General features: G+C 31.5%; 18 protein-coding genes across 32 annotated transcripts in view; 11 read left to right on the top strand and 7 right to left on the bottom strand.

The window, feature by feature from the left end:
• The window catches only part of LOC113846300, a 4,173-nt gene extending 2,836 nt beyond the window's left edge, over window positions 1-1,337 (top strand). The window contains exon 2 of the mRNA XM_027474392.1: window positions 1-1,337. This exon is cut by the window's left edge and continues 872 nt beyond it. The gene's annotated coding sequence lies outside the window, so the exon portion shown is untranslated.
• The window catches only part of LOC113846299 (protein NUCLEAR FUSION DEFECTIVE 4-like), a 2,846-nt gene extending 1,212 nt beyond the window's left edge, over window positions 1-1,634 (bottom strand). Inside the window, exons 1-2 of the mRNA XM_027474390.1 lie at window positions 1,276-1,634; window positions 12-862 (exon numbers count right to left, since the gene is read on the bottom strand). Coding sequence (XP_027330191.1) covers window positions 12-862; window positions 1,276-1,596 — 1,172 coding nt within the window. The 5' untranslated portion in view covers window positions 1,597-1,634. The remainder of the gene's footprint in view (window positions 1-11; window positions 863-1,275) is intronic.
• A 10,231-nt stretch (window positions 1,635-11,865) lies between these two features.
• LOC113846302 lies at window positions 11,866-14,554 on the bottom strand. Its single transcript, XM_027474393.1, has 2 exons — window positions 13,762-14,554; window positions 11,866-13,142 (listed from the first exon to the last, which is right to left on the bottom strand). Exon 1 carries the CDS (start codon window positions 14,461-14,463, stop codon window positions 13,855-13,857), a length of 609 nt encoding a protein of 202 aa, XP_027330194.1. The 5' UTR covers window positions 14,464-14,554; the 3' UTR covers window positions 11,866-13,142; window positions 13,762-13,854.
• An 11,753-nt stretch (window positions 14,555-26,307) lies between these two features.
• LOC113874771 lies at window positions 26,308-29,489 on the bottom strand. Its single transcript, XM_027512984.1, has 8 exons — window positions 29,370-29,489; window positions 28,460-28,641; window positions 28,071-28,352; window positions 27,887-27,969; window positions 27,786-27,822; window positions 27,630-27,701; window positions 26,880-27,186; window positions 26,308-26,661 (listed from the first exon to the last, which is right to left on the bottom strand). The coding sequence occupies exons 1-8, from the start codon at window positions 29,487-29,489 to the stop codon at window positions 26,308-26,310; spliced, it is 1,437 nt and encodes a 478-aa protein (XP_027368785.1).
• A 4,663-nt stretch (window positions 29,490-34,152) lies between these two features.
• Window positions 34,153-38,505, bottom strand: LOC113874770. Its single transcript, XM_027512983.1, is given in 6 exon segments — window positions 34,153-34,488; window positions 34,752-34,892; window positions 35,027-35,272; window positions 35,696-35,749; window positions 35,751-35,789; window positions 38,305-38,505. Coding segments are annotated over 6 exon segments (1,017 nt in total).
• A 2,733-nt stretch (window positions 38,506-41,238) lies between these two features.
• On the top strand, window positions 41,239-43,550 carry LOC113847450 (protein CHLORORESPIRATORY REDUCTION 6, chloroplastic). 2 transcript variants are annotated; one of them, XM_027476571.1, is made up of 4 exons: window positions 41,239-41,543; window positions 42,388-42,519; window positions 42,626-42,834; window positions 42,947-43,550. In XM_027476571.1, exons 1-4 carry the CDS (start codon window positions 41,336-41,338, stop codon window positions 43,154-43,156), a joined length of 759 nt encoding a protein of 252 aa, XP_027332372.1. In that variant the 5' UTR covers window positions 41,239-41,335; the 3' UTR covers window positions 43,157-43,550. The 2 variants fall into 2 exon arrangements, with proteins under 2 accessions (XP_027332372.1, XP_027332371.1); XM_027476570.1 differs by having other exon boundaries at window positions 41,258-41,543; window positions 42,587-42,834; window positions 42,947-43,400.
• An 8,554-nt stretch (window positions 43,551-52,104) lies between these two features.
• On the top strand, window positions 52,105-53,469 carry LOC113848353. Of its 2 annotated transcripts, none has more exons than XM_027477826.1 (5): window positions 52,105-52,290; window positions 52,380-52,429; window positions 52,543-52,624; window positions 53,052-53,113; window positions 53,240-53,469. In XM_027477826.1, the coding sequence occupies exons 1-5, from the start codon at window positions 52,230-52,232 to the stop codon at window positions 53,447-53,449; spliced, it is 465 nt and encodes a 154-aa protein (XP_027333627.1). In that variant the 5' UTR covers window positions 52,105-52,229; the 3' UTR covers window positions 53,450-53,469. The 2 variants fall into 2 exon arrangements, with proteins under 2 accessions (XP_027333627.1, XP_027333628.1); XM_027477827.1 differs by having other exon boundaries at window positions 52,380-52,433.
• Window positions 53,470-57,902: 4,433 nt separating this feature from the next.
• On the top strand, window positions 57,903-67,737 carry LOC113848209 (ubiquitin-like domain-containing protein CIP73). Of its 6 annotated transcripts, XM_027477618.1 has the most exons (18): window positions 57,954-58,088; window positions 59,424-59,561; window positions 60,037-60,154; window positions 60,760-60,840; window positions 61,624-61,742; window positions 61,829-61,900; window positions 62,509-62,670; window positions 62,795-62,864; window positions 62,960-63,135; window positions 63,328-63,492; window positions 63,569-63,640; window positions 63,714-63,843; window positions 63,925-64,314; window positions 65,390-65,778; window positions 66,143-66,217; window positions 66,851-67,086; window positions 67,208-67,245; window positions 67,425-67,693. In XM_027477618.1, exons 2-18 carry the CDS (start codon window positions 59,439-59,441, stop codon window positions 67,436-67,438), a joined length of 2,430 nt encoding a protein of 809 aa, XP_027333419.1. In that variant the 5' UTR covers window positions 57,954-58,088; window positions 59,424-59,438; the 3' UTR covers window positions 67,439-67,693. The 6 variants fall into 6 exon arrangements, with proteins under 6 accessions (XP_027333420.1, XP_027333418.1, XP_027333416.1 ...); XM_027477617.1 differs by lacking the exon at window positions 67,208-67,245 and having other exon boundaries at window positions 57,928-58,088; window positions 67,425-67,730; XM_027477615.1 differs by having other exon boundaries at window positions 57,936-58,088; window positions 66,851-67,245; window positions 67,425-67,730.
• Window positions 67,738-70,856: 3,119 nt separating this feature from the next.
• On the top strand, window positions 70,857-73,120 carry LOC113846908 (40S ribosomal protein S11-like). The gene is made up of 6 exons (XM_027475646.1): window positions 70,857-70,912; window positions 71,028-71,068; window positions 71,165-71,265; window positions 72,437-72,581; window positions 72,687-72,776; window positions 72,874-73,120. The coding sequence occupies exons 1-6, from the start codon at window positions 70,901-70,903 to the stop codon at window positions 72,962-72,964; spliced, it is 480 nt and encodes a 159-aa protein (XP_027331447.1). The 5' UTR covers window positions 70,857-70,900; the 3' UTR covers window positions 72,965-73,120.
• A 5,564-nt stretch (window positions 73,121-78,684) lies between these two features.
• Window positions 78,685-82,425, top strand: LOC113847672 (probable protein phosphatase 2C 27). Of its 2 annotated transcripts, none has more exons than XM_027476909.1 (4): window positions 78,685-79,042; window positions 80,022-80,219; window positions 81,051-81,262; window positions 81,486-82,425. In XM_027476909.1, the coding sequence occupies exons 1-4, from the start codon at window positions 78,869-78,871 to the stop codon at window positions 82,045-82,047; spliced, it is 1,146 nt and encodes a 381-aa protein (XP_027332710.1). In that variant the 5' UTR covers window positions 78,685-78,868; the 3' UTR covers window positions 82,048-82,425. The 2 variants fall into 2 exon arrangements, with proteins under 2 accessions (XP_027332710.1, XP_027332712.1); XM_027476911.1 differs by lacking the exon at window positions 78,685-79,042 and adding an exon at window positions 79,220-79,239.
• A 252-nt stretch (window positions 82,426-82,677) lies between these two features.
• Window positions 82,678-87,763, bottom strand: LOC113847671 (110 kDa U5 small nuclear ribonucleoprotein component CLO). Of its 2 annotated transcripts, XM_027476908.1 has the most exons (10): window positions 86,844-87,763; window positions 86,680-86,748; window positions 85,412-86,605; window positions 85,188-85,286; window positions 84,941-85,099; window positions 84,783-84,868; window positions 84,499-84,697; window positions 84,087-84,197; window positions 83,740-83,946; window positions 82,678-83,412 (listed from the first exon to the last, which is right to left on the bottom strand). In XM_027476908.1, the coding sequence occupies exons 1-10, from the start codon at window positions 87,582-87,584 to the stop codon at window positions 83,314-83,316; spliced, it is 2,964 nt and encodes a 987-aa protein (XP_027332709.1). In that variant the 5' UTR covers window positions 87,585-87,763; the 3' UTR covers window positions 82,678-83,313. The 2 variants fall into 2 exon arrangements, with proteins under 2 accessions (XP_027332709.1, XP_027332708.1); XM_027476907.1 differs by having other exon boundaries at window positions 82,980-83,412; window positions 84,783-85,099; window positions 86,844-87,652.
• Window positions 87,764-91,709: 3,946 nt separating this feature from the next.
• LOC113847140 (uncharacterized RING finger protein C4G3.12c-like) lies at window positions 91,710-96,717 on the top strand. Of its 3 annotated transcripts, none has more exons than XM_027476035.1 (6): window positions 91,710-92,008; window positions 92,965-93,960; window positions 94,080-94,253; window positions 95,298-95,440; window positions 96,048-96,158; window positions 96,262-96,717. In XM_027476035.1, the coding sequence occupies exons 1-6, from the start codon at window positions 91,898-91,900 to the stop codon at window positions 96,338-96,340; spliced, it is 1,614 nt and encodes a 537-aa protein (XP_027331836.1). In that variant the 5' UTR covers window positions 91,710-91,897; the 3' UTR covers window positions 96,341-96,717. The 3 variants fall into 3 exon arrangements, with proteins under 3 accessions (XP_027331836.1, XP_027331837.1, XP_027331838.1); XM_027476036.1 differs by having other exon boundaries at window positions 91,734-92,008; window positions 92,992-93,960; XM_027476037.1 differs by lacking the exon at window positions 94,080-94,253 and having other exon boundaries at window positions 91,734-92,008; window positions 96,262-96,599.
• A 4,175-nt stretch (window positions 96,718-100,892) lies between these two features.
• LOC113848153 lies at window positions 100,893-101,800 on the bottom strand. The gene has a single exon (XM_027477548.1). It carries the CDS (start codon window positions 101,615-101,617, stop codon window positions 101,276-101,278), a length of 342 nt encoding a protein of 113 aa, XP_027333349.1. The 5' UTR covers window positions 101,618-101,800; the 3' UTR covers window positions 100,893-101,275.
• Window positions 101,801-106,471: 4,671 nt separating this feature from the next.
• On the top strand, window positions 106,472-107,128 carry LOC113848320. Its single transcript, XM_027477782.1, has one exon. The coding sequence runs from the start codon at window positions 106,495-106,497 to the stop codon at window positions 106,897-106,899; it is 405 nt and encodes a 134-aa protein (XP_027333583.1). The 5' UTR covers window positions 106,472-106,494; the 3' UTR covers window positions 106,900-107,128.
• Window positions 107,129-113,778: 6,650 nt separating this feature from the next.
• On the top strand, window positions 113,779-120,785 carry LOC113846078. Its single transcript, XM_027473940.1, has 9 exons — window positions 113,779-117,041; window positions 117,126-117,274; window positions 117,425-117,493; window positions 117,581-117,733; window positions 117,835-117,998; window positions 118,125-118,272; window positions 119,881-120,003; window positions 120,106-120,193; window positions 120,290-120,785. The coding sequence occupies exons 1-9, from the start codon at window positions 114,041-114,043 to the stop codon at window positions 120,505-120,507; spliced, it is 4,113 nt and encodes a 1,370-aa protein (XP_027329741.1). The 5' UTR covers window positions 113,779-114,040; the 3' UTR covers window positions 120,508-120,785.
• A 405-nt stretch (window positions 120,786-121,190) lies between these two features.
• Window positions 121,191-121,696, top strand: LOC113874768. The gene has a single exon (XM_027512982.1). The coding sequence runs from the start codon at window positions 121,283-121,285 to the stop codon at window positions 121,694-121,696; it is 414 nt and encodes a 137-aa protein (XP_027368783.1). The 5' UTR covers window positions 121,191-121,282.
• Window positions 121,697-123,921: 2,225 nt separating this feature from the next.
• Window positions 123,922-131,310, bottom strand: LOC113846154 (homeobox protein knotted-1-like 4). Of its 2 annotated transcripts, none has more exons than XM_027474105.1 (6): window positions 130,637-131,310; window positions 129,141-129,261; window positions 125,685-125,878; window positions 125,123-125,254; window positions 124,903-125,039; window positions 123,922-124,290 (listed from the first exon to the last, which is right to left on the bottom strand). In XM_027474105.1, exons 1-6 carry the CDS (start codon window positions 131,051-131,053, stop codon window positions 124,254-124,256), a joined length of 1,038 nt encoding a protein of 345 aa, XP_027329906.1. In that variant the 5' UTR covers window positions 131,054-131,310; the 3' UTR covers window positions 123,922-124,253. The 2 variants fall into 2 exon arrangements, with proteins under 2 accessions (XP_027329906.1, XP_027329907.1); XM_027474106.1 differs by having other exon boundaries at window positions 123,977-124,287.
• A 9,269-nt stretch (window positions 131,311-140,579) lies between these two features.
• The window catches only part of LOC113845900, a 5,667-nt gene continuing 4,076 nt past the window's right edge, over window positions 140,580-142,170 (top strand). The window contains exons 1-3 of one of the 3 annotated variants that reach the window (XM_027473586.1): window positions 140,580-140,853; window positions 141,121-141,233; window positions 141,811-142,170. The exon at window positions 141,811-142,170 is cut by the window's right edge and continues 580 nt beyond it. In XM_027473586.1, the coding sequence (XP_027329387.1) occupies window positions 140,682-140,853; window positions 141,121-141,233; window positions 141,811-142,170 (645 nt within the window). In that variant the 5' untranslated portion in view covers window positions 140,580-140,681. The remainder of the gene's footprint in view (window positions 140,854-141,120; window positions 141,234-141,810) is intronic. The other 2 variants (XM_027473587.1, XM_027473588.1) reach the window with 2 other exon arrangements.

Raw genomic sequence — 142,170 nt, 5'->3', positions numbered from 1 at the left:
ATGTCACTTACCTGACAAAATGCTCTGAAACAACTCCTCCACCAAGCCGACCCACAAAATTAAAAAAGCTGAAAAGTGAAAGCAAGATAGTAGTATCTTCCGCACCACGAGCAATACCAATTTGAGCCAGATTATTAAGAACAGTAACCCCAGTTCCAACACCAACAAAGTAAACAAAAAACAGCAGCCAGTAATCAGCCTTTACAACAGCCTCAGTAAACTTAAAATTTTCCCCTCGTTTAGGCCTTCTCTCCTTCCTCACTGCTCCTTCACCCTCAGCCAGAAGCATAGCCACCTCAGAAGAACCATCCGCATCATTAAAATTTCCAAGGGCATTAGCTAATGGAGATGATAACAGGGGCTGTATGTTGTCATTGCCACCTTCGGATTCAGAGGCTTTTAGTGTCATCTTTATTGGGACAGCAAGTGGAGTCATAAGAAGGAGAGCCATCACAGCCAACAAAATATATGACACACTATCACTCACAGAGAGAAAGTCACCTAGTAATGTTGTTACGAGGATATATATACCCAAGGCCACACTAGAACCTTGGATAAAAAGAAATTGCTCTTTATGTGAAGAATCTTCACCCAAAGCTGGAGTACAAGGCCGAACAAGAAACATTGTACTGAAGCATAAAACAGGAATACCAATGGCAAGGAACAAGAGGAACTTGGGAGAAGAATTATGAAGAACAACACTGTAAATCTCGGTAAAAACCGCAGCACTAAGGCCCGCATAACCCTTCAGGATTCCTGCAACTGTGCCTCTACTGACAGGGAAATTTCTCATGTTGGTTACAAGAACAGCAGTGGATAACCATGCACAACTGTTGGTGGCAATAGCAAGGGCAAGCCATAGCTGCAACACCATAGAATTTGAAAGAGATGATAATTAATTAGACCTTTTCAATACGAAGCACAAATGCCATGAAAATTTTGATCTTTTCATGCACAAATTACTATATATGGCAATCATTACAATGAATCTAATAATAATGCAATAAAATTACAAATTTTATTGATAAATGAAAAAAGAAAAAAGAAAGAAAGGAGATATTCTCCATTTCAGACAAGTTGATGCCACGATTATTACTGACTAATAATATGACATGATTCCCAAAACTTGACATAAAGATTCTGTTTGAGAAATAAAGAATAACCAACAACCATCATAAACAGACTTAAGTGAAGTTAGTTAGTTAGTTAGTTGGTTAGTTAGCCATCATCGGAGAAAAAGAGACAGTGAGTGATGTGAAAGACAAAGAAACAAACCAAGAAGTAAGGAGGCGAGGAAATAGTTTGAGAGATTGCAAGCCAAAGAAAACCGAAACCAATGAGAGAGAAGAAAGCACCGATGAAGAGGATGAGCCAAGGAGGCAACTTGTTGCAGGCAAGACCAGGAAGAATGCCAACATTTTCACCAATATCGTTGGCCACACCAAGAAGGGTAACTTGGCGCTGGTTGAAGCCCAGAACGGATTTCAAGGAGTGAGAATAGAGAGGGAAAGTGTAGCCATTTCCCGAAGCAATTTGAACCCACACAGCAGCTCCAAGACCTACCCATGGTGGTCTTGTTCCTTCCTTCAGTCTCATAGTGATTCACCTTAGCTACAGAGCAGAGGGTCTGAAATGAGAATTTAATGAGTCAGAGACTGGGTTTCAGATGATATAAATGAGTTTGTGCTGCGTGGCGTGGCTGCGGGGAAACTACTTGCTCTTAGGCCGCATGCTTGGAAAAGCGTTCCTCCAGAGAATATATGAAAATAAAAAACAAAATGAAGTGGATCTAGTTTTTAAAAGAACCTTCTCATTTAATAATTCATCAAAACTATATAGTAAATGATGTTTCAAAATATAAATTTTTATTTTAATTAAATTGATTCAATAAAATTATAGTATAATTTATTGATGAAAAACTATTCGAGGCCTGTTAACTAAGATGAAGAATTTTAATATCTATAATATTTTTATTCAACTCGAATATAAAATAATAATAATAAAATATAATTATTTTTAAGGATTCATCATCATTTTAAGTTTTTATTTTTGTGGATTTTAGAAATTTAATTTGGTTTAACATGTATTGCTTGGTATGCGAACAAAAGTCTCAAAGCTTCTTTGTGGTGCTCATGCCATGAGACTTACTTTCCTTGTCTTCAACTAATTAATAAAATATTTTATACCAAAATAAATATTAGTTTTTTCGTTAATGACTTTAAAGTGAATTGACTCCAGATTATTCAAGTAAAAGCTTGTGTTTTTGCATAGTTATCTTGGACTTTGAAGAAAAAACCTATCTTAACCTTGATTTTTATTGCAGTAATGTTCTTTAAATATGCTGAAATATCTTTTTAGTATGAAGTGTTAAAAAATGCATGATATTCAAATTAAAACTATAAAAATGATTATTTTAATTTAAAATCATAAGGATTTTTTAAATGAAGATATTTTGTTTGGATAAAAATTATTTATAATTAATACGATTATTTTTAATAGTTTCTTCCCTAGATAATTAAACTAAAAAATATATTATGCTTAAAATAGTCGCTCGTTTCAAATTATCCGGCCGTTGTAAAGAGAAAAATAAAATATTATTGGCACGTATCTGATATCTTTTCTACATTAAAGCTAACAAAATACATTTTTATATTTTTTTGACACTTTGATAATTTTTTGTTTTATTATTAATTTATAAAACTAATGAATAATTAATTTCTTCATAGTTTTATTTTAAAAAAATGTATTAAGGTTTTAAGAAACTAAGTAATATGTTTTTATAAAATTTGAAATATTCATTATTTGCTTGATTTTTGGGTAAAAAGTCAGATGTCAAATGTGAGAAGAAAGAAAGTGATGGAAGTAGACAAACGAGCAGAGTAAAAATGGTGGTTGAAAATGCAAACTTCTTTTGCTCCCAAATTGCCGAACGCACTAATATCTGCGAACATTCGTAGACTTCAACGTCGTTTCATGACTCTTTCAAACCTTCAATTTTAACACATTTTATTATTCGATTCTCTTAGTGCAACATTGCAAATAATAATGATTTTTGTATAATAATTTTTTATTAAAAAAAATACACATTTAAATATAATTTATTGTATTGATATTATTAAATATTGTAATTTTTAATAAAATTATATTATATTAAATTTATACATATTAAAATATTGTTTATTATATCTAACAAAATAACATTATTATGTATCATCTCAATTTAATATATGAGTTAGATATTAATACATTATTGATATAAAAAATTATATTGTCAACTAATTAAAATACATGATAAGTATAATTTGTAAATTAATTATTATAAAAAAAATATTTTTATTAATTTAATAAAACTTAAATATGTTTTAACTATCTCTAAGGCTTATTTTAAATTATTAACTATTAAAAAAATTATTTTAATGTTTAACTAATTTTTTTTTATTTTGTATCTAACGTTCATCTCCATTAGTTAAATAGTAATGTGACTCACAATTTGTCACATCACTTCTAATCTTTTTCCTTCATCTTTTTCTTAAATTTTTACGTTAAGAATTTATATAAAAAAATGTTTAAATATGTTTTAATTACCTCTAAATAAAGTTTATTTTAAATGACTACTTATTATTTTTTTTCATTTTAATGCCTAACTATTTTTTTTCAATTTTATACCTTACATTAACCTTCGTTAATTAAAAGATAAATAACGTGAACATTTGTTTTCAAAATGAAAAACAATGAAGAATGAAGATGAAGATAAAAAACAAAATTGATTTTTAGATAAAGGGTTCGACAATTTTTTCTTTGTATTTTAAAAATTTTCACTATAAAATAAAGATTGAGCAACTGTCCATTTACGACTTCAATATTTTCAAAGTTGAAATACTGTAGGTTTAAATCTTTATTTTTTTATTTTTTAAATTTAAAAAAATACTGGTGTAAATTCATGACGTGAAAATTTAAAGGTGGGGTGGAAAAAAAATTGAGAGAGATGTGAAAAATTGTGAGTCACGTCACCATTAACTGACTAAAGTTAACGTGAGGTACAAAATTGAAAAAAAATAGTTATACATTAAAATAAAAAAATAAGTAATAATTTGAAATAAACTCTATTTAGAGGTAATTAAAACATATTTAAGCTTTCATTTTTTATGTGAATTAGTGACATAAAAATTTAAAGATAAACTGGAGAGAAATTGGGGTGACGTGACATGTAACACCTCAATTTTAATTTTAATTAAATAATGATTTCGCAAATCGGATAACCAAATTTTCATAAAAGATTTTGAAATAAGTGAAGAGTTACAAGTTAATATCAAATAACTGCTACAGGACTAGTTCAATTACAACGTTTTTAAAATAAAATCAAAGTCCTATAGCAGTCCATCCGTCCCTTCACTGAGCCTAGTGCTGATCGTTTTGGTTACCTGAAAAATGAATGTAAGGGTGAGTACTCTACACTACCCAAAAACACACAATATACGTAGAGTCTCACCTCCAGAATATTTCCAATACACTAAACAAACACAATAATAAGCAACATTTCACATCCATAAGTATAATTCATAAACTCATGCATATACATGCCAACCACATTCACTGCAGCACTATAATAACAGATTTACACCATGAATGGTCACCGGTTACCCCCGCCTCACAAATACCACGTGGGCAGTCACGAGTCGCTCAACAAAAGTAATGGTCAGAGGTATAGTCAGGAAGAGAGTGTGTGGCCCGTGGTACACCCGTTCCACAGTCGGTGTCACCACCACTCCCTCTTCCCCAAGGTATTTCTACCGTCCTCATCTCCCACACCCCCAGTGTATCGCTGAATCATTCACAACACATTACAACGGCGCTAATACGCCCACATTCCATGCAATAGTCATGCTTACACATGGCACACAACCCACATTGCATTCAAATACACGGCACTAGACTCACATTCATTTCACATTACACGGCACAAAGTCAATATTCATCTATATTACACAACATTTACATACAATCCACACCCATCAAGTTCGAATCAACACACATAATATTTTCATATCACGACACATGGCCCACATTACATTTCTCAACAATCTCCTACCCACTAACTTAGCCACAACACAATATTAAGCAAAATAACAACAATTCATGCACAAAAAAGTAAGATAGAGTCTCCCTTATCTCGGATTGAAGTCTCACACGCTAAATCCACCAAGAAGTGTTCTTCCTCACGGATTTCGTCCTAAATACATGGAAAAACTCCATGAGAACCTAGGGAAACCACAAAAATAGAGAAAAGGGGTTGTAAAACTGAAACTCTAACCATTAAAACTCACCTCCAAGCGTTCCCCATACGGATTCAACCTTCAATCAAGCTTCCGAACAACTTTGGAGGAAATTAATTGGTGGAATAGGGCTTTGGGAATGAGAGAATCGAAGAGAGAGGGAGAAATAACTCTCCCTGAATCTTAACTCCCTTTAAATCTTTTTCTGGTCACGACACTCTCGCTACAGCGAGATATTCTCGCTGCAGCACCCACACTGCAGTGAAAATCTCAAAAGAAACTGCACTATAGTTTCTGCAGAATTTCGCTACAGCGAGACCCTCTTGCTATAGCGAGACTGCACCCAGAAATGCATCCCAAACTGTCGCTACAGTGAGACATCTCTCTCTACAGTGAGAAGACGACAGTTTTGGTCCTTCCTCCTAGGGCAGCAAGAACAGCTCAGTAACACGCCCTGCACTTAGGCACTTAGCCCATTTCAGCCTAACCAGTCATGCACACACACACACACACACACACACACACATATATATATATATATATATATATATATATACACACATATTCACAATATATATCTAAAAAAAAATACACACATGAAAATATATTGTCTAACAATTTGTTTACTTTTTTTTTTCTAAGTGAAGTAAAATGAAGTTTTTGTAAGTAATTTTTTATCTCTTCAAGTAGATGATTGTCTGAAAATTAATTATAAAATTTCTTATTTTTTATGCTTTTAAGTTATCTTAATTAATAAATAATTTTATAAATAATTTAAAAATATATATTTAATACATACTTTACAAAATATTGAAAAAGTATAAAGAAATATAGCAAAAATGTTGTTAAAATTCTCAAGTTAGGTGTGGTTGAGACCTTCATTTTTTATTGTGATCATATTTTTTTATTGCTTTTTGTACTTTTTTAAACCTTATTATATTTTATACATTTTTTAAAATAACAAAAATTTTAATTATATTTTACTTTCATAAATTCATTTTTGAAATTAAGTTTTTAAGCTTCTGTAAATTCATTTTAGAATTATTAACCATTTTTAAAATTAGAATTTACACTTCAAAAAATTAATTTGCAGAACACTTTCAAATTATAAATTTCGAAATTATTAACTATTTTAAAAAATAAATTTATGAAATCAAGATTTTACATTTTTGAAAATAAGTTTCTGATTTAAAAATATATTTTTTTATCATCATAAATGATATTTTGTAAAAAAATATTAATTTTTTTCATACATAAGAGTATGAAAAAAAAAAGAGTGTAAGAAGCAACTCCCCTTTTTGGTCAACCAAGTTATAAAGTCGAGCCCAAAGGCCCAAACAAAAAAGCCCGAATTGCAATTGCAGCACACAAAACAATAGAGCATCGGAGAAAGATCTAAGACCCAAGTTTGTGTGTAAGAAGAAAAAAAAAAAGGTCCAAATGAAGCTTGTCTCTTGGACCAAAAAGAATAAAAGAAATTCACAACGTCTTTAGGAAATACAAACTTAGTTAAGCCTACTGCTTATAAAAATGAGAGAGTATATCCAGCCCCTGTAAACTTTATTTTCTTTGTATATAGACATATATATATATATATATTGCCCTTCAATTTTATCCTTCTGTTTAAACTTCTATTTGTCTCTATACTTGATTAATTTTATAAGAAAATTCTAAACTTTAATTTTATTCTAATTACTTATTAATCTTTTTACACTTTGTAAATAGCTTGTTATAAAAATTAAATTAGAGTTACAATGTTGAATTTTTTAAACTATTTATTTATTTTAAATCTTTCTTATTCATTTATTCTTGTCGTTGTAATTTGTTATTCTAAATATCAAAACATAATAGATAATTTAAATTCAAGAAAAATAATAAAAATATAAAATTTACGTGTAATATTAATAGTTTTGAGAAAGATACAGTGTAAAAATATAAATAAGAATAATGTTAATTGTTGCATTCAGTCTTATGCATAAAAAATAATTACTTGTATATTTTTAGTTTAAAATATAAAAAATAAATATCTATTTTTAAATATATTAGTTACTATTTTTTGTATGCTTTTGTTTATTGTGAAATTTATATTAATAATATACTTATTTATTGTTTATATAAATAAATATATTTGTTCATTTATTATATAAAATATTGATTAATCTTAAAGATATTTTTAAAATAAAATAGAAAATTATGATGTATAATTTATTTTTTATTAATATAAATTAAGAATTTATTTTATGATTATGGTTTGAAGATATTTTTTAAAAAATTTAGATATTAGTTAATTTTAAAAATCAATTTAATTTATTGAAAAAGATTGAATAAAATATTTGAAGTTAAAAATTTTAAGTAAACAAAAAAAATACAAATGCACGTAATTTTTAAAGTTAAAGTATTTTTAATTTTAAAAAAATTAAAACCACATATATTCTAAACTAGATAGACCAGAAATTAAGTTAAAAATAAATTATTATTCAGTTCTTTTTCACAACTTTCTCTTTATTTAAAAAAAAAAGAAGAAGAAGCCTAACAAAACGTAAAGTATCTTATTACTTTTATGTCACTTAACTTATCCATAAGAAAAATTCCATTATTGTATGTTGTGTATGCACTCTTGAACACACACATGTATATATATATTTGTCTCTGAGTATTTGTTCACTCACATTTAATACTCTGAATTTTTTGTATATAAAAAAACATAGCTTTAAGCCTTTAACTAAATCTTACACATTCAATAAAGAAAAATAGACAAGTCGATGTTCTAAAGCTTTCGAAATTCTAAATTTCAAATAATAAGCGTGTTTGTTTACTTATCCACATCACGAAAAATGTAGTTTTTTTAACGTTGATCAAATCATCTGTTAAACTTTATTCTAATGACAAATTGAACACACATTAAAATCTATAACGCCGATTAATTAATCGCAAAATAACATCATCGCCTCTGAATTAGATGAATATTAATTTCAAGTATTTCTAGTCACAAAGTCTACAATTAGGTATGGAAAATATTAGAAAACTGTGATAGAAAATTGTTCCAAGTAAAACTTTCCCAAATCAGTATAATGCTCAGTGATGATACATTTCATTATAATACTTGGCTTCATAGTCAAATCCACAGTAACAAATTTTTGGAGCCGAAAACTAGTTCATACGCAAATGGACAAAAGAAGGGGTTCCTTTACTTACCCGCCAACTCATACTAATAATATATATCCCATCTCTTACTACTTTGATCAAAATAAATCATTTCTCTTATCCATATCTCTTGTTCTGTCAAACATAGGCCGAATAATAAGACGACAGAAACACCGTATTCGTATCCAAACATGAAGAACCCCACGCTCTTACTGCTACCTGCACATGGTCTTGTCACATAATCAACCAAACCTCCAAAAAATATAATTAAATCATTTATTCTCACTTTTATTTTAAATATTTTTTAATAATAACAGTATTTTATATAAGTTTTTTAAAGAGTTACAGTAAGTACTACAAAAAAAAGAAAAAAACAATGCATGAGGATCCGCGAGGACCCACTGCACCAATGTTTTGCAAGTTATCTGTCATGGGTTGAATTTCAAATCTAATCCTAACATATATACTAAAAATTCATGAAACATGGGTGTATCGTTCAGGTGGAATGGAATTTGAGTTTAAAGCCTTCCACTCAAAGCATCAACAGGACAGATAGAGTTTATTAGTTTCTTGTCAAAGCAATTCATCAGCAGGCATGATCAAGCCGTGAAGCATGAACCTACATTTATTGTTCAAGAGCATCTTCCTCATGTCAATTATTTTATTTTATGTATATTTTTTATCTTTTGTTTACTGTGAAAATTGTAAATTGTAAACAAATAAATTCAAGAGTAATATGAAGATTGAATTTTAAATTTTTTTAAGTTATTTTAAGCGTGTTATTTACGTAACAATAAAATTAGAGTTGTAAATATTTACAGTGTATCAAACAAAAAGAAAATTGTATGAACAAAGATATAAAATAAAATACAGAAACATAAATATGCAAGAAAATAACGTATGACTCATAACAATAACAAACACCAATGACTGTGAGTTTTTTAGTAGTTAGTGTCTGGTGCAGTGCAGGTTTTCACAGTGTAAAGAGTCGTCTTCAGTGATGTAAAGTTTTGTAGTATTTATAAGCAAATGAACCATTCTTGATCTCCTTTTTTCGCGGCTACTTTTCAGCAACTCTTCCATACGTGCTTGCCTTCAACCGCTATTGCTTATCAGTTAGGGCTTCTTCGATAATTGTTATCGCGTACGATCTTTCTTTGTATTTTGAACCTTTCATTGATAATGATCGTTAATAAATGCTTTGAACCTTGTAACTCTGTCGATATCACTTTTTGAGTTCTATCATGTCTCTTGTGAACTTAAAATATTTTCTCTTTTAAGTTCCTATTTTTTAAGTAATTTCTGAAAAAAATTTGTGAGCTCATTTACTCTTGTGGACTTAAAATAATTTCTCCCTCAATTTCTACTTTTAATCACGTGAACTTAGAAGAATTTTTCTCTCAATTTTACTTTTTGACCAATTCTGGGAGAAATTTAAGAGTTTATTCAGTCTCGTGGACTTGAAATAATTTCTCTCTCAATTTCTATTTTTGACCAATTCTGAAAAAAATCTGAAAGCTCTTTAGTCTTGTAGACTTAGAATAATTTCCCTCAGTTTCTACTTTTCGACTAATTCTCGAAGAAATTTGAGAGCTCATTGATTCTTGTGGACTTGAATAATTTCTCCCTCAATCTCTACTTTTAGACCAATTCTGGAGAAATCTGAGAGTTCATTTAGTCTCTACTTTTTAACCAATTCTAGAAGAAATCTAAGAGTTTATTCAGTCTCGTTAACTTAGAATAGTTTCCTTATCAATTCTTGTTTTTTTAGTAATTCTGAGGAAAGTTCGGGATCTTACTTAATTTTGTGAACTTAGAATATTTTTCTTGTCAATTCTTGTTTTTTGACTAACTTCTGGGTGTTAAGGACTTGAAAATCCTCAAAAAATTTCTTGAAAGACCTTCAGTTTTGTGGATTTAGAATATTTTTTTTATCAATTTTATTTTTCAAACAGTTTTAGATGTCAGAGACTTGAAAATCTTCAAAAACTCATCAAAAGACCTTCAGTCTTATGGATTTAAAATATTTTTTTTGTCAGTCCTATTTTTTTAGTAATTTTGGGTGTTAGAAACTTAAAAATCTTCAAAAAACCTTCAATCTTGTAGACTTGAAATATTTTTTTGTCAATTTTATTTTGTGAGTAGTTTTGTGCGTCTTCATATTCTATGAGAACTGCTCGAAATGTGACACTCTTGAAAAAGCTCTACGTTTCTCCAAATCTCCTTAAAAGGTAGATTGTTCAATAAAATTTTAGGACTTATATTTATGCTATTGAACTTCGAGATGTATTTTTTTTTTAAAGAACATAATTTATTTTTTACCACGAAAATCTGGTCGGAAATTTTATAAGTTAGAAACATTTGCACCAAAAATTGAAATAGATATTTATTAAGAAAATAAAAAGTATTTATATTTGTTCATAATTAGTTACTAAGCACCATGCTGTTAATAAACATGTCTGGGTATAACATTAAGTTGAATTAATTCAGAAACATTGCAAGTGTAAGCAGTAAAGAAAAAATTGACGACATGGTGACTGCATATACGACCGAATTTCAACTGGAACGACAAATGAAACGAAAAAACGGTGTTGAGAAGGACACGTCGTATTCAGAGCTCAAACCTTATCCACTTATCCAGTTTTGGTTGTTCGCTATCTATGAACACCTGCCAGGCTGCCACTGGAGTTCTAAAGGGGAACTTTGCAGTACGCGCCCAAGCCCAAACATGAAGTGCCATGACCCAAGAATGGGCCCCTCCACTTTTGTTAACCTATGGGCTGAGAAATCAGTAGTATAACCATTCACGAGCAAGAGTGAAAATAGGTAAGATTATTTGCTAAGGGTTTATGACTTGGTTTATGTCGAATTTAAGTTAAATTAAATTTATTAAATAAGTTTTTTCATAACACTTAATTGAATTGGGTCTATTGGGGATGCTTTTCTTATTTTCGAAGCATTATACTTATACACACCTTATAGTACATATACCGTTTAAGTTCCTAATTGAGAGCGTTTGGAGCAATGACATCTAGAATAATTGCACGCGTCTTTGGGTGGAGAAGACTTTGTTTCCATTAAAGTTGCTGGCTTGAATTGCAATATAATGTCACAATACACAAACTAGGAAAGTGGCGTCACAAAATAACTTTTATAATAGTCTCACAGAACAATTCATTAAAGAGGACATTTCTCTTATCCATTTATAACCGATTGACTTATATGCTCAAGAGGCTCTTGCTTATCTCAAGGGCCATTTTGTTCTGCCCCTATCACTACTATCAATACTATCCTACTCTGGATTTCAGAGTTTGATTTGCAATATTCCCAAGGTAGACTTAGACCGCTGAGTTTTATTTATTTACGTTAAATTTTGACATACTAAGTACTGCTAACATCATACAAATATTCTTAATAAATAACAACTTATACATTTTTTTTTTCCATTAAATCTATCTATTATTACACAGACAGTTTGAGAAATTAATCGCAACACGCGACATAACTTGCTGTTTATATTCGGAATCTACAAGGAAAGATTTCGTGCATCCTTCTAATATTTCTTTTATCTCGTTCCTTGATTTTTTTTTAAACTAACAGGAGAGATTTTTTTTAAGTAAGAAAAATAATTCTTGCAATGAAGGATCTTTTCGCTTTATGTTTTGCATTCGTAATTCTTAATTTGTTTATCTAATGCTAACCTCCTTTTCAAATGGGATTAGGATATTTGTTTACTTTTCATTTCGTTAGTACCTTTTGTCTGAGGATTTAGACAAAACGAATGCTATTCAAGAACTGCATTCATATTTACAAATTCGAGCAATTTCTTATAAATATATACATGCCATTAAACATTATTTGTCAATCAGCAGTTTCTTTGAATGTGGTTTTTAGTTTTTGAAATTTTCATCTCGATATGTTTTTTACATAAACTTGGTACATATAATTGACCTTCATTTCGAATGTTATAATATTTTTTATTATACTTTTTTGGACAGAAAAGTTTATACCTTTTCATAAACTTAAATATTTTGTAATTTTTATTTAGAGTAAATTTTTTTTAAAAAAAGTTAAATTTCAACTTTAATTAATTGTTAAACTTTTATAGTATAATTTCATTTTCATCTGAACTAAATCATTTTATTTTAGAATCAATCTTTTCAGATTTTAAAATTTTTTATGTTTAAATAAAAAACAAATCATATCTTTATTTAAATTGGCAAAGTATTTGTTAATTTACATACAATAATAAATAAAATTTAATACAGAATCAAAAGATTTTATTTTTCATTTTTAAGTATCAGAGTAATTTTTTAATCTCAAGATGCAGAATGAATTATGTTTCTCAAAATTTAACTTTTGTTGACCACGCTATGATTTTCTTCTGATGAGGAGGTTAAGTCATTTTCTATCTCCATTCACATGCCAGATGTCTTATTCCACAATTCTATTTATTAACTGCACCACGGTAATCATCACTTCATCCATCCAGTTTCTGGCGTAGGAATGGGATACAGCTTTGAGGTATCTATCATCATAATTCATAGCTACTGATTCGATAAGCAATTATGGTGAGTCATTGCATGATGATAAATATTGTGTTCCACTCCAAACAAAGCCTTATCCTGTTATTTGACCCAAAACCGTTCTGCTCAATGCTCATGGTCCCACCTCTGATGTAGTCATGTCCCATATCCGCTCCCCACTTGCCACCAAAAATATTCCCTGCAAAACAAACACCAAAAATAATAATTTAATACAAGAGTGCAAAGATAAAATACAACAGCGAATAAATCATAACAATTTAAAAAAAAAAAAAATGCAATACGTACAGAATACGTATTTCACTAAGTGAAGAAATACAGAAAAATACGACAGTAAAAATAAATACAGAAAGAGTAACAAGCTACGGAAGAATAGACACGAAATTCACAGCTCAAACGACAAATGGGCTCCACATAAAAGTTTATGACTAACGTTACGCCACGATGTTGTGAAAAAAATAAATAAAAATATGCGATAAAAAAGAGGGAAAAAGAAGAAGAAGGGGTAAAGCACATAGAAAAGTGCCACTGAACTGAGAAATTGAACGATGAAGATATGACGTGAACCAAAATTTTTAATTTTAAGTGAGGATTAGTTAATTATTTATAATTTTTAATCAAAATCGGTTTTCATAAAATTAGGTCCAGAAGAAGCTCCAAGAATGGCCATCAATGGCTGCCACTGATTAATATATGTTCTATATTATATACACAGACACACAGAGACGAAGCACATCATCAGTCATCAAATTTCGCTTGGATTTCGGAATATCCAGCGCAGCCGTTAGATCTTAACCTACTTCGCCGGGATCTGGCGCCGCCGCTTTCGCCACCTCCACGGTGGTCGGAAACTGATCGGAAGAGTGAAACGATGAAGGTAACCAAAGCGCAGTTCACGAGTCCTCTGCCTTAGACATGACGGAGAGCCTGCTAGGCCTCGGGTGAAAGTCCCCTCTCCTTTTCTGCTGATGCGACGAAGGGCGAATCAAAGCGGCGAGAGCTCTCTTCACGAGATCTCCTTCCACGCCGCGAATTCTCACGAGCGAGTTCGTCATCGCCGATCTGCGAGCGTTGAGGCGGTTCGGCGAGTACGGCGCCGCAACGGCATGGGAACCGAAGGCCTTCTTGTGGAGGCTGCAGCGGAAGGAGCCAGGGTGCGTGGTAGGCGAGCACATGCACGTGCGCTTCTGCTGGTGGTGGTGGGGGTGGTTACTCTGTCTGGACCCGCCGGTTCGAGGAGTCACCGAAATGGACCGGTTCGGAGAAACGGAACGGTCCAGCGAGAACCGCACGGAGGATGTGGAGGAACCGCATAGGTTGACACGCGTGGGAGAGGTTGAGCGGTTAAAGAAGGTAGTGGAGCGAGAGGAGAAGCTGGAAGTGGAAGAGGCGAAAGCTGAGGAAGAAGACGAGGGGGAGTGAAAGTGAGAATTGCAGAATCTAGGGGAAGGCGAAAGGGATCGCAGTATTGGGGTTCTTGATTTTCTAGAAGCTGCCGCCATTTTTGTCTGAAGAGAAAGTTCTTCAAAAAATAAATTAAAAAAAAAGAAATTTTTTTCTCCCTTAAAGCCGGGTTCGGCTCTCTAGTTCGGCAAACCTAGCTTTACTCAAGCTATGTATATATAGGAATTTGGAGAACACTCGGGATATTTTCTGTTTAGGGTATTTACTTGGTGGAATTATACTAGTGGCCCCTCGATTCTTCTTTTTTTATTTGCGCGTCTCTTTTTAAACGCCTTCTTGTACAAGTTTTTCTTTTCTTTCTTTTTCACACACAATAATAATTATTGTTTCTGATGCTGAAAAGTTGAGAAACAAGTAAATTAAGTAATATGCATGTAATTGTTAGGAATGAGAAGGGTAGAGTGTGAATGGAGCTAAAAAAAAGGGTAGGAATGCAAAAAGAAAATTGAGATGGAGCGTGGAGAGCTTAACCAAAAGGGGAGATGGGGTTGGGTTAGTTAACCAGAAGAGAGGACGTTGAGCCCTCAGAATTGTTGATCCAACGGCTTTCACTTTCACAAAGCTGTGGGCTGCCCATTATAATAAAAACGACAAAATAGTATAGAACCGTTTTAATTCCACTGACACCTTTTTACGTTTCCATTCCTCAAACCCTCTCTCTTTCTGCCACGTACTGTTATCACTTAATCCACTCCCACTTTAACATCACCGAACTACCCTTCCTTCTTCAGCAATTTTTCTTTTATCCGGGAATGGCATTTATCATGCATCAACTCACAGCTTCTTAAAATCCTTCTACCAACATTTTTTCATCATAAATTAAAAATTATTAATAAACTTATAATTATGTGAATTTTATTTAATGAATAAATTTAATTCATGATTTTATATTTTTAATACAATATTAAAAAAATAAATGTTATTAACTTTTTCTCAATTATATTGTTCCTTCGTTAAACGTTCTTAAATGTTTTCGTTTTTCAGAAAATACTTTTCGAATAAAATAATGCTAAAGGACAAAAACAAATGAGAATTGTTACTTTTGTTTATTTTACTTTTTCTTTTTAAGATCTAGCCAATAAATATTTTAAGAAAAATAATTAAAATATTAAATATTTTTATTTATTGTTTCTAGTTATTTAAACGTTTTTGTAATGAGTGTTAAGAGTATATGTTAAAAAATAAAAAAAATATTATTAATATATTAATTTTAATAAGATTTTATTATTTTTATAAACATTTATTATACACATATTTTTATTGCATCTTTTTAAACTCAAATAAAAAATTACTATTTATAGGAATTCTTAATTAAGAGTATTGAAAACCAACGAGCGAGGAAATCATTCCACGTTCGAATAAAAGTTTATTTTGTTAATTATATAATTTTTTTATTTTTGTTAATTTATTATTTAATTTTCAAAAGTTTAAAGAATATTTTAGAGTATATTTGTTTTCATTTTTAAAAATAATTTTTTAAAAAGCAAAAAAGTAATTTAAGAGTATGTTTTATTAAAAAAACAGTTATCTTTTTCTTAAAATAAAATTTAGTATAATTTTGTGCTATAATTAATTTTTAAAAATAGAAAACTATTTTTAAAAAGGAAATTAAAGATACTCTTAATTTTTTTCATTTTATAATTTTTTCTTTCACTCTTTATACACTATTTTTATGAATTTTTAAAAAATTAAGTTGATATTTCCCCTTGTTTTACTTTTTATTAATTTTTCTTTAGCACCTTTGCATTGTGTTTTGCATGTCATTGCAATCATCGTTTCTTAATTTTTCAGTTTCTTTAAATGTTTCTGCTCATCTTCTTGTTATTTTAAATTTTTCTTAACCTCTGTTGATGTAGATTTAGCCATTATCTAGTTAAGGTATTATTTTGAGATATTATTCTAAATTAGACAAGTAATTAACTAGATTTTATCTCGAGATTATTTTGGTTTGATTTTATTAGATTCTTTTCGTCTTTGATTAGGAAAAGTTAGTCTAATATGTTATTTTTTAGATTTAGTTAAATTTGGTTAGTTTTAGATTATGATTGAAATATATTTCATTATATTTAGTCACCCATTATTTATTAATTTTTAAATATTAACTGTTAGGAATATGAAATTCAAAACTTTTAAAATAATTTGATGTAAAAAAATTGTAAGCTTGTTAACAAATTTTATGCAAATGACTTTTTTGAGTCTGAAAAATAATAAACATTTCAGCTAAGATATTATCATTCTGATATTTTTCTTTGGGATTTTGATTTAGAGAAAGCATCCAGCTTGCGAGCTTTATCAAGGACTAATTGAAAGTCATGAAAAATAGTGATATTTTCAATTATTTAATAAATATTGATATATCATGTATCAAATAGCATACATTTACAAATCATGCTTTTTAAAAAATATTGCACATATCTCATTTTTTAGTTAATTTTTTTTATTAAACACACTCATATGAATTATTTACAAGTTTTTAATTAAAAAAATCCATTTATATAAATAAGTTGAAAAATATATTTTTTGTGTTTCACAAGTTAAATTCAATCAAACATTTAATATTTAAAATTTAAATAATTAAAATATAACCCTGTTAATTTACACAAGACTATGCAAAACTGGGGAGTATCATTTGAAGAGAAAACTGAATTTTATTTATTTTTTTAAATTTAGGCCACACCATAAAACAGATTTCAGGAATGGATATATTCCCATAAATTTCACAAAATTATATCTCTTGCCTATTTGTCACAGATCACCTTAATCCAATCCTAATGCTATAATAATTAGCCAAATATACAAGTACCCTTTTTAGTTTGTATGTGTACTTGATTGTTATAATATTCAATTTTCAAAATATTACATTCTATCTTCAATTAATTAATCTTTATACAATAATATAATGTTACTTGTAGGGAACACAACTTTTTCGTTAAAGGATGAAAACGGATAAAGGAGAAGCAAATACTACTATAGATGGTACGTATATAGACATGCTAAATTACCATAAATCTATAACACTGTCTTGATGTTCTTTATGGAAAAAGTTTTATCATTTTTCACCTCTTCTATTAAATAAAAAAAGTTAATTATTTTCTATTTAGCTCTTATCTTGCAAGTTCTCCATTTTGAAATGAAATTATAAATTTTAATTCATTCGAATTTATTGTATTTGAACATTTTTATGGTAACAAAGGCTAGTAATATATTTTTATTTATTAACTAAAATCTGATATGTCAAATTTACTTTTTTTCATTTTGGCAAAGGCAAAGCCCCTCCAGTAAAGCAATGTTTGGATAAAGTAGTCTATAGACACATGGGTCATGGCCGGGGGAGTCTTATTTAATGAATGGGTTGAACACTTTGCAAATTGGGAAACGGAAAGTTGGAGTTAGCTTAGAGCGAAGAAAGGATCACATCAAGCCTAGCCAGTTGCATAATATGACACCGAAAGCTTCCTTCTATCCATATGGTACTTGTGCCCTCTCTTTCGGTCATTTTCCAAGATTCTCAATTCAAAATAAAAAATACTACAAAACAAGAACGACACGTAGTTCCCACGGGAGTGTGACTGTGTTGTGAATTATTACTCATTAAGGATTGCGGCCAAGTACTCATTTGGGTGCCTAGCTAGGCCTTGCCCTTCAGCAGTCGCATTATGCCATTATGAGCCATCCATAATCCATAATATAAAATTAGATAGATTTTTAGTTTTGAGTTTGACACAGTCCTCAAGCAAAACCTTATAAAATTGTGGTCTCCTTGCCCATAAACGTGTTTTACGTGGATATTTTCTGCTAGTATTGGAAATTATATGTATCCATTTTTCAATTTTTATTTGAAATGTGGAGTACAATGGCTGCTCCGTGATATATTTGATGTCTCCATTCACGAATGTACCATATGTCCAAATAAAAAAAGGAATCTCCAAGTCACGGTGCCGTGTGAATTACATGCTATATATGCATATGCATCTGAATTATCTTCCGTATTTTAATGTGCAAATCCAATAATACCAAGCTTCAATGTGCTCATTATGAAAAAGAATAAAAACTGGAGAAGCAAGAGATCGTGTGAATTATTTCTCTACCAATGGGCTCTTAACCAATGAAGAAATGGAAATCTATTTTGTAGTTATGAAGCAGCCTCCATTAGTTTGTAAGATAGCACGTCTTTAATTTGATTTTAGATAGATGTAAGAAAACAGTCAGAACCACTGGGAATTGGATAGGATCTAAAAGAAAACAAGTGTTAGTGTTTATCTTAAAATTAGTTAGCAATTCTACCAAGTCAATGCTTATTTTAATACGTTCAGCGTTACTATTATACGGCACGTATGTGTGTGCGTCTCTGGAAAATCTCCTTGTTCTAATCTTTAAATCATTATACACATTGGTGGAATCCACTTCAAATTGACCCCACCAAGCTTTAGCAAGTCAGTGTTGGTAGTGGGTCAATGTGACCGAGCATTTGTTTGACTGCAGTATTACAGTTCAACGAAAGGGTTTAACTTCTTATGTTTAAAATCTATTTCAGCTTAATTCAAGTGTTCACTACCTTTCTAATTCTATGGATGTAAGAATCAACTTCTCATCAATTTTTTGAACAAGCAAATTCCCTCTTAAGTTAGAAAGAAAATCCACATTATGCATATTGCTTGCCTAAGTAGGCGATGAGTGGTGAATGGTCGCTATTCCTAGGTTCTCTGCATCTTGTAAACACATGACTGTCCATTTTCAATATCAAACTAAAAGCCCAACCTTTACTGGCGTATTCGAACCAAATTAATCAAAACCATATCACCGAAACCCACCATATATAAATAAAGCATATTGTTGATTCCCAAAACAATTATATTTATGCGTCCTTTCTTGCTACGATCTATATATGTACGAGTCTTGTGGCTAAACAAAATATAATTTAACCCAACAGACACGGAGAATTTCACACAGTTCTCACCACCATATCAGGGAACATCACAGATGCACTATTCATCATTTGGATTGTTTAACTAACATTGTCGCATACGTTAAATTTAAATCTCAAGATAGATTACCATGGTTCATTAATTAACGAATCCAAAAAACGGGGAAGCGTTTCGATTTGTTTAAAAGCATATTTAAGTTGTTACATTAATTGAAACTTAATGTCTATTTTTTTTAATTCTTCTTTTTAAGGAAGCAATAAAAATTGATGTATTTGGGCTAGAAAATAGAAAGTTCAATGCAGACATTTCAACAATAAACGTTCATCACGGTCAGCACAACTCTTTAAAGCTTCAGGTCCTTTTTTAAAAAAGAGAAGAAAATAAGTACCCTATTCAATTCATTTCGTACCCAGAAAAGTATGTCTAATTTTATGTGGCGACCATGTCAATTGTTTTTGTGTGAGGAGATTTTCAGCGCGAATTATTGGGCACTTCTCAGCTAATTATCAACTGTTAGATTGATGGAAGGCAAAGACTTTTAAGCAATTCCAATTTTCGAATCTTCTTTCAATTGCATTTACTTGACGGTCTTGAGTTGCACTGCATGAGCTGGCTTCAACCCACTTTGCGTATCATTCTAATGCTTTGTTTTTTAGACATAAAAACTGGAGGCTACAGGTTATAAATTGAAATAAATGCAAATTACAAAGAAAAAAAGATGGGGATCAAACAAAACTACTTCATTTTCTCCATCACCTTTATATTTTGCCATAATCTTTTCATTACACAGGGCGTTTAATTTGAACGAAGAAAAAATAAAGAAACATATTTTATAAAATATGTGCCGTGTATATTAAATAACGTGTGAAAAATATATATATATATATTTTAAAATTCAAAATAATATAAAATATCATTTATAATTATATATTTATATTGTCGAATTCTTTAATACTATATATTTATCGCAAATTATTTTTTTTAAAATGCGTGTAAAATTAGACTGTATTAATTAATTATAACATAATTTACAAACTTCTAATTAATTAAGATATGTTACTTAATTATATATGAGAAGCTTCTATTAATATTATATGAAACAAGTGTTTAGTTTTGGAATAGAATAAAATACATCTTTTATGAAGAATCTCATACATATTTTACACGAATCTTAAAAAACTGTTGTTTTACACGATTTTTTTTTTGTCATTACACGAATAATATTATTTTCATTATTTGATTCGGCAATCACCGTTTTGGGCCGGTTTAAATCTAAATTTGAATAGTTAAAAATGACTACTTGACAATGTTTGATTACCTTTATTTGTCTTGACTCAAAAAAAATATTGTGGACATATTAGGAGTGGGAAGATATATGAGAGAGCATAAGCCACCTTATATGTCTTGAGGAAGCACTTATGAAAGGTACGTTATTGACCAAAAAAATGAATGTTATGTTGCTCTTCCTCAAAAGAAAATTTCAAGAAAATAATGAGTTGCCAAGAGGATTTAAAGTGATCTGTCATAATCTACCACCAATAGTATTTTAATGATTTCACCGTAGTGAATAATGACTTTTATTTGGAGAGATTTAACAAAATTAATCTACCTTTAAAATAAGTAAATAAATATTTATTTAATTAGTTTAAATTGTACCGTAATTTTAACCTATTAAAATATAGAGGTGAATACACTGTTACTAATTATTTCTAAGATAATTTCACTTTAATTAATGTTTTTCGTTGCCTCGATTCTATATAGTCATAACTCATAAGAAGTAATTGGACAGAATAATATCTCCATTTGTGCGTGGTGCTTGAATGGCAGCAATAAGATTCAAATATTGAAAATGAAGCTTGAAAGGTTTAGTGAGATGTGAAATGGTCACAATACAAACGTCTCTTTGTCAACAAGGGTGGCACATGCAAGAATTTTGGAGCTTTAGATTCCCATTGTTGGTGGAGTTACACTGCGGCTAGTAATCTAGGGATGCATTTTTTCAAGCTGAAGCATCATCTTATTCTGTTAATATCTCATTGATTCCCTTTAATTTGATTATTTTAATTATCTAACTGCGGAACTTTTTCCAGAAACGTATGAAAGCCTCTCTTTTCAAATCGAAAAGATAAGGTTAATAATAAAAAAAAAATCTCAGGCTTTCCATTTTAAATGAAGGATATTGTTGAAAACAACGAGAGCTCTCCTTTTTTTTTTTCAAATAGAGAAATTATAATCACAATCTCAACATAATAATTAATGTAAAAATTTTAAAATTAAAAAAAAATTTACAACCGATGTTTAAGGACCACACAAAAGAATTATTATGTAAAATTTTTAATAATAAATAGACCTTCTCTCTTGACAATCTTACACTTTTCAAATGAAATTAATATTTGAACACTTTACAACACTATAAAACAAAAGTATAAAAATTGTCTAATTAAAATTAGAATATTTTTTATTCATGCCATATGAAATAAAGACTCAGCGTTAATGTGTGAACTTTGTATTTCTCTTCTTTACAAGACGGTGTAAAATTTGTTTTAAAATATTTTATTTTAACAAATATTTTGTGACACTTAGAGTAAATTTTAATTTCTAAACTATGTTTATAATTAAAGTCAGATGTACCATTATTGTTGAATTGGGGTGAATGATGGGGTCAGCTTTAGTGAAACTCTGATGGGGTCAGCTTTAGTGAAACTCTAATGATAAGTAATGATGCAGGAGCTTTAGTTAGTGATTCAGAATTATAAATGCACATTCTTAGTTTTTTGGTCAAAATATAACCAATGTATAACACTTGAGAGAGAATCTGTATAAATTAACTAGTACTCTAGGCAAGTTGGCATGTATAATAATATAATAATTGTATTGTTATACCTTGATCTTATCTTATTTTTACATATAATATTGGCGTCCATCTAATTCTATTTGATGTAAATATTTTTACATTTTCGATATCAACCAAAGGAATAAGCGGGAAGGCGCTTCTACATAGATAATTTGATATAACATTGCTAATTAGTCAGTCATTAGAAGTGACATCTATTTTGTCTCGAGGAAAGTAAATTAGGTAGCAAATTTCACCAATAATGTTGGTTGATCAGTCCAATTTAATAATAATTATGATCTTATCCACCATGACATTACCTATATGAACCGACTTATATATAGTTGCAGATATATCTGCCAACTGTAATCACTGTTTTTTTCTGCTTTGTTTTTGTTTTCTTAACTAAAGTTATTCGTTTGTTGATTCAGTAGGTACGTGGTGGTAGTGTGAAATTTCCAATCTAAGTAACAATTTGCCAATAGAATTGGAAATATTTTGTTGAAAAGACAAAATGAAAACCCACTTAGCTTAATCACAAATGGTTGCAGAAAGTGAAAATCAAACCAAAAAATAGCTTAAATTTTGCAACTATGAATTTACAGACACAAACGATGCAGTGGACTATACATGTAGGGAAATAAATTTTTGATAAAATATAAATAAATTAATGGAAGTCAACTGTTTATAATTTCTTCCCTCTCTCAATATATAATTTACAAACATTTAAATAATATAATATTACACTTACATTTAACGATTTCTTTTCTTTTCTTTATCACCTTACATCATCTTCATATATATTATTTTTCTTGTTTTTTTTTTCTTTTATTTATTTCTATCTCTCAAGATATATACACCCCAAAAAATATTACCAAACATTTTTATTTTTTTATTATAGTATGTTCTTAATTTCTTAAGTGGGTTTTTTTTTTTTTTTTACATAGATGTTTAATTAATCTATTCTAATATATAATTTGATTTTTTTGTACTCTAGTATTTTGATATATTTTAATTTTAAAATTTTCTATTTATTTTCTCTTCTTGTATTTTGCAAAGAATATACACTCAAAAGATGTGAAAGAAAATGTATTTTTCTTTTATATAAGACTAGATGGCACCTGTTAGTTGAAATTGCATCGAAGTGTACAAAAAAGAAGCAAAAACTAGAAGTGGTCCACCTCATCCAAACATCCTAAGTAACATGCTTGCAAGCTTAATCACGGCATAATATTTCTGAGAATTAATACAGCTACAGGGCATAAATGTTGTACAACCCATCCATCTCTTTTACAAAATATTGTAATGATAACTGCAACCCAAGAAATTCCCCTTCAAAAATTACGTTAAATTGAAAAAATAAAAAACTAAAGCATAATGCAATTACCTATCTGAAAAGAAAATAAAATAAAAAGAACGTCGTCAGAACTTAGTATAATTATTATATATGTGCAGTTTATACAAATTCCACTTCAATGTTATTTCCATTACAATCTTCCAATGGAAAACTCCGATTTCTTGTCATTCTATACCACATCACACACATGCAAAACCTAATATACACACATATATCTTCAGATTATACATACACTCTTTATTATTACCCCACAAAAAAAAGGTAAGAAAAGGGGGGGAACAAGAGAGCCCATCTTATATTCACAAATATTACATCAGAAAAAAGATGATAGTATACTAATTTGTGATCAAGAAACTGCAACAGCGTCTCCGTTACCGTTCATCAAACAAAAGCGAGAAGGTTTTGGTTGGAAAGTCTTTTTTCTATGAAGATCATGGTTAGAGGGTTTGATTATTTGCAGGAGAATTGCCTTCAATGAATTAGCTTTGGAAGCAATGGATGACGATGATTCCCAGTGACGAGTGTTGGAGGAAGGAGCTCGAGGCAGCACTCGGGGTGGCTTCTTGTGCACGCTACACCGGAAGGAGCCAGGGTGTGTGGTGGGTGAGCACAAGCACGTGCGTGATGGTGGGTTTGTGTGGGATTGTTGGGACCTTGTTGTGAACGAAGGGTTTCTTGAGGCCATAGTTAAGAAAGTATATATGTGAAGAGTCTGGTTTTCCTTTTTATGGTTTTTGAGGGAAAGTTAAAGCGAATGGGAGGTTCTTGAAGGTGGGTTCTTCTGTTATATTAGGTAAGCACTTTGATGGCCTCCTGTTTGAGTAGGAATTCTTAGTAAGTTAGCGGGTTGCTTCAGCAATTTTATAGGAAATTCTTGGGCCCTGTGTTCATTTCCAAATATATCTTTTTCATTTGCGGTGAACTCTTTCTACAAGGCTAAATTAGTCTTTCTACTTCACCAAAATTTTATATATATATATATATATATATTCCTCATTTTTACTCTATTTTTTTAATTAAAAAGTGTAAAAAAATGTGAAAATATCGATGATCTCTTTTTTTCTTCCTTGAACAAGTCCATCATTGGATATAATTAATTACATCAAGACTTGTATGCGATGGTAGATTGTCGAATCATAAAGTATTAGTCATGGCAGTGTAAAGGACTTTTCGGTCAAATAGAGTGGACTACTTGCGTTGTTGATTTTTCTTTCTTGGGCGAGAAGATTAGGTCCAAATGTTTCCCATTAAGCTTTTAAAAATACTTATTTGCCCTATTTTTGGTACCTTTTCAAGTAATGAAGCATCAAACACCATTAAGAATGAAGGTGCATGAGGGTATCTATTTAGATCATTTGCTGTATTAAACACTCTTACACTCCGACACAACAATAATAAATGTGATCCTAACCTTGGACCGATACGTTGCCAAAGTCCAATGTACCAAAAAGAGAGTTTCTTTATCAGAAAACAGATAATGTAAGGAATGAATGCATGTTAATGGATGGATCATTCCCATTTCCCATCCTAACACAGAAAGATGACAATACGCGTCCCTCAAATCACGGCATGCGGTCCCAGAGTTAGCTAGCTAGCAGTGGGGTGGATTCAAATTTGTTCCAAATATCAATCTGTAATGATTTAATTTATTCTTTAACGAATATGGGTCACAACACGTTGCATTAGGAGCTTTGTTTTAGTCCCTACCAATTTCCTGTCCAAGTTAAACTTATCTTTTACTCTTAATTTCATTATTTACTATTTATTTTTTCAACTAATATTAAACAATACAATATTTATAAGCTATTAAAATAATTTTCTATCTATTAAATTAAGTTGGGTTTTTCAGAACTAAAAAAAATCACAGGCATTCATTTTTTATGTTTTAATTTATATTTTTTTTAATTAAAAATACTATTTAATTCAGAATATTATTTTCTTATTTTGTTTCTATTTTCTTATATTTAACGTATGTTTATAAGTACTGTGTCACATAACATCAATCCATCTGTATCAATAGTTAATCTTGTTTTTTTTATATATATCAAAATAATATATTATTTTATTTTATTTCATTTCTATGCTATTTCTTTCTTTCTTTTTTATTTTTATCTTTTTCCCTCGTCCAAACATATCATATAACTCTCAACAAAGAATAGCACAGCCCTGCATTTCAGTTTTAATGTTGGATATTTCTCCCCCTATAATTCCTAATGTCCTATACTAGGAAATTGACTTGATGGGGGTAAACAGTGGCATACGGTTTTAAAAAATTCTTTTCGAGTTCGTAGTTGAACAGGGTCAAGCAAACAGGATCATTGGTTGTTTTACGGTCTGCATCAAGTCACACAAGCAAGGCCCACCTAAAGATGAATGTGTTTTTTTTTCCTTAGCGTCAAACTTGTGTCCATGATCAAATAATTTTTGGCCTATACATAGCCCATAGACATTGCCAGATAGGTCAAAAAGGGTCTTATTGAACCCCTTTAAAAAATAAATCGGGTCTTATATAGATAATATGTTGCTTGACAAAATAGATAAATAATAGCATGGTGATTTCAGATAAATTGCACCAATAATAACCATTGATTATAAAAATATAAATTGAAATTATAACTAACTTAAAAATTATTATACATATATTTATAACTAAAATATAAATTGAATGCCTTATAATATATAAGAATAATATATCAAGTATTGCATGCCGCTAACTTTTCAAATGGATTCTGACTTGTCCCCTGGTTCACTATCATATCAAAGCTCTTTACATTAACATGGGCAAGGACAACATGGCATGAAGACGATGCCGCCACTCTCTTACATAGACAATACAAAATATCAAAGAGAGCATTACAGCTACAGAAACCACAAGTGATCCAAAATAAATCCATTTAGTATATTTCCGCAGACCAGGGCAATAATTGCTGCTAATGTCTGCGAATGTTTTCCGGACAAAAGTGCAGTCTACTAAATCAATGAAAAATGGGCCATAATGATGAAATAAACCATAGGTTACATTCACTGCATCTGCTAGTTCAGTGTATATGGTGGGGGTCAAACGGCCACGACTCGTACATCGGCCAGATGAAGAAACTTGACAAATATAATTCTTCCACACCTGCATGACACAAAATCTCAATATTAAAGATTAAAAACTAATTGAAGGTTTTAAAAAATTTGAATTCAAAAATTTTGGTATCTATCTTAAGAGTTTAAATTATTGAATACTTATTTTTTAGAGTAATTAAAAAAATTTAAATGTAGATTGAATGCCCCGTAACTTATGGGTGAAATTTGCATATTGATTTATGATTTATAATCTTAAATAATCCTAACCTCAGTAGCGTTTTCCAATGTAACTTCCCCAGCTGCACACTGTCGAACTGTGAAGTCACTACTAAATGGATCGCAGAGAAGAGGCACAAGGGGACCTGATTGATTGTAATGGACGGTGTTTCCATTTGTGACAGCGGAAATGATTCCGTCAAATGATTCAACAATCTTATGTGTCACAGCCTTGCTTTGTGAAAAGGTTTCTGTTGCAGTTGCATTCTCCACGCATGGAAGAATTTCATCCAAGGCTGTATGAGCAGTAGGGTTCAGAACCCACTCATCCATGGCAACGCATGCATCGCCCATAGCGCTAGTGAAAAATATGCAATAAAGTTAGATTTCTATTAATATTTTACACATGCAACGGCAACATTGCTAAATGAAATGGAAGTAGCCATGACGGAATTGATATAATAATGACGGCTATTTACAAAAAAAAATAAAAATAAAAAAAATTCTTTTTTTAATCAAGGTGCAATTACTTACACTTTAAACTTACATTTGTTTAATTTTTTTTTACGGTTTCAAAGTTTTTTGTTATCTAATATTCCTTCAAGAATGGAAAACATAAGCATGGGTGTGAAAAAAAAAACTGTCAAAGCTTCGATCATTTAATTGAGAACAGTCAACCAGGCTCCCGATTGGCGCCAAATTCTCAGACTAATGAACGTTATCTGGAAGAACATCCATGCATAATGACATTATAAATTAAAATAAATTGGCAACAAATTTGACAAGCAAACAGGAACTTACTTATGAACAAAAAGAAATACACCACAAAGTATAAAGGTGCTGGCAACAAGAATCCATCCAATAACTACCAAACTGCAGCCATAGGACACAAACCCATGATTAATTTAAAAATCCAGAAGATAAAGAAAAGAAATTAGCTCAATGAATTCAACTTACAAGTATACAAGATACTCCAACCCAAGTACGGAAAGCACTGCAAGAAGTTTGGTCAAAATTAACACAGGCAAAAATGAGATCATTCTTTGGCAAACAATCACATAAGAGCAAGAAAACAAACATACAGAATCCGAGAAATGCAACGAAGAGCATAACAGCAGCGACAACAATAAGAGCCAGTCTCCTGCAGATATTCATAACTCATAACAAGTAATAATTAATTCGAAAAAAAAATAAAAAAAATAAATCAAAACCCACAACCTGTATGTACTGAGTGATACTTACATTCCATCTATGCCTTGGTGTATCACCGTTGAATTATCTTCAGTCTTCTTGGAGAGATCATCAGCAGCAGTGGTGATTTTCGATTTGACATGATCAATGTCCTTTCCAAGATCCAGTGGCAGAGTAACTCCATTTATAAGCTTCTTAGCTGAATCAAAATAACTTGACGCGTTCTTAAGGTTTTCAGCTACGAATTGAGCCTGACTCACAATGTAATCAAGTGTTTTCGAGGTGCTTTCACCGAGTTCCCCTTGACCACTGTACAGGACAATGCATCCACCTCTATCATAATCAAATACACACACATATATATATATATTAGACACAACATATATATTTTATTCTAAAGATAGATAGATATACGCAGAGAGAGTGATCGAGAGAGATACATTGCTGCAATGGTGCAAAGGATAAGGAAGATCAAGGAAAAAACAAGGACTGGTTTAGAATAGTCACTTGGCTCTCCGCTACAACAGCAGTAACACGAACACATGATAAGTAAAAATAGTCCAAAAATCACAAACCAAGCTACAGCCACTGCAAAGAAAGGAACTGCTGTAGAAAGAACTGACTGCACCATGGTAAGAACGATTTCATGTTAGCATATTTTGCATTAATATTATGACAATCAAGAAGAGAGGAAAAAGTGTAGTAGTAAACACTGGTTATAAAATCCGAAAAAAGGTATTATTTTGTAATTAAAAATAGCATTATACTTGATAATACAATTAATAAAGATTAGCATCAAGTGTAGATGTAAATTGTTGAACTGAAATTTAAATTTAATCGGAAATAATAATAAAAAATTAGAGTACTGTAAATTTAAAAAAAGAAGCTGAAATTCAAAGATAAAAGTTTATAATTTATTTAGTTTGAGAAAGAAAATAGAAAGAAAGACGAAGAAATGAAAAATATGAGTAAAAAGATAATAATAATAATAATAATAATAATAATAAAAAATTTTAATAGTTATTTAATGTTAAAGAAAGAAAAACAAAAAAAGGAAGTCACTTTTTAGTAAATGAGTATTTGATAAAGATGTTAATTATTATTGTTTTTTTATTTTATATTCTTGTTTATATCCCGCCATGAAAATTTTCACAAAAACCATTGTTTTTCAGGGCGCTACCAAACAATGTTGTTTCTTTTTCACAAAAATAACGCATTTGCATATAATGAGCAGGAAGAAGCGCTCTTAACGCTAGAATGGTGAATTAAAAAGAAGGATAGAGAAGAGAAGCATGCAAACACGCGTGAAAAGCGCGTGATTCAAATATGAGTTCTTAGAATGAGACTAACCGAAATATAACCGTCATTGCTGATATTCCAACCACCATTGTAAACTTGAAAGTGGTGAAAAATATCTTTGCGGCGAGTTCTTTCCTTAGCAAGCACCAGAGTCTCATTCGCCTCCGCCATTGATCTCCTCGTCGTCTTCCATGCCACCACCTCTTCAATTTCAGTGCCATCTAAAAACAGAACGCTGATTTAGAAAAAGGAAAAGGGATTAATTAATCTTGGAGAATCATGAAAGAAAGAAGAAAGGAAAGAACCTGGCGCAGCCACACGTAACGTGTTGATGAAAAAGATAAAGAGGGAGAAGAGAAGAAGAAAGAAGAAGGGGTTTGACTTTGACAAGAAGCATCGCATGGTGGTTAATAGTTTAGAGTAATGGTTATGGCGTCTTTAATTTGCAGAACAAGAATGCTACTCGTTACTCAGATTTTGCGCTATACGCTTTGGAGTTCAGAGACTACTTTAAAACACTCGTCCTGGGCACCTCCTTCATGCGTTATTACCCGCGCTATTATTCTCTCCCACGTCATATATTTTATTTTTCACTTTTTCTTTTCTTTTTTTACTACCTTTGACTGTTATAAAAATATAAATTACAATGTCATTAATTATTTTTATTTATAATATTAAATTTTATATTATAGATGAGAATTTATTATTTAAAAAATAAAATTAATTTATTTTATAACTATTCATGTATATTTTTACTATTAAAACTAATTAAAAATTATGTGTAAATTATAATATTTTTTGTTTTAATAATTTTTTAATTTTATACTAAATTTTAAAAATAAAAATTATTTATATATTTTTTAATTATCTTATATAAATTTATTTTTTTATAAATGCTTATGTTTATATGTATACAAAATTATTATCTTATAAATTTTCAAATTTTATATAAATATAAATATTTATATTTATAAAATTTAAAAAATGAATTTATTATTGGTACTACTTATAGTTTAAGCTTTCAGCTATGTTTAGTTTTATAAAAAAAACTATTACAAATTATACAATTTATCATTTTTATTTTTTCTCAAAATTGACATTATTTTCAAATATATATTCTTTCTTGCATCCGTTTTTAGTTAATTATAATAATTTTATAAAAATAAAATGCACGTGTGTGTTGTATGAACTATTAACTAGTTCTAATAAAATTTAATATTCCTTTCTTGTTAGTTTAGGAATATTTCTCTAACTATTTTTAAAAGAAAGTTCCTATGTATATAGAAAAGATAATGTAATAATTTTATTAGTTATTTTTTGAAATGGTGTTAAATGACTTTCAATTTTTTTCCTTTTTATTTAACACATCTAAAATAATCATGTAATTTCAAGTTAAATATCCATAGAAAATCGAAGAACTAGTCATGTGAAGTCAATTAATTGTTTTAGATCATAAAAATTGACTCTTTTATTTTAAAAGTTAAAATGTGAATTTGTTTAATTGTGAAACATTATTTTAACTAAAAAGTATCAAATGTGGACGGATTTAATGTGCTCATTTAATTATGTACGCGTAAAAATAATTAATTAAACAAATTTCTAAATTTAATAATTTCAAACAAGTATATAAAAATTAAAGCGTGACACTTACAATTCTCTTGAAAAATAGTAAATGGAAAAATCGCATAAAATGCAGGAGTTTAAGAGTTTATTTATTTTCTATTTTTAAAAATATTCTTTTTTAAGTAAAAAAATGAAAAATTTGTTTATTAATAAAATTTTATTTTTTTAAAATATATTTTTTAAAAATAAAAAACTAAAACAGAAAAAAAAGCTTGAAGTGTTTTAATATTTTATTACATAAAATTTAGAATTAACAGTAACTTAAATATTTTTAATTGCAATCAATATTTTTTTAAATGACATTTATACCGACTAATCAAGATACTTATTTTATATGAAATTTAAAATGCTATAAATTCTTTCGAGTACACATATCATTATCTTTTAGAAAAATGAAAATTTAGTCTGTAAAATCTAGCGCGGGATTAAAAGAAGAAAAAAAGTAGATTTAAAGATATAAATTGTATGGATGTCTTAGCAATAATAATAAAATCATATTTTCATTATTGTCAAATAATTAGTTCTACATAGTTTCCTTCAATGTATATTTTAATTAAAGGAACAACAATCTACTTTTTATGATTAAACTGAGTAAAAGAGTGACACTTCCATGCCACATAAGAATTAAAACTTTAAAGATAAAATTTAGTTGCTATATCTTAAGCATTTTTTTTATCTAAAATTTACTTACGATATCATAATTACGTGCATAATAAAAATTAACATTAAAATTAATACTGATTATCAAACTAAAACTTGATTTTTTATTAAAAGATATCTAAAATACTGTCACACACTTACAATTAAGTTTTGTTCAAAATTAATTAATTTTTAATCGTAAATTAATAAACCTAACAATACTTACAACTGAATGTTAAATGCTAAATTAACAGAGCATTACAGCAGTAATGTATATTCCATCGCAATAAATATACTTTTCAATATAAATACTTGATATATAATTCCTTGACTTAATTATACTTTTTTTTAAAACAACTTAGATCGTGTGGAATTTCAGTCTTAATTTTTTGAAGCCAGTTTTTTTTTTTAATGAAACAAATTTAAACCTTTTATCAATTTCATTCTATTTAAATTTCTTAAATTATTATTTCCATTTATATATTAGGGGACTTATGACAAATTTGAGATTTTGAATTATTTAAAACATCAAGAAGTCAAATTTAGTGAAAAATTTAGTTAAATTATTATTTCATTTTGAGTGTTGATGTTTTAGTTAATTAAATTTGAGAAGAAGAAGGTTTAAAACAATTTAATTGATTCAATTTGTAAAAAAATTAAGTCAAAGAATAAAAGAATAAAAGTTTTAAGTAAAAACACATTTATGACAGGATTAAGTTACTTAATTTGAAACATATAAAGACTTAATTGAATTTAACAAATTGAGAAACAAAACTGTTCACAATTTTAATTAAAGGATTAAAAACGTACATTTTTTTTTGTAAAAAAGAAAAGTTGGGCCTCCTGGGAAGAAGTCCAAAACACAGCCACTATTGTACATCACACACATTACTTTGGTTTTTAGTTCGATCGAACTAATAACTATCGGGGATAACTAATAACCTTATTTAATATAAAAGTGACTAATTTAATATATAATATTATGAATATTTAAATATTTCTTAAATACAATATAAAATTATGAAACATTAATTAAAAATTATTTATTTATTTAAAAAAAAACAGAACTAGGGTATAATTTTGGTAACCAAGATTGAACTGCGATGCAAGACGTGTTAATTTTACATGATTGATATTCATTATTATTATTTTTTCATATATATTTTTTAAATTTAGTTAATAATTTATTAATTAACTAAATTCAACAAAAAGACTTAGTCAACCTCATGATAATGCTGTTTTAACTTGGTTTTCCCTCGCAATTGGTATGAAATTATGACGTGAGAAATTAAATAAAATATTTTTAATGTTAAAATTTCACACAATTTTTGTTATTATATTAACATTTCAATTTATTTACAAAACTTACAATAGTAAATTTTATATAAATTTATGTTTTTATAAAAAATGAAATAAATGTTATTCTTTTACATCATAATGCCATATAAAAAATTAACATGGAAGAAAGTGATATTACCTTCCTCACTTAACACATACGCACCTCCGTATATGATAATTGCAAATGAAGCACGCAGCTTTTAACTTATCACTTCACTCACAGTTTTAGAATAAAGAGTGATCTTGAGAGTGAAAATTTTCATTATTTTGGCATTTGAACTGTGAAAATATTAGACCTTAAGATACATAAACACATCCTATATGTATTATTGTATTTACCATTTGAATCAAAGGCCGTATTGCCTGTGGCACATTCAATACGGTCACAGTGCCACTGACTTGCAGCATTCGGCAGAATTTATGTGCTTCTTTTTAGGAATGGAAATTGTTTATTCTGCCTAAAAGTAAAGGGAGAATCCATAGGTTGCTTGATTCACAAACTTGAGAAAATTAGAGTATGAACATAATTATTAGTTAAAAATATCTTTAAAGAATCAATATTGACTTGTTTCTTGCCTATAAATAGTAAGTGAGGCTGCTTTTTTTTTTTTCTCTCTCTAAATGCAATCAAGTATTATATTTTGGTATAGTTGCCTAAGTTACTTCTTAAGTTCGTTTTACTACATCAATATAATTTTTTTGTCAGCGTGTTTAAAATTAAGTTTAAATTGTATTAATAGTTTTTCAATGAAAAAAAAATATATTCACTTTTGAAATTATTTAGAATTTCTCAATCCCCAGTTATTTGATGATATTTAACTGTAAGGCGACCGTTGGTTTAAAAATAAATCTACTATGTACCCAAATGAATATCTTTGCAAAATTTGTTACATATAACTTTCTAGATTTTTTCGGCTAGTCAAAAGCATGATTCTTGACTAGGATTTAACCACAATTATTATCATCATAATATCATATAAAAATGTACAGACCATAACTTGGAATTGGGAATCACGTGATGCCATTAAGAAAAAAGCCCCGACCAAGTGATTAATTAAACATAAACTTCAATTTCGAGAGAGAGAGAGAGAGGGAGCTTTGAACAATTCAGTTCAGTCAAAATATCATATCATAGTAATTTAAAAAAAAATTAAAAATTGAAGTACTAAACTGGTAAGTGGTAATCCATTGTTTTCCTTTTTGCCTTTGTTGGAGTGCTTATTCATTAGTGTATCTAACACAGAGGAGATCTATGAGGAATGCCTTTTCTTCTACTCATGCTTGTGGCCATGTCTTCGTCCGAAACCTTATTGCTATTGGCCATGAATTTTGCACACACACTAGTCCATCCACTCCTTCTCTTCCTAACAACCTCTGTGCAAGCCATGCTCATGTTATTCTCTGACCCTGAAGATGAACTCATTGGCTCATCACTGTCCACAACAGTTGAACGAGTCATCTCCTCATCCACCATGTCTTGTGGGATCATAAAATCAGGACTTAGCTGTAGGGACTTGCATGTCCTCAAATAGGGAGAGAGGTCCTTGTAGTGTTTCAGCACAAAATCCACCTACATATGCATATATACTACACACATGAACCATTGAAATTCAAATTATCTACTACTTAATCATCAGGCATCCATATTAATCTAATACAAAAATAATCAATCTTTTATTGGGCTTGTATATTATAGCTACCCCTTTTTTGCTATATAATTCAAGTATTATGTACTCAAATTTATTTTGATGAAGTTCAATTTCAGTTCACTTGTAACAACCTATCCCAGCACACAGGAGTGAATTTTGTTTGTTTAGTGTGATATGTATGTACCTTGCATCCTAGAGAGCAATGGATAAAAGGCTCTTGGAGACTTCTATCACATGAAGTACAGTAGTTTCCTGACCCTTTGAATTGCCGGTTTTGAGGTCTTTTCTTGATGAACACCACTTTGGCACTATTGATGGTATAGGCCTAATAAAGAATTCAAACCTTTAGGAATCAGAAAAGTTGAATTGCAATCCAATTTTTCATTTAGGTAATTATTAATCAGAACTCCATCACACTAAGGGCATATTACTATTACTTTATTTAGTATATATTGATACCTGAACATTGGAGCAGTCTATGAGTTTCTGAAGATCTTCCAACCTAACAACATCATGATAAACGTAACGGCGAACCTGAAGAAGCCTGTGGAAGCGATGAGATGGCAAGCAGTGAGGACAAATACTGATGCAACAATCTAAGCAGCACACATTCTTCTCATTCTTTTTTGCATTCTCATGGTAAGAGCACCCCACAAAGAACTTTTGTGTGTAAAGAGCTTCCAACCATGCAGGCTTTTGGTATCCCTATATATTAACAATTACCAAAACAAACCTTATAAATCATATCAACCGAAAGGGTCATAAGAATTTGAATAAAAAGAGAAGAAGAAAAGAAGGGTAATTCAAATTAACCATGATCATGGAAACACTTGCAATAGAGGCTCTACACAATCTCCTTGAGCTATGATCAAGGTATGGTGTATATAATTAACAAGAGAGATAGAAAGAGAGAGAGAGAGAGAGAGAGAGAAGAGGAGGGAGATAAGAGTACTTATGGAGGTTCACAAGAGGAGTGAGGGTATATATTTATTTATTCCTTGAATAGGTAGACAACATTTTGTCTATAGGGGAAGGCTTATATCATATGAGATTATGAGAGAGACAGAGAAATAAAAGAGAGAGAGAAACCGAAAGCCATAAAGAAACAAGTTAAGATGTGAGGGGAACGTGGGCGCTGTTTCCGTGTCTCCCATTCTCTTTGGCCCCTCTAAACTATTCTCTGCTCATCTTCTTGGCTTAAGAGCTCTATTGCTAAACTAAACTACTCTCTCCTTGAACCAGCTGCAATTCTAATTATTTTTTCATATTATATAAATCTTCACCTCTTCGCTGATTCAATTTATCTTGGAAACAACCAGTTGCTAGTGGCAACTTGATTTTGGACTTTGAAATCCAGTGTAAAATTTCATTTTTTTTGTGCAACTTATGTATGGTCTTAGAGTGCTGTCATTGCTAGTTCAACTCCTACGGTCTAATTTAATTTTATAAGAGTTTTGGCTACTTTCGTGCAACCGTTTGTTAAAGGGACATTTTAATTTCTTAAATATGCGAGTTTTATATGCATATGTCTATGTATGCTGAAATTAAGTTACAAGTACGTTTTCAAATGTTTGAAAAAGTGAATGCCCATCAAATCTTTGATTAAGATAGGGGTAAGTTTGATTCACATAATATATCTCTACAAAAATAAATAAAATTAATTTTATTAATAATGTAAATGGAATCGGTTCTGCCTTATTTTTATTATTTTTAAGAAGTCGGCCAGTTGCCCAGCAGAACATTAAAATAGAATGAAAAGGGAAAGAAAAAGTTCAGACAGTTTAGTTGAGAAAGCACAACAGAACTTGGAGTCACCTTTTCTCCAAACACTATTTTTATGTTTTCTTTAATTTCCTTTGTGCTATGTTGGACTTCTGCACATCTCTGTTCATCTCAGTTTGCATAATTAATATATGCCTATTACTGTATGACTTCAAAGTTAAGCAATGAGAGCATAGAGGCACCAATCAACTCCCTACTTAGCAAGACATAGCATGAAACATAGCACCAGAAATTAAGAGCATACTTGCTTGAGAGGTGGAGGTATAGAATAAAGATTAACCTCACATTTATCTGGAGCATAAAAAAACTCTGGCCCATTTATATTGTCTATGCATACTGTATAAAATAAAGTTTATGCAAATATGTTTAATGTGACATTTTATTTATACACTTTTTTCCCATTAGATTCATATATGTTAATACAATTGTATTGTCAATTTTATTTTTCATTTTTAATTATAAATTTCAAATTTGATTCAATTCTAATTATAAATAATTTGAAGTTATTTAAGTAATAAAATAAGTTTCATCTTTTCGAATAATTATAAATTAACTACTTTCACATTTAAAGTTTTATAAGGATACAAACTTTTAGATTTTAAATAAAACTTTTTAATTCATATTGATGGACATTTATACAGTCTTAACTGGAAAAAAGTTTTATAACATTGGATGAGCGTTAAATAAATTGTATTTTATAAATTATGGTCAATATTGTGTGACATAAAGGTGAATTCAAAGTCGTTTCAGACTTTACTAAACAACAATGAATAAGAATTAGTAGAATATTTCTGTCTCATTTGATTTTGTTTTATTCCAAAATTCTAGAAACAATTAGCGCACCCTATCAAATGCTTAAATTTCTTCGTAGAGGAATGTAGAAACACATGCACAAATAGTGCGGCATTTCAAAGAGACTATAGAATACTGGGCACTTAGGTTCAATTCTAACTTTTAAATTGAAGAAAAATTAGTTCATTTGGCCATAATTCTGAGTAAGATTCTAGCTAGGTAACTAGTCATGATTATGACATGTACTTGAAAAGGCATGTTTTATGAAGATACGATCGCAGCTAGGAATTTACTGCTAGTAACAACAATTGAAAGGTTTTGTTCTTGCAACAAATCTATGAGACTAATTTGATTGTTTCATTTTTTGACACCATGGAATCGTGGCAAGTGGATAGTAGGAATTAGTGTTCATTTGTTTTAAAGTCTAATATAATTAATTTCGATTTTAAATCATTAAAATACATGTTTAAATTAATTTAAATAATAATTTTACATTAAAACATATATTACACTGTATAAAATTAATTTTAGATAATAACTTAGAAAGTGTGGTAACTACATAAATCGTGGCTAGTTTTCTCTGTTTAAATAAGACAAAACCAAATCCTAAAGAATATGAATATAGTCTTTGTCCAAACTTTCTCATCCTTCATTTTCTGACTAACTAAAACAATGACAACTGAAGAAATATACTTTCCAAACCAAATTATTCAGCCACTCACAGCAAAAAAAAAAACATGTTCTTAGTGCTATTTATGCTGTGCATATGGCACTAAAGGGATGGAAGCATCGCATAAACAGAGCCAGCTAAAATCTGAAACAAGACATGTACGATGAAATCCCATGTTTTTTGGGGAATCAAACATGGGTAACATTAACCAATCAACCACTCCACTAAACCAATCACTGTGTACTTTAATAATTATGGGTATTTCTAACCAACGTTTGACAGACAGGCACAACTCATTAAGCACTAACCAGTAAAATTAATGACAAATTATTTAAGGGCTTAATTTAGTGCTAATTTTTAGGACCTTGCTTATTGTGCCTTTAGGCTCTAACCAAGTGTTATTCTTGGGGTTTGAACGAATAGGAAATAAATCTTGCTTTCTTTCCCCTTTTACCCTTTACCTTTGCTATATGTTTTCCTAAACCCTGTTTACGTGATCCTTAGCCTTGGCATGATATCTGACAGTGCGGGGTGTCACTTTTGGAAAAACAATTTCACCAAGAAGATGAGTAAAAGAAGTTGATTCTTGATTTAACTTATCTTGAAAGTTTAGCTCGATATAGGTCCTAAGGTAGCTTTTAGCGATTATTCTAAGCCAATTTGGCACCGCATAGCAATGTATAATAAGACTCATAATGACCAGCATATATTGAGAAAGAATGTTATAACAATACATTATTTTAATGCATTTTTATTATTAAATAAAATTTATGTTGATTTTTTAATTAATATAAATTTTAGTTCCATATTAATAAGCAGATATAAATTTTATCTAATAATAAAGAGAATAAAACTTTCGTAGCAGGTTACTATTTGCTCTTTGTGATTTTGAAATTTGTGAGAACATAAAACCAACAGATTTTTTTTTGGAATAAGAAAAACAGAATTCTCTTCGTCAAGAATAAGTGCAATTTGCCTTCTGAATTTGAAGTTACTAAAATTTATATTCTTAAACTGTAAACTTTTTCAATCATATATACTAATTAACATTTACAAATTACTAACATTTCTTTTAGCACACGGATCTAAAGGTTTCAAAGTTATCACCCACCCCAAAAGAGAAATCTAAACCCCCATCATGGTGTAGCAACAAAAGTCATGATTAAAAATCTGGACTATCAGAGTTATATTGTTGTGCTATGAGATTATTCTTGTGACAAAGAGACATATATAGTGTTAAAGTGTGATGATAACATATATGAGAAAAATTATGTGCATTTACGATATTACTCAACCAAATTTAGAATCACAAATAGGAGTGTCTGTTTTACAGTAATGAGAGTAGCCAAAATGCCCTTTAATTAACATATTTCCAACTCCGATTCCTTACCACTGGATCTGCACAATGTGGTATTTTTCTTCATAATGGCTCCGAAAATAAAGTATAGAAAACTTAAAAGTTTATTAAATATTACATATTAGTGCACAAAAAACATCACAATGAACATAACCCTCGTAACTACAAATCCTTCCATAATAGCTTCAAGAAATCAGCACCGACCAACAGAAGGATGAAACTGCACCTGTACGTGCTTAATATGATATCAAATTACAAAGCAAAATATAGACAAATACGTTAGCAGAAGAAGAGAGAAGCTACCAAAATAAAAATTGATGGAATTAAGAAAAGAATTGTCACCCCCACGTGCCATGAAAAGCAGGATGGTATCATATCAGTAAAGGACCTCACGTGCAAGGGATCCAAGGACCTAACCTACAAATTTAACGGTGCACAACACCCTTTTCCTCATAATACAGTACAAGTTCTAAAGTTTGTGTATTTGGTGTGGCAGTCAAAGATCAAAAGATCCAGAAGTGACCAGAGATGATGAAAAAAGATTTTTGTACCACTAAAGAGAGACATCTTTTGATGTCTCCTTTAACTGTGGTGAGTATTTTTGAGATGTATATATACTATAAATATAATAAAAAGTAAGAAAAATATGAAAATAATTATATACAATATTACATTGAGTGTCAAATTTTAAATGTTGAAATAACAAAATATAAAGATGATGAGGTTAGATTAGAATGAAAAAGTGAGTCAGCGTGTGAGCCGCACGAGGGGATCTATCCGCAGAGGGCAGTGCAATTCTACCTCAGCCTCACTTTGCCCTTCTATTTTAATCCCATTGCCACTTCCACATGTCCTATTTTATTTCTTTCTCTTTATTTTTTAGGCCTATCTCACGTGCAGAGCCGTTTTCAAAGACCAAACCATGTATCATAATGAGCTTAGTCTCATACAAAGCTCACCCCTTAACAGCTCTTGATTATTAGTGAAATCAACACAAACCCTCCCCTCTAGAGTTAAATGATTGTGACCAAAAATCATACAGGTAAGTTATTTGTAAAGGAATAGTGTCATTTTATATTGTCATCATTAGCACTACTACTTCGCTTACCAAAAAGTTAAAACATAAAAAAGAACATATTTTAATGACATGAGGTTGGTTAATTACTTGATCAAACCATATCATGTGGGACAGCACCAAGAAAAGAAACAAGGTTAAAATTATAAGTTGGTTGAGTTGCACGATCACCTTTCTGATTCACGAAGCTACTAAAGGCTCATAATAAGTGATCCTTTTATTTCCACGGAGTTCTGAACATGGTCCACGCTGTCCAAACGTCTAATTTGCATATAATATATCTCTACAATAATAGATAAATAAAGTTGAATTTTTTAATGATGTAAATGGAATGGTTCTGCACTACCTAAGACCAAATGTGTGCACACCTCGCCCATGAATAATTCATCTTTATTAAACATGTACTTAGCATGCCATTAACATATAGTGTTTAGTTTGAGTGAAATAGAAGAGAAGAATTTTTATATTATTTTTCTTATTTAGTTTAATATTTCAGAGGGAAAAGAAGAGAGTTAACATTCTTCCTCACACAATTTTAATTCCCCTCTAAAATTAGGAGGATTTGAAGGGAAGATAAGCTTTTGGATTAATTAAACAAAATATTTCTTAATTTTAATTTCATCTGATCATCTTAAATATATAATAGATAATTTATTTTTTTCCCTTCTCCTCAGCTTTGCTCCTTTAAATCAAATGATGTTAAAAAAAACCATCTTTTATCATATTTTTTATTTGAAATTAAAAATTTATTGAAATAAAAGTATATCTTTTTAAAATTTCAATATTACATAATTATATTATTTTAATAATCAATTTTTCTCTTTTTATTGTTCTTGTATTTTAACTTTAATTGAAGAAAAAAAGGGAGAGTAAAAGAATAAAACTTGATGTCGTACATGGGCTACATAAGTATAAAGATGGCAGTTGGGTTATGCTTATGAGATTTGGTATTGTAACAACCTTAAAGGCCCAAAAACCACTTTAAGGAAGCGGATAGAATTACTGGGAAAACGTAAGGCCTGAGGATTCTGTGGATAGAAACTGTATTAACTGCTTCTGCTCTTCTTGCAACTGAAACTAAAGTGCAAACTAATGGCTACTACCATCATCAAATGCAAACCGTTGTTTCCACTTTCTCCTTTGCCTAAACAAACCACTTCATGGTTTTCCTGCAAACCCATTTTTCACCCTTTCCCTTCCTTTCCAATTTCTCCAACTGTGTATCAGCGAGGACATGTTGCAGTCTCAGTATCCTTCAACCCCCAAGGCAACTTCGATCTCTCTTTATTTGATGATGATGGTAACACCTACAGTATCATTAATCTTTTGTTTTCTTTTCCATTTTGTTATACCTTTATCATTAATTTAAATAAATAAAATGCATAAACAATAACAGGGGCAGGGCATCTTAGAAGTAGGATGGAGCTATGCCTCCTCCATCATAAGTAAAGATTTCGTTAAATATATATACATTTTATGGTATCATGCTCTTAAAATAAATTAAATTATTAAACTTTTTAGTCTAAATAGTTTCTTTTCTTATAGTTTATTGGTTTAAACTCAAGTAGTTAAAATTGAAACATCAACAGCAAAAACTAAAATTGTAAAAAAAATCAAATAGATAATTTTTTTAGACAAATAGTTGTTTATATTAAAAAATATTTGAAAATGTTGATTCTAATATAATTGTTGATGACATCAAGCATTAAAAAAAAGAACAAATGGTTTAAGTAAATATAATTTTTGTATTTAATTGTGTCATAATATTAAGATAATAAATTTTATTATTTTATATGCATATGTAAAAACTATCTTAGGATGAATTAAGAATATGTAGTGTTAAATGTCCTGCTCTAAATGTGTTCTGAGTCTTGGATTTCTCATCTAAAGCGAAAAAAAGTAAGCAAAATGAGAGAGTAAAAATGTACCGTACTTTGCAAGTCCATTTCAAATTAAGGGTCGATACTACACTTTACTTTTTCACTCTACCTAATTCCTCACTCACTTAAGAGGAACCAAATACGTGAATCTTACTAGTATGTCCTTGTAACTAGCTAGCAGAAATTATGCAACTAATATATTGTAGTGCTCCATGCATTTAATGGAATCTATTATACTATACTTGAACAGACTTTGGTTCACAGATGCTCCTAAAGTTGCACCTCCTAAGCCTCCAACAGAAGGCCGATTTGAGGTTGTCATTGACAATGATGTCATTAGTCGTCTTGACTTGTCACCTTTTCAAGCTGCAACAGGCATGAAATCCCCTTTATCTGGTAGGCAAGCTAATATGAACATTGAAATTTTGTTTAACCACTTGTGGGATATAATTAACTTTCATAGTTATATCTTGGGTGTTGCATGGTGAAATTAATGCTACAGTTAAACCAAGGGAGTATCTTGAGCGTACAATTGGCTTTACCATCAACTATACCAAAGAAGATCCTCATGATCCTCGAGAATTTTCAGAGTATCCTGATATTAGGCTATGGTTTGTGAGACTTGATGCTACTTATCCATGGTTGCCAGTTTTGTTGGACTGGAGAGCAGGTGAGCTGGCTAGGTATGCTGCAATGTTGGTTCCACATCAGGTGATGTTAAAAAGTGCATGCTTGTGTGTGAGTTCAATATGTTCATGTGTATGAAAAAGGAGGAGAACAAGTTTGATGCTAACTCGGTAAATATTTTTATGTTATGTTGCAGATGAATATGAAAATGGGAGTTGTTTTCAATCCTGAGGCATTGGAACTGTTTGTTGTGAAGAAAGTTTTTATAGTGTATTCCTGGTTGAAGCATCACAACATTCCCAAGCCTAAATTAAAGGCCAGTGATATGGCTAGAATGCTTGGATTTGGAATTGGTGATGACCTATATGACTTAGTTGAGAACCATCCCCTTGATCTATCAATTTGAGAATTAGTACCCTAAGCATAAGAATATTTATGTTGTTCTGTTGATCCAATATCTGGTGAAGTGTATCACCATTTTAAGAGTAACTAGACTTGCATAGGAGCAGTGAAATTTGTATAGCATGAGAGAGACATCAAGATTAAAAAAAAATGGTGCTAATGATCTAGTTTTTGAAAATTTAAGCAACATCAGATTAAGGGTTTGTCTAATGCTAATGCTTTCCAAGAGTTTCATAATTGGAATTCACAGAACAACTACCTGTTAGTGCAAATTTAGAGTACTCTGCGCGATGTATTTTTTTGGGTAGTCGAATGTTTCTACACTACAATTCTATTTACTCAATTCACGTATGAATATAAATTTGTGAGTGGAAATAAAGAGAAGGAAATTTGCAAATATTTGATCATGTATGTGTACACATTTCCACACATGCAATGAATTGAAATGATTCTAATATTATGGAGCCTTTGGTGCAGAGACCAACGAATTTTCCTACTTTAAATTTCTCCGACAAAACCCTGATTAATAAGCTTATTTTTAAGTGAAATGAAATAGATTTTACAGACATTTTCCTAGAAAAACAGTGCAAATTTTTTGCAATGGAAATCAACGAGGAAAATGGCTATTACGCTTGTTACAAAGGTCACACAAATTGGAGGTCAACAAATATGAAACTTGATAGATGGAAAGGTTAACTCTGTTAATTGAGTAAATGGGTATCCAAAATAACTTTAATTAACGTATAGCTAAATAGGAAAATGTAGTAACAAATGAGAAATGAGGGCCCAGACATGTGTCCAAGTTTCCGGGAATATGATTAGAGATAAGTCCATTCCATGTACCAAAAAATCCATAGTTAATTGAAATTGCTCCCCTTAGTTTACTTGCTTTCTGCACCAACATTCATCTTCCAAAAAGTTCGTTTGACCAAAACAATGAGAAAGTGAACCAAGAACTGCATCAAGTCTGCGTCAATATAAATTTATTAATCACAATAGACATTTTAAAATTGAAGTTAAAAATTTAAAAATCATATTGTGACATTAAAAAAATCTTATTTTGTATTTTTCCTTTTACCCATTTTTCATTAGAATTGATTCTTCAATGTAAATTGGAAAAGTTATATAATAAAAAATAACAAGAGAAATAAAATAAATTTAAACTAATTTATGATTGATAAATTTACAAAAAAAAAATTAGAAAAGTAAGTACAATTTCGATAGTGAAACTGTGAAGAAAATAAATTGAGATAATAATTTTATAAATATATAATTAGTATGGGTTATATTCTAATTTAATAATAAAAAAAGATGTATATGTGTATAAATTTGGACTACATCTGAGCGGATTGGTTTATAATCTTATAAAAAAAGTTAATTAGAGCCTATTAATTCCATTTAAAATTTATTTTCAATTTAATTAAACCCGGCTTGGAATAATGAGGTAATTGTTGATTTTAAGTTTTAAAATTTTTAAATAATAATATTAATTTTGAAATTTAGAACCATTTATATTATTACGTTTTTATGTTTTTAATCTCCATATTCTATCAAATATCACATTTTAATCGGTACTGAACAAATCACTCGGCACTTACTCATTTGAATTTATTTGGCAACACTACTATTACTAATAATAAGAACAAGGTCAATTAATTTATTATTTGTTATATTTTTTTAAGTAGGTCCTAATAATTTAATTTTTTAATCAAATTTTTATAGTTTTTTTTAAATAGGTCCTTAATAATTAAAATTATTACATTCTATTAAGTATCAATGACATGATTTTTTTTTTCATTTTATTTTCATAAATGTATTTCTTCAGTATTTTTTTTAAAATTGTTAAATTACATTATCGCTGAGTGATATTTTTATGTTAAATTGTTGTTAATATATTTGGATTTTGTATTCCAATAGAGACAAGTTTAAAGTAATTTTCTTTATTTTTTTTTACCGATACGTCATAATAAAATATTCATCTAAAGTTTGTCTAAAAACTTGAATTTAGTGTGGAAGAAGTTAAAGTATGTTTAATTTCTGTTTTTAAAATAGTTTTTTATTTTTAAAAAATAATTTTAACATAAATTTATATTAAAATTAATTTTTAAAAACAGAAAATAAACATGCTCTTAGCCTCTACACTTAAATTTTTAAGAGTTTTCAAAATTTTAAAGGTGAATTATTATTTTTTTCTTTTATCATACTTTAATTATTGTATATTGAATATATATATATATATGCATAAATTAAAACATAAGTCTCTAATTTAGTATATTATTATTATTGTTATAATAATAATAATAATAATAATAATAATAAAATAGTAATTGTTAAATCATAACAATAATAACAAATGATTATTTTAAAAAAAATAATAATTATCTATATTTTTTATTTTATTTGTAATTGTTAATTATAAGTGGGAATTTATTTTATTTTTTATGATTAGTCATTCATTTGAAATAAATTTTATACCATCTTTCTTACAAATTTGAATTTTTTTATATTCACACAAATGTTTTTCATTATTATATTTAACATCAAAATTTCCTATCCTGTATAGCTATGTGTGTGAAGATTTAAACACCTCTGTTAAAGGAGGAATACTTAATCAATCATGGTGACATACAAAAATCAAGAGTGACATTTCACATCTGAATCATATGCTTTGTTCTCCTTTCACCCTCCAAAGGAAATCCAAAAATATACTCGCCTAGTAATTGATTTCCTTTTACTAGAAAGATCTTACAATTAAAAACTTTTTAAACTAAATTGTCTATTATGCCCTCCATTGTTTTGCATTGGATCGCTTTTTATTATTTCAAAACATTTTTCACATTTTCTTATTTAAAAATAAAGATAAACCAGAAAATAGGTTAATTAAAATGTATATTTTTATTGTTTTACTGTGTAAAAAAATAAAATAAAAAATTGGTGGATAAATAACTTTATTATTTTCAAACTTCAATTATGACAATCGCTTTTCTCTCTCTTTGAAAACCCAATTCTCTTTTGCTTTGTCTTCCTCTTCAAATCTCAATTTTTGTGACGAACTTTCAGCAAAATAATGAAATTCAAATCACAGTATTTTTAGCCTTTTGACGACAGGAAAAATCATTAAAAAAGGGATTTTGTCCCACCTCCTCATGCCATGCAATTGTCATATATAACTCGTGCTATGTGTAGAAAGCGAAGACTTGCGAAAAGAACTAAACCTAAAGCAAAGTCTTGTCATTCACATGAGCAATAGGCTTTTTGAAGTGTTAGAATTTAGTCTAATCACAGAAATCGCATTCATACTCGTCGGTGATCCCACTACATGTCAACTTGTTGGCTGCACGTATAAATTTGTATCTCTTGGAATAGTTCATGAATTTCTAAAGTAAACAAATACAAATCAAATCCTAACACATAGTATATTGCCGTGTGAGATCTTATTGTCTTTTGTATTTGTTGGGTAATTGAGATCTTTTTTGTCGTGTCACCGTCTAAGCCCTGAGAATCACCAATTATGCCATGGCGATGCACTTTTTTGCTTTTTCTTTTTCTTAAAAGTATTTACATGCACTAGTTATACAAAAAAAGTCTGGTATTTGATTTAGCATTAGTAACTATTTTTTTTATGCAGAAGTTCTGATAAAATTACATATCAGATAGAATGTAATAATCTATTTTAATTTTTTATTAAATTGATAAAAAAAATGTTGAAGAGCTTAAGTGATTCCTTAAGTTAAGTCGTGTACTAACAGTTTATTGATTAATTTCTATTAAAATAACAGCTAAAAAAATTAAATTGCCAGTATAAATATTGCAGATCTATAATAATGATGTAATACGTTACACTACCATATAATTCTCTTTGCATATTTAATTTTATAATTAATATATATACACTCACATAATATAAATATTATATTTACTATATAACCAAAAAAAAATTGTTTAAGTGTTAAAATAAACTTGTTAATATAGTTTTTGTTATACAAAAATTAAACTATTAATATCGATTTTGAACGTCTATACTAATGAATAATGGATTATATTAACATCTGATATATCGGTAATATGTTTCATATTTATATAAATAGAATTATATATAGTATAAAATTATAATATTTATGCTATTAATTTTATTTTTGTTAGAAAAAAATTTATAAACGGAAACTGATTATTGTTGAATAATTAGTAAATGATAATTCTTTCATAATAACACTAAATGTCAGTATCATTCTAGTAGTATAAACATACATTGATAATAACAATATAGTTTCTGTTTTTTTTTTTCAAAAAATATTATATCAACATACGTACAAGACATTCCTAGCGCTTAAAGTTGTCTTTTGAAAAAATAATGATAACATTTTTTAAAGTAGGGTGGTACAAAATGTGTCTTAAAAGCAATGTTTGGCTCATGTTTAATTTTAAGCACAAACATTGGCTCATATATATAGTGTTTTGTTTCTGCCACGTACCAATATCTTGGGAGAGTGGGTCTGGTGGCAGATGGGGGGTTGAGACAGTGTTCACGCCCATGTGCTAATGCGATGTGAACAAGTCATGTGACTCTCTATATGAGGGGTCACAACATATAGGTATGGGACTGAGGGAGGCTGAAATATGACAATAATAGATCTATAAGGATATGGAGGCCAACATATAGTTTATGTATCTCACTTCTATTGACGTGTGTAAGAGAAACATAGCACCTTTTGGCTTCTGCTACAATTGAAACAACCATGAAGGGACAAGCTCACAAAAAGTTCAATAACCCCCTCTCCCTTTGCATTACTTTCTATGAAGATGCTATTTTTGTGTTCCTGTGTACTTGTCATGTTAGTTGACCAGCATTGCAACTTTATGATGTATATAGGACCTATCTAGCTCCCTCTCTTTGATCTCCTCTTTCCTTATCTTATTATTATTCATATTGAGTAACATTTTAGCCTTAATTATAGCTTCCTTGTTTGTTCAAGTTTCAAACAATATGCGGGACTTTACCCCACCATTTGTGATTACTACGTAGATGAAGCGGTAATGTGGAATGAATTTTTCATGTGTATGTGAAAAAATGATGACTATCTCTGCCCCCAGATGAAGAAATTAATTAAGACATAAAAAATGATGTCTCTCTTGATCGAAGAAGCAGTTGCACGAATTTGCTGATCTCAAATTATTTTTCCTCGCTTACTTTGTAGATGTAATTAAAATATTACAATCGTATTAAAAAGTAGAGTAGGCTTAACTAGTTGGATATAAGCTTATTAAATTTAAATACATCATGAAGTTGCTAGATGTTAGAGATATATACACTTCTAGGAGTGAAAATAACACATCTCTTGCATTCATCAACTGCATTTATATCTCAACTAAAATATTACCAACCAAGCCAGGTCCTTGCCATTCTAGGCTCTAGCGACTAGCTAGCGAGTGAATGTGCCTTTCATTCAGTACAGTATACTGTATTGCATGCAATTAATTCTTGTGTTAGTGTTCATTAGAATTCTTTTGTTTTTCCTCTAATGATTTTTTACTACAAATTTTCATTATACACCTTTAATATTCACGGAATTTAATTAACTTTATAGAAACAAAAGGCATAAACTTTTGATTTAAAGCATTCAGAGAAATTATGAAAGTAATTTGGTGCTTTTTTGAACTTTAAATTGATAATTTTAATTTATATATTTATTTAATCAAGGGCCATCAGTTGATGTATATGTCCAAGAGAAAAGAAACACAGTTCAAACTTCAAAGACAAACTACTCTTCTGCTTTATCCAAGCGACGTAGAAGGAAAAACTTAATCAACGTCCACAAAATCTGGAAAATTATAATATAAATATCGAGCTGTAACTCTTATATACTCAATCAAAAACTGAACTAGCATTACCCCCCTTAAATAACATAAACACCAAATGTATAATACTTATATAATATACAAAATGGAAATCCTATACTAAATTAATGAAGAAAAATGTTATAAGATTTATTTGGTTTTGTCGTTGGAAAACCGAGTATAAACAAAGGATAACATCACTGAAGCTGGATTGTTTGGTTATGAACAGGCACGTAATCAGAAATCACGTATCAAGATTTGGTCTTTATCAAACAGAAAAGAAAGAAAGACAAAGAAAGGTGCGTACACCTTTCAATTGTTAGGCAGTCCAAATTTCTTAGTCTCAAAAATGACGTCCCTATGTCGGACTTTGTTTTCCAAAAGCAATTATATCTTGCTAAAAGAAAATTAATATATGCTTTGAATCCCTTTATTTAATTTGAATCTAGCTTGTTCCCTCGTGTTAATTTCAATATACTCTAGTGGACTACACGAAAAGTTACAAAAGGAAGAAGAAATCTATCTATTAAAGGGTTAATTAGTAGTCACAACGTCCCTTCCACATGCACTAAAAATAGCTAGGGTAGTAATCTTGCTATGCGTGCCACAAAATCCCTAATCAATTGTATCTTCTTTGCCATCTTCAATTCTAAATATTGAGAGAGAAACAACAGCCCCTGAATGAGTATACACAATTTAGAATGACGTCCGTTTTGGTGCGGTACAGAGGCAAAACGCACGTTTCCGTGATCATGGCGACATATATTCTGGAATTCCACAATAACTAAAGCATGAACCTGCAGTTTCTCGTAAATCTATTATTTTAACGAAAAAAAAGTGTCTTAAAAGTGCTAATTAAGAAATTAATAAGTAAGAGATCGAGCTTGATTTTGATATATTATTAATATAAACAAACATTAAATAATTTGTACATTGTTTATAAAAAATAGATTTTATTAAAAGTTTTATTGTTTTAATTTTTATCATGCCCTCCCTAAATGTATGATAAAAAAAATTTCTTAAATGAAATCTACGAAGCATTACATCTTAAATGGTTGTTTTTTAAAATCCATATTCGAATTTATGTATTAATCTTTAAATAAGTGTGTGTGTGTGTGTGTGTATCTATCTGCACAGGTGTTGAAGAATATTTTATTAAGTTGACATCAAACGGTTCCAAATAATAAAAACTAAACACTTACACCTATAATAATAAGCATACTTATTATGTATAAAATATTATGAATCATATAAAAAACATGTGGGGCAAATGAAGGGTTTACACTGTTATAACTATGACAAACTAAACATATTAATACGGACTCAAAAGAGATCATAACGCACATCACTTCACACTGATAGGTAAGTTCATTCTTTCAATGTAGAAAAGTAAATGCCAAGGGAATATAAATTAAGAACAGTTATATGAAAATGTGGTGGTAAATAGAATTATAATGAAAAGAAAAAAGATTACTGGAACATTGAATTTGAATAAGGAATTAGAGGGAATTTAATAAAATGAAGGTGACTCCCGATAGTCCCACATGACAAATTCTGACAATGTCGCCACCGATGTGTTTGTGTGCAGCCCAGAGTGGCAACAACACGCGTGAAGTTGCGGTGCCCACGTGGTGATTGGCCTGCCACTTCACCCCGAGATGTCGACCTCCACGTGGATTGGTCCTTTCTTTCCGTTCATATAAGGCAACTAAGCGACAAAGTCCTACGTAGGCATTACCATGATGTATCAATTATATTATCACCCCACAAACCATGACTTCCAAACGTTGTCTTTCACCTTCACTTGCTCTCATAATAATTCCAGTTTATAGTTGCGTAATCCATGCTCTTGCATGGCCTAGTGGGTTGCTACTGCGGAAACACATTGCACCAGTTGCTATAATTGTTAGTTATGTTGATGGAAACTAACCCTTCATCACTCTCTCAGTGTCAATTTTAATTAGACTGTTAATTAAGAGAACTCTTCCTATCATATTTAAGTTTCCATTAAGATGGTAGGATCAAACTGGACATCATTTCTAGTTTTTATTAGCTAATTGATTCAATTCGAAGCACATCTTAATTTTGATTGATAGGGAATTGCTGGATGCATGTGAACCAATATATATCCTACCTTGACATTTATATATGTTTTGGTCTAATAATACGTACTGTCTAGCTAGTGGTAAGTTTTCATTCAACACAAATAAAAGACTTATCAAGTTGTTACTAATTTCTTCTTCTAGTGGTGATGGGTATTGATACCTAACAATATGTTTTTTCTCTCAGAAGACTAGTAATCACGAAAATAAGATTATTTCATGACTATGGTGATAGCAGGATGAGATATTCTAACGTGAAATTGGACTCCCTAGACCTAGCTAGCTAGAGGAAGTAAAAAACTTTTGGTGATGAGAGAGAGGCTATGCTATGAAGAAGCTTGGAAAATGAGCAAATCAATAGGGTTGTTTTCTAGAAGGGAGATTTTCTAAACGAAATGAACATAGGGAAAACATGGTCTTGTACTCTTGTTGCATAAAGTGAATGAGACAGAACAAAAGGCTGGCATCGTGGAAATTTGCAAACACTGAAGCGTACATCAACGTAGAGAAGAGAAAAACAACAGTACATTCAGCCAAACTTAAATATATATATATACACACACATTATTATATGGTTCATCAATTCTTATAGTACTGTACCATTCCCCAAAGTAAATGCGCCTTTTTATGTTTCACATTTAATCCATCTTCCTGTTCTCTTTGGACTATCCATTTTCCATCTTAATTAGGTCCGTACTTTTTATTGTTTAATGCAATGAATATTGTAGTGCCTGACATTTAATAGCTCCTTTGTTGCTTAATATTTTCTATCATTTAATTTCAAAACCTTTTTAACCCCTAAACCTTGGCCTAAATGATTGTCAGATCAAATGATTAGCAACTTCCCTAATTACATGAGGTGGCATTTTGAGGGTATCACAAGACAACCAAAAAAAAGCAAGGGAAAAAAAACTACTACTTTAAGTTGAACTTCGATGAGGACCCCTATACACCACTATATATATAACAATATGTCATTCATCTATCCTTCATCCCATCAACCACTCACAATTTCCAATTCATTGCTCAATTAAGAACTTCTTCACAAGAAGAAAAACCTGAAGAAAATTCTAACTCCCCTCTTTGTTTAAGCTAGGATTCTAACCGCTCACTTCTTCCCAATACTAATTTTTCTTCAAAATGAGACCTTCTTTTGTAGTCTCTCTTCTGATTTTGTCACTCCTCCTTGCAAAAGCTCAAGGTAGCTAAAGCAATGTTTTCAAAAGCAGTTCAGTTTCACAATTAGGCCTTCTTTTTGGGTTTCTAATTATATCTCCTTCTTCTATGCAGGGATTCGTTTGGGGAAAGTGTCTTTAGCAGTTGAGCAACAGAAACAACATGTCGGTGATTCTTACTTTGTAGTTTTATGTATTCATTTCTTCATGAAGTTCAGCCTTCATTTATGCTTTCACATTTCTTTGGATGTTAATGTAAAAGTCACTTCTGACTACAGGATGAGGGAAATACTTTGTTGAAAAGAAGTAATACTGATGCTGAGGAAGTTGTTCTCTGCAGCAAAGATGAACAATGCATAGGTAGCCAGAAGAAAAGAGCCCCTAGAAAATCAAGAAAAACATACAACCAGTTACCACACATTCATGAAGATTACTATGGACCTAGATTGCATAGACCTAGACACCATTAGCTTTTAAGCCCAGAAAGTTCCTTTTTTTTTTCCTTGTTTCTAATTATAATACAAGAATTATTCAGAACCTTCAAAACTAGATTCAGTATTCCTTAATGCTTACTGAGAGTTTTGTCCCATAAACTCTTGATGGCTTCTAATTTTACAGTTATACACAAAAATTCAAGGCTTTATTCTCCTTCTCTTGGTGTGTGTGACTCAAACATGGCAAAATATATTTACTAAGCATCATCAAAGAAATTTAAGCAGTACTAACTCTCTTTTACAAATAAAAAATCCTAGTATTAAGCATCTTGAATGTTCTTATGTTCTTGCAGGAAAGATAAAGAATAGGAAACTTGTTACCACTTCAGTTTCTACAACCCAATCCATGTCAAAGGTTGGTTGAGAGATAGAATAAATTAATTAAATTATATTCTGTCATAGGTCTCAACTCAAGTGTAAACCTTGGAATTTCTTCTTTGTTTTTTCTGTTTATGACACTATATATATGCTCCATGGACAGAATGTGAAAAGTGAAGAGCACAAGGGTCATCCCTTGGTAAATGGCAATACTAGAAATGTGAATGCCAATGAAGAAGTGAAGGAAGTAAAAGTTAATACATTGACTATTTCCAAGCACAAAGATGTCCCTCAGGAGCACTATGCTGACCTTGTAGACATAGCTGAGATGGACTATTCTCCAGCAAGGAGAAAGCCTCCAATACACAACTGAGAATATGATCAACTAGAAAAACTGACAAAGTTCCGCATATTAGGATAAATAAAATATAGAAAGAGAAGTTGGACAGCATTGCAGAAATGCTGCAGTTTTTTTGGGCTTAGGAATGATTTGTACATTATATATTATTCTATCACCTTTATTGGTTATAATATATTTTAAGACATATCTTTTTTATTTGATGATTAAGTCATGAGTACATATATTAGGTATGCTTAATTTTTATGATATAAAGATTGAAGTTAAAGGAAAGTGACATCAGTGTTGTTTATATACCGAGGTGTGTCTTTTTTCAAGTAATGGGAGAGAAAACAAATCCGGGACCAATGATTGCAATCGTACCATTTATTTGTTTAGCTATTTTGTAGCTGAAAGGGCATAATATATTCATGTGTTGCTCACTTAATCTTCCCATAAAGTTCAACCTACACGACCCATGTTGAATATGGAATGAATAATCAAACTCATTCATTTAATTAACCAACGCAAGCAAGCCGAGTCCTTTAAATCAAAAAGAGAAAAATTTAAAAGAAACGCGTCTTAAAATAACCATCTTTTGTGAGCAATATATTAAGCATTTTTTGCACTAGTCTTCAATCAAATTTAAAGTTTCATTTTGACAAATTATAATAAAAGTCAACATTAAAAAACAATACTAACCATTGAAATAAAATTTTTACTTTGATTAAAAATAACCCTAAAAATATTTATAATCTCATAGATACTACACTTAAATTTTATCTTATTTTTATTATTATTTATTTAAGGGGATGCAATCTAGAGGCTACCTTGGCTTTGGTCCATTTCGGTTGTAGGGGCTATGTTCATTGTAGACAGTGGAGTGAGGAGGTACAGAGGATTAATTGAGTCATGGCCCCATTGTCTGGCCACATGCAACCAATTGGGCCCAGCATGTTTCGCATATTGATTGCAATAGTATGAAGAGTCAATCTTACATGTGGACTTACATGTTAGATGGTGGATCATTCATGTAACTTGTGGCCCATTTCGGTTCGTAGATTGCGCTGGACCACAAAAAAAATAAGATACATTTAGGTCGACGGTAACTGTTCTATACCCAAAAAATTAAATAACATCTATGGTATCTGTTGCCTGTTGAGATCATTGGAATCGTTCTTTCAATCGAGTAAGATGCATTTTTTATATCCCTTTCTCGATTATTAAAAAAAGTTACAAAAAGTGTGAATTTATTTGCTCGAAGGTAAGTTTTGTGAAACTTAGTTTGTTTAATAATTTTTTAAAGACATTAAAATAACTTAATTATATTTTTTATCCATATAAAAGTAGTATTCAACTGTACTCTGCACAAGTTAGATATAAAAATTCAATTCTCACTAATACATCATTGTTATTTTAGTATTATTATTTAAAAAAAAAAAAATCTTTCTTCGATCCCTTTCCTCATTTTCTCCGTCACTGTTTGGTCATTTCCAACATTGCCACTGTCACAAAAAATTCTCATTCTCATTCTCGTTTGAGCTTCTCATCACCACTGTCCAACCTGCTTGTAAGCGTAGAAGAAATTCTTCATCACAATCTCAATCCTCTATGTAGCCTGAGACACATGAACATTCTCCAACCTATTCTTCTTCTATACGTGCACCTTCATCGTAGCTTCCACCATTCCAGGCCCACCAACAATCATGGCATTATATGAAACCAAATCTCACTTAACAATGATTTCAAACAGCAACTACACCACCAATGAAAACAACCTCGTAAGCACCTAACGAGACCCCGCATCCCATTGGGGCTTTTCAAAATTCAAGGCGAAACTATTAATCTTATAAGAAAAGCTGATATTTGTTTGAGCCATTATGTCTTTGTCGTGTATATGAAGAACTGAGATCCATTCATGCCAGGGTCAGTATTGATCACCATCAATTTCATGTTTAGGCCAGTGTGCTTCTTCACAAAGTTCTCGTTAGCAAACTTAGTGTCGTAGATTGATTCGCCGCTGGTGCCATTTTTGGCGGTGGTGAAGTCGCCGCCCTGCACATGAAGTTAAGGATCACACGATGGAAGGTTGAACCCACCCGTGAAACGCATGCAAGGAGCTGAAATCCTAGTGTTCACCAACCCAATTAAAGAGCGATGAAAATGAGAAATAAATTTTGCTTTAGGTTCATTCTTTGCTTTGACAATTTAGAAATTGAATTATTATGAACTCTCTATCTCCAGAGCTCTTGGTTGTGTTCTCCTACGAGCGTGGCCATGAGACAAATTTCCTTCAAGAAGTTGATGTTGGTGTAAACACTTAGGTAGTCATCGGAAGAGGGTCTGGTAAGCGGTCAACAAAGGAGAGCCATTAGGGAAGGGTTTGAAGAAGACAAAGAGAGGTTTGACATGGGTATAGCTCAAAGGGTGTGGATCATTGCAGATCCGATTCCAGAGATTTTTCAGTAAATATTTAAAAAGTATTTAAGGATTTTTTTTAAATATTGATATTTAAATATGATAATTACGTAGTAGTAATGAATTAGACTAATGTTATTAAGTCATAAAGCACGATAAAATTAAATTCATATATCTTAAAAATGTTAAAAACTATATATTAATAAAACTTTTTAAACAAAGAATATAATTTAATATAAGGACTTAAAAATATCAATTTAGTGTTTTTTTTATTCAAGTTTCCGAAATAATTATCATTCCCTACTTAGTTCTCAAAACAGCAACGCCACTCACCACTATGTCCAATTTATGTAATTATATATTATTTCCTTTCATTTAATAAAAACTTTACAATTTTACATATCCATAAAATATCTAAAATAAAAATGTTAATTTATCTTTGAAATAATAAACAAAATATGTAATTTCCTTGTTATCAACTCATTAACTTGTAGTAAAAACAATAATATATGTATAGAGTAAGTGCAAATTATTTGTCTTATTTAATACTATTATTTTTAGTAAAAGAATGATAAAACTTATACGTAATTTTTAAATATCATCAATTAGAGATAATACTTATTATTTATCCACACAAATAAATGTATTTATTTATCTAATACATAAAATATCAAATTATGGGGAGGCTTGGACCAGATGTACGGGCCATGATGATAACCTCTGGGCCGTGCAAGCCTTAAACTCGTTGCTGTTTAGCCATAGGGCTGAGCGTGAGAAATCACCATCAGAAACTCCTCTCTGTTACGCAAACATAAATTTTACTTTAGTATTGTAAAGTTATTGTTCAAAAATTAAATTTGAACTAATGTAATTTATTTTTAATTTTAAAAATATACTAAAATTTATTAGCATATCTCAAACTTAAATACAAAAATTAGCAATAAATTTTTTTAAATCATTTATCATATCTACTGAAGTACGTGTTTTAAATCAAAATCATGTTTAATTTTAATCTGCCATATATGTTAGGCTAATAATTAAAGCATGTCTATATCTATTGAATTTGATTATGAAATACAGATCTAGTTTTAAAAGACATTTAGAAAATCCTATTAAAAGACATTTTAACATCACGTTAGTATTAATTATAAAATGTTTAATATTTAACAACTTTAAAATATTTAAAACTTCAATGTATTTAATGCCTTTTAATTCATTAATTACTTTTTATTTTATCTTCTGTATCAGTATTTTTAAAATTAAATAAGGGATTTTTTTAACTATAACATGATAAATATTTTTTATAAATACTTTTAATCTTATTTTCTTTATCAGTGTAATGATTTATATTTAAAAATATGTCTATTTTTAAAAATTTAAGAATTAGAACTTGTTTATTTTCTCTTTTTAAATAGAATTTTTATTTTTTAAAATTAAAAAATAGAAAAACTTGTTTGTTAATGTAAGTTTTAAAAACTATTTTAATTTTTTTTTAATTTTTAAAACTGAAAAACAGAATTGCTATTTAGGTGTTTTTTTTTTATTTTTCTGTTTTTCTTTCTAAAACTAACAAAAGTTTAACTAAAAACAGTTTTAAAAACTAAATTATCAAATAAAATTTATTTTATTTTTCTAAAAATTGTTTTATAAAATTGTTTTAAAATATAATTTTTAAAAGTTAAAAATCAAAACTAAATCAATATAACTGTTTTATAAATTTTGATTTTTTAAAAATCGTTTAACGCATTTCAATAAATTTTTTCAAAACATGTGTAAAAAATAAACAATTTTTTAATGACAATACCATTACGTAAGAATTTAACACGAGAACAATGGAAAAATAAAAAAAATCCTACAGGAAAGATAAAAAGTCAGGGAGCCTAATGCGTTAAAAACTGAGAGAGAATCATAAAACGTTAAACGTTTATTTAGTAATCCAGAAAGAGTTGAACGGTTTAAGTGGCAATACTCAAAATGTTGGAATAGTTAAAAACTGTGGGACTAAATAAAAAGAAAAAAGGAAAAAAAGCGGCGAACGAGTCATTCACCATAGGACATGTAGGATTAGAATAATCCAGTGGTGCAGGGTGTAAGATACAATCGCATGCGCTCTACCTTGATTCAGGTGAAAATCCGTTCTCGTGCGCGAGACGAGACTGAGCGGTGAAAGCGCCAAGGCTGCAACGCCCACTCCCTCCCTTCAATCCCTAATTACCCTCACTCCACTCACTTCCCTATCGCTTTTGCTCTCTCTCAGGTACTTAGATTCCCTATTCCTTCTTCTTTCTCCGCTCTTCAATTTTCTTTCCGATTTCGCGTTTCGATAACAGTTATCGTTTTCTGTTTTTCTGTTTATGATTCCCTCAATAACCGCGTTGCTGCTGTTTATTTACTATCGCTGTTCTTCGCTACTAATTGTGTTCTCAATCGCGGTTGTGTCTATGTGCGAGAGTGAAATTAGCCTCGTGAATTCGTTAGACTTGTATTTCTTATTAATCATACAAGCTTGGGTAATTTGCATGTTTTGGTCTCACAGTGGCTCCGTTTCTTGACTAGTTTGGGGTCTCATAAGTGATTTTGGTTTAATCGTGTACAAAGTTACAGGATATTCTATAACCATTGCTGTAAAGTAGTTTTGCTTTGCCCTATCTCAATGGATGCTGTTAACTGATATTTGGTTGGTGCTTTCTTTTTTCTTGAATGTTTCGGCTCATTTGGTGATTTATGAAAATGTGAGAAATTGTGGCTTATAAATTTACTTGTGTTTGCTAATAAGAAACAGGTATTGTGATGTAATCGAGTATGTAATTTTTAAAATTTTCAAAGGCAGTAACTTTTGTTCTAATAGCATAAATATTTTTGTAATTTTATTGGATTGTAGTTTCTTTTTGCAGCTGGTTTCGGTGCTATGGCTATGCTTCTTGTTTTATTGTTTATCATTAATTACTTTAGGACATCTATGCTGAGATGCCTGCCATGCTTTTCTTAAAGCAATGTTAAAGGTCTAAATGAGCCAAAACTGTACTTATCTTGCTGAAAGTGCCTACTCATGTATGGTGATTTGATTTGAACTTGAACTCTTTCCCAATATTTATGATGGCTTGGACTCACTGATGTTGGTCATTGACTTGTTTATCGTCTAATATGAGGTGGTGAATGTATAAATCTAAAATGCAATTGATTAAATGTGCTTAAATTTTAAGTCATTGTGAAAGCAGGGTAATGGAATGACAGAAGTACTTTGTATAACATTTTGGCAAAGGGTAGGAACTAGGAATACAATACTTTCCTATATATGTGTGATTCTCAGAATCCATGTTGTATTAGCTGATCTTCACATGCGAGGAGGCTTTGATACTTCTAATATTATTGACATTTAGCAAGCAAGCTGTTGTCTTGTGTGTACTTTTCCAAATATGGCAATATACATTTCTTTGTTTTTGTATTGTTCTATCAGTTTCACATTATTTGTTCTGTAATCTTCTTATGTCATGGAAGAAAAAGAAATATTGACAGAACTATGCTGGTTTATGACGTGTGTGTTTCTGTTTATGTATGTTTGTTTGTATGTATGAATATATTCATTTTATAGGGTATTACGTGGAAAATGGGAAGTAACGGTACTGAAAAGATCCCCAGCAATAACAATGCTGAAAGTTCCGAAACTACTATCGAGATAAAGATTAAAACATTGGATTCACAAACTTACACCCTCAGAGTGGATAAACAGGTATTTTTTTACAACATATAATGTTTGGTCACTTGTTTTTTCAATTTCTTGAGTAGACTATTTTAGTTTCTGTACATGTAATCTTGCTTCTTGCTCCCCCTTCAAGCAGAAACATCCTAATCCGTCCCAAAGATTGAGGGCCAGTTTGCTTTTTTAAAAGAAAATTTTCTTTAAATTTAAAAATGATAATAAATAAATGTTTTTCAAAAAATGCAAAAATCTAAAATAAAATTTATTTTAATGTTTTTCTCATAAGCTAGAAAAAGTAGTTTCTGAAAAAGAACCTGATAAAAATTATATCATTAAAAGCACCTTTTTTCAATGCTTATCCAAATGCATCCTTATTCGTTTGATGTTAACTGCATGACTGATTAAAGCATCTTGATCATTAGGCTGGCATCTTTTATTTACCTAACAACTTGGGTGAAGATCTAACTAATTGCCCCTCCATCCAACAATTTTTCCTGTTCTGTAGATGCCAGTCCCTGCTTTGAAAGAACAAATTGCTTCTGTAACCGGAGTGTTATCAGAACGGCAACGCTTAATTTGCCAAGGAAAAGTTCTAAAGGATGATCAGCTCCTGTCTGCCTATCGTATCCTGTTTCTTTCTCGTCTTTCTACTTTGTGTTCAAGGAATTTACAAAGGAAGCCAATATTACAGTTTTTGTCTTCCTTTTACTTGTCTGGCCAGGCTGTGTTTTTAGCTTTTGTAGTCATTTCTTCTTTTATATGTTTGTAAAACTATATGTGATCCTTACTGTAAGCACCTGTGGACCTTATTTTGTCATTAAACATCTTGTCATAAAAAAATTATTTTTTAGGCAAAAGGCTCTAGCACATATAAAAAAAAAAAATTTGCTTGCACCTTGATTAAGAAGTATGCGTGTGAGAGTTAAAATATATGTCAGTGGTGTAGTTTGTCTCTTGTTTCCATGTAATTTAATATTAAATATCTATCATTAATTAATTTTATGAACAAAACAATTAAGCATGCTTGTTAATCACTTAAGTTTGCAAATGCTAGGGTTTCTATTAATGCTAAATCCTATATTTGATTAAATTCAAAAGCCATGGGTTGTTACAGCCAACAAGTTTTGTTGCTGCTATTCTTCTGTCAATTGTACTTGATTCTTGTAACTATGTCCCTATCTTTTTCATATCCTTTCTTCAACATAGGTTTCTTCCCTGACACAAGTAGATGTTGAAGATGGTCACACTCTGCATCTAGTTGCAAGGCAACCTGATCTACCACCACCTGGAAGTGTGCTCCATCATTCAGGTTTGATGTGATTATGTATATTATCACTTACTATTGTAGTTAATGTGAGACTTTTGTGTTCTTGCTCTAGTTGCCCATGTTTTTTTCATTGGTTAGTAGCCTCAGTTTGCCTTTCTTCTAAAGAAGATATTTTTTGTTTGAAGTTACTTAAGGTCTGTTTGAAAGAGCTTATAGATAACTTGTGATTTTCATGAGCTCTTTTTAGCTCATTTCAATAAGCTTTTTTGTATAACTTATCAAAATAAGTTTTTCTTAGTTTATCTTAATAAATTTCATGATTAAATTTATGACATAAGTTATCATGTAAAAAAAGTTTATTAAATAAGTGTTAAATTTAGTTGTGTATCCAAACACATTTTTAATGTGTTCCTATCTTATAAAAACATGCATGGGGGAGAATAAATGTGAATTATATTCAGCTTGCTGACAAATTAGGTTTTCAAATTTAAATGTTGTGCCTGGAGAATGATGTAAGATGATTAATTAGAGTAGATAATCAGTTTAGTTCTGCAAAATTTTTACCTAAGTTTGTGTTGGAAAATATTCCTTAACATCACGCCTAATTTGTAAAGGAAGAAAATAAAGAAAGTTGCTTAATATTTAATAATTTTCCCTCTGGGGCATTTTGTTAATTACCGTTATATTTTTTTAAGGGTGTGGGGCAGATGGGATTTTGTAGTTAATCTTGTCTTGTTTTGTGGTGTACCTACATGCCCACCCAAATGATAGTTTTCCTTTGATACAAAGACATAAGGTATTTACTACTACACATCCATTTTGCAGTGACTGAAACAAATTCAAGCACAAGCCATGGTCACAGTAGTCAAATAGCCCCTGGTGTATTTATTGAAACTTTCAATTTGCCCATTCAGGGGGATGCAGTTCCTCCCGAAATCGATAGGGTATATTTAAAATCAGAAGAGAAACGGGGCACATTGAGATGTTATTTTTCATATGAAACTTTATCTTTTATCTTTTTCTTGTGCAGATTGTTTCTGCCGTTCTAGGATCTATTCGACTTCCAACTTTTGCAAGTGGCAGTGAAGGGATTGATGTCAGGGTAATTTGGCCTTCTATATCTTAGTTTTACTCTTTTGGGTATTGTGGGGCTGTGACAATTTTATGATGCATGACAAATAGTGAAACCCCCCATCCCCCTGCCAAAAAAGAAAAGGAAAGAAACCTGATAAAAAGTGTGTTATGGAGTATAGTTGATACTCAAACATACTAAAGAAGCGAACAATTAGCAGGGATAAAACATATGTTCAGAAAATGAAGAGGAAAAGGACAATGAGAGGAGAGGGTGGGAAGGGACATTGGGAGAGAGAGATGATGGAAAAGAGAAAGGTCAATGCACTTGGCTCCCAATTAGAGTATTGGGATTTAGTGGAGAGGCTGTTTCCAAGATGAAAAGAAACAGAAAACATAATATTAACAGTTTTAAGCATTCATCTGACTTACTTCAGGAGATGAATCAACTTTAGATTGTCAAAAGTGCTTATAGATATACATAGAAATGTAGAGTGATCTATCTATATATATTCTCTTTTGTTGTCTATGCTAATGATGATGTCTTACCCTCCTTTTCTGTTCCTTCTTATTTTGTCTATTTATGATTTATCTGAAAATCTTTAACATGACATCTTGGGCATATTGGATTGGATGAAGGATCATGATTCCCAAGGCTTTGGAAGAACTTTGGGTTCTGGTGGAATATTGGATTTATCTCATCCTCAACCTGAACAAGCTGGTTTGCGGTTTTCTTCTGATAGATCGCGTAATACCTTTGGACTTCCAGCAACAATATCACTAGGGTCCTTGCAGCCTTCTGTATGTGCTAGGTTTCTTATTTACTTCATTCAGATTTACATATTCTTCTAAATTTGACATTTGAGTCTTTCTCACTCTTGCTGAGTGGAAATCTAAATTTATTTATTTATATATGGTTTTGTAGGTCATTCCTGATTCTTTGACAACGTTGTCCCAGTACCTAAGTCATATAAGCCATGAATTTGATGCAATTGGTAAGCATACAATGTTGAATTTTATAGTTATCCTTGGTTGGCTCCTGCCATATGTTTGTTCTTTTAAAAAGACATGGAACACATTTTACTGGCAGTCAGAGAAGGGGGGGATAATGTCCAAGCAGCTGAGGCACGTAGGAATGAAGAAACGGGATCTGTTTCTTCACGTTCGGGTTCAACTCCAGAAGGGCTCTCATCACCCTCATCCTTGGCAGAAGTCTTGCTTTCTACCAGACGAATGATCGTTGAACAAGCTGGGGAATACCTACTTGTGCGTTTTAAAATATCTACTTAAGATTTTTCTTCTGTAGTTGAACTGACAATGTAACAATTCGATAATACCAGAAAGAAGAATTTATTCTTTCTATTTGTTGCATTCTTTTTGCAAGTAGCTTTAGGTATATAGATATTGCTTTATTATGCTAAACATAGAAATTTGCTGTGTTCATTTTATACTTCACAGCAACTCTCAAGGCAATTGGAGAATCAAGCAGATGTAACTGATCCCTTGTTGCGGTCAAGCATTCAGTCTAGGGCTTTGAGAACTGGAGTTTTGTTTTATAACCTTGGTGCGTTTTTACTTGAGCTGGGTCGCACAACCATGACATTGCGTTTGGGTCAAACCCCGGTAGGCATGACTTCCCATCCTTGACAGCTTGTTAATTAACTGTTCTGTTTGTGCTACTTACTAATTTCTCATGCAGTCTGAAGCTGTAGTTAACGGTGGGCCTGCAGTTTTTATATCTCCAAATGGTCCTAACCATATCATGGTTCAGGTTATTCTTGTTCTTTGATCTTTCTTGTCATGACAACTATCGTGCTGTTCCTTAATAAATTGCATGGTTCCAGCCCCTTCCTATTCAACCTGGGCCAAGCTTTGGTGCTGTACCTGTGGGAGCTGCACAGTCTAACTCAAGTTTAGGTGGTGGACTTGGTTCAAGTTTTCTCCCTAGGCGTATTGATATACAAATACGGCGAGGTACATTATATGTTTTTTATTTTCTTTCTAATTGCTGTTTTGCTTACTGCTCTAAATGTCTAACTTCATTTCTAATATTAGGTACCTCGACAACCCCATCCAGTACCAATCAAGAAGAACGCAATGATACGCAATCTGCTTCAATACAAAGAAATCCAGGTGAAAGTTCTGTTAATCAAACAACTTATAGGCGTCCAGATGCATCTGTTTCTGGGGAGCCAGGAGTAAGGTTAGTGCCAATTAGAACCATGGTTGCAGCTGTACCAGGACCCTTAGGTCGTCCGCCTTTGGAATCATCTGGTAATTCCATAGGGCTTTACTATCCAGTACTTGGGAGATTTCAACATGTATCTACTGGGCATGCAAATAGTGAACATGTATCTCAACAATCCAGTCAGCATCATGCTGCTCTACTTTCAACTCCTGAATCCACACTGCAAAGGCAAAGCACAGAAGATTCTGCGAGGAATGGTAATTTAACAAATGCCTTTTAACATTTGAAACAGATGATTGCTTCCTTGTATTTGAAGTTTCCAGTTTGACATGTATTTTTTCCCCTTACTGGCATGTAAATTATGCAATCCAAAAGTATTGTTTTGTAATTTGCCAAAATAGTTGGCGCTTAATTGAATTTGATCGAAGATACAGTGCTACACAGTTTGGTGTTATATTCTTTCTATTTTTAGTTCCTGTATTGCAAATTTGAGAGTAGTCTACATGATTTGTTTCAATGCAATGATTCTACATCAATAATAATTACTTGAAAGAATTGAAGTTGGAAATAGACAATGTAGGTAAAATAGTAATTGAAGAAACTGGAATTCCCTCAAATCTCTATCAAGTCTAAAGACTTTAATATACTCATTAGCATTATGGGATCAAAGGATCACATAAGAAAGAAGGCATTTCAAATGTAACGACTCAAGTTTCAATTGCAATTGCTTATATTATTCTTTCCCAAACTCTTTATCGCAATATTCCATTTAGTTCCCTAAGATATATGATCGTTAGTGATGTTTGTTGGTGGACTGATCCAACTCATTAACTATCTGAATTTACTGTATCTGGATGTGATGCCCTTCTTGACGGCTATGAGTTGTCTGCTAAAGATAGCTTCCAGATAACTTATGTGATATTGTACTTGTGAAGTATTTTATTGAAGTCAATATTTTTTATTAATTTGGTGAGAAATATTATGACTGTTGTTACTCTCACAAACCTTCTAAAGTGTATCTTTTAGAAAAACATTTTCTATAAATGTATGGCTTTTTATTCTTCAGTCCAGTTGCTTGTGTGTTTGTTTCTTTCTTTGTAGTTCCATGCCTCCATCCCTTTGTGAGCACTTAATAGATTCCTCATATAGCCCATCACTTTGTGATCAATCAATAGGTTGCTCATGTAGTTCATATCTTTGTGAGCACTCAATTGCTGCTCATATAGCTTATGATTACTTATTTTGATGACTTCAAAATTATGGGATATATACTGTAAGGATATTCAGGACATAATTTGATTATATTTAGTTTGCCATTGGACTCTGTTTTAGGATCCTTATCAACTCCAAGCACGAGACAAGAGCCATCAAATTCTCGAGTTGTAAATATCAATATTCTGGCTGCTAGTGGGCCTCAAAACAACCAAGAATCTGAGAGACAAATACCAAGCAGTGTACTTCAGTTTTTAAGGACACTCTTTCCTGGTGGAGAAATTCATGTGGAAGATTCAAGTGTACAAGGGACAAATGCAGGTTCTACCTCAGATCACGCTGCAACATCAAGGGGTGCTGCCCAAGTCCCTGAAGCACAGCCTAATGTTAGTGACGAAGGAATTTTTTTGTCTAACATACTCCGTGAGATCATGCCAGTCATAAGTCAACAATTAGGGTCTGAGGGAAATCCTTCGGAAGATCATATGGCTCAAGATTCTGCAACCCAGGTTGGCATGATTCATTGCTTTCTTTCCCGATTCTATTGTGTAATTACATTTGCTCTTATGTCAACTTCAACTGCTGAAGCCTCTCCCACCCACCGTGAGAGCTTCTGGACTTACGCACACTTAGTATACAATTATTGAAAGTGGGAATTCCAATTTTTGTATCTAATATTCAAATCCCACTGGATCTCCCGAGGAAGTTTCTGAACATGTGTAATGTAGCAAAAACAATCAGGCAATATTATGCAGGAGAATTTCTTATTCTTTTTCCCTTGGTCAACCAGATAACATCTAGTTGTGAAAGTTAAATATTGCAATTACCCTCATATAAAAAAGAAATGAAGCTGACCGGTTTATGTATGCGCAGGTTGAAACTGATGCTGGGACATCACTCAGACGGAGTGGTTCTGAACCAAGTCCCCCAAATCCAAAACGTCAAAAGGTTTCTCTTCTACTTTTGAGTTTGTAAACTGATGTTGAGCAAGGCTTATTTAAAACCCTGGCTAGGGTTATCAGTTAGGTTCTAGGTTGAATTACATCTGCATTGCATCATAATTGTTAATAATAGACAATTACGATAGAATAGTAACAACCACCAAATCCTATTCATGGTGTAAGACTGTCAGATACAGAAATCAAATGACATCATTTTTTGTTTGTAACCAATTCTTTAAAGAGGCCATTTAATTCTAGATTCTTTTTAATGGCTCCGCTTAAGAGTCTTTCTTGTTCTACTCTTGCCTCTTTAATTGCTGGGCTATCATTCATCTGAACTTCTGTACCAGGGATGTCTAATTTCCTTCTTTACACACGTCTAAATTATCTTAGGCATGATTTTACCACCACCTCTATCACTCTAAATGTTTTTCTAACACTTCCTTTTTCTAATATATTAATATAAAACTATGCTTAAAGATTTGTCTAATTATTTGAACATTCAATATATTTTTATCACATGTATGAGATGAATATATTTAGACTTGTACAAGGTAGATTTGTACAAGAAATTTGGTTAGTCACAAGGATTAAGTTCAGAGGATCTGATTTGCTAATGTTCTTCCTTTGTCACTTCTAGTGTGTTCCATTTTCCTTACTCCCAATTTCCATTGGGCAAAGGGGTGGATACTTACAACAGGTGCCCTGGCACTCACTCAGTGACAGCTCACAACTCCAGCATGGGACTCTATGGGAGAGTGAATGTGTACTTAGGATATATGTTGCTCTCTTTGTTGGGTCGTCCTATGGTGTCTCTGATCCCATGATCGTGTGTCTGCTATTCATTAGCAGTTATACAATACTAGTCTGTCTCAGGTGGGATTTTGTTGGATCTTATCCCCCCCAGTGTAATCTTACAGTGAATCTTATCTACCATCAAATGTGGACTGAATTTAGTTTTAGAATAACATCTCAGACGAAGATAATTTGTCAACAGCCCTTACGTCGAAAATACAGATTCAATTATCGAACAAGGTTGATATTTTTATTTGCTCATATTTTAGGTAGCTTGGACTTCAAATATCTTATTGATTTTGGTAGATAACGTGATGGAACTTCATCCCCCCCCCCCCCCCCCTCACTGCATGTTTTGAATTGTTTTTTATTATTATTACGACTACAATTTTGAATAATGACACGGCTTCTTGATGCAGACGGAGTAATATAGAGGATAATGTTCGGTCGAGGAGGATTGTGAACATAGGAAACAGAATTCAGGGTGGATCTCATGATGTCAATTTGGTAGTATACGCTTGTGTAATTATCTACATCAAGCGTTATGTCACTCTCTCCTTCTGTAGACAAAATTTTAAGACTGCTGTCCGAATGTGACTTTTTGTATATTATTGGCATTGGAATTGAGCTTACCCTAAATTCAGTTCAGTTTATGCTTGGAATTGGTAATAGAAGTCAACATTTGAATCGATATTAGCTATCATATAAATATCATTTGGCGTCTTTTAAAGTTAGTCTAATTTCTTACTATAATTCCGTGAGGTTGAAACAGGACTACGTGAAACGTTTCTCAATTTTTGATTAGGAAGAATTTTAATTTCAAGAAAGCAACGATTGAGACGCGGGTATTGACATTATGTCAGTTGTAATTCCTGTAAATGTAGTTGCTACCTTCTACTACTATTGGTCTATTTTTAGTTGCAGTGTCTCGAGTCTTGACCGACTGTAAGATTTTTTCAGACAAAACTGCCTTTATGTATTAGAATTCGCATTCACTCTCAAACTCGGCTTCGCCAACCACACAAACAGCCTAATATAATTGTGAAAAATATCAATTTTAACTAGTATAGACGAGTTGAAGTATTTAAAAATAGTAATATTTCATTAAAAATTATTTATTATGTTTTTATAACTTTAATGTGATTATTGCATACTTTTTTAATACAAATTCAAAAGATGGAGATAATAAAATGTTATTTATTTTAACATTACTAATTGCAGCTTTTATATTAACATAATTTTGGAATAATTCAAATGTGGTTTCAAACATCCTAATAGAGTAGATTATGGACTTTGGACATGCGTTAGTAACCTTTCCATCGGGTAATCAAACACATGCTTAATTCATGTAACGATAAGTGAATCTGCAGGCCTTTTGAAGTTTGTTGCACTAGTCGTTGAATGCACAAATTTCTCAGCTTTAGATTATCTTGACTGCTTACTTTTAAATGAACAAAATAATGCTTCCAGTAAATTTTGTTTTCACTTGCTGATTCCCTTCAAAATATAACGACTCTCAATATGGTTAAAAGTATTCTATTTTAATATTTAAATATTTAAATGACATAAAATTAATAATAATTTAATCTTTCAGGCATAAAAAAAAAATCATATTAATTCATTTAATGAGTCTGAAGATAAAAATTTGATACCACTTTCCATTTTTAAAGGGTTAATTTACGTAAAATAGTGATGGCTTTACTAATATTTGGGGATTAACATGAGACCTGATTAAAAATTATACCAAACAACAGCTCATGTTGTTAACCTTACCTTCTTTTTCTTTTTCTTTTTTTGCCTTTGTGTGTAATTATGAGTATCTTTTAGCCATTGACAACAACGTTTTGAGTACAAGGTGCTTTTCATGAATAAAGTACAAATGCACGCGTAGACAAATTAGTTGAACAATATTATTATTATTTTTTAAAGGAGTTTGACGGAAATCAAAGCCAGTTACTGCATATACAGTTTTTTGTGTTACATTTCGTGTCACACCAATTCGTAATAATAAACATTTTCCATGTTTAAATAGACTTAGCAATGTACTTAATCGTAACTCATATACATATTTCATGCGTTAAATAAACTAGCTTACATGCTTCAACTGTGTATCTAACTCTACGTATAAAATTCAGCGTCATCTCACAGTTCATAGTGAGAATTTAATTGAGATATATTAATAATGTAAAAAAGAAATTATACTATAATTTAATTATGAATTTGTATATCGTCATTAGCTATTAACTTTTGTAAGAACTACTTTAAACTTCACATCTACAATAATCTCTAATTAGTTAATTGTATAAAAAATTTTACATTGAAAATACATTAAAACTAAACCATTATAATAATACAAAACCCTCTTAACTCAGTACTTCCCATGGTATTTTTTTGTTCAATTTATGTTTATAAAGAACTTTAATGAATTTTTACATTTTGTAATAAAAGCCATGTTTATTTTAATTCTTAAAAACATTCATTTATTTTTTTATACATTTAAAAATAAATTATTTATTTAAAAAAACTCAATCAAATATATAGTAATATAGATTCTTTTGGACACGAAGGAATATCTTGAAGGCTTCACAACAAGTAGCATATCCGGTGTAATTTTTTTGGGGATAAATTTTATAGTGCTTCTATATTTGAAAGGATACCATTACTCTTTTTATGTGAAATAATTAAAAAGAAATAAATATATTTATAAAATTTGTTTTATGAATGACATAGAACCAACGATATTATTTATTATTAAAGTTTAATTGCCAAAGAACTCACCCTATATATATTATCATCTTTTTTATTGAACAGAATTTAATAAAAATGATTTTAATAGTATTAATTCAATATGTGAATGTGTGATTAATAATATATTTTAATTTTAAATGTCAAAATTTTTAAAAATGTATATAATATATATATGTTGAATAAAAACCTTATATATGAGTTTTTAAATCATATAATTAAAACTTAATTATTTTATCGGATATCATTTTAACAAAATAAATAAAAAATATTAAATCTTAAATAATAAAAATTTTATGTTCAAACATGGTAAACTATATTAATTTTAAAATATTTAGAAATTATAAAATTTCATAACTATGTTATAATTATTAGTAATATTACAATTTTATAATAATATTACTACTTACATAAATTATCTCACCAATACAAATATATTTTATCATATTTTTATAATAATACATTTTCTATTAAATATTAAAATTATAGTTTAACATTTATTTTTATTATTTTTAATTTAGTTTACCATGCAACTATCGGATTTAAAAAAAAAACTAAAGTAAATCCTAACGATTCTTTTATATGCATAAATTTTATAACATCATTAAAACTAATTTTAACTCATTTATAATATAATTTTAATATTTACACATGGACTAATTTTTATTCTTCAAATAGAAGGATTCGGTACCCTCATACTGAAGTAATCACTTGGTGTATTTTACTTTTTTTGGTCAATGATTTTGACTTTTTACATATCAATAATTTTAAAATACGTTTAAAAATAGACAATAAAAATATATAATAATTATTTTATTATTATTATTATTAAGAATAAAAATATATTATATAGTTTAATGTATTATTATTATTAAATATTGTACATTTTAATAAAAAAAATACCATTGTTTTTTGTGTTAATATGTGAAATTGGACAGCATTGAAAAACTGTCTAAATATTAGTATACAGTTGGACAATCCTTTTAACATCCCCTCAATTTGGGCTTCAGGGAGAAGGCTTATTGGTTTTTGGGCTAAGCTGTGTAACCCACTTATTAAAGCCCAGAATTAAAATAGAGAAGCATTAGGGTTTTGAGCGCATTACTCACACACACTCTTTTGCAACTTTTGGCCGACAACTCTCTTCACCATGGCTGAACAAGTATGCATACTTCCATATCTCGTTTTCCTTTTCACCGTTTCGTTTTTTCAATAATGCTTAGGCCTCGTTTCGATCTTCTCCTGATATTTTCGTTTTCCTAATTTTTGTATTACAGACTGAGAAGGCTTTTCTTAAGCAACCAAAAGTGTTTTTAAGGTTTACCAAATGCACCTAATAATGCTTTGTTTCTTTAACTTTTTTCGTTCCAGCATTGGTGCTGAATGGTTTTTGTTGTTTTGCTGGTTTTCATAGTTCGAAGAAATCTGGGAAGGGAAAGAGACCTGGAAAAGGTGGGAATCGCTTTTGGAAATTCATTGGGCTTGGATTCAAGACTCCCAGAGAAGCCATTGAAGGTTTTTATATGTTTATCCCTCTCATCTTTTTCACTTATAAAATGTCTATGTGCAAGGTTAATCTATTTGGTTATTGCTGTGGACATGTGTTTCATATTGTAATAAAACATTAAATCTGAGGTATGTGAGGTGTTTGTAAATTAAAGTTATATACTCATCTAGTCGTCTTCGTACATGAGTCCTCTATTAGTTGTTAATTTTTGCTACACATTCTATGTTGTTAGCGGGACAAATCCTGAAACTAAGTTTGGGGTACTCAAGATAAATATACTTGAATGTGTACATATGTTATAATTTTTATCCTGGAATAAATATATCCATAGTCGTCTTCGTACATGAGTCCTCTATGTTAGCGGGACAAATCCTGAAACTAAGTTTGGGGTACCGAAGATAAATATACTTAAATGTGTACATATGTTATAATTTTTATCATGGAATAAATATATCAATAGTTAATTGTTAGAGACTAATTTCTTTTAAGACAAATATATTACCGAAATAAACGTAACGAAATTATATGATTAGATATATTTTATATATAATTTTGAAAAATTACTTTGGATGAGGAGGCTCGCCCATGGATCTGTCCCTGGTTTGCAACATTATCGTGAAAGTTTGTGTTTTCATGCTGATCTAATTGTAGTGTGTTTGGGAATCTTTGTTTATTTTTTATGGTACACGTTATAAACTTATCTCTTGTCTCCAGTGAGCTGAATCAGCTGGGGAAGATGTACATTTCCTAAAAAATGAAGTTGTCTTAAGTAAGGGCTACTTTAAGAAAGTGGCTATCTGATAAGTTGGATTGCATGTTGTTTTATTGAAATGGTTCTTAAAGAAACATGAAGCTATAACCTTTTATCTATAGGAATTAAGGATTGGGCAGTAATTTTGTATATTCACGTACTTAGTTTTTTTTATTTAACAAAAAGGATGGTCTGGTGTTGTATCATTCAAGCATTGTTGGGAAATAGGTCTAATCTACAAATAGAATAATGAGTGGAGGCTGATTGTTAAAACTCTTTTCGGCATTACCCATTTCATGCTATTATCTTTATGTAATTGTATCATTAAATATGAATTAGACTTAGTTATTTCTCTCTGTATGCAATGATGGTCATTTTTACTTCTTAACCTGGGTCTTTCTTTGATTTAATCCTTTTTTCCCATGTAGGAACCTATATTGACAAGAAATGTCCCTTCACTGGCACTGTTTCCATCCGGGGTCGTATCTTAGCTGGAACATGTCACAGTGCTAAGATGACAAGGACTATTATTGTTAGGCGAAATTATCTTCATTTTATAAAAAAGTATCAGAGGTACTATTCTGTCATACTTTGATGTCCAGTTAAATTTTTTGTACGAGTGTAGTTGTATGCTCGGAGTTTTATTTTGATTCCTCTGTTTTTACTTGTTTTGTTCAGATATGAGAAGAGGCACTCAAATATTGCTGCTCATATATCACCTTGCTTCCGTGTGAAGGAAGGAGATCATGTCATTATTGGTCAATGCAGGTTAGACTATATAGGAGATAACCTACAGTTCTTTTTTTATATACATTTTAAATAGATACTGATATCTATCCGATTCTTATTTATTCCTCTTCTGTAGGCCACTCTCAAAGACAGTGAGGTTCAATGTGTTGAAAGTGATCCCGGCTGGATCTTCTAGTGGTGCAAAGAAAGCATTTACTGGAATGTGAGCTGTGATATCTTCAATTTATTGGAGAAAAATGTTACCTTATTATTAGATCTGAGTTTTGGAATGTTGTGACAAATATGATATGATAAATTTTGAATTACTTGAGGTTTTGTTCTGAATTATGTTTAGGATGTTATACATTGTGTTTCTTGAATATATTATTACCTTTTTTTTGGCGCACTGCAGACTCGTTCTTTGTTTTCAAGTACATCTATTTAATTTGTTCCTTGAGCGTCCACGTAAAAGGATCACACGTAACCCGTGCAACTTTTTTGCTTTAAGCTCAGTCCAAAACTTCTCGACCTTGCGATTTACCTTTTTGTTTGTATAATTGGATATGAATGCTGGTTATGAAATGTCCCCGAGAATGGTTTAACCTTGCTGTTGTGTGATAACTCTACTAATAATGCTAATTTGGTTTGTTATTTTGCTTCAAATATAAGGTGCTAGTGTTTGCAGATTATGTAAACAAGTGTTTTGTTGGGAGAAATTTCTTAAAATAGTTAGTAAAATGGCAGATTATGTACCCTTCTAAACATGTTCTATTATTTTTTGAAGTTTTTTCTTTTGTTTTCAATATTCAAAAATGTTTTTTCTATATGTTGTTTGGTGATTCAATTTGATCATATTATTTAGAAAGAAAGAACATGGTGGTAATGCATTACGAGGCTTATTTGTGGAAAAAGGTACGGGCAATAATTTGGAGACTTGCAAATGTATTAAAAAAAATAGGCAATTATTCGTACATTGTTTCATATTTCATATCTGCTGGACACTTCACTTTTAACAATCCAGTTTTGTTACTGAGTATACTTAAAATAAAAGATATATTTTATTTTTATGATTTAAATAATAATGAAATAATAACATCAACCGAGTTTTATCTAAAATTAATTTTCAAAATAAATTATTCGATAAAAATTTATTAAATTATATAAAAAATATATAATTTATATTAGTATAATTTAACTCCTCTACAAAAATCTATATTTGATAATATATATATATATATATATATATATATATGAGTTTAATTTTAGAATATTGTTAGTGTACAAAAAATTTACATTGTCCATTAATTAAAATATATTACATATATGATTTTAATAGAATTTTTTTCAAAAATGATCAATTATTGTTAACATAAAAATTTATTATTAGATGATAATTTAAAAAAATTTACAATATCAATGTATTTTAATTAAATTTATATTATATTGTAATACTTTCCTGGTCCATATAATTTTTGTATGGATAGTAATTTACCTTTGTATCTAATTTTCTTAACTGAATATATTGTATATTTAGGGATGTAAATAGGTCACAAAAGATTGTACAACTTAACTTTTTTAAAGCTTAATTCAGTTTAACTTATTTAAATAATAAATTTAATTTAATTTTTTTAAAAGACTTAATTAATTAAATAAATAAAACTTAAGTTTAAAAAAATTATTAAACTTGTTAGAATAATCTATTTAAAACTAATAAAATTTATAATATATTAAAATTATAATATAATATTATATTAAATAAAAAACATTTTAAATTATAAATCCTAATTATTTTTATTGAAGTTGAAGAATATTTTTATTATATATCCTAGACCCTCTCAAGAGAAAGAGTCTTTCTTGTTAAAGTTTTTTGTGTCACAATTATTTAATAAAATAAAAATATATTTTTTTTACACACATATTTAATATATTAAACTATTTTTTTCTAACTTATTTATATAAGTCTTATTGCCTTTATAATATATCTATATAGCTAGTTTAATAGTTTATTTATATAAAAATTTAATGACTTATTTAAAAATTTTAATACCAAATAGACTATTAAAAAGGTTAATATATTAAAATAAACTTTTAAAAAAGTCATATTAAGCTTGATAAAAAGTTTATGATAAATAATAAGCTAAATATAGATTTCAAAATTATTAAATAGGTCAAACCTCTTTATAGAAAGCCTATCTTAATCTATTTTTATTCTTACTTATACTTTTAGCTCTTAAATATAAGTAAAAGTTAACTAAATTATTTTAATTCAAAAAATTACATTCTGTAATATATCTTTTAAGATTATTTGACAAAAAAATTAATATTTGTGTCAGCATTAAATGTCATTAATTGATAATTTAAATTCTTATGATAAATGAAGAAGTCATTTAACAATTTAAATGGAAGAAAATTAAATTTTAGCAACTTAATTTAAAATTACTAAAGATAATAATATCATTAAATAATGTTAAATGGGTTAATATTTAGAATCATCATAATTAAGACCGGAGAAAGTAATTGTTAGATGTAATTTTAGTGCATAAATAATTAAGTATCATTGGCATTCCGAAGAGAAAATTGCTAAATTGGTAAATCTTTGTAGCGATCAATATTTATATTGGTGAAAGGACAGTGTTGGTAACTCAGTGGGGAAATTTGACTTGACTGTGAGGGGTTGCATGCGTCTGGAACTCTGGCAATGGCATTATTGATGTCGCTGGAATAGACCCAACTTGGTGCAGTTGTGCTTGTTGATAAGAAACCACTATGTTCGTGTATGGTAGTGATACAGCTTCAGCCTCGACTACATCAATAATCAAACTGTCACCTATGTCTAGCCTAGCTTGTGACCACAGTTGCCCACATCATTTTATACACTTGCTCTTCGTAGTTTCAAAGCCTGATTTTAACTCCGTTGCTTTTAACTTTGATAACTAAGAAGAAAAAGTTAAAGAAATACGTTGAAATTATCCAATTTAAAACTCCAAATCTTGTTAGAATTTTTATTTTATTTTTGCTGTTTTAAGTCGATCATAATGTCCCACAAATGCTTGTGATGTGCTTTAAAGTACTTAACTCTCATTTCATTTCTTTCTCAACGATTAATTAGAAGAGCCTACTTTTTTGTTCAGTTTAAAATTCGTTAATTCCTTTTGTTTGGTGCTTAGTTGACTACTTTTTTGGTTCTCTTTTTTGGCCCTTTTGGTGTTGGCCATTACTTCTCAAAAATATCTCACAGTGGGGCATGGAATTTTGTAAGCCCTTCCATTGATACCAAAACGCAATTCACAGAAAACTTCAGTGAACAATGTCGTTCCACGTCCAAGTCCAAAAGGCTTGTGCATCGCTAGTGACTCAGTAATTTCTAGACAACTTCATAGTGCAAAAGAGCTCCTTCCTTTTGGGTATGCTTGACTGGACCATAATGACTTATGATACATGAACATTATGATTATGGTCCTTGATGGAATCCTAGTAGGGATAGCCACTAAATTTGTAAAGTTCATTTTCGAATTAAAAAAGAGTCATTTCACTTTGATTCTTATCTCTGATTGATATTATGAGAGATGGGGTGTCATGCAGCACCCTAGCCTATAAAATCATAGAGCTATATTTAAAGTTGGTGCTGACTTGTGACTACTGTAGAAAATTGAGAAGTATAATGTCATTAACCTATTATGTTTTCATTGAATAAATTCTGTCAGCACTAACCAATCAACTTTGTAAAACTTTGCCTTCAATTCCTTTTGCATCATTATTGGTGATTGGTAGTTAATAAAATATAGCAAAGTCCAGGCCTCTCTGGTCAACTTGTCTTTTTAACTTATTATATTACATCATTTCTATAGCTTATGGCACACACAGACACATATATACTTTCAAAGTTAATGATATATTCCAACTTTCCTAGTGCCTGATACTCGTATTTGTGTGATAAACCCGCACTCCTATTTCGTATTACCCCTAAAGTCTTACTATTTTAAAATCTAAGATGCAGACAGTTTGTTTGATTTGAGAAAAAAAAAATTTATTTTTTTCTTCACAGATATTATAAAAATATCAGTTTTTTATTTCGTTTCTAAATATCAGTATAAAAAAGGTAAAAGTAACACAAAAACTTGTTTTATATATATAGAGAGAGAGAGAGAGTTTTTTGAAAATAAAAAACAGGAAGAAAAAAAAGTTTTGTTTCGTCATCTGTCTTATTTGACATGGTAGGTTGTTTTTGTTTTAAGATTGATTGCTTAGTTTTATTATGGCCTCTGCCTGATTATTAAAAGAAAAAAAATAAAACAAAAATAACCTTGTCAACCCAAAAAAATCGTAGATTAATTAGTAGTGATTATCTTAATTTAGTGTATAATTTTAAATTTAAATTTTAGTCAATATAAGTATGTTAAATAAAAAAAAAAACTTTTGGGTTGGCTTAATCACATTCTTGTAGACAAATTGTTTAAAGATAAATTTGGCTTCTAAGTCATGAATTAAAAGCCTCCTTTAGTTAAGCAAATAGAAAAGATGATCTTGAATAGTTAGAAAAGGCTTTGGGGTTGCTTCATACCAAGGAAATTATTAGGTTATAAATGCCGTTCTCAAAGGAAAAACCTGAAATAATTTCCGGCAATTAAAAATTATGGGTGTTTATACTTTACACACCACTTTGGTAGGTTATTGCTATTTTGCTACTACAATGTTTTTAAAGAAAACGTCATGGGTCAACATTTACCTTGTTATCTATAACATTGATGGATTTCCTTCACTCCTACGCTGTTGATATTCTTTTAATTTTTTGTAACAATTTACAGAACAAAGACTTTAATTGTTCCCAATTAAGCCAGTTGGCGGATGTTGAATGTTTACTACCTAACAAGCAGAGCTAAGGGTGTCTCTAGCTGGCATAAAATCATTATAGGGAAGATAATTAATGATGGTAAAAAGAAACATTTTTTTATTAATTTTTAATTTCAATTTAAATAAAAAATATATTTATAATTTTTAAAATTTAACACTATTTTATTTACATTTTTCTCTTTTTAATATTATTTGAATCTCTCTTAGTTCTTAAATTGCATAACAAATCGGGAAAAGTATGTTATCAAAAAGATTATACCATGTTATGTTGTTACACATAAAAAAAAGTGCAATTATTCAAAAAAAAATTAAGTAAAATTTTAGTAAACTTAAAAAATGTAATTATAGATTACCCCAAACAAAACTATTTTACACAAATATTCATTCATGTTTCAATACATCATTTAAAGTTATCATATTATGAAAAGAAATATGAATCTTAAAGATTATTTTAAACAAATAAAAATATTATTTTATTAACAAAATAACTTAGAGGACTGATAACAAATGTCTTTAAAAGTTAAGAAATCCTCAACAGAATTCACTAGCTTAACAATGTTTAGCTATAACATAAAAGGAAATTTGACATTTGAAATAGCCTGGTTCAATTAGTCATAGTCAATTTTATTTATCGATGTGGATGTATTCCAACTTCTCACACTAGTTCCCTTATTTTCACGGAAAATTATCCCCACATCCCCTGCAAGAGTAATTACTAATTAGGTTCACTTTATGAAAGCCACAAAATTAATGAAAGCAAGTAGATATATGACATAGAATTTTGGTATAAATATCACAGAAGATTTTTCACATGGGATTTTATGAGAGTGCAATAAAGGCAGAAAAAGAGAAGGAAAATAATATAAAAAATAAAGGGTGTGATGACAAGATGAAAGGTAAGCATAGAAAGCGACACAATCCAAGCTTTTTTTCTGACCAACATTATAATATCAAAATCACCACCTAATAAACCCAACCAACAATTTTGGACCACGCTTTCATAGAAAAATCTGGAACTTAACGGCTCTCCCTTCTCTCTTTCACACTCCTTTCCACTCACTAATATAGTATAAACACACACACCAACATCATTTTCCCGACATATTCTAAGAATCTTCTCTCTCTCTTTCTCTCTCTTTGGTGTAAGCCACAAACAAACTTGCATCAGGTCTCTTAACATGTGGACTTGTTTGTGACTCTTACTTTGTAATTTTCATGCCTGCGAGTGCAAGTGCTAGTTGCTGAGTTGAAGTTACCACTTGCCCATAACTATTGTGACCATGTGTGTGCAAGAAGATGAGCAAGTTGATCAAGTTATTGAGAACAACCTTGATAACAGAAGGATGTCATGGCCTTTGCATTGTGATCTCTTGCATGCCCACATGGAAAACCGAGAAAAGGACGCTTTTTTTGGAGCTCCCACTAACAGGATCTTCGCTGCAAATTCATTTCCAGTAATTATTGGCTTCCCTGATCATCTTTGTCCATTTCTTCCTTCATGGGGTGTCATTTTTCTACTAGTTTGATTCTTTCCAAATAATTCATATGAAGTTTTATATGGTTGATAATCATTTCTATCTCTTATTTTGGTTTTTATCCTTTTTGTAATCTGAAAAAATATTCTCCACGATATAAGGCAAGAAATAAAGTTGTACGAAAAGCTTTTTTTTTTTATCTTCTGTTTTTTTGCTATGCAATGAGCTATTTTTAATTTATGGCTACTATTTCAATTAGTCTTCGTACACTTTAATAATACTTATTTGCTAATTCATGTTCACCTTTTTCTTTTCCTTTCTTCCTATGGTTAGTTCATGGATTCTTCTCTAATTGTCTTTTTCTCTAATTAGATTTTGGTTTGTACCCAGTATCCATCCCTATGGTTGTTCATCCTTTTCTTTGATGCTTCTTGTGTATCTTTGGTAGAAGAAAACCAGTGAATGAAATATGAGTCCTTAGGGTTACGTGATCCTGAAAATTCTCTCAGATGGGATTATCTTGGGATAACTGCTGGAACTGCTTGTGTTAGAAATTAAATAGTATTCGGGGATGTAGTGAAGATTAAATTTTGTGTACTTGGTAACATAAACGCATATGTTGATTGTGCTATCAATTGAATCAGCTTGCATTGCTGGCGTGTTAATAATGATCCTTTGTTTTGCGTTGGTATTTCTAAGATATTCTTATTTGTTAGCATAATTTGTTGGTTACTCGGTTCATAATGATTACTTTGCAGATATGACAGTTATAAACTGGTAAACTGAATACTTTTTTCAGGATTATGTTTTGTTTGTGTACTTCGTGAGAATACTTATCTGTTTCTTACCTTCATGGCTTTCTTGTGGTAGCTTATCATCTTCTGATTCTTAATTCTTTTGCTGTACAAGGCTCCTGTTATCTTAGCTCATTTACATTTTCTGCTGTGGTGCATTTTAGCTGGAAAGCATATGTGAGGATGCAGAGACTGTGGACAAAAGACAGAACCTGATGAACTTTGTCCCTACTCTTCGGTCTGGAGAGTGGTCTGATATTGGAAACCGCCCTTCCATGGAGGATACCCACATATGCATTGGAGACTTAGCAAAGAAATTTGGTAATACTGTGCTCAGCGAGGAAGCTATTTCCTTTTATGGTGTAAGCTATCTAACCGATTTTGCTATTTCCCAGTTCATAAATTTCATTTTATCCCATCCACAGTCATGTTGTATTTGTAATGATATATGGGAAAAATTCAAACATTTTCAATTCACCCCTAAATAGGAACCAGCAAGAAAGAAGAAAGTAGACAATGGTTTCTTGCATCAAGTGGTGAATAACTTAAAAGAAAGGTACCTTCTAATAAAGAGAAGTCGAGCATCCTGTTGTGTTCAGATTCAGTACGCAATGAGAAATTGTCTCATAGTTAGATATGTTTTTGCATCAGTAAAAGTGATCTCATTGCACAATGCTGTTGTTGTAGAAGTGATCTCATTACACAATGTGAATTCATTCCTTCAAATTTTACTCTCCAAAAAATTTAGCAAGGATCTATATTGAACTAGACAATGACCAGATAATATTAGATGATGTTATGAGTCAAAGTTAGTGATATATGGATTGCATTGTTTATTTATCTATTGCCGCAAATGCTGCTAATATTTAAGATTAAATACTTTAACGGGTTCACTAGATTTAGTGTTGAGAGTGTTTCCTTGTTTGAATTTTGTTGAAGGTGAGATGGGTGGGAGACTTTTCCTCATTGTTATTGTCATCCCCTTCCTCCCCCTTAGGACTTGTAGTTGTATATTTATTCCAAGTCTGACTTGACATCTTGTGAGTAAAGCAAATTATATAAGCTTGGAAATTTCACTCAGAACAAGATGATCTAAATATCTTTTTAGTCATTTTGAATAGGGGGAGAAACATGCACCCTTGTAATCAGGAATCAAGATTTAACATGTAAAGAGAAAATGGTTTGCTGGGCAGGTATTTGATGGACATGGAGGGAAGAGTGCTGCACAATTTGTTCGTGATCATCTGCCGCGGGTGATTGTTGAGGATGTTGACTTCCCTTTGGAACTTGAAAAGGTTGTCACAAGGTCATTTTTGGAGACTGATGCAGAATTTGCAAGAACATGTTCTATCGAGTCTTCCCTGTCTTCTGGTACAACCGCACTGACAGCAATTATATTTGGAAGGTGAGCGCTTGTTTCCGCTGTTTTCTGGTCTTTATAACCACAGCATAAACTTCAAAGCTCATATTTGTAAAATGACACACTGACCTTGATGTTAGATGCAGTGCCTAATAGCGCACGACTTGCATAAAGATTGAACCATAGCATCTCGCTGAATTATTTTGAATGGACATTTGATGAAGCTATTTCAGTGCTTTAAATGAGAATTTCATTATCTTGTGTATAGGACTTTACTTGTAGCCAATGCAGGAGACTGCCGTGCTGTATTGTCACGTGGTGGAGGGGCCATAGAAATGTCCACAGATCATAGGCCATTGTGCAATAAAGAAAGAATGAGAATTTTGTCCCTGGGTGGATTCATTGATGATGATTACCTGAATGGGCAGTTAGGCGTCACTCGTGCTCTAGGTGACTGGCATCTTGAAGGAATGAAGGAGATGAACGGAAAGGATGGACCATTGAGTGCTGAACCTGAACTCAAATTGATGACGTTGACCAAAGAAGATGAGTTTTTGATAATTGGCAGTGATGGTATATGGGATGTTTTTCGCAGCCAAAATGCTGTAGACTTTGCTAGAAGGAGGCTTCAAGAGCACAATGATGTGAACCAGTGTTGCAAGGAGATAACAGGAGAAGCAATAAAGAGAGGAGCAACAGACAACTTGACAGTAGTTATGATATGTTTTCACTCAGATCCACCACCTTCAGTAGTTGTAGAAAGGCCTAAATTTAGAAGAAGTATATCTGCTGAGGGACTTCAAAATATTAAATGCTTTCTAGAAGGATAGAGCATTCTTGTCTACAAGACATTATTTTTTTGGGCTAAGATTGTGTACATAAATTCATCTCTGACACTGAAAATAAGTGTTTTCCTGCTTCCTCTTGTCACTTATCCCTGAGGGGATAGAAGTAAGGAACATTAATACCATCATAAAATCGTATAATTATTTTTCCCATTGTTGTTGGGAAAGTGAGAGGCATGACTTGTCCATATTATGTACAATGTCATTTGTGTGCACATCATTGTATTGTGCTCCTACTGTTTTCTTTGTTTTACGGTGAAGCTTCTTACTGAAACTTCTATGTATATCTTTTTGTCCTTGATGGTTTTATTTTATCAAAATAGGTAAACAGGAATGATAGTACGGAGCTGAAAATTTCCAGGCCACATTTGGAACGTGACTTTCCTTTTGATTTCGATGGATAACGTGAATGGCATTACAAAAAATCATTAAACTTGCATTATTCTGTTCATGCAAATTTTCCAAAATGCTCTTATGTATGATTATCAAAGCCTCCAATCATGATAAAAATAAGATAAAATCTACGGCCTAATCACAAAGCGGTCTTGAAGGTAAACATAGAAAGCCAGCATAAATTGACGCGCCGTGAAGACTAGTCTATCACGCGAGTATAACCCGGAAATAGGTGGGCGAGTTATTTTCCAATAAGAGGTGCAAAAAAAGGTTACATCATTGACAGTTGCTGAATGGCTTGATGAAAACGAATCATGTGCTTGTACATTTGTATTAACCATCAGCTATTAGTGAGAAAGCGATATAAACATCGAGAGCTTTTTCAGCAAATCTCAATCAATGACACATTAGACACGCCTCTACCATCTGCAAAATTACGGGCCCGGACTAAATTATCAAATGTGTTTTGCGGCTTCTGTGCATTATGTGGTTTCACTGACTTCATTAAAAGTAGAATTTTGTTGAACCTATAGAGTATGCACTATGCAGGCGTTAAAAATACAATCATTGTACAATTTCCGTAATATGGCGAGGAAAAAAGAGAAACATGTTAGTACTACTACACGATCAATATCATCATAAACAAAGAATTACAGATACAAAAGACTACTCTATTTCAATAGCATAGGAAGTGACCCAGTTCGCGAAATAGCTGCGCCAAATCCTGCAACTCGCAAAGCAAAGCAAAGCACTTATAACTTAGCTTGCATCGCATATAATGGGACCGGCTTGAAGGCCCGAACTTCTGAAGAAAGGCATGAAAGGAAGATCAAATCGGACAGAAGCTTTTACACAAAATCACATCATTTGTTGATGAAGGTCCGCTGCCTGCTGTGCCAGTTCCACCACCATAGCCTCATCAAAGAACTTACTTATGCTTACATCCTCACTCATTCCCTGCAAGATTTAATGCAAGAGTATTGTGTATTAAATGCTTTGCAGTCGCAACTAAACAGAGATGCTCTTCCCCCAGATATTTCACAAATATTCGCTGTAGCATTCCTCTAACTTCAACTTTGCATGATTGTCTACAACTTTAAAGAGATATTCTTTCTATTTCACTTTTCTTTCTCACAAAAGCAAATAATTACTATAAAGGTTTCAACATAAATGTGGAATACCATTTTCATAAGACCTCTGTCTGAGGAAAAAATTTTAAATAAAAAAATAGTAGAATTTTATGAAAGTTAGTGAGTCCTAAAAATAAGAAGGAAACGGCAGTACCTTTCTACGCCTTGTCTTTACCATAAACTCACGGGCAAGATGCTGGATTGGTGCTGGTTCAAGAGGGCGCAAAACAATGTTTTTGTCCAGAGGATCTCCAGGAACAATAGCCCAATGATCAAAAACTGACAGGCAAAATGCTTGACCTTGTGTATGGTATCTCAAATCTGTCTCAAAACCAAATGATTCTATCACAGGCAGAAATGCCTGAGATAATTGGTGAACAAAGTCAGCAAATCAAATTTATGATGTACATACTCAAGCTTGTACTCGATATCTTAAAAACATGGCAGTCTGAGGAGGCAACATCCATTAAAAAAGTTTATAGGTAAATGTTAGCCACCAACCTTAACAATGTAAGCCGGTGTGCCTGGTTGAGGAACATCAGCAGTAACATGTCCACGCCTACGAGATAATACAGTGTAGATTGCAGATACACAATCTATTGGTGTTTGAATCTGATGCAAAGGCCAGAAGAATAACATCACTACCCAAGCAAGAATCAGTGAAAATAATAACATTATTGTTCTCAAGACTCTAAAATTAGAGGAAATAAAAAATAATTGTTTTATTAGTTTCCACAAAAATTCTATTATTCCTGACATATTAGATTTGATCATTAATTAAAATTAAGTGTTCAGCTTATTAGGTCATACACAGGTCTTTACACAATTGTCAATTGGTCAAAATGATAGATACCATAAATGATTACAATCAAATTTGATATGCAACCAACACTGAAGTTTAGCTAGTATGTACCTCTACGTAATATACTGGTTCCATAAGCCGGGGGGTAGCCATAAGGAAAGCTGAATAGGCCACCCGTCTTGCGGTTGGAATGATCTGGCCAGATCCCCGATGAAGTGGTTCAGGGGCAATCCTTGCATCAACAATCTTGAACTTAACATTTCTGATTGGCTCATCACACAGAGGTCCTTCTCGTGCACCCCACTGAAATCTGTCAAATGACATTAAAGCTCATAATCAATGCACAACCAATTAATCAATAAATATATAAACAATTCAAAGTATTGCATGTTTACCCCTGAACAATGGAATCCTTCACAGCATTCAGCAGACTCTTGTCAACTTCAGTTGGTAGGGTATCATCTAACAAAATATTGGGGCCCTGCATTATACTTGTAGATGTTACACAGAGCTTGGTAGAGACAGAGAAAAGTACACCCATTGAGAGATTTACCTGCTTATCAGGGCCAAATGCCCAGATAGATCGTGCAGCAAGCAGATCCCAGTCATACTTAGTCTGAAAGAATTCACCTAGTTTCTTTCTATTCCAGTCAGTGCTAACAACACCATTCTCTATGTCCTCTGCAAGACCTCTTTCTAATGGCTCAGCAATCTAAAGAATGATCAAGGTTACCATGAGTGATGAGAATAATGATCAAACTCAGATAAAAAGGTATTCTTGAACAAAGCCATTTACCTACCATAGTTATTTTATTCTTCTTGTTTGGTGTTTCGGCAAAACATTTCATTGATGAAGATTCAACAACAGTTTCACAAAATGAGACAACAGGATCTGCTACCTACAAAAGCAAAGGAAAGGATAATGTTCAGCAAAGAAACAGCTTCACCTTTAAGTCAATGTCTAACCCAAAAGAGAACCAAAAGTAAATGAGTGAAGAACTAGATAGGGGAAACAGTAGATAACCTTGACTTCTACTTCAGAATAAAGCTCTCTTAGGTCCTTCATAATTGAATCCAAGTACAGCTCACCAGTCCCCAATATAGTGTGTTCCCCAGACTCCTCAACTTTAGTAACTGCAAGAGGATAACTCTTGCTTATTTTCCTCAGGCCCTCCACCATTTTTGGCAACTCACTTGGATTCAATGGTTCAGTAGCTGTTTTTACTACTGAGAGAGTATTGAACTGAAGAGGCCTGAATATATATACATCCTCATCATAATCAACATTACAAAGGGTGGCAGTTTTCATGATTGAAGCATCCACACCTTCAATTAGAACCCAAGAACCAGGAGGAGCCTCAGCTATTGGCATCCTATCGCGAGCTTGATACACCCACAACTTTGTTACTTCTTTTATAGTCATGTCTTCCTCGTCATCTGGTGAGTATCCTTCTCCAAGAACACGTACGGTCTGTCCTGTCTGTATCTTGCCACTATAAACTCTACCAAATGCATCAAACACACTGCAATCAGATTTTGGATACAATTTAGTCACATTAACCATTAGGGGGCCAGAAGAATCGCATTGTGCCATGGCTTTGTAAATAGATGAGTCCTTAGGCCCAGTATACGTATGATCAACTTTCTTAATTGCAGCTTCCCTTGGTGAAGGTATATGCTGGACAAGCATGTCAGTGAAACCTGAAGCTGGACCAAAAACTGAGCTACAAGCCAGCCTTAGCAAGGGCCTAACATTTAATCTATAAGCTGCATTACTCAGAGTGACTCCAAGTTCAGCAAGTGTCGTCTCAACACTCTTTTTATGCTCCCCGATAACTTGGCTATATATCTTGTAAAGCGGCTCCAGCACAAACTCAACAAAAGATCGTTCCCCACCACTGGCAGGGGGTTTCTTCTTGAAGGCTCTGGTATCTGGGTGAAAATAGTAGTCTCCCCAAAGACGAGAAGCAAACTTATTAGCTTCCAAAGGAATCCCATGCAGCTTCCCATACAATTTAGCGAATGATTGCAACGTAAATGACCATCCAGCAGTGGCACTAGCAAAACAAACATTCCCAGCAACCGGATCCACAACTTGAACATCACCAGCAATTGAGGAAGCAGCAGATATGTGGGTATTAATAACTTCCAAAGTATGCCTCAGTTTATGATAAGCATCCTTGGGCGGCAATTTAAGTTCAGTTATGAGCCTGTCAACCTAAAACCAAAGCATTCAACAATAAGATCACAACTCAAACTCTCCCTTAACGTTAACAACAAGAAATCACTTACCTTATTGATTACAACAACAATAGGCAGTCTCTCCTGAATGGCATGGCGTATAGCCCTCTCAGTGTTTACCTACAAATCACAATAAGTTGAACTAAAAAACTCGATGCTTCTACAGCTGCAATCAACAAGCATTAACAAAAATGAAATCACATGTAATGCAATACCATCACTCCTTCAGCAGCGTCAACAATCAAAACAGCACCATCTGCAAGCCTCAAAGCAGCAGTCATTTCATCAGAAAAATTAACATGACCAGGTGTATCCATAATATTACACAAATAAGACTTAGAATTGCTATCTTCAAGCACAAGTGACATTGGAACAGCCTTAATCGAAATCCTCCTCTCTTGTTCATCGATCCTAGTATCAGTGTAGCGCGTGTGCTTCTCACTCTGGGAATCGAAAGTGGACATGTGGTGCGTCTGCTCCACCAGCATGTCCATGAACACAGTCTTCCCATGCTGCAAGTGCCCTACAAGAGCAACATTCCTCACGAGAGTAGGGTTCGACATGAGGCCAAGTAAGAACTGCGAGGAAACGTACGTGGAAGAGTCCTTCACTCCAACCTCGAATTTTATGTTCCTCACTGGCTTGATAATCGGTTGCTCCAGGGGTTGTTCATCTTCGTCCATAACTAGGGTTTCGACGTCTTCGCCGTAAACCTCTTCGGCGGTGGGGTAGTACTTCTTGTCCTCCGCGAGGACTACTTGGTTGTCCACCATGTCCACGTCGTTGGAGGCTGTTGTGATCCATCCGTTGCTTGGACCTTCGCCGTCCGATTGAGCGTCTGCGTCGTGGGGCTCGTCGTCGTTGTCGTCGGCGTCGGCATCTCGGTCGGAGTCTTGGTCGGAGTCGATTTCGGGGCCGATGTAGTTGCCGAACTCGTCGTATAAGCTATCGTCCATGTTGGAATGTGGAGTGTGGAAAGCGCGAGAGAAGAAGCGGGAATTGCTCTCACCGTCGTTTTGAGCAGAGAGGGGTTTTAGGGTAACGAGAAACCAAGGGACTAGACGGTGGGGGAGATCACATTTCAAATGGGCTGGCCCAGGCCCAATGGATACAGGCTACGGCCCACGGTAGGCACCATGTGAACATTCAAGAATTATAATTTTAATAATAATCAAAGTGATTTGTTGAAAGGAAAATTGATGAAACTGAATCTTTTAAATAGTTACGACACTAAAAATTGAATAATCAACGCAAAAATTATTCAAATCCGTTGTTAATAAATAGTAGAATTTAAAAAAGTTTTAACATGTTTTTATTATTTAATTTTAACTAATTATAATTCATAAAATCGTTTTTTTTTAATTTATTGAGTTTCACACATTATTTCGAGAGCGTATTACTGATTAGAGGATATTGAAAGAAATAATGGCATGACTAATACGCATGAGAGATGAACAAATTTACCAGTTGACACACAAAATTTGTATCGCTTTAGTAAAAAAAAAAAAGTCTTTTAGGTGATTTAACATTTTTATTGCTAATGTTTATCTTAAAACTAATCCAAGGAATGAGCGTTGCAATAGTATTTTGACACAAAATGAACATTAGAAACTCGTTATACAAAATTTTCTTACAATGCAGTCTTTTTTTCCATCACATGAGACATTTATCTTGCTCTCTTTTCTTTTCTTTTTCTATTTCTCTCGTGTTATAATGTTTTGTACACCCCTATTGTACCAGAAAAATATTATTAGAGATAGATCTGTTTAACTTGAAGACGAATCAATGGTCATATTAATGTTTAAACTTTATCAACAATTTGGTTTAGCTTGCGCATATCACGTTAATAGTTGAATGTGTAAAATCCAGACTCGCAAAAATGAAACCTAGCTAGAGCTCCCATTTCACAGATACATGCATTCCCAGAGAAAGATTAAAATAGACAGACTAAAAAATTGTAGTTTGGTATGAGTTCTTAAAATTTGTTGTGCCCTTCACTTCCAGAATAATAATAATCGCCGCATTATCTACCATTGTTGATCATGATGATTGTTGACAAGCATCGTTGCCCATGTTATTACGCCAGTTGTCCTCTTTCACAACATGATGCATATCACGGTATCAAACATTCCAGGTACATACAACAACTTACCATAATTAAACTCAAAAGTCAGAATCATACGTAGCACCGTTTTTATAATTTCCTACATGCAATTCGGAGATCAATATATTTAATGCAACTATATACATAGAAAGCATATCCCTTTATTTATTATTCAAGCGATATACACAACATAAAAGTATATCACACGAGAGATATATGATAAATATTGACAGTGGTGGAACTATGAAGCGTAAAGTGGCACTAAACCTACGATTTTGGCGTTGTAATGGATAAAGAGTTCAAAAGCACTAAAACATTCAACAACACATATTCATGGATACACGCGATAATTATCAATGTACTCAAGTTTATAACATCAGTGGCGATGGTGGTGTGGAGGCCCGGGTGGCCCAGGAGGCCCAGGAGGAAGTGGTCGGGGTCCAGGAGGTGGAGGTGCTGCTGCAGCTGGAGGTGGCGGAGCAGGCCCAGTATGTGGGGGCCCTGGTGGCCCGGGGTGGTGGCGTGGGCCTGGGCCACCTGGTGGTGGTGGATTGTGCATGTTGATTGCTGCTTTCTCTCTGTTCTTGAAATGATGAACAAGTGGCCTTCTACGTTATTGAAATATAGTTAGTGATGGAGGAATTTAAGCCTATGCTTTCTACAATACACTAGAGAAGTAAATGAACCCTTGTCTTCAACAATCTACTAGTCAATGTCCATGTATATTTTTGGTAGTTGGGTAACTAACATTCATAACAGGTGTGGAATTCAAACGAGTTTCAAAAACTAATTTACAATTATTTTATATATTTATTATAATATTTAATAAAAAAATTTAAAATATAATCAAATATCAATAATAAAATTACATATTTAAAAAATTTCAATCTATCTAAATTTTAAAAAAATATTATTATCATAAACATGAAATATTATTCAATAGTTAAATTAATAAAACTTAATATTTATAAAAACTTAATAGTTAGAGTCGTTGCTAAAATAACTTAATCTCAAAGGAAGAAAAAACCACATCAATGACGTGGAACACGTTTCTATCACTTGTTAAAAATGCAAAAACAAATGTTGAATAAAAAACATTTTAATTTTTTGTTTTGTTATACACTACATGTGTTTATTAAGTTTTTAATTTTATAATTCATTAACAAATATTTTTGCAGGACCATGATTAGTGTGATACAAGAACGAAAACAACACGTAGCATGCTATAACTGAGTCGGCGCACAAATATGAAGCTATTTTAAAAAGCAAGTTGTTTGATTTTGTTTAAGTAATTAATAATTATTATGTTAGTTTTTTAAAATATATATTTATTATTTTAATTAAATTATTTTATTTTAATAATATACATAAATTATAAATTTGCAAATATTTATTAATTTTTTGTTAAGTCTATAACTTATTTACATCTATCTATAAATTTTACAGTATTAAATATTACATTGTATAATTTTTATAATGACAGAATTTTATTTAATATTTTTAACTCATTAAATTTTATTTAAATAAAATATTTAAATTATTTTAATAATAACATATAACTTGACAAATTTAATTTGTAATACTTTTGTTGTTAATTTTGTTTTTTATTATAATATTAAAAATATTTATTGAACATGTAATAATAATGTAAAAATTTTCATAATTAATCCTTAAATAAAATTATAAAATAATATACTAAAAAAAATATTTATTTATAAAATTATATGAATACAATTTTTTATTATAAATTAGTCATTATTATAATACAAACAAAAAGTTCAACAAATATCTAACTTAATTTGATAATAAATTATTAAATTTATGTAATAGTTTAATAACAATTATTTAATCTAAAAATTTAATATTATATAAATTTATTTATTTATTTATTAAGTAATCTTATTTATCTATAAATTTAGAGTAAAAAAAATTGTATAAATATTTTTTTAATAAATTATAATTACTTTTTAAAAATAATCAGTTCATTAATTAATATTAACTTGTTTAATCTTGTAGGTTTTTTGGTATTACGAACTTTTTATATGATAAACTTTTTTATTCTAACCCACAAAAAATTAAGTTAAATTAATTTGCATCAATTTATTTTACAACTAAATTAGCTTATTGAAGTAAATGGCTAAATATATCATTAGCGTTCATCATATGACCCAAATTATCTTTGGCCATTTAGCTATAAGGTAAACCTCGAGTTCTGAACAGTAACATAAACTTTTTTTTTTTTTTCTTTTGTGGATTGAAGAAGATAGTTTTTAAACAAGGACAAAGGGAAAAAGTAAAAAGATAAAAAAAATCAGTGATCATTTTTGTTACGTTTCTTGAATAAATTACAAAAGAAAATGCGACGTTGTACCCAATTTAATTGAAATAAAGTGACACGAATGCTTTGTTTACGGTAAAAAGAAGAAACGGACAAATATATTAATCGACAAAGTCAATGGTGTCCCGTATACAACATCGTCTTGTTTCGCACATAGGAAGTAGTATCGTGTTGTTGTTTGTCTCCAAATAACTCCATTTTGATTGAAGCTAAACAACTGTGTTTTGACCACTGTGGCAATTATTATGCTCCATTATCATCGATCTCCTAATATTGCCCACCACACCTAACCCTTATTATATAAAAGAAAACAAAAAACACAGGAGAATTTTATTTGGTATGAGCTGTTGTGGATTCAATTTGATGATTCTCCAAACTGTCTTCTCTTAATAATATTTGGCTATTTCTTTTTACTTTTCCTTCTAAGCCAAACATAGTCCAACGTAAATAAAGCACCTCATTCCTCATTTCCTCATGTTATATCCATTTTGGTCCGGTCAAAAATGTCATTAATTTTTTTTCACATTCTTCTTTAAACCTAACGGTGTCAGGTAATATACTATTTGAAACTGTTTGAATTCATTAGAAAAAAAGAAAATGGTAAAATTAAAAAGGCAAAGACGTTAAGAAAAGAAAAACACTGCATGCACTGTTTGAATTTGTTGCCTCAAATGAAAGAAAGTTGAGAAATAATTGAAATTGAAGAAAAGCTCCAAGTTGGTATGCTTTCCATTGTCATCAAGCAATAACAATAAGCGTTCACAGGCATCCACATCTCATATCTACTTGTGTTGTGTGCCTCTCATCTTCTCTTCTCTCTCCAAGACATGGGTTCGGCTTCAAGTCGACTTGGTTCTCGCCCTTCTTCTCCGAGGGTCAACCGCTTCAGTTTATCATCTCTTCTATGTGGCACCTCCACTTCTCGTTCCATTTGCCAGGTGCCCTTTTCTCTCTTTCCTTCAAATCCCTTGTTATGTCCTTTTTCCTCAATACCCATTTCGTTTTTCATGCTCATGGACATTTTTTCAATTCAAAAATTTGATTTTTATCATCTGGGGTTGATCCATCCGATCCCCTTTTTTATCTCATGGACGAGGATAAAACGTATGTAGTCTGTTGCTTTTAAACCTGGTAGCCCTTTCTTCTTTGAAATTGATGTGCAAATTTAATTTTTTGAAGGGTCAATCATTCGAACTTGGCTTATAGTTATGGATGGCTATTTTGTAAAAGTATAGGCTTTTTGATAAACTAATTGATTTCTTCTTCTTCTTTTTTGAATTGGTTGTGGTAGATCATCTTACGTACATGAACTTGTTTGCAGTTTATGGGCTGTAGTGATTATCATAGTTGATGGAGTTTTTAGAATCTGACAATTTTTTAATTGATTAATGATTAATCCGGTTTGACTCATAGCATATGAGCTTAGTCAATGAAATTATCTGCTGATGTTTATGTTATCGTTCTTTGTCGGAAATATGGGATTTAGCGTATTGTTATTGTATCTCCCAAGTTGATTTGATTGATTCAGGGAATGGTTCGAATCTCGAACATCTTGAGAAATTAAAATATCACAATTTATAAGCTTTTGAATTCAACTCTTTCTCCATTCACTGGCTGGTAGTGGCACTCCTTTACTTTCTATTGATCTGCCTAAATTTTTGGAGGCATGTAGGTGTATGATTTTATGCATCTCACATCTATACAACGATGCATATAAAAAATCATATCTGCTCTTAACTTGTTGACTACTCTCGCGAGGAAAACAATTTATGAGTATGACTTGAAATTCTATGCACAAGCCATGTTATTTCTACTGGTCTCACACATGTTGCATTAAATAAATACTCAGAGAGTGATAGATACAGGAAGTGACAATCTTATATTGTGTTTTTAGATGGAAGAACGTTCATCTGAATTTCAGGTTGATTCAGCAAGAGAATTTGATGGTGAAATTCAGAAAGACATTGAGGAATCATCTTTATCACGTACAGAAGCTAGAGTTAGCTTTGGTCCCCGTGCTGAAACTTCAACCTCCCCTGATATTAGAAATGAGTTATACGGTAATACTACTGGTGAAGGTTCTTCCTTAAATGTTTCAACAGGTAGTCAGAGAGAGCTCTTGTCTGAACGTAAGGAGCTAGTCCCTCTTTTTAAGGTAAGTGTTGGTCATAGTGGTCATGAATCATATAGTGATAGTAGCAATGCAGCTAGTACTTCATTTGTACAACAGCAGTCTTCAGATCCGGTCTCTGTAAATGTTTCTGCTAACAAGGATGCAGTCAATGATGTTGATGATCCAGTGGTTAGTGGCACCTCTCAATTCTCTCTTGAGACAACGCTTCCAAGAAGTTCAACCCCTCAAGTGCATGGGAATTCAAGTTCTGGTGAAATTTCTGTTGAGAATCAAACTAGTTCATTCATATCTATCCAGAATTCGTCTTCCAATCCCGTTGCTCAACTTTCAAACTTAGCAGCAACTTCTCAAGTTCCAGAAGATGAACTCCGTCGCGAGACAATACCTTCTGGTTTAGGTATTCTTGTGTCCAATCGTGAAAGAGGGCAGGGAAATGACAGTGTGCTTCAAGTTGATGTGGTCACTATATCTTCCAACATTTTGTCTGGGAGCAATGCTGATGCCAATGATCATGATGCCAGAAGGAATGGTAGAAGGTTATTTTGGGATGCTTTTTCACGACGTAGTTCTAGAAGGCTTGGTGATTCTCCAACCATTGTCTTCTCCACTGGAGGTGCTGATGATCCAGGATCGATGGATCGATGGATGGTTGATTTTGGTGGTGATTTGTCAAATGATGGGGTTGGAGGTGCTTCTGGATATATGGGCAGTAGAATTCACAGATGGAATGAACGAATGCAGCACTCAAGATCTGAGGTGATTCTGAAAATTATGTGTATAGAATCATTTGAATTGCTTATGTCACCTACTTGCTTTTGTTAATTGTGTTTGTGATTCCCTTAATGTTACTCAAGCTGTTTAATTGGTTTTTCTAGATCTGGGAAAGGCTTCGTGGTGGCTTTGATGAGATTGGTCGGTGGAATTCTTCATGTCCATTAGGACTCCATGCAGATGATATGTGCTCATGTGAGTCTTCCCCAATGGCTGAGGAGTCTAGCACCAGAGCAAGTATTTCAAGAATAGTCATGCTAGCTGAGGCTCTGTTTGAGGTTGCAACCTTCTCTCAAATGTCATACCTTTTCTGCTTGCTCCTAGCTTTAATTCAATTTAGCTTTCACCATTGTCCTAATTTTTTCTTGCACAATTTAAAGTTTGTCATAATCTTTTGCTTTATATTTTATGAATTTAGTTTACATTTGATTCTTGCCGTTAGTTGGTGAAATCTAACTATAATACCATCGATAGGGTAGCGTGCTTATTGGATAAGAGAGTTCTGAGTGCAGATGCTCTAATAGATTTGTTTTTCATCCTCTTTTCTACAGTCTCATATTTCCTGATCATTGGATATCTGATTTTGGATTTCATGATTAAGTTAGGCCATTTTAACTATAATTTTGGTCTGCTTTAATCAGGTGATTTCTGTAAGAAAAAAACGACTCTTATTCCTTTAATCCTTATGTAGTTATGGTAATGATTTGTAGTGCTTAGATGTCATCTAATGTTTGGAGACCTTTTAGGATGGGGTATGCCATTCCCCCTATTCTGCAAATTAAGAATGGATATACAGAAATTTCTAGTAGAATAAATGATCAAATAATTTAGGATGTTGTTCTATTTTATGTTCTAAATTGCTTTAGTTCTTGTCATCATGAACACCCAGGCTTGATTGGGTTTATCATAATATTCACCTCTGTAAAGTGGTCTTCATATTCTTAACCTTATATCCTTTTTTATTGTCTGCAGTATTTCTCATGTAATAATTTCTTTACATTTAGTAAGATGTAAAATCTAGCTGCGATTGTTTGATATTTTTAAGTGTCTTAACTCTTAATAAAATTGTACCTTAAGTGGAAAGCCTTCAACTCAGATAATAAAATGGTGGTAGGCATTGCCTTATTACGTCAGGTACAGATGTTTTGTGCGTGAAGACTTCTGCTTTTCATATAATAATTGATTTGAATCAATTGTTTTCTGGTTTCCTGTAAATTGCCTGTCTAGGCACAGTCATTTGGCTCAAAATGGCCGTGTACTTTGCTAGTGGACTAAGTATGGACCAAAACCAATTCACGCATTGCCACATTTTTCCTATGCAGGTTTTAGATGAAATCCATCGGCAACCTGTATCACTTTCTCTATCCATGGTCTCGCTCCCTGCACCTGAATCAATTGTGGACTCCTTCCCTCTGAAATCTCACAAAAAGGTTGATACAGCTGATGGAGGCAATGATACTGAACAGTAAGTCTCCTAATCCCAATTATCTTGAGCATATAGGTGGGCGTGAATATTGTCATTAGACGTGTCACTGTGCTTATGGTTAGTTAGTCATTGGATTTGCATGTTTGGGTTCACGGTAAAATGTTACAAAATCACGTTCATTTCATTGTAACGTAATTCTGCAGAAAATTTTGACATTTGGTTGCTTTTGACTAAAATTAATTTTACTTTCAAACTCCCATTTGAATTGTGATAAATTGTTCCATTTACGTTGAAAATTTATATTGTTTTGTTACAAACTTACTTTTAAGAAAAAAGTTTCAAACATAAATTCTATCACTTTAAAAGTATTTTTAAGTGAAACCAATTTTATAAAATCAAGTTCATTCAAAGTCAAGTTTAAATCCCCATAAAAACACATTAAACCACCTTTTAAACGTAAAAATTATAACTTGTAGTTTTAGAATGAATTGATGTTTGAAGTCAATCTAAACATGTTACTCAATGTCGGTGTGGTTATGATAGTTTGTTATGGCCTTGAACGCTTACATGAAAGTCGTTATTTATTTAGCCGTTCAAAGTTGTTCTTTTTTCCAATATTATTAACCAGTAATTATCATTTTGGTAGATGTTACATATGTCTGGCAGAGTATGAAGAAGGGGACCAAATACGAGTTCTTCCTTGCAATCATGAATACCACATGTCGTGTGTCGATAAGTGGCTTAAAGAAATACATGGGTACTGTCATTAGAACCAAAACTCGTCATTTTTTCTCATTCTTTTCATGTTTTGCAGTTATCATTTTATAAATAACTACTTATTCTGCTTTTCTCTTTTACAGTGTATGTCCTCTTTGTCGTGGCAATGTTTGTGGAGGGTTCACAGAGTCTTCTGCCCACTCAGAAGTGCCGTCTCATTGACATTGTATATAGGAATGTAAATATTAAAATTCAGACTAAACTCCCTCTTGGGTCCTCTAAAGATACACTTGACATCAAATTGGTCTTTCAAATATTTGTGTCATCAAAATGGTGTAAACTAATGTCACATGAGTTTACTGAAAGACTATTTTGATGTCACTTAAATTTTTTCAAGGACTATTTTGACATAACAAATCTTTGAGGTGTATCTTTGAATAGCCAAAAGTGATAATTAGAAAGTGTTTAGTTCAACTTATTCTGGAAAATAATTGCATATTTTTATTAGCTTTTGGAGAGAACTTCTAGACAATAAAAGTTTATTTTTAAAAAATAATATCTTCCCAAACAGACACTAATATTATGTTTTTTTTTTCCATTAATGAGATGAAAGGAAGCAACATGAATTGTAAAGAAACAAAAAAAGAACATGAAAAGAGGTAAGAGTAAAGAAATAAATTGGAATTTCATTTAATTTTCCTTCATTCAACCCCAACAGGGAACTTGGACATGTAAATGATTTTCGAATTTTATCCTCCCTTGTGGCAAATAAGGGGACTTGCCCACTTGATTCCTGCCTCTATTTCTCTGAAGGAATGTTTCGTTCAATTTTTTTTAAAATAAGAATCTTAAATTGTGAATAATAGACTTGTCATGCTCAATATCAATATTAAATATTTAATAAAAATAACTGTACGTTCCAATAAAAGATTCTTGTTAAGGTCGAATTTTTTTGTTAGTACTCATGAAAATATTCTGGAGGATTTTGTTAAAACATTTATAAAGTTATCAAATCATGATTCTTAGGAAATATAATTCTTAAGAAAAAAACAAGATCTTACATACGAAATGTTCCCTTGTATTCTCAATGCGCAAACATGGTGTAAGTATATATGGAATGGAAGTGTGTGGTTTTGTTTTAGTGCTTTGTCCATGGCTGAATCCATTTCATGATCATCTTACGTCAAACAGGTTTTGTTATAGTGCATGTTCTGATGATTTAGGAAACATCAAGTAATAATTATGTTGGACCATTGAAGGAGCAAAAATAATGACTAAGGAAATGAAGAGACGATTCGAAGAGTTCAACGGTACTCTCCTTGGTGGCTTTAAAAGTGTGCAATGGCTTTTTACTGGTTACAACGTTAAACTTAAACATGCTCACTTTACATGGATTCATGTGTGAAATGAATCAAGTTACAAAATGTGCAATGACGCTTTTTAAACAAACGTTAAATTTGAAAAAATTGTTAGGTGACAAAATGAAGAAGAAAGCTGATTTATCACTATAAATGTTTGAAGAATGGAAGAATAATTGATATAAAGAAAGTAGGATCATCATCGATAATTCAGACAGTAATTACTAATTACAAGTCCTAGTGGAAGAATAATTGATATAAACTTAACACGTTATACGGAAGGATTTCCTAGTGGAAGCTGATCCAGACCTCAGCTTAGTAACCATGAGAAAATGGGTTGATGTTACTGCTACGAAGTGAATTATCATGATTAACAAAAAGGTTTGGATGGATGTTTTCGTTATCCTCAAATGTTGTTGTCCACCGCTTTGAGTTGCCATGTTTCTCTCTAGCAATGTTGCGCATGTTTTCCATTTCTGCAACATGGTCTTTGAATTCTTTTTTCACCACATCCAGCACAACATCACCGTACCGGTCACACCACGATCTTCATTCAAATATAGTTGACATGTATGAAAAAACACCATAAGCAACACTAACTAAAAAACACTGATAACGGAATGAATACATATATGAAATTAAGAGAAGTTTTGTTGACTCACTTGGGAAAGTAATTTTTCAACTCGGCCTTGTCCACTGGAATTCTGGTTGAAATTGCTTCAATCTGATCACTCCTGTTTGTACACAACAAAATCAAACTGCTAGTATCAAATTTTTAATGCAAATTATGCTATAACTAAGGAAAATGTCAAGAAGATACGATTTTAAAAATTCAAAACTAGCGAACTTTTATTGAAAAATAAGTATTTATATCAAAAGTATAAAAGGGTAATAACAAATACTTATCTTTAATAAAAACTTAATATTTTCATATGCTTAAAATTAGCTTGAAGGATTGATCTTAGTAAACCCGACCAGAAAATACTTACGAAAATTTAAGATTGGGGTTTGTGCTGCTAAGTTCTGTCTGGATTCTTGCCAACTCCTTCTTTATCTTGTCCCCCAAAACCTAGTTGTAATGCACAAATATTTTGCTCAACATGTCCACAAGTAGCACAAATCTTTCTTCTTTTTTTTTTTTTTTTTTTGAAAAAGCAAACTAAAAAATTGAAATAGATGAAGGATCTAAAACCTTGTCTATGAAAAAATCAGATGGGGAACCATCAGAATGCAACTTCTTCTTTATTAACTTGGTGTCAGGTCCCTCTCCAAATGTCCTTGCAGAAGGCTGAGAGGAAGCCAAATAGGCCTCACTATCAGACCTTTCAGTAAGAGGCAAAGGAGCTGTCTCATCATCTGACTCATTTCTCTTCCATTTCTTGAACCCTTCAAACCCCCAATGTTTCTTAGCTGATTTCCCTGATCTTTGATCTGGGTCAAGGCCTTCACCATCTCCCTCTCTGTGCTCCTTATTATAAAACAAAGTCCTAAATGGTTTTCTCTTCAACTTGTCCAAACCACTACTTTCCTTCATGGGTTTTGGAGGCCCACTTTCCTCCATAAGAATTGATCTTCCTTCACTTTGTTTTCCCTTTGACTGAACATCCCAGAAGGGGTTTTCCTTTGAATGTCCCAATTCGTTTCTGGTACACGGAGAAGGTGAATCAAATATGCTCTTTTCTGTCCCATTTTTCCCTGGTTTGTAAGAAGAGACAAAGCTAAAAACCGAGGCTGCTTCTTTAATCTGCTTCATAGCTGATCCCTGATTGGATTTGCTCTTAGAACTCAAGTTCTCTTTGTTCACCTTCTCATCCTTCAAATCAATCACTGACCACTCTTCTTCTGAATTCTCTTTTAGGTCTTTAGGCCTTGCCACGATCACATCTCTTGCCTCAATCTGAGCCCCTTGAACTGCTAATCTTTGAAGCAATGGCCTTTTAGAAGAATGATACTCTTCTTCAGAAATGCACTTGGCATAAAGGAGTTCCTGGCAAGGTTAAAATTTGAAACCAACAAAGCCAAAAAAATTAAAATTGTTAGAAACCCTTTTTCTAACCTGCCCAACATCGTAATAAAAAATTATATATAACAAAATTTTAATAAAAATTATATAATCCAATATTGCACGAGTTAAACAACATTGTTGAAGTATTCTGAGCCTGAAAATTGAGGCGAATGACACTGACCTGTAGAAAGAGAAGTTTATCTCTTAATATGACAGGATGTTCTTGTTCAGGAGGAGAAGCAATAAGGGTCTCAAGCATGTGAATTCTGAAAGCTGAAACCTCAGTTTCAGGCACAATCCCTTCTTTGTGAAGACCCATCAGGTTCAACACTTGGTGGAAAGAGTCTTGCTGCCACTTAAGGTTATCTGATTGTAGCTTTGACAATTTATGCTCTGCTGCAGGTAAAGATCGTTTCTTGAAGCTGAAGGGAAGAATGGTTTTGCACAGTGAAGTGATTGAGTCATGGAGGGTTGAGTAGTAGGTGGGTGTGTAGTAGGAGTATACCATTTTGGTTGAAGGTGTTTTTGCTTTCTCTACAGAGAACGCTACTTTTGTGGCAAAAGAGTAATAATCCTTTGTGATGTTTGGAGAATTGAAAATGGTGTCGGAAATTATGGGTGCCTTGTCTGTGTTTTCAGATTTTGAATTTCGGGGCGTTGAGCTAAAACGGTCACTTCATGCTGCAAACTAGCCGTTGTGAAGAATGGGGTGAAACTGTTAAACACACGTGCCTAGCGCCAACGTCGTCGTTTCGTTCATTATTTCGATTGTTTCAACGGCATCGTTTTCGGAAAACTAAATGCATTCTTGCCCCGATATGAATTCGTTTATATTTTTAATTAAATTGTTTTGTTTAAAAATATTTATAAGCAATTATATTTAAATATAATTTAAAAATAAAAAATTAAATATTTTGAATAAATTAATTAATTACATATATAACGACATATAACAATTAAACTAATTACCTATTCATTATGATATAAAAACAATTATTATAATTTAAAATAAATATGTAAATGACACTTTAAATTTATTTATTTTGTAAATATATTACTGACTCGTTATTTATGATATTTAATAGCATTTAAATTGTATTAATTATCATTATAAATTGCTTTCAGTTTGAAATATTAAATTTATGGTCTATATTATAGTCATTTATCAATTGAGTAAATTTGTAATAACATGTTTATAATATTTTCTATTATATTTTTATATAATCTTTTAAATTTCCTCATAATATTTTATGAATATATAATGTACCAGTGTTTATTTTAAAAAATTTATTTGATTTTTTTATCAATAAATTTATCATTTTCTCATAACCATATATTATATATTTATCTTATTTTTTAACTACTATTTAGTCCAAAACGAAAATTAAATAATAACAATAATAATAATAAATTTAATAAAAAATAAATTCTATTAAATGTTATGCTGCTATTGTCAGCTGAAAAATGACACGTATTTGGAGGGGGGGGGGGGGCTAAAAACTAAAAGGAGAAAACACAGTAGAAACTTAAAGAAATGGAAATCCACATAAATAAGCCTCTTTTTTTTCCTAATAAAAGGATAGAGAGATGAATTGAATGAGTGGAATTGGTGTATGGTTCAGAAACAAAAATGAACCAAGTGGACAATCCATAGAGTACAACAATTTCATGAAAGTTAAAGAAGATTCACAAAAGACCAAACAGAGGATTTTCATTTCTTCTTCCTTCCTCCACACTCAATCACTTTACATGCTAACATTATTTGAAAACAATAAAAGGATTTTCATTTTCCTTCTAAGATGTAAATTGGTGCCACAAAGCATGAAAAAGGGATTTCCTTTTTCGGCTATAGCGTTTGTTTTCCGATTTCATATGCGCCGTGAACCTCTCATCCAATCTCCGTTTGGCTTCCATGGCGGCTCCTCCCAGATTCTCTTCTGGGCATGCCCCGTTCAACGCGCTTCTTTCCACTGAAGAGGAGGACGAAAAGGGGGTTTGGAGGTTCCTAATATACAAACAGAAAGAGCGTGACGTGGAATCGCGAGTGGGCATGGATGGTGAATAAGAGGATCCTCCTCCACTGTGATGTAACCTTCTCCTTCGAGCACATTCAACTCCTGGAAGCATTCCACTCATGACTTTGGTTTGGTTGAGAACGAAGTTGTTGTAGTTGTCTCTGCTCACACACAAAGAGAATGGAATAATAATAAGAAATGAGGGACAGCGACACGAAGAAAAGTAGATGCAAGGAAGGCACTTTGCAACATCCTCGAACTTTCGTTTTATGTTCCACTTTCCACGCACGTATCTCGAGCATAGTCAAACAAATGGAATGTAAATTCTGTAACCTAACCTAATCAATACTTCAATTAATTGTTATTATTTATTCATGGATCTTTCCATTTTATTTTTTATTTTCTCAAGTTGCTACAATTGTGTTATGAGTCGCAATTTTTAATAGGTTAATTGTTTTGCTTCGCTCAATTTCAGTCCAAAATTGACCACTCGTCTTAACATGCTTGGAATGGAAAATGATACATTAAAATTAAATATATTATTACTAGCAAATACATGTTATTTTCCTTAATTTATGATGATTCACAAACTTTTCTTTAATTTAAAATGCTTATACAAGGAACCAAAAATTTATTAGTTGTATGAAAACATAATAAAATAAATATTTTACGAACTAAAAACAAAGGGACTTTTTTTCTAGCATTAAAGGGCCTCTAATCCAATTCACATCTCAAATCAAAACATTTGTGAATATTAGGCCTGAGCCAGCCTAAACATAATTGGATGTTGACAAAAAAAAAAAAAAAAAAAAAACACTAAAAAAACAAAAGGACTAGATCATCGATACCTCTCCTAACCAATGAAATTATTTTTGTCACCGATCAAATATCTTCTTACGTACTTTGTCACTTAACCATCTTCCTATAAATTTTGCTGTGACATATCATAAATGGCATTTCCTCAAATTGATTTTAATAATATAAACTCTGCCTTTTTTAATTAATTTCAATTTAATGTAAATCTAAACTTCATTCTTAAATAAAAATATTTGCATATCTATAATAAATATATTTTTTCAATTTAATCTATAATCTTAAATTTGATACTTAGAAAATATATAATTAAGTTTTAATATTTTATTTTATTTTGCATGATTGAAATATTTATAAATGAGACCTTTTTTAGTTTCGAAATATTTATTATTTAAATTACTCCTTTGGACGAATACACTTGTGTTAAATGTTTAAAAAATATTAATGGAAATTTTATAATTTAAAAAATAGAAATTATTCTTTTTCTCGTTACATCATGTAACTTTTTTTTTGTATTTGTTATTTGATTTTACAATTTTAAATTTGAAATATAAATTTTATTATTTTTAATATACAAATTATTTATTATTTATTTAATTTTATTAATTATGATATGTTGTTTTTCAACAATTGAATATTTATTTTTAAAAAATTTATAAAATATTATACAATATACCTTTATTTTTTAAATTTCAATAATACCTGTAAAGTATTAAAAATTATTAAACAAATATATACAATTAAAATATTAAGAAAATCATTAATAGAACGCGTTTAGATAAAACGATTTTAACAACATGTTGACATTTAATTAAATATAACTTTTACGGCATCTTGAATATAAAGAAAATATTTTTTATTTTTACGTAAAATAATTATAAATATTAATATTATATTAAATATCCATAATAGAGATAAGTAATTTATCTTTAAAATATATAAATATTTTTATTTTATAAATATTTAAATAATTATAACTATTAATTTAAGATATCCTTTTGATTAAATGGTAGCATGATAAAACAATTTGAATATTGTTTGTATCAGTATATTGTTTTCAGAAACACCTTCGTTTCGATAAACTCAGTTACATTAGTTAAATTCGATCCTAATTTGGTTCATATATTGTTGATTTTTATTTTTAGAGACGAATTCAGGTGAATTCAATGATCTGATTGAAAAACAAATAACTCCTTTTATTGTAGAATATTAATAAATTTAATAATAAAAATCAGAATAAATGATATTTTGCTCATCGAGTGAATAAACAATAAAATAAAAGTGTCAAAAACAGTGTTATTTAGCTCGACTCGAGTGCTTAAGTCTAAATTGTGAGGTCTATCAAACTAATTAAAAAAAAAACTAATTTTTTTTATTGAAGTCCAAAATAAAAATAAAAATAATCAAACTTATATTTATATGTAAATAAAATAAATAAATATAAATCTAATAAAACATAAACTCGTAATTAAAAAAGAAGTAAAATTATTTTAAACTTCATATTTTAAAAAAATCCAACCGAATTAATTATATCAAACCAACTAACGGTGCTTGGCTAAGGAAAACAGTTGACACTGAATATAAATCTGGTCCCATTGATATTTAGAACCTCTCGGATAAGATTATGCACCAGAAAATACGACAATAATGAAGAAATTGAAAAGTTTAAGGGGAAAATACCTTTTTTGTGTTTCTTTATAAGTAGATGAGATTTTCATTAGGAATGGTTGAAAAGATTGAAGGACTATTTTAATGAAAATCCATTTGCTGTAGTTGAAAGGAAGAGAGTTAACCTTTTCTTTATTTTGGCCCCTTTATGAAGATTACCTTTCCTTGTCTCTGGTGAATGGTCCTTTTCCTTTGTTAGTGGTGACAAGACATGCGTATAATCTTTTACAAAAATCAATTTCCAATTTCAATATTGATTCTTCAACAATGGTGTTTTTCTTTCCCTTCCTTTTTATGCATAATATAAAATATAGCTTAGCATTTTGTTCAACAACCTACAATAAATATTTTTGCAATTTTTATTCGAACACACGTACAAATTATCAATTAATTTGATTTTGTTATCAGGAAATTGTGATTTAAATTATCACAAACTAAATGCGTGAAATGTACTTTAAAATTACAAAATTGTTCTAGTTTTGTTTTATTACACTTCAATCGTGCATTATCACAGACACGTGTGTAAGTAAATTATGCTAATATTACATAAAATGACATTGTAAAAAGCTTTAAAAAATATATCTATTTATAATAAGGTAACGCATTACTTTTTATATGTTGATTATGTAAAGTGTTTTACATCATAACGAATCATGTTTAAACATAGAAAAAAAAAACATAATTATCCTTCGTAAATAATTTATGAGTAAGTTGGATATTTGTTTCAAAGACAATGCTAACTATATATTTTATAACACATTATTTATAACATATATATTTTTTAAAATTTAATAAAAATTATAAAAGTTTCATTATTTTTTATTCATAAATTACTGTTTTTCTTGGTATTTTTTTATTTTAATTAATAATAAATAGTAGGTTATAAAAAAATATATATTACCAATATTTTTCGTATTTTGAATAGAACTATCGTTGTGTTATTACTGCATGTTTCTTAATTTATACTGTTTTTATATATAAAAAAAGTAATAAAGAGATAACTCTAGTTAAATATATTTTTTAAACATCATAAAGGGAGATGAGTATCTGGAAATCGTTTCAATTATAAAGTAATCAGATTTTAAGTCTGAGTTTAATTTCAATGCACAATTGGGATATAAGAACGTTAGTAGTATAATTTAATCAGTGTTATTCCATTTATTTAATATTTCATAGCATGTAGTTAAACTTATTAAATGAGATATGAATACAAAATAGGGTTAATAAATGCACGATTTAAATTTAAATAATTTGTATTTATTGTATCTTTATATTTAAAATTAATTAGGTAATGATAAATTTTAATAAATGTGAAAGATGCTACTTTATAATAACACAACTAAATTTAATAAAAGAGATGTTTCGTTTGTTTATGTTGGTAACAGAGTTACAGAGAGTCGTTATATTTATATAATAAAAATGACAACGTGTGTCGTCTTAAATTTGAAAATTGTGTGTATAAAATATAACTTTAAAACTGAAAATTATGTTTCAGAACTTTTTTGTTGTTGTTGAGGGAACTAGAGAATATGTAAAATCGGTTAAATATACTGTAAAGATTCGATGTGCCTATTTATAATTTATAAATTAATTAATTGAGTCGATATAAGGTTAACAATGATAGAAATATTCTATTGAAAAATATTATTTTAAAATACAATATTAATATATATTTATTAATAAATACATTTTTTAATTATTCAAACTTGACTTTAAAAATAAAACTAATAACATAAAAATATTTTTTTATAATATATTAACAAAAAACCGTTAAAAATAAAAGTATTGATCTTTTTAAAATATTCGAGGTGACTAATAAAAAAATACAATTTTAACGTGTGTCTAAAAATATAAAATAATAAATAAAATAATTTTATTAAAGCTATAATATACAATTACAGAATTTTTTTTAATTTATTAAATTTTATAATCATAAAAAATATGATAATTTTTTCTTACACATTTTATATGCATCTTTAAAAAGTTAAATAATTTTTATAATGCCTTATAAACTAAGAGAGTATTCATACATTTTTACATGTGAAATTATTATTGTAATTAATTTTACATTAAATATATATAATAGAGAGTTTAAATTATTAATTTATTTAATTTAAAATTAAATAGTTATCTATTAATTTTTAACATATTAAAAAAATTATAACTCAATTTTAAAAAATATAAAATATCATATCAAAATAACAAACACTGAAATTAATTATAAAAGACGTGGAAAGAAAAAGTTTTCCACGTTGGTAACGTTATGCTTATGCAAATGCAATCCGTTACTGCACCGAAGTGGCAACTAAATGGTACAATATTTTATCAACTGAATTGACTCAAATACCCTTCTATAGAAAGGGTTACCTTTTATAAGAGACCATTTTTTTCCGTGACCACCCACCGCAACCTTCGTATCCTTTCTCGTCATTTCCTCACTCTCCCTTTCCCTCTCACCTATTTACTACTCTCTCTCACACTCTCTCTCCATTCCAAAAGCTTCACTCATTCGCGTTCATGGCGGAAGAAGATTCCACTTCCGGATCCCCTCACTCTCTCAAGAACAGACTCAGATCCTCCCTCTGCTTATCGTGCTGCTTCCCTCACCACCGCGTGAGGCCAAGGTTCGTTCGAAGCGCATCGCTTCACAGCAAGTCCCGCTCCACCGATTTCCCCTTCCCTCACCTCAAGGACAAGTGCTGCAACTTCATCTCCCGGATCGGACGCCACCGTCGCCGCCACTCCGCCGATTTCCACTACGACCCTCTCAGTTACGCGCTGAACTTCGAAGACGACGCCGGCGACGAGAAGTCCGTAGACGACCTCAGGAGTTTCTCCGCGAGATTGCCGGCCTCTCCGCCGCCGAAGCCGTCTTCGAATTCTCCGGCAAATACTACCGTGGAAATCGTCGCTCATAGTTGATCGAAAATGTATCGGGAGATCTGATAATGTGGATACAGTTTTTTGGCGGTGCAGGCATAGCGTAACCACCGCGGTTAAAATCGCAATCAAAACGGTGCTGACGGCGTCGTTTTAAAGTAGTTTAGTTTAGTTTTGCTGTTTGTGTGTGTGTCCCCTGTTTGGCTGATAACGTCATTGTGAGATCCGCCAATGCAGCGCAATGCAAATGGGAGGAATAAGAAAAAGCAAAAAAGTGGCGATAAAAAAGAGAAAGGTGCGAAAGCGATGATAGCGTGCTTTCACTTCCTCTACCTTGTTTGTTAGTTGGATATTTTGTATAGAGCATTGAAATTTGAAAGAAACGCTTTGACGCAGAGGTAGTGGCGAACTGGTAACTGAAACTCTGACACATGACGACGCCATTGCTATTGGAATTTTGTCTCGTTCTTGTTGCAAACGGTTCCATGGAGAGAGAGACTGAGATTTACAATATTTCTTTTGGTTCAAAATACTTGTCGCACCATTTTTTAAATATTTCTTTTACATCTTTTTTCATAAGTACATCTTTTTTATTCTTTGCAATATATTAATTATTTGATTTGGATAATAAGTGAAAACTATTTTTAATGAAAATGAAAATCAACTTAAAAAAATAATGCGAATTTAGTATAAGAGAGAATTTTTTTGAACCAATTACGTTTTTGTGAAAAACAAATGTACCTAAAGGCATTTTCATATATTAATTTCGTTCAGGGGACAAGCAGTGAGGATTCATCATAAAAATACAGAATATTTTTTACGATAATTTTACAATAAAAGATGACTTTTTAGCTTAGTCTAATAGAATCCAAAGCTTGAACCAAATTAGATTAAATCGGGCCAAATTAGAATATTGTGATCTTTAATAAATTTTATTCTAATTGTTGCTTTTTACCTAATATACTTGATTAATACAAATGGTAGCAATATCCACTAAAAATATGCGTGCATTTAATGTTTTTGGTATTTGCAAAATATTTAATTAAGATCTTAACAACTTTTAATGACTTTAAAATATTTCATGAATGTTCTTTAATTGCATGAATGTTTTCCATATGTAGTTGAAAAATACTAACAACTATTCTTAAAAGCTATTTAAAGAATTTTAACTTTTTTTCAATAAAAATTATAAACTAATTACTATTTATTGCAGTGTTTAATATAACTTTATTATTACTTTTAATAAAATAAAACTTTATTTATTACTTTTCAACAAGTGTTTTAAGAACACTCCTTAACAGCTTTGGAAAAAAAAAATTCTAGACCAAATCATAATATGTATCTTTTTAAATTGCACTAGATTTAAAAGATGTATCATTGACTCATTGTTAAGCCGGAATGTTATATGATTAAGTTAACTGAAGACTGGTGGACATAACTAAGGGGACACACTTCAAATACTATAAAGTAAAATCATTGTTTACATCGACAACCTTTGAACTGTTCGAAAGAGTAGCCCTGTGAGTCCTGTACACACACAGTGACACAGGGATTAAAATGATGAGTCGAGTAGAAATAGTACTTTGATTCGTAGCACTGACACACCGCTCCATAACTCACTAGTTAAACACTGATTCTCTGAACGTGGATCACAGCTGAACAAAGTGAGACTAATGGTGAACAAGCAATTGAAAGATGATTTTTTATTTTTTTTAAAATTGTGAAAAACGATGTTTTTTAATGGATTTTTTTTTCTTGCGTGTCCAAAGGGCATATTCTAAAATGAAGTAAAAGCAGAAGAGTTTAATTAAATGTATTTACAGTATAATTCTTTTTAGGGTAAAAATCATTATTTTTATAATAATTAATTTTATATTCTTTAACATATATTAATTAGTAATATTTAATTAAAAAAATTATTTGATGCTATATAAAAAAATATTTTTAAAATAAATTATATTTATCAGTTTAATGTATATTATTCGTAATTATATAATTGAGTTAATTAAGTTAATTTTTTAAAATATTTTTATCACAGGCGTATTTGTATATATATATTTAATATTTAATTATTAAATCATGTTTATATTACTCTTTAAATAAAATAGTTATGTATTACTCTTGTTATTAAGATTAATGTAAAAAATATATTAATAGTGCATTGTGATTGATTGGTAATATAAAAATATGTAAAACTAAATTCAAAGTATAAAACATATTTTATTAAATAAGTTAAAAATTTTAAAAATGAATTTCAAACATTACGATGGATGATTGATTCCAGAACTAGACATTTGGTTATCTTTAAATAAAATCATTAGTTTAAAAAAGGACTATGTTTTTTAAATAATATTTTTTTATTTAATTATAAAAAATATATGATGAATTTGAGATATATTAATTGTTAAATTTATTTTATACTTTTTTATTAGTATTATTAAATATATAAATTATTAACTATGCTGTTTAATATTATGAATATTTTTAAAATAAAATTTATATTATGAAAAATATAATAATTTAAATTATTTTCTTTAATTTTAATAATTTAGTCTTTTATTTCTTATAAAAAATTAAGAGTAGTTATCATTCAAAATTAAAAGAATAAAGAGTTTATTAGCTTTTAAGTGTTAATATAACAATGTTTTGAAAAAAAAAAAACTATCCTACTCTTTTATTTTTATGGCATGTTTTCGAGTGTACAGTAAATAACTTCTTTTAATTATAATTCAGATTGTCTCATAATTATGGCTATATAACCGCCAAGTGCAGAGAATATTCCTCCTCTTTTATTAGGTAGAGAACATCACATGGTTCACAGTGGAGTCTGTCTCTTAACATGTGATTATCAGACTTTCTTCTCTTAATTACCCTTTTATTTACTATGTTGTGTTTTTATCGTTTATTCACAAACAAAAAGTATATAAACTTTTTCTTAAATACCTATTTCTTAAATTAAAACAAAGATTTTAATTTTCATTAATCTGAGATACTGCATCAACCCGAGAAGCATCATTTTATAGCTCTGCCAGCTCTGTTCTGTGATGCTAAATGTGAGCTATTCTGTTTTCTTCCCTCTCAGTCCATCACACCATAGGAAAGAAAGGAGAGTTAAGAAACAGATTACGCCACCCAAGACTTTTTGGGCTTCTTTTTCTGAAAAACTTAGTAGTGTGTTTGGTCCCATTACTGGGTTTGTTTATTCAAGTGCACATTTCTCCAATGTTAGGTCCAACAATGCCTAAAGTAAGATAAGCAAATTATGTGGTGGACATGTCCTATGATAAAGAATTCACGACATCACAATAAATCAATTCAATTTATAAGTCCATTTTTTTTATCACACATATTGTGTATAGTCTATTAGGATTAGACGGTAAAACTTTTTAAAAAAATTATTTCAAATCTAATTACAAGGTAAATGTAACTTGTCCTTTTAAATATATAAACATATTGCACACAAAATGCGATAATATAATTATAGTTATACCAATCAATTAATCATAATTGAAGTGTGGATTTCAGTGATAAGTGTTAATTATGGTGATACTTAACCATATAAGGTGTTGGGTAAATATCTACAAAGCTGCTATAGGGGTATATCAAAATGAAAAACTTTCCTTAATTTAGAGACAAACTCATTTATTTATTTTCATATGAAAACAATAAATTGAAGTACATTACTCTGCTGTTAATATTTGTCACTGTCTATTCCATTAGGTGCTTGCTTACCTGCCATTTTATTAGCAGGATTACTTATGTGAACAGAAAAATAGCATTTTCATTGCTTTTGCCTTTAGTCATATATTAAAAAGTTTGAAAGAACCATTAATAACTAGACGCAAATGCTCCTTTGGGTCCATGATGTGTGTGTCTCATCAAATCTCAATCCATATCTCATTGAGTTAAATGAATTCAAATTGAAAATGTCCACAGGCCAATAGATTTGGACACATCACACTGTATACATGCATGGTCATACCCCACAAAAACTAGGAAAATTCTTATTTTCAGTCTCTAAACTTTGTCCACTACTTCAACCTTTAATTGGTAAGTAAATAGAGATTAGGTGTGACTCTGTTAAATTTTCAGATTTTTATTTGGAGCGTATAGCTATAAAAACTTTATCTGGTCAGAATTGAGTGGGGATCTTTGATTAACTTTGGGAAATAGTCATTACCAAAAAATGTACAATCCTGTTATAATAACAATAAAATAACTATGGATTGCCTATCTCACTTTATTTATTCACACATGCCAAGTTTGATAAATAATCTAAGATTGTTTATGTTAATGTGACAAAGGATGTATATAAAATAAGATGAATAAATTAAGATAAATGCAGAAATATCAGCATTTTATATAGATCACTTACATAAACTTTAAACATATTAAAAAAAAAAGGCTATTTAACCTGCCTTCCTCTCACATGCCTTACAGCATTTTACTCATCACCATTGCCTACTTTTGGTTACTTTAACTATTTTTTTTTCCTCTTCGTTTGTTTGTTGCCGAAAATTAATGGTCCTAATCCCTGAAGTGCCGGTACATGAAAATGTTCATACCTTAAAAAAAAAAGCAAAATATAACTTTAGCAAAATACATAAAAATTTTCTTTTTTAATTTATTTATTTTTACTTTGTCATAGATGTCTCACTACTTACTATAAAAGTAAAAGGGTTTTGACCAAAGAAAAGAAAAAAAAATTAAATGGAATTAAATCGCGTATCTAGATATATCACCACTGTGTTTGTGCCTTATCTTTTCTTTATAATAATAATAAACTTCTTCATAAAAGTGAAAAGGGGTAAGCCGATTACGTTAGTTTGAAATGCTTTCCATCCCATGCATTCCACGTAGAGCATAATGACATTTTTTCTTAATAACTCAACTCAATCTTACAGTGTTTTTTTCTTTGTTTTATAAAAAAATTGTGGAAACATATTTTAAAAACAACCTCAGTCAAGATTCATTAGCTTCAGATATTAAATTTATATTGTGATAAAATATATATTTTTAATATAAAATGTTAAAAGTTTAACACAGTGAATAAAAATCTTTGAAAGCAATAATCAAATTTAAATAACATTACCATGATGACGAGTTTGCCGACAAAAAAGGTATCAATTTAGTCTTAATGGAGGTGCATGAACGGAAGTTAATCCTCAGTGCCACCTACACCACTTACCTTTAGGTGGAGCCCTTTCTCCACTTTCAGTAGTAATTGTCTCTCCTTGTGGCCCTTAATTAGAAAGCAAGCATCTCTTTACTCGTTGCCCCTGTGGGACTCTAATCCTATTAACTGAAGCTTGAAGAATTTTAAAATGTCACTTTCTAATAAAAATACTAACCAACCCTACCTAAAGATAGACATAACGAACAACTAACACTCACTGGATCCACGAATACTCATTCTTCATCCTTGACTGACACTTTTTAACTGTTGTTTTGCCGATAAAAGTAATTAGAAACAAACCCACTTTTTGTTATGCAAACGTTTGCATAATTGTATGTTATCCACTATCTGTGCATTCATGTGAGAGAGAGAGAGTTTCGTCTGGTAGTGAAAAAAAGATTTGGTGGGGGGAGATATGAGGGTCCTGTCTCAGTCTGACACGCTCCTTCGTAATCAATCGTGTCTCAGATTCAAACACACACGCCATGCCTCCCATCTTTTTCATCAAATCTTTTATTTTTAATAAAGTAATTATAATTAAATAAAATTACTTCTTTTAACATTTTCTAATAAAACATGCATTATTTTGAACTAATGATAAAATTAATCTTTTTATTTGATGATTAAGGGTACATATTACGGATTAAATAAAATAAAGCGATTAATGAAGGTTCGGGTTAAAGCAAAGCCTGGTCATTCGTTGTGCCGTTTTGTACCTGTCGTTTTCCCGGGAAAATACGAAAAAACGCGCCCCTTTTTTCTTTGTAGGATATACGTGCGCACTAACGGAATTGTAAAAGGGGGGATTATTCAATTTCAAACATTTAAATAAAAATAAAAAAGAAAAGGAAATAACAATTTGATTGCATAGGTTTAGTTGATGCAGAAAGGGCAGAGAGAGTGTAAATGGGTCAAATAAAAAAATTATTATATGCTGCCTTCAAAAGTCGATAGATTTTAACATGTATGAATTTAAGTTTTACATTGTTTTGACACGTATATAACGATTGCAAAGACCAGTTTCATAAATTAATAAATTAAAATATAAGTTCTTTTTAAAAATATTATGTAGTCATGTTTAAAAACTTAATTATATTAAAAGACAAAACACTGATAGTTAATATGCTGTATTTTGAAATTATTTGAAATAATAACTTTTTAAAATTATGTTACTTTAAAAATTAGTTTTTTATCAATGTATAATTTTTTTTTATTTTTCCATTTCATGCAAATATAAAAATACGCAAAAACGTAATCATTTCAACAATATAACTAATGTCAGATAAATGTGTTTAGAAACTGATGGCAATATTTTTTTTTTTTATGAATTTGCTCAAATCTGTAGTGATGGTAACATTTTTTTAATAATTTTTTTATCTATAATTATTCTTAGTAAACACGTATAATTTTTTATTATAAATTAAAAAAATTTAATTAATTTTGACAACACAATAAATATTTATGTAGAGTTTAATTTATTTGTAGCCTTTTATCTTAAAAAAGAATTAAAATATAATTTTAAAACTTAATTTTGTTTTTCAACATTAAAAATAATTATCACGCAATTATTTGTCTAATTACAATAATTGAAAAAAATATTTCAACAACAATTTAAAAAACATACGACTGTAAAAAGAATTTAATAGATATATTTAATTTTTATTGAATCCGCTTTAATATATTTAAATCCAGTAATAGCCTTAAATAAATACTAAAAAAAGCCCTTGATTTCTGGGGCAGTGAGAGTGAAAGCAATTCATTGTTTGCGCTTGTCACCGTTCCCTCTTTTTTCCATTTCGGGATTCCACAATTCTTCTATTCTCTCTCTATCATTATCTATCTAATCTATCACTCTTACTACAACCTTCAATTCAATTTCTGTTTTGATTTTTTTTCTTCCAATTTTACTAGGGTTTAATTGCACCCTCAATGCAGTAATCAATCTCACACGATACCGTTCCTTATTCATTCATTCTTTCGGATCTTAATTAATAGCTTTTTGCAGCCATGGCGTTTGATCAAAATTCCGTTCCTATGGATCTTCGTCCGTTAAACGTAGTTCCGGGGATGGCGGAGGAACCCCTCATTTCGCCGGTAACCGTCACGCCACCACCGACTCCGAATTCGGCTCGCGAGCTTTTCTACCAGCCAGCGGTCTCCGCAACGTGGCACGTTTGCTCCATTGCGCATACCAATGCGAACTCTGCTCCTTTTGGTTTTAACTACGGTGGTTCTGGTTTCGGTAATCGTGTTGTGACTGGGAATGCTATGAATTTGGGGAACTGGGTGGGGGCTAATGGATTGGATAGGGTTAGCAATGATGTAAATGGTTTTGGTGGTGCTGCTCTTCGGGGGAATAGAGTGGTTGATCAGGTTCAGGTCGGTGATGAGGGTGGGGATGATTTGGTTTCAGGGAGGAAAGTGAAGTTTTTGTGTAGTTTTGGTGGGAAGATATTGCCTAGGCCTAGTGATGGAATGTTGAGATATGTTGGAGGGCAAACGAGGATCATTAGTGTTAGGAAAGATGTTAGTTTCAATGATTTGGCGCAGAAGATGGCTGATACTTATGGCCAGCCTGTGGTTATCAAGTATCAGCTACCCGAGGAGGATCTTGATGCTTTGGTGTCTGTTTCATGCCCTGATGATGTTGAGAATATGATGGAGGAGTATGAAAAATTGGTTGAGAGATCTCCGGATGGTTCTGCAAAGTTGAGGGTTTTTCTGTTTTCGGCTTCGGAGACTGAACTTTCTGGTGGGATGCAGTTTGGGGACTTGCAAGATACCGGGCAGAAGTATTTTGATGCTGTGAATGGAATTGGTATTGCGGATGGGAATGGGGATAGTGCTGGAATCAATAGGAAGGAGAGCATCGCCAGTGCAGCTTCAACCCAGAATTCTGATTTGAGTGGGAATGAGATTATTGACGGTTCAATTGCTAGTCCAGGGGATGTCAGTGGGGCGCCTGTGTCGCCACCTAAGGAGAATGTGGCAGCTTCTCAAGACACGAGTGCAAATTTGGCAGTTTTGGAGCCCGGTGCAGCAGTTTACTCAGGTGCTTTTGCGGTTTCATCGGCCATGCCTGTGGCTAAGACTAGTCCAACACAAACTCCATATTTCCAGAAAGAGGTAGAGTTAGAAAAGTCTGTGCCTGTTACTGTATCCCAGCAGCCATATGGATTGCAGCCATCTGGAACGGAAATTTCAATACCTTCACGTTATTTGCAGCCATTTGTTGATCCAGGCAAGGAGGTTGTGAACCATGCAGATTATGTCCAGCTGCCTTCCTCGATGGGGATGACAAATCAGCTTTTAGGGAAGACTGGGCCTGTCTTCACCCAACAGCAGTTTCATGATAATAGCCCTGGTTTAGCATTCCATCAGGTCATCCCTGGGGTACGAATGACAATGACGCAATCATCTTCTCATGTTGGTGTAAGGCCCAATGCTATTCAACCACAACCATTGGTGCAACCTCAGCAACAACGTTTGGATAAATATAATGATGAAAATGCATCAGGGATAAGGATTGTCCAGCTTCCTGCTGAACGCAGCTATAACGCATACCAGGTTCCAGTGAATCAAGTCCCATCTGTCATAGTTGGAGGTAATTATGGCTGGGTTCAGGTTCCTCCACAAGAGCATGTCGTTTTCTCTGATGGGTTATTACCTCAACAACATGTAATGATCCCTGAGAATATCCAAAGAGTCGAGGACTGTTTTATGTGTCAGACAAAACTACCTCATGCACATTCAGATCCCGTTCCTCTGGTTCAGGATCAGCGTAATAGTGGTGTGGGTCCAATTCATGATTTATCCCCAAGTCACCGTAGTTTCCCAATGGAGGACAGTATGAAAGTTCAAGCAACAAATTGGGTTATGCCTATGGTGACTGCACCCTTGAAGGAAGGCATTGTTGAACAAGGGGCTGGGACCAGGCCAAGGGTTGTTGGCAAATTGGAACCTCCAGATGGAGTAAATCGTACTGATACAACTGACCTTTCTCATAATATTGAGCCACAGACTGTAGGCGGGAGGGTCTTTAAACAAAAGCTAGAAGAATTTGATCAACCCAGGAATTCATTTTTCCAGGAAGAGATTGGAAGGACAGGTAGAGAACAGTCTCTCAATGATGGGCTCATGGGAACCGCACCACTGTCTTATCCAGAAGATGTTGTTGACCAGCACACAGTACCAACAGAAAACTGGGTTAAACATGATGTGCTTGTTGACAAAACTGTCAATAATGATATAACTGTCGTTGATGGAACAGCTAAACAAACTTCAGAGTGTATGGTTCAAGGATCTCTAAAAGAATATACTAATGAGCCTACTGGTGTTGTTTCTAAGTCAGACGTAGTAGATAATTGGATTAGAAAAGACCATCTAAAACCTATTGATGGAAGGATGGACACCTGCAAGTTATGCAATCCTGAAGTTTATGTAAGTAATGATCAATGTTTTCTCCAAAGTAGGAATGATAACTTAGATTACGACACTCGCCATTCCGTAGAGGAAGAGGTGATTCTGGATAACTTTGTCAGGTCAAAATTGATAGTTGATCCCAATCAAAATAAGATTACAGGTGTGCTGCCTTGTTCTTCTACTGAAATTTCATATGGGCACAATTCCAGGCCAGGTGAATATGAGGCCATACATGCCCCTGTTTGGGGCATTCCTGGTTCAAATCCTCAATCAAATATTGGAACCCACCAAAAGGATGACACAGCATCATCCGCAACATCACCCTCTGTCAGGTTTAGAGAAGTGCAGGATACTCCAAGCTCACTTTTCAGCAATCAGGATCCCTGGAGTATACAGCATGGTACCTTCTTTCCACCTGTCATGCCTAGCAAAGCTTTATTAAAGAAAGAAACCTCTTCTCGGAAGGATCATTTTGGTGAAAATCCGGGCAACAGTGCGGAACAAAGTTTAAAGTCACAATTGGATGATGACCTCTACCAGTCATTCAAACAAAATTTGACTTTTGAGCATGGTCGGTCTGCCAAAGGTTGTAAATTGTTAAAAGTCCTAAAATATGGTTAGGAGGGAGCTCATAGCATATACTCATTATGTTTTGATTTCTTTATTGAAGGCTCCACTGAAGACCAACAACTTCAAGCTGTTGCTGAAGATGTTGCAGCCTCTGTTCTGCACTCAAGAACTCTTTCAAATCCTGAAGAGTTTGAGGATGGCAATGCTTCAAATAATCCGATAGATGTGAAGTGCAGAGATAAAACTCAGGTAATTTTGTTTACATATTCCTCAACATTTGTATTATCTACTTTATTTTATGATTGCAGAATTAGTTGCCAAAATAAAACATTTTGTATGCCACTCTCCTGTGTTGTTTTATTAAAGTTATTTTAACATTATTTTTTTTTCTCCTTTCAGGATGTCAACAGCAAGCCACTGGAAAAGGGAAATTTTGGCTTTCCAGCAACAGGTGTTGGAAAATTACAGGTCGAATGTCTTTCATATGTTTCCTCTTTTATGCTTTTATGCTGCCAGCACAGTAGAGCTAACACCTTGCTGCTGGAACTTTACTAGGTTATAAAGAATTGTGATCTTGAAGAACTGACAGAACTCGGTTCTGGTACCTTTGGGACTGTATATCATGGAAAATGGAGGGGTTCTGATGTTGCAATCAAACGGATTACTGATAGGTGTTTTGCTGGAAAGCCTTCAGAGCAAGAGCGCATGGTCTGTATCTCATTACTAATTGTTATGATTTCCATTTTCTGCAACTCCTGTTGGTGATTGACAGACTAACTTCCCAATGGTTTGGTTCATGCATCAATCAGAGAGATGACTTCTGGAATGAGGCAATCAAGCTTGCCGACTTGCACCATCCAAATGTGGTAGCTTTCTATGGTGTTGTGCTTGATGGCCCTGGAGGTTCTGTGGCAACAGTAACCGAATATATGATTAACGGTTCTCTGAGAAATGTCTTGCAGAAGAGTGAGAGGTAATTTGTGCATGCGTATGTGCATTTTCCATGTATATGTTCATGTTGGGATATTAGTCTTTTTGCATTATCCAGGTTTAATGTTTCCATAATGCTAAATCCTTGATGCTAATGCAATCATATCAGGAATCTTGATAGGCGCAGGCGTCTTTTGATTGCAATGGATGTGGCCTTTGGTATGGAGTACTTGCATGGAAAAAACATAGTACACTTTGACTTGAAAAGTGACAACTTGCTTGTGAATCTCAGAGATCCACACCGTCCAATATGCAAGGTTTAAATGCTTGATACTGGTGTGGTCATATCAAGAATCATGTTCTGTTGCATCATATTGTATATATTCAGATATACAATTAGTTAGCACATTGCCTTCCATATATGTTTATGCTCTTGTTAATTTATTTGAGCATTGACGGGACACATCCATTATGCAACATACTTCTGCTCTGCTGTAATTGTGTAGATTAATAAAGTCTCTGGAATATGCTGAGGTGTTTCGGTTTCCCTTGAAGGACCCTGTGAGACGGATTGATCAGTTTTTTTGCTGCTTTAATCTGATATAAGGAATTTTACTCATCAAAATTTCTAAAATATGGCGAGTGATATTTTAGAATACCCCTTTTATAAGAGAATGGCTTTAGATATACCTGTCAAGTTAACCAGGCATAGGTTTGACTAGCTGGCTGTACTAAAGGTTTAGTTTGGCATCCTGTGATTGTGATGGCACAAGTGAAAATTTACATACAAAAAGGAGATTGTCATACGTCAATTAGAAATTTGGAATAGGTGCTTATAACGTTAGCGTTTGGTGGGCAATTAGTGATTGCACACCTGCACTGCAGTGGCAAGATATAGGCAACATGAGCAAAATAGAGAATATGGGTATTCATTTGTGGATGAGTATGGATGTGTAAGACTGGATTTACTCATAAGATTATCTATTGGTATGCACAAATAATTTTAGGCTAGATTTTAATGTTTATCTTCCAGGTTTGCACTTTCTAAAGTGTAGATATGACTGCGAAGAGTTAAAAGCTGGTGTTTTTGTTGAGCTGTCTTCTTTCATCATTCTGCAAATTGGATTGTGGTTCTTACACACACTCTTTAGTGAATTGTTAGTTTTAGTCCCTCTGAAAATTTTTTTTAGTCCCAATGTTTTTGCGATTTTTTAAAAAAAATTTAGTCCCTATCGCTAATGTGGTTCATGAAGAGGCTCTCGTCAATTTTTTGTTAGACCAAGTTTTTCAGAGAAACTAAAAACAAAACTTCACAAAAATGTAAAGACCAAAACAAAAATAATTCGTCCCAAGGGACTAAAACAAAAAATTTACTAAAACAGACGGATTTAAAACATATTTAAGCCATATTTTATTAACTTTGGGAACCATATAGAAATTGCATTTATACCATAAGCCATTTTGTGATTTTTTATATATTGAAAATAATTTAAGTTGCTGTGCTTTATACTTGACGAAATTGGGAGCGAAAATCTCCATAATATTTTATAGTTTAAACCTTATTCTGGTAATTTTTTCTAGATTTAAATCTTCTCGGTCGTTGTGTTTTGCACCACAAAGCAAATGACAACTACACAAATATGATCACTGTACCAAACTACTAATCCATAAACAAAACAATGTTGTCAATACTGGCTGTTCCATGAATTGGCATTGAATTTGAACAGCCATTCAGTTAATGATTCAGAATTTGTTCCATTTCTGCAACGTTAAGCACTTTTTTTTCCCTGAATTTTCTTGTAACTGATTTTAGGGTCATCAATACTTGCTTCCTGGTCAACAGAGCTCTACTTTTAGCATGGTGGAATTCATTATTGATCCTTCAGTAGTTTGCTAACTTTTTGCAATTTTACTTCTGATATTAGGTTGGTGACTTGGGTCTGTCCAAAGTAAAATGTAAAACGCTGATCTCTGGCGGTGTTAGAGGAACTCTACCATGGATGGCTCCAGAACTGCTCAACGGAAGCAGTAACCTTGTTTCAGAGAAGGTTTATTCTTTAACTTGACCTGAACGGTTGATGAATTTTGATACCTTCACATTTTGTCACTCTTTAAGCTTGTTTTTCGTGTTTTGATATTTGTTGTTTTAGGTTGATGTGTTTTCATTTGGCATTGTAATGTGGGAACTTTTGACTGGAGAAGAGCCGTATGCCGACTTGCATTATGGTGCTATTATCGGTAATATTCATGTTGAATTCATATTTATGATATAATTATCTTGCTTTCAGTTAAATTGAGAGGTTTTGCATGTGGGGTCTTCCAAATACAATTCAGGTGGTATTGTGAGCAACACTTTGCGCCCTCCTGTTCCTGAATCTTGTGATCCAGAATGGAGATTGTTGATGGAGAGGTGCTGGTCATCGGAGCCAATAGAGAGACCTACCTTCACTGATATTGCCAATGAATTACGTTCTATGGCAGCCAGGATCTCTCCTAAAGGACAAAACCAACAGTTGCAACCCTCTTCGTTGCAGACTCAAGTCCAGAAATAATTTTTGCTTTGTGTTTTTCATCCAATTGACTGACCGATGCATTATTCAATATCTATTACAGGGAAGGGAAAATTTATTAATTAGTTCAGACAGATAGTTTACTAAGGTTGTTAATAAGTGTCAGGCTTTTTTTTAGCTTTGCTGCATATTCTTCTATTACATCCAACCCTCAATGAACATTATGAAATGTGTCATTTGAGTGTGCCAAAAAAGGAAATTCATTGTCAATATTTTGATCTTTTTAAAATGCATATTGTAAAGAGTTATACCGGTTATTGTTATTATAATCCCCATTCTTCCACATCCCTAGTTTGATTGACTGATTATTGTCCATCCATTGATATTTCTTCATAAATTTCGCCTGTATAGTACGATCGAAGACGCGTCTTCATTTTGTCTTATCAAAGTGGAATGTGTCTCAAGTGTTACAAACAATTGAGAATGACGGCGTGTGGGATATGGAAAACATGAAATTGAAGTCTTATACTGTAAAAAACTAAAATATTAATTAATAGTACTTTACTTCTCCACTTCTTTTTTATTATTTATTTATTTGCAAATATCTCATTGTTGAGTAGTGTCAGCGTCTAACATGCTAGAGAAATCGCGTAATAGGTCACTTGCGATACCCCTTTTAACTTTGCTTGGAACCTTCTAAATTCAAAATTCAAATTTGTCTCCTACGGTTTCTTTGACTTTTCTTCCATTTAACACTCTCTCGTCCTATAAATGTTTTCACAATTATTAAAGCCGCCAACCTCATACATACGGAAACATGGCGGCTTATGAAGGATGGCCATTGGTGATGGAAATGGAACGAGAAGAAGATTTCGAAGAGGCCAGCGGTAGCGGTTGTGGGTGTGGATGCTTTCGCTGGAAATGGTGGCCAGGCCATGAGGAAGAAGGTAAACTCTTACTTGATCAAAAGGGTGAAGGAGAGTCATGGGTGGTAGACAAATTGAAGAAGGTGAAGGAGGTTTCAGAAGTGATTGCTGGTCCCAAGTGGAAAACTTTTATTAGAAAGATAAGTGGGTATGGCAAGAAGCAACAAAGGAACAGGTTCATGTATGATGAACACAGCTATGCTCTCAACTTCAATAGTGGGGCTCAGAGTGAGGATGAAGGCATGCCTCACAGTTTCTCCTCAAGGTTTGCTGCTCCTGGACGTCGCCAATATGAAGAATCATGAAACGTGCATGTTCTTGTTTCTAAACTTGTTTTATTTCCTAAATTTGTTTGCCTCTATATAATTTATATATATATATATATATATATATATTGTAATTATCATTCATTACGTGAAGAGCGAAAAACATTGCTTTGTTTTTTTCCTCTCTAAAATTTCACGCTTGATCTCATCCTCTTGAAAATTTATCAAAGATAAAATATACAAGTTGTAGCAAGACACCCACCAAAAATATGATTTGTGGGCAAAGTATAGTTGAAACAATCCTCTCCTTAAGATGGAAATGGAAGAGAGAGGGTTTGGATTCTTCAGGACAATAGCCACACGCAAACCATTAGTTTTGAGGATAAAGTAACACTCTGAAGACACAAAGTCAAGAAGTGATTCCATACCAAAAAGTTATGAACAGATGTATTCTCAAAGTAAACGCGTGCCTATGGGGACCCGTTCAAAATAATTTATTCTTTTCCTAAGTTTTATGCCAAATCCTTGTCCCTACCAATTCCTTTGTTGTAAGAAGGCAATTGGAAGTTGTCCCCTCATGCAACTTGCAGGCCTATGTCTGGCTATAACAAATCTTTAATTAATAACCCTTCACTTATCCCTTACTGTCACTCAAATTCCAAATCCCGAAAATAAAAAAATATTGAGATAATGCATCTCAATAAATATTAGCAATCATACATGCTTATTTATTTGAAATAGCATTACCCCAAAATCAGTTTAATAATAATAACAACATGGGATCTGCTTTTTTCCGTTAAAGTTTAGTCCTACAAAAAATCTTTTTATTACATAGTCTTTTTAATTCCCTCTTTTTTTTTTTTTTTATTTTTATGTGAATTTCACTCAAAAAAAATTTAAGATCATTTTTTCTTACTGAAACAAACATAAAAATTCATTTAATAGTAAAGAATATATTAACAAAAATTTTTATTTTGTGTGTAGATAATCGCCAATCTTTTACGAAGTAAAATATTTCCCCCCATCAGTGCAAACAAGTTGGTACATTAAAGTGAAAAACTCTTCAGAGTAAAGAGAAAAATCACTGGACAAAGTCTAACAAAAACTTTTACTAACAAACATTAGTACTTGTTTGGATTAACATTTGAATGATCATAAATTTACTTTTATTTCTAACATAATTAGTTATAATTTCTACACTTATTTTATATTTACGTGAATTTCAAAATGTTTCTACACACGTACTTAATTGGTAAACACCAAATCAATATAATACATGACCTATTAGGCGGATACAGTCCTGCTACAAGAGAAAAACTCCACAAAAACAGATATCTAAAAGTCACAACCCACTCAGAGGAGAAGGCAAAGCAATAATCAAGCTGTACCAAAATGTAGCTCTCAGAACCATGAACAAAATATTAAAATTTCACTAGAAATAGAAGCAGCTTAATTACTCATCAGATGAAGGGGCAAAAAAACCCATCTTTTTCTTCTTCTTCCGTCACCACTCTCATTTTCTTTGCTTTTTTTCTTCACTTCTACTCAGTGGATCCCGCTGGTCCCATTTATGACTGTAGGTTGAGGTCGAAAAAAGTAATAATAGCTATATATATATTCACACTCACAAATAAAATGCGTATTTATTGAATAATAACGATTTTGGTCATGCTGTGTAACCATTGTTTTTAAATTGTACATTACAAAATTAGATTGAAGTTTTAAACCACGTGAACAGTGAACCTACAAACCGCAATGTAATCATGCAAAAACTTATAGATGATCATGTCAATCTATTTAAATTGGACATTACACTCCAATTATTAGTTTCTAAATTTTAAGTTAAATAAAGTTCATTTTAATAAAAAATAATTTTAAATTATTATACATCCATAACTAATTAAGATGCGTGTCTAATATATTAATCTTAAATATAAAAGCACATATTTTTATTGAAAGGTGCAAAAAATAGTTTTTCAAAATCGAATCGAATATGAGCTTCTTATATCTTATCTCTACGCTCATGAATTGATATAATTTTAACAAAAAATAAAGAAGCTTTTTTCTTACTTTTTATCATGTTCTCTCATCTATTTCACAAGAGTTTTGTATATTGCATGTACATGCAAGTAAGGTCACAACTAAACTAAAAGCTTCAATCATATACCTGAGAACGCAGAGGTAATAGTTGTGGGTAAAATAAAACTAACACATTTGTATTGCTTGATTTGGGTATAACGTTTTAGATGGCTATTATGTTTTTAATAAGAATTCAAATTTTTAAGATTTACTTCTAGATAATTCTAATTCTTTCAATAAGAAAAAAAATGTATCAGCATGCTACCCATTAAATCGAACAGATTGTGCCTGCATCAATATCAGATATCAAGCAGCAGCAACCTCATATACAACAACTAGGGTTTCTGTAATTAAACCAACACTATTTGTCAACAGTTATTTTATCATGAATTTCCCTTTTACATCTTAGATTCCCTCGTTTCATGTTCAGGTAGGACGTACGCTAAGATCGGTGAATCCCACGAGCATGCATGAATTGGAGAATACCAATAATTTTTATTCAAAATATGCTACCCATTCACATGAAGCTCTGGTTACTGGTTTCTCCTGTACTGCTGCCATCCAAAAAATCACACTTCAAATGTAGTCACAAAAGATTAGGATTTTAAAAAAAAAGTAATCCACTTTTATTGTATATGTAGTTTCCTATTAAATTTTTAATAGAGAAATTTATCTTTATGTGTAATTTGATTACTTCCCCCATTATTTATGCTATTAAAATTGATGATAAAATTCATACAGTGTTAAAATTAATTAATCAACACGAAGGTTACAAGATAAATTGCTAAATATACTATATTTAAAAAAACATTTATTTAATGACGTGTTAATATGATATTACTTAATGAGTTTAACATATAGAGTTGTGTTATTTGACTCGAATTGTTCATGCCGACACCATATATACAAATAGTGTGGCAAGTATTAATTAAATTGAACAGAAACAAATTAGGGTGAGTATAAAAAGAGTAAAGAAGTCTTGATACGGAGCTGCATTTGTATTATTATTTTTTTCTTTTCATATATACAATTGTTAGCATAATCAAACTCTTAATAATATTAAGTAAAATATAATGTGAATAAATTGCATAAATTCAAAACATTTCAAAATTAATTAGCCGTAGGAATTATATTATTTAATTTGAAAGGAGTAACTAATAACTTACCTCTTGCGCTTGCTTTTGGAGTTGGTGGAAGATGAAGGGTTAGTATGCCAGTTCCTTTTCCTTTGATTTATGAACCAGTTATTTATCTGCTTTAATTGCAACCCTGTTTCTTGTACCAATCGAGCCTTGTCTTCCTCCTAGACCAATGTTCACATAGAATCATATTATCATATATGAAAATGCATGTGTATAAGTAATGATATTAATGTCCAAAACTTACAGTGGGGTAAGGCCACTTAGAATGTGCTTGCCACCAAGCTTTCAAAAGGGATGTGGTGTCCCCTGGGAGCTTCCCCGCTCGTCTCTTCCTTAGAATTTCTTCTCTTATGTCCACAATCTTCTCCTTGTATCCCTGAATGAGGAAGGAATAAATTATATATATGTAAAAATTATCCAAGTTCTTCCATGTGCTGATTAGAGAACAGGTAATTAACAGCTACAATATTCATATAATCTAAATTATTTCTAACACCTTAATTTTTTTAACTTTCTCTTCTTTTTCTCGTTACATTATTTTATGAGTTTTAGTAATCTCGATTCTTGAAACTGAATTTTAAAATTTAAAAGCAATAAAAAAAACCCATTTGTTATATTAGAGTTATAAAAATGTGATTAATTTTTTTAATAAAAAATATTACTTTTAAGTATTTAAACTGAAATTAATTTTTTTTAATATCTCTCTCTTCTTTTTTGCTTCACCTGGTGTTAAAAAAAAGTGTAGAATTATCTTTTATAAAGTAATTAATTTGAATGCTAGCAACATGGCTAAGTTTATGAAATACCTGTTTTAGCTCATGCTTCAACTCGTGCCTGACTCGTTCCATCAAAGATCTTTCAGTCTCAGTGGGGACAAGAGGACCAAAGCCAAGAGTTTCAGTGCCATCAATGCTTCCTTCGTATAAGTTCCCATTGCTTTCTGCCTGATCATCTTCATCGTCTGACATTGTTGCACCCGTTCCTTCACCAGGAGATACACCTGCACGTACACATGCATCATCATTTTCTACTTTAGCTCATTTCATTCTTATTTATTAATCATATATATAATCACTTTCATTTATTTTGTATGCACATAATGTACATGTCCTTGCTGAAGAACAACAAAAAATAGTCATGCATTAATTATACGTACATTGTTCCAAAATATTTGCCATTAATGGGCTATACATTCATAGATTTTACAAGACTGCAAGTTTTTTTGTTCCATGAATCAAAGAAAGTAGAATTTTTAAGGCCAGGGTTGGACAGCATAGCAACCACTTTCCCAAGTGAAGCATGAAACATAGAATCGTCATCGTGTTTGAAAACTGATCAAAATACGTCATATCCGTACATTTATATTTTTATATATTAATCTCAATTTTTAATATTAGTTTTAAATATTTAAATATATAATAAAATTATATTAAAAATATTATTTATTATACATTTACATTTCTTATATGATAAATACATTTATTTTTCATTTTTAATTGCTTTACCCTAACTCTTGGGATTGAAAGCTAACAGTTAACATTTTACTATTAAAATATATATGAACGGTGATGATAATACTGATTAAAACCTTGCATGCATTCAGTGATAGATTAATGATACTTGAACTTGAAGTTGTTCTAACTATTTGCAGTTATTTCTTTGGTTTTTACACATACACAGAAGCTAAACCATTATAACTGCTCCTTTGATCTATTCCATTTCAACACCCTCGAGGGGCAAAGCAAATTGAAAAGTGAATGCTCAAAGATCGTATTCCTTTAATGTGAAGCCCTTACCTGTTTCTCTCTCTAGCTATCAACATTTGTAAATCTCTTTACTATTATTTTACGTTGTTTCAATTTTCAACACTAGCAACACGAACCTTTATTTTTTTCGTAGTTTTCTTTCATTTACTCGTGTTTTACATATTCAATGACAGGTCAAAGACTAGAAATTGGTTTTTGTGGTTGTACACGAGGGAACCAAGAAGAACGGAAAGACAAAGTGAGTTAAACCTATAGAGAAAAACCATCCCTTAAATTGGGAGAAAATATATAGAAGAAAGGGGGACACACATATAAAAGAAGTTACTTATTTTTTACACTTTTTCTATTCAAATAAGTGTAATTTTTTCCTAATTTTTTTCTTATTTTCACTTATTTAAATAATTTTTTTATTTCATTTCTTACACTTATATAACTTTTTTATTTCATCTCTCGTTGAAGTAAACCTTTTAGATGGTATATAGGAGGAAAAATACTCTAGTTAAAGTTGATGAGAAAGAGAGAGAAAATAAAAATTTCTCACATTTATAAAGAACAAAAAAAGTTGATTTTATTAATATAAATTTTAGAAAATAATCCTAAACAACTAAACGTAAAAAAAAATATTATTAAATGGATGTATTTCTCTTTTATGTTTTTCAATGTCATAATATTGATAAAATCAATTTATTTTCAATGAAAATTTATGAAAGAAGGAAAGAAAATATGATCCAGAGTCCCACTAGTCCCCACTTTCACGAGTGGGAGGAATGAGAATATTTTAATTAGTCAAATTTTTATTCTTTTAGTTTATCTTCTTTTTTTCTTGGCCAAAGGTTAATGTATGCTATTTTATCGATTTTGCTTTGTAATTTTGTCTGGGTTCATTTTACCCACTCGTTTCCCCATTATCTCTCTGACTAGACTATTCAAAGCGTCATCAAGCCCCTCCACGTTTGGATTTGGGTTAGGCAGCCTCAACCAAGCTTTCTTCCTCCAATAACATGCTCCCATTTCCCAGATATTGGACCAGAAGTTTATTTTGTAAATAATTTTCAATTAACATCACATATAATATTTTACATCATTATCAATTATATATTATCATATCAATACAAAAATATTGATTTATAATAATTAATTTTACAATTTTATGTAAAGCATAGTTCAATTAATTAATATTATAGACATTTTATACTAACAATGCATAAAAATAAAAATCAAAAATCAAAAGTTGCAATAGATGAAATAAAAAATATGTATAACTGATATTACAAAATAAAATTTTCTTTATTTCCTTTTTGTTTACTTTTCTATTATACTTTAAAATAGTTAATTCTATTATATAGATGCAAACCTCAACACATTTAAAAAATAAACAAATCTTTGAATTAGTTTTAAAGATCATATGAATTTAACATTTTCATTGTTGAAGATTTCAAGATCTTAAGTTTGTTAATTTTTTTTAGAAAAGTTAGTTATATATTTTTGTGCTTTATTTATCGTTATTATTCTATTTAAAAATATTATTATTACTTTTATAAAAAAAACTAATGAAAGATTTTTAAAATTTAAAACTAAAATGTGTAATATATACAATTTCATGATTAATACAAAATTTTACTCTTAAATATGATTGAATGTAAGAAAAGAAAAAGATACAAATAGAAGAATGAAAGGAAATCGAGATTTCAAGATGTATTGAGTGATGAAAAAAGAAAAAAAAGAAAGAAAATAATTATATAAAGAGATAAAAAATAATATAAAAATTAAGAGAAGTGTGTGACAAAATTAAAATTAAAATATCTTCAGCAATATATGTTTTTAACATATGTGAGTGAATAAGAACACGAGACTATGAGAGTTTACGGGTCATATGGTATTATGAAAATGGCATGTTATTGTGTTGTTTTACTAAATATTTATTTGTATAAAAGTTTTCGATAGAATTTTTAACTAGATTTTAAAACATTTTCACTTAAACTAAACATATAAATAAAATATGTGATTTAAAAAAGCGATACTCAAATATATTGTATTATTTATTCACCAATTCTATTTCTAAAATTGACACTCACACCAACATAGTTTAATTGGAATAAAATATTGGACAATGTTGTTCAAAAAAAACTTTTAAATGTCGAATTTTATAATTGGAGATATAAGAAAAAGCATTAAATAGAATGCGTGATGTAATGATAAAAAACAAAGAGAAGGAAAATAAACTATAAAAAAGTATTTTCAGTATCTCATTACGCTAAAATAGTGATGACCAAGTATGAGTAGCTCTTTATAACTAGCATTCCATGATGAGAACGAGTGAAACACAGAGTTTTGGAGAAAGAACATGGTATACGCGGTGGATAGTGTGCATGGTATGCAATTCATTCATTCTTTTATTTCCTATTTCTTTTGTTCTACTTTTAGATCAAATATGAGTGCAAAAAACATGGTAACATATAGGAAGAAAAATATATGTTTATGATGTTAAAAAGTTACCGGTCAAGCTTTGTAGAGACTGTTCGAGATCCCAACAAGCCATCACTGCCTCCATGGCATGAACACGGACATGTTGTTGCAATTGTTCTTTGAAGGCACAGAGCAATAGAAGATAATGTGTCTACAACAAACAAAAAAGCCAAACTCAAAAAGGAGTTTGAGATGAACAACTAAGGGTTATAACTTGTAAAATTTCACGAACCCCAAGATGCCAAACTTACATAAATGTCTCAACAACTTTAATAAAATATTGTAGTGATTGGACATTAACATTTCTATCACACACACACATATATATACTTGCTTCACTACTCCAATCATTATGTAAAGTGGATATCAAGTCAGAATCAACGTTGAAAATCATCAACTCATAGTTGATTCATGCATTTAATAGATTCTGGCATACACTACAGGACAAATACTATAACCAGTTCATACGTACAGAATCACTAAGGTCCCATATCTTCTCATTATTGTACTTGGGCAAGCCAGACACGTACGTTAATGAGGAAGTAAAGGGTGAGAAAGCTTGAGGAGAGCTTCAACTTTGGTTCAGAACATATTCTATAAGAATTCATGAACTGAACCATTAAACAAATTTTCAGCAAAAAGAGAAAAGAAGTGAACAAGTGGGAAGACCATGACAGTATTAACAGAAAGATTCTATAAAGCACTCCTAAAGGCTATAGCGTTATTGAAGAAAGGAGCACCATGAGAACCCTCAACCGGAGCCACTCCATGACAAATCAGATTCACTCACTCACTTTTACAACCCAAATGCCTCGTACTACCGTCCATCAAAATTCATTCTAAAAAAAAAAAAAATTATTACTTTTCCTATTATCACCATTATTCTCCATTTTGTGAATTCTATATGTGCTAGCTGGTAGCAATTGTTCTTTAAACCACAAGCTCCACAAAATAAGGAAACAAAGGTATAATTAAGACCAGCAGAATAAGAATGAGAAACACTAAAAAGTTTGACATTTATGATTTAGGGTGTATATTTAAGAATGTAACTTAATTAAATATTGTTTTTATAAATTTAATTATAAGATTTATTGAAACAAGATAAAAAAAAATTACAAGACTAAATTATTTTCATAATTTTTTTCAAAAACTACTCAAGGCGCATGAACATAATAAAAACATGGGTTTTGTTTATCCCACTGTTTAAATCTGACTTTAAATACCTAAAATTATAAGTTTATTAACATTAAATTGTAATAAAAATTTATTAACATTTTCTTAAAAACATCGTGAATGTGTGAACGATTGACAAAAACGATGAAAATGATGATGCCCAAAATCAGAAAGAAAGCTTGGGAGGAAGGTGAGTTAAAAAAAGGGATTAAAGAGAGGTGAAGTTAATTAATTGAATTAAGAATCTTTGAACAAGTACTGCTCCTAGGAAGTGTATTAAAGAAGTGGGACGAGAGAACAGAAAGAATTGAAGTACAAAAGAGATGGTTTAAGTAGAGAAAGAATTAACAAACCATGAACTGATCAAGCTCCTTCTCATCAACAACAGCATTTGCAAGTGCAGAGTATTTTTCAACAACGCGCTGTGACTGCTGAAGCTGAGCATCGATCCTAGGAAGCTGGTCGACGGGTGTGGCAATTCTCAGGCACGAAACGTGAGCTGATAGAAGCTGATCGTAGAGAGGGTGTCCCAAAATGTCAGCTTTGTATCCCCTTAAATCCTCGGATTCACAATTACTTTCGTTTAGGTTCCGATCCACGCTTTTCTCGGTGCTGTCGAGAAAATTCTGCTGACGCTGATGCGCAGCGTTAACGTTGTTGAGCCATGTCGGTGGCAACCTCTGTTGCATGTCTCTATTCTCGGTTAGTTGTTGCTGCTCCGTGAAACGCTGGAACGCTATTTCGTGGTGGAGATGGTCGTGGAAAGCCATTTGCTTACTTAATCACTGATTCTCTACGAGTGTTTTCTTTTTCTCTCGCTACATTTTAATGGTTTTCTTTTAACTGAGATCCAAACGCGGTACGGATTTGAGGGTTTGCGGTGAGGAAAAGGAGGGTTTGAGAGGGAGAGGGAAGGGGTGTGGTGTTGGTGGTGGTGTTGGTGTTGGTGTTGGTGAGAGCGGTGACAGAGAAGGAAAGAAGGAAGAAGGGGTTTGGAAAAGCACTTTTTATGGAAAGACTTTTGGAAAGGTTGACGCAGCGATGGAGATCCAACGGTGGGATTGGTGATAACGTGGAGGGATTTGTGGTGAATGCTCATTGGACATTTTCTTTGATAATAGAGACAAACATAGATAAATAGCATAGATTGATCAATGATGTGGGAGGCAGCTACATGACATTATTATTGTTTAATTCCACCTTTAAAATAATAATATATTTACTCTCTTTCTAAACAACACACTGTGTCAATGCTCAATGGTCTACTCTGTCTCGCTTCATTAATTATTTCTTCCTCAAAAATTTATTTTTTTATATAAAAATATATTATGAGATATCATTTGTAAAACGTTCAAAATTAAATAATTCAACTCTTTCTTTTTAAAATGTGTATGGGAGAGTCAAGTTGGAAAGAAGGGTAAATTTTAAATTTTAAATTAAGAGTGTTATGCAATATTTTAAATGAAGAGATATTGATTTAAGGGTATAATTTAAGTAGGCATGAGAAGAGAAATGGGCAATGATAGAAAATGTTATAGGCATATGAAAAAGGGGTGATTGATTGTATGTAGATAAGGATAGGAAGGAAGGGGGAAAGGCAAAACGTTGGAGAGCTTTTGGCGTGTTGGTGGGAGATATTTACTTTACTAGTTAGTGCAGTGTTTGGGGAAAACCTTTTTATTGTTGGAAGTGACAAGTTACTTTTCCAGTTTCCATCTATGCTCATAATCTCTTTAATCGAAAACGCTGAGGGAAGGCATCGTTTTCGTTGTAAAACAAATGTTTTTATGGTACAATGCTCAGTGTCTGTCAGGGTGCGCACTGCCCACTGCCCATTACTTAAAGGCCCACACTCGACGTTGCCGTTCCTCAACTTGGGCTGCCCACTACCCAACCCGAAAGCGACTTCAGCACCCACGACCGACACGTGTCGCTCCCACGATTCATGGACCACTATCTCTGCTCCAAGATTTTGGATTGCGGGCCCAACGTGCGACTGCATCAGGTTCGTACACATGCCTCCTCTGTGGGCCCCTCCAGCATGGTCAATACTCCATACCGCTGATGCATGCATCGCTATTCCCTCATCACCCGTTCACGACACACACAGAGAGGTGCCTGTTCTTATACGATCAAATCTTGAGCTTCGCTTATGATTTTTATAATTATGTCCCTTTGTGGGTATGTTTAGTGAATTTAAGTTAAATTGTTCCCGTAATTACGTATATTCATGACGCCTTTTCAGGAATGAATACGGGCCAGAAAATAAAGAAAAAGGTGCCTGCAGTTGAGGTGGACACACACGAAACACGATTCATGCCAATGGTTTAGTGGTCCCGATCATTAAAATATTAAATGCAAAATCAGTTAGATTGTGGTTGGGTCTCATATGGGCTTTCCTAAATGGTTTAGCCCAAATTCTGGGATTCAGTAAGCCCACTTGACTTTAAACTCTTCGACAAAAACAATGAATCGACAGATTCTTTATGTTTTACAATACCAAGTTATCAACCATCCTTGGTCATTATTGAAGTGTTTGAGGGCCTCAAAAGACTTGTTAATAACCTTGCATAGGGAAAAAGAGAGGACAGGGTCATAGGCAAATTATTAGTATATCACCTAAGCCTACTTAGTAGACAACACAAGATAAAAACAAAAGATAAGACGTAAGAGACAGATAAAATAAGATAGATTATTATCTTATTTTTATATTTGATGTATCATGTCTTAGTGAAGCAGTACATTTACATAGATGATTCGGGATACGAGTGGTAACTAGCAAAAGCCTTTCCTCTCGCCTACTCTGCCATAAAAATCTTAGTGTGTGTATTAGACGACTTCATATAAATTGGTGTGTGTAAAATTATACGCTCAAAACTCTTTGAAATTTAGGAAAAATTATGGTAAGAAGCCACCAAAGAAAGATGACAGTTGTTAAAATGTTCCGCATGGATTAAGAATAGTCAAAATAATTTAAGTCTTTTTTTTTTTTCAAATAGTGGTGATGATAAATAGAAGCTAATTAAGCAACTTGAAAAATTGGGAATGTGAATCTTTTGCAGTGCACCAAATCCAATGTTATTCTCTATCATTCATTATTATATTTATTATAGTGAAGCTTCTTAGATGGTACGTTTGTGCGTGCTTTTGTAGACTTGGGCAACCCGAAGATCAGTGGCTTCTAGGTGCCAAAGAGTGGACTAGTGGTGGAGGAACTGAAGATATCTAATGTTTTTTCCTAGGTAGCCTTGGCCGTTTGTAGGAGTTTTAGTTTTAGTTTGAGTTCACTCTTGCATTGGCTTGTTCATACTAATTTCATGTTTTAACATACCCTGCGTCATCATTGGGAAAATTCCCATAAACTTTCTAGCATTCTTTTTATCACTTAGAGGCTAGACATACAGGTTTTTTTGGGTCCAATATTCACTATTTCATTTCTGTCACTGGTGTGGGCTTTGTGATATCACTATGGAACAGTTGTGTGCAAATAACAAAGTCCCTTTTCTTGGCAGAAAATATGCAAGACAGAAAGCACCACGTATGAACATAACAAAAAAATAAAAATTATAAAATATACTTGCCAACTTACTATTTTAAAGTTGAATTAAAATGCTTCTCAGCAAACACTTCAAAAGATATATTCCCCCATGCCCGAGTTGTATTTCATTTAACTATATTTTGATAATAATTTAATTAAATATTTATTTACTAATTTTTTATCATGCAAAAGTTTATATTATAAATTTAATCATAAAATTTATTAAAATGAATTAGAAAACAAATAAAAAGAACTTCACTTTAAATAAGTTTAAATAAACTCTTTCATATAAGCTTTATTTTAATAATTTTTATCAAGTTTATTGAATTACACTAAATAGAGCTCGGGGGAATAATGAGCTTAATTCTTAAGTAAAAAAATTTAGCTTCGTGTAAGTTCTTCCCCACCTCTTCCTTCCCTTGTTAATCATATTCATTTATCCATCCTCTGGATATTTTATATAAACATACGTCGAAATGCAATTATCAGAGAGCGGGCCTAGCATTGTACATATATTTCATGATATCAAACTGAAAATGCAATTATTGGGGGGAGCCTGATTATACCATCTCCTTGTGATTCAAGTATATGGTAGGGTGTTATAACGGTTCTGTCTAATACCAATAAGATTATGAACTCATAGTAGCTTCATAAATGTTTTAGTGCACAAAAGTAAAACGATAGGAAGTTCAGAGTTATTTGAAGATTGCAATTAAAAGCTTGTAGCAGTTTGACTACTTCACTATATGGTGTTTGAAATAATTTATTTTTGTAAACTTAGACCATTTTTCTTAAAAGAGATTCTATCTTTGAAAAAGTAGTTTATGTCATGTATTTTGAATTTAGACGTAACTATGAGCACACTCCTCCCATTTAATGTGTAAGACACAAAAGAATTAATGTTGTATCCCCCTTTCTACTCTTTCTCAGTTGAGTTTAGTTCATAGTTGAATTAAATATTTAAAGAAAAAGTTTTAGTGCTGTAATGGTCTTACATAACTCAAGCAACATTGCCTTCTAGTGAAGAATATTTGGTCTAAACCAAAAAGTTGAATTTAGTTCAGCCGTTATAATCCTTTTCCTTAATTTGTACCATAACTTTTCTCTGTGATGTCTACAGTGAAAATTTCTCCTGTTGTATTAGCACTTGAAAGTATTTGGTATGAAGTGACAAGCAAGTGTGTTCTCAGGAGATTCAAAGTATATGTCCTTTCTAAATTCGTGTTCTGGATCATGCCAGGAACCTTGAAATTGAGATTTTGTCACAGACAACACAGCAGTAATAAGTCACTACTCATCAATAATATTTGGTGGAACGAATTTAAAATAGATTATAAAGGAGTTTCTTTTGATTTGTGTATAATGCTGTACCAATGAAGCTATCTGCATTGGTTTACAGTAATTTCAGTGTGATTTCAGAAGGCAAAGAAAAAGCAAAGCAGAATTACAATCTTTGCATGAAATTGAACACAATTAAGAAAATAAAAAATTCAGCTAGAAGGAACTTCTGCACTCACTCCTTGATTTTATAATCACAAGGAGTATGGATGGCTTGAAAACAGAAGTAACAAATAAAATAACTTCTCACTTTCTAACCATTTTCTTCTAACCATATATAGAGGCACCTTCCTTGTTTGTCATTGTATGGTTTTAGAAAGAAAAGATTGGGAGGAGAACTTGAAAGCTGTTGTATGCATAGAAAATTCAGCCCATGATGTTTTCTTGTTAAATGAGACATATCTTTGTTGAGGGCATGCTTTGGAGCAAATACCATTCAAGTTGTGCAATGCACATCCACAATTTTTATGGTATGGCCTCCGGTCAATCTCCATGTCATGCAATGATAAACTTCCTTCAAAAACACACCGAAACATCATGTGAGATGCTCCTGTGGCCATTTTCCCCTCTTTCTTCCTCACTTGTAAGGCAAGTATGTTACAATCTATTAGTGATGTTGCCATGCTTTCTCAAGCACGTATATATATAAATATATAGCATGTAGTGTATGGGACAGCATGAAGAAATCAAGAGGAGAAAGGTAAATTTGTATTTATTCTTTCCCGTAAATTTCGAGAAAAGTTTAGTCTTGAGGCTTCAAGCTAAAGTGGACACTTAAAACTATACATACATAACTAGGGAAGTAGACAAGCTAGCGATTTGGCCTCTCTTTTGTGTGTTTTTCAAACCCATCTACCTCACTTTGTCTTGTAATATACCTTTGCTATTTCATTCTAACTATAAAATTCTCCAAAATATTAACTTTATACGCTGAGGTAGGCGGTGTCTTCTAAGTGGCAAAAGTTCTATCTTTAACTTTACTCAATTACCTAGTCAAAATGTGGCACTTAAATTTCTAATTTTTAGATTCTGTTATTGGGTTGTGATATTGGTTTGATGATTGACTCTCCCCTTCTGTGTGTCCAAATGAATAGCTAGTCATAATGGGAAATGTTAAAAAGGTATGAGTTTTAACTCTCCCAGGATGAGTCAGAAATCAGGATCTTTCAGTACATTACTATATATAAAGAAAACTTTAAGCATCAGACTGCATCATACTTATGAATTGGAGCTGATTTATGGTGGAATTGTTGATATTCAGTGTCTATGTAGATTGGTAAAGTTGGGAGAAAAATGTCAATTACATTAGCTAAATTAAAATTAGACTAAGCTTACATGTTACACTCTGCATATTGTAAAAATAAATACTGTATTCATGTCTATTATTCAAGGTGGTATTGCGTCACAGAACATTCCACAATATCTAGTGTTTCTCAGGCGTTCCCGAATAACCGGATTTGAACCAAATTAAATTTGGTCAAGTAGGAAAATTATTATTACCTTTTGTTATCATGTACGATATCAATTAAAAGGAAAGGAAGGATCTGCTTGAAACTTGTTTACGTTTTTTGGTAAAGAAAAGTAGTTGGAATGACTTGTTATATTAATCTAAGCATCTTTTGTTTCTATGACTATAGTCCAAGTTGAGCAAGTTGGGTGCTTCTTCTCTCATTTGTGTAAGATCATGTGCTGTCATCAAAAGTGGCATTTTCTTTTCCCTTTCAAAATGTGGAACAAATGCCATAGAAGCATAACAGCGACTAAATTCTCAATCCAGCTGCATTCTGGATTTTTCTGCGTTTTGATTGATCACATTCACAGTTCACATGTAGGACCTTGCCTCTTTATCCTTTTGTCATCTATCTTACTTGGAAAAGGAGGTCTTTGTTGACCCATATTTTACAGATTAGATATTTAATTTGGAATATTAAAAAATTGCAATTCTTTCCCTTTTGAAAAAACAAAATTATGCATTAAATTCATTGTTCCTATTTGAAAGTGCTAGCCAGCATCTGACCATCCCATGTGATAAACTGATCTGACGGTGTGAAGATTCTTCAAGCTATAAAAAGACAGCAATTTATAAATTTCATCAATAATTAGAATAAACTCGTCAATTAATTAAAAAGTTCTATTGTCTCACATCTTATAAAATAATATTGATTATGATTATTATAATTGATCATGCTGATATTAAGAACCCCGAAACTATGTCAAGATCCTTTCTTGGATCACAGTTTCGAACGCTGCTTTTGGTTGATGGTGAAATCAAAACCAAATTGACAAATCACTTGTTCGTAAACTACAGTTCAGGTTGCATGGGTGCTTCATTCGATCATCAAGAAACATTTACAGGACTGGCCCAACTTCTTTGTAAGAATCAATATTCTATACCCAATTTAGGGGCTTACAAAAGATTTTCTATTTTCATTTTTTAATTATAAATCTATCACCTTATTTTTATTTTATTTTGTATTTATAAAAGATTTGAAAATAAAAAAGGTGAAAACAGAAGCAAGAGAACTGGGTTATTTGAAAGGAAATGGTTAGCAACCCAGTCTCCCAAACTCAATCAACCGAAGATCAATGGAATTGAAACATGTGCAATACATCTACGCTAAAAGATTATTAAGAACATCATATATATATATATAAAGAAATTCAATTAGCATAATTACATTTTCCAAGAAACGGAATCGTCTAATATACACAAGGCAAGAAGCGATCAAGTTTACTCCCTAAGGTCCATGAATTATAACATAAAACATCATGACAAACCTTTCGACAAATCAACTTAGCAAATTAGAAAAAAAAAAGGTACCTAAACATGAATCAAACTATTAAAAAATAAAAAATAAAACTAGAGGATAAAAACAAAATATATATATATATATAAAGCAAATTTTTTTTCCTTATGCTCCTGCAACCTCAATGGATCAAGGCCTGCCCCCATTTACAACTTGAGAAGGAGAAGAAGAAGAAGAAAGAGAATGAGCAGAAGCAGCCAAGACCAAGCTGCCATCACTCCACGCCCTCTTCATAGGGTATGACACATTGTTACAACTTAGCAACTTGTGGGTACAGTTCTTAAGAGACTTGTTATGGAGGGCACAACCACAGTTACGGTGATAAGGTCGACGCTCAACACAATTGTCATAGCAAGATATGCACCCTTCATAAACTGACCTGAAAACCCCATCTGGGACTGCACCAGTGGCCATGTCTCTAGCTTTTCTTAGCTACCTTGATGATGCCAACGTGCACCCTCTTTTTTCTAGGTGTTAAGGCCTTAAAACACAATCGTGGGCATTTATATAATACCCTGCGCTGGTAGTTAATTTAATATATATAGTGTATGCCAGTATGGACCTAAGTTAGTTGTGAGTAAATTAACGGCATGCAAATTAATTCATTGAAGCGTGTCTTGTTGGTCAGTTCATGGTACACATGATGTTAGGATGGGTCATTATAATCTAGTAGTTTGTAGCTAACTGTTAGTAGAAATGAAAAACCAAAATTGGGTAATGTTACCCACAAGACACTCTTAGGTTACCTATTCAATGCCCTTTCTTTTTCTTATTGCCTTCCCCAAATAAAACAATTTTCACTTTGAACTTTTTTTTTTTGGTATTTGGTTAACTAAAATCAATTTGGCCTCTTTTTTCTCGCTTTAGGAATATGGAATTATGTATGGCCCCAAAAGTGACATGTTTGTTTTCATTCTTGTTGTAGTGTTTGAGTTTTACACGTTATGGCTTTAGTTGCACTTTTTCTATGGGTCGTAATTTTGGAGTTCTTCGTGATTAGCGCATTCGGGCAACGACGAGGTGGTAATGTCACTGTTACTTGGTCGTGCACCCAATTTATACTATTGTGCGCATTTCTCTGACTTCTCTTGTCAAATAAATAGTTTCACCTTAAGTAGATTAACGAAATTAAAATATTATATTACAAATTGTAATAATTTTTTATTTAACTTTTTAGATATAATATTTTATTAATGCATTCAAAATAAAATTATTTACTCTAAAAAATAATTTTGACAACTTCTGATTCTTCTTGATAATATCCGATGGTTTTGTATTTTAGTGGAAAGGGAGCACAATATGAAGATAAATGTGGAATAAAAGAACTTAAAATTATTCATCAGGTCAGGTTTATCAGTTTTTATATTTTTAAAAACCAAACTAATTCTTCAAACCATTAACTTCTGCTAATTTGGAATAATTCATTTCAAACTCCCTTATACTCCCTTTAAAAAGTCAAGAATTTTGCTCATTTAAGATAAATGTGCATTCTCTTTATTATTCTACATATTAAATAAATAAATAAAACTAGCTTCCCAATAATGCTAGTTTTCTCAATTCCAAACTATAAATGGGAATGAGATGTAGCCTTGATTGCTTGAGTGTGTGATTAAACTATGTATTACTTCTTGTCGAGGAATTAGGAAGACTGGTTTGAATTAGTTTTAGAAAAAACTTCTCAATGAGGAATGATTAATGCAGTGCTTGTAGGAAAAGCATGCCATAATATTTATTTTTTCACGAATTTCAACAACTTTCACCTACAAAAAATGATGGCTTACTAGGAAGAGGAAGCACAAGAAATGCATTTTCTGGTCAATTGGATAACTAAAGTTAACTGTGTTAACTAAGCGATTATGGCATGTGGAATAGGAACATTAACTTTTAGCTAAGAAACCAAGAAAATTGGAGGCATTTTATTCGAAATTTTGATTATCATATGGACGAAAGAGTATGATAACATGTACAAAGTTAACTCGAAATAAAAAGTTAAAAGATCATATTAAAATTTTAAATTAAGGTTAAACAATAAAAATAATTTTATTAACACCTAATTAAACCGTCAAATTATTATAATCTTATACATAAATGAAGAGTATAATGTACTTACAATTTTAGTTTTTGTTTTGTTTATTAATCATTAAACGAGTAATAATATGTGTTATTATAATAATTATATTCACATTTAAAGTTTAAATATTTGAATAAATCATGAGATGTACTTATAATTTTGGAATTTAAGTCTTCTAAAAATAAGAAATGTATTTTGAAAAGATAATGCACAACGTTGTAAAACCACGATTATCTACAAAATAAGCTATTAAAGCATGATTATTATTTTTAATTAGTATTATAATTATATTTTAAAAATAATAAAAAATGAGTTAAATTTAGTAATTAGAAACTTTAAATTTTATTCAAATATGTTTTCTTGGGGCACACGTTCAGCCCAGTCAAAGTCAAACTGAAAAAATATTTTTTTTCTTTTTTGTTTTGGTCAAATATATTTTTCTTATTGTTTCTAATTTGTGGGATGGGATTGAATTGGGCCTAAACAGTAGACCCAACTACGTAACGTATGGTATAATTGAATTGGAAGGGGAATATTCGATTGGGTCGGGTTAAACCCGGAAAGACACGGTGGGTGGGTACTGCAATTCCTTCTCCTTCTCCTTGTCCTTCTGGTTCAGCAATTGTTCATCACTTCAACCAATCATGGGCGGTGGAAGAGGAAAATCAAAGGGAAGAGGAAGATCCAACAACAACACTGGAAGTGGCAACAACAATCCTAAATATCGGAAAAGAGGCTCAACCGTTAAGGAAGCATTCTTTATCGAAGGGGGTTTCTTGTCTGATTGGAATCTCTCGTCCCCAACACAAAATTCAGGTCCTCCCTTTGTCTTTTTCTGTTTGCTTCCCCAGAAATGTAAACCAAAATTTTATTTTATTTTATCAAATAGTTTTTTTTTTATATTTCTTTATTGTAAAATATGATAATTGAATCTGAGTAAATGATTTAGTTCTGCAACTTTTTTATGCTTCTGAGCTACCAAATAGGACCTGTTTTTTTTCCATATTATAGTTATTATTAATTAATTTGGAATCCTTCTATGCTTTGTTTTGGTTTAGATTTTCTTTTGCATTTGGGTTGCAGGTAGAAGTGGTGGTAGCTCCGATAACAAATCCGGGACCCAACGTAGAGTAGAAGCCTCTGCAAGATCTTTGGGAGCTACTATTGGATACAATTATCCTTCACTTGATGTTCAGGTTTGTCATTCCCAACAAAACTGCTTATATTTATGGATTTTCCATATAAAATGGAAGTATTTGCTTATCTACTTTGTTCATAATGTTTTTATTTGTTCTGCCTTTGCTCTCATAGTACATGCCGGTGTGAATTTAATTAAGGTTATGATCACGAAGGGAGAATTTTATTCATATAAGGTGAATGACATGTTGGGACTCTCTAGGCTACAACCTAAATTGTCCTCAGCGATACTTCAATGTGGGCTGTGAAACAATTTTTTCTTTGTCTTCATAAGCGAGCAAAATGAATCATGCTTCTTAATCAAATAGATACTATATTTGAACTCTTGCAATGTGTATCCACAAGTTTGTGAGTACATTACTCATCCACGCAAGTATCCTGGAGGAATATGTTGTCCGTATCAACTTCTTGATAAATAGCTGAAAATTATATTGTTCATCTTTGAATTTATCCTTCAGCATAGTTTCATCAAATGTCTCTGGTAGAGCATGCATTTAATTTTTATAAAAGATCTGATGAACTATGTCTATAGTTGCTTCACTTCATAGTAACTTGCATTTAATGGCATATTACCAGGAGGACTCATGTGCTGGGAATGGGAACAGCGGTGAAGATAGTAATATAAATCAGATGCAACCTTTTGTTTTGTTGGACTCCAAGCAGAATCAAATGATTGCTCATATAGACCAAACACCTCCCTCAAAACCCAACAATGTGAAATATACTTACAGTTATGATCCAGATTTTGTTTTGGGTGATAGCTCTCATAGAGGATTAGGTTTCCCTGCTGAACATGACAAAACCCGAAGTGGCATTGGCACATCGTCTGAACAGATGCCCCAATCAACTCCTGTTTTAGATTCATCATCATTTGAGAAGGATATTGGTTCTGATGAGGGTATGAATTGTGAGTTAAGCAATAAGATGACAGAAAAC

Source organism: Abrus precatorius, unplaced genomic scaffold (assembly GCF_003935025.1).
Source record: "Abrus precatorius isolate BTA unplaced genomic scaffold, Abrus_2018 Scaffold8, whole genome shotgun sequence".
NCBI lineage: Eukaryota > Viridiplantae > Streptophyta > Magnoliopsida > Fabales > Fabaceae > Abrus > Abrus precatorius.
Note: the sequence above shows the minus strand (reverse complement) of the source record. Positions and strands in the feature narration are given on the sequence as shown.

Bases quoted from the DNA above. Each gene is read 5' to 3' on its own strand.
- LOC113846302 (XM_027474393.1), bottom strand. From the start codon at position 14,463: ATGGCGGCAGCTTCTAGAAAATCAAGAACCCCAATACTGCGATCCCTT.
- LOC113874771 (XM_027512984.1), bottom strand. From the start codon at position 29,489: ATGGCGGAGGCGAATGAGACTCTGGTGCTTGCTAAGGAAAGAACTCGC. The intron at 28,642-29,369 runs GTTAGTCTCATT...ACCATGGTGCAG, and splicing joins GCAATGACGGTTATATTTCG to TCAGTTCTTTCTACAGCAGT. The intron at 27,823-27,886 runs GTGATTGTTTGC...AACTTCTTGCAG, and splicing joins GTTTGTTTTCTTGCTCTTAT to TGCTTTCCGTACTTGGGTTG.
- LOC113847450 (XM_027476570.1), top strand. From the start codon at position 41,336: ATGGCTACTACCATCATCAAATGCAAACCGTTGTTTCCACTTTCTCCT. The intron at 42,520-42,586 runs GTAGGCAAGCTA...TAACTTTCATAG, and splicing joins CATGAAATCCCCTTTATCTG to TTATATCTTGGGTGTTGCAT. The intron at 42,835-42,946 runs GTGATGTTAAAA...GTTATGTTGCAG, and splicing joins CAATGTTGGTTCCACATCAG to ATGAATATGAAAATGGGAGT.
- LOC113848353 (XM_027477826.1), top strand. From the start codon at position 52,230: ATGAGACCTTCTTTTGTAGTCTCTCTTCTGATTTTGTCACTCCTCCTT. The intron at 52,291-52,379 runs GTAGCTAAAGCA...TCTTCTATGCAG, and splicing joins CCTCCTTGCAAAAGCTCAAG to GGATTCGTTTGGGGAAAGTG. The intron at 52,430-52,542 runs GTCGGTGATTCT...TTCTGACTACAG, and splicing joins TTGAGCAACAGAAACAACAT to GATGAGGGAAATACTTTGTT.
- LOC113848209 (XM_027477614.1), top strand. From the start codon at position 59,439: ATGGGAAGTAACGGTACTGAAAAGATCCCCAGCAATAACAATGCTGAA. The intron at 59,562-60,036 runs GTATTTTTTTAC...CCTGTTCTGTAG, and splicing joins CCCTCAGAGTGGATAAACAG to ATGCCAGTCCCTGCTTTGAA. The intron at 61,901-62,508 runs GTAATTTGGCCT...GATTGGATGAAG, and splicing joins GTGAAGGGATTGATGTCAGG to GATCATGATTCCCAAGGCTT.
- LOC113846908 (XM_027475646.1), top strand. The intron at 71,069-71,164 runs GTTTACCAAATG...TGGTTTTCATAG, and splicing joins CAACCAAAAGTGTTTTTAAG to TTCGAAGAAATCTGGGAAGG. The intron at 72,582-72,686 runs GTACTATTCTGT...TGTTTTGTTCAG, and splicing joins TTTATAAAAAAGTATCAGAG to ATATGAGAAGAGGCACTCAA.
- LOC113847672 (XM_027476909.1), top strand. From the start codon at position 78,869: ATGTGTGTGCAAGAAGATGAGCAAGTTGATCAAGTTATTGAGAACAAC. The intron at 79,043-80,021 runs GTAATTATTGGC...GGTGCATTTTAG, and splicing joins TCGCTGCAAATTCATTTCCA to CTGGAAAGCATATGTGAGGA. The intron at 81,263-81,485 runs GTGAGCGCTTGT...TCTTGTGTATAG, and splicing joins ACAGCAATTATATTTGGAAG to GACTTTACTTGTAGCCAATG.
- LOC113847671 (XM_027476907.1), bottom strand. From the start codon at position 87,584: ATGGACGATAGCTTATACGACGAGTTCGGCAACTACATCGGCCCCGAA. The intron at 86,749-86,843 runs GTATTGCATTAC...TGTGATTTGTAG, and splicing joins ACGCTGCTGAAGGAGTGATG to GTAAACACTGAGAGGGCTAT. The intron at 85,287-85,411 runs GTTATCTACTGT...TTGCTTTTGTAG, and splicing joins ATTCTGAAGTAGAAGTCAAG to GTAGCAGATCCTGTTGTCTC.
- LOC113847140 (XM_027476035.1), top strand. From the start codon at position 91,898: ATGGGTTCGGCTTCAAGTCGACTTGGTTCTCGCCCTTCTTCTCCGAGG. The intron at 92,009-92,964 runs GTGCCCTTTTCT...TTGTGTTTTTAG, and splicing joins CTTCTCGTTCCATTTGCCAG to ATGGAAGAACGTTCATCTGA. The intron at 93,961-94,079 runs GTGATTCTGAAA...TGGTTTTTCTAG, and splicing joins TGCAGCACTCAAGATCTGAG to ATCTGGGAAAGGCTTCGTGG.
- LOC113848153 (XM_027477548.1), bottom strand. From the start codon at position 101,617: ATGAGTGGAATGCTTCCAGGAGTTGAATGTGCTCGAAGGAGAAGGTTA.
- LOC113848320 (XM_027477782.1), top strand. From the start codon at position 106,495: ATGGCGGAAGAAGATTCCACTTCCGGATCCCCTCACTCTCTCAAGAAC.
- LOC113846078 (XM_027473940.1), top strand. From the start codon at position 114,041: ATGGCGTTTGATCAAAATTCCGTTCCTATGGATCTTCGTCCGTTAAAC. The intron at 117,999-118,124 runs GTAATTTGTGCA...CAATCATATCAG, and splicing joins GTCTTGCAGAAGAGTGAGAG to GAATCTTGATAGGCGCAGGC. The intron at 118,273-119,880 runs GTTTAAATGCTT...TTCTGATATTAG, and splicing joins CACACCGTCCAATATGCAAG to GTTGGTGACTTGGGTCTGTC.
- LOC113874768 (XM_027512982.1), top strand. From the start codon at position 121,283: ATGGCGGCTTATGAAGGATGGCCATTGGTGATGGAAATGGAACGAGAA.
- LOC113846154 (XM_027474105.1), bottom strand. From the start codon at position 131,053: ATGGCTTTCCACGACCATCTCCACCACGAAATAGCGTTCCAGCGTTTC. The intron at 125,255-125,684 runs GTATTTCATAAA...TTCCTCATTCAG, and splicing joins TGAAGCATGAGCTAAAACAG to GGATACAAGGAGAAGATTGT. The intron at 125,040-125,122 runs GTAAGTTTTGGA...ACATTGGTCTAG, and splicing joins CTAAGTGGCCTTACCCCACT to GAGGAAGACAAGGCTCGATT.